This window comes from Macaca mulatta, chromosome X (assembly GCF_049350105.2).
Source record: "Macaca mulatta isolate MMU2019108-1 chromosome X, T2T-MMU8v2.0, whole genome shotgun sequence".
Taxonomy (NCBI): domain Eukaryota; kingdom Metazoa; phylum Chordata; class Mammalia; order Primates; family Cercopithecidae; genus Macaca; species Macaca mulatta.
The window spans coordinates 69507819-69651997 of NC_133426.1; the positions used below are offsets into that span (position 1 = coordinate 69507819).

The following is a 144179-nucleotide window of genomic DNA, read 5'->3' on the forward strand; positions in this document are numbered from 1 at the left end:
TCTTCTGGCTTGTAGAGTTTCTGCTGAGATATCTGCTCTCAGTCTGATGGGCTTCACTTTGTGGGTAACCTGACCTTTCTCTCTGGCTGCCCTTTATATTTTTTCCATCATTTCAAGTTTGGTGAATCTGACAATTATTTGACTTGGAGTTGCTCTTCTCGAGGTGTATCTTTGCTGTGTTCTCTGTATTTCCTGAATTTGAATGTTGGCCTGCCTTGCCCAGTTGGGGAAGTTCTCCTGGATAATATACTGAAGATTGTTTTCTAACTTGGTTCCATTCTCCCCGTCACTTTCAGGTACACCAATCCGACATAGATTTGGTCTTTTCACATGGTCCCGCATTTCTTGGAGGCTTTGTTCATTTCTTTTTACCCTTTTTTCTCAAAACTTCTCTTCTTGCTTCATTTCATTCATTCGATCTTCAATCACTGATACCCTTTCTTCCAGTTGATTGAATCAGCTACTGAAGCTTGTGCATGCATCACTTGGTTCTTGTCCCATGATTTTCAGCTCCATCAGGTCACTTAAGGATTTCTCTACACTGGTTATTCTAGTTAGCCATTTGTCTAATCTTTTTTTCAAGGTTTTTAGCTTCCTTGCAATGGGTTCGAACATCCACCTTTAGCTTGGAGAAGTTTGATCATCTGAAGTCTTCTCTCAACTTGTCAAAGTCATTCTCCATCTAGCTTTGTTCCATTGCTGGTGAGTAGTTGCATTCCTTCGAAGGGAGAGAGGTGCTCTGATTTTTAGAATTTTCATCTTTTGTGCTCTGGTTTCTCCCCATCTTTGTGGTTTTATCTGCCTTTGGTCTTTGATGATGGTGACGTACAGATGGGGTTTTGGTGTGGATTTCCTTTCTGTTTGTTAGTTTTCCTTATAACAGTCCAGACCCTCAGCTGCCGGTCTGTTAGAGTTTGCTGGAGATCCACTCCAGAGCCCAGGGTATCACCAGCGAGGCTGCAGAAAAGCGAATATTGCAGAACAGTAAATGTTGCTGCCCGATAGTTTCTCTGGAAGCTTCGTCTCAGAGGGGCACCCAGCCATGTAAGTTGTGAGTTGGCCCCTACTTGAGGTGCCTCCCAGTTAGGCTACTTGGGGCTGAGGGACCCACTTGAGGAAACAGTATGTCCGTTCTCAGATCTCAAACTCTGTGCTGGGAGAACCACTACTCTCTTCAAAGCTGTCAGACAGGGACATTTAAATCTGCAGAAGTTTCTGCTGCCTTTTGTTCGGCTATGCCCTGTCCTCAGAGGTGGAGTCTACAAAGATAGGCAGGCCTCCTTGAGCTGCAGTGGGCTCCACCTAGTTCGAGCTTCCTGGCAGCTTTGTTTACCTACTTAAGCCTCAGCAATGGCGGGCACCCCTCCTCCAGTCTCACTGCCCCCTTGCAGTTTGATCTGAGACTGCTATGCTAGCAATGAGTGAGGTTTCATGGGCATGGGACCTCCAAACCATGCATGGGGTATAATCTCCTGGTGTGCCATTTGTTAAGGCCATTGGAAAAGTGCAGTATTAGGGTTGTAGTGACCCAATTGTCCAGGTGCCATCTGTCACAGCTTCCCTTGGCTAGGAAAGGGAGCTCCCCAACTGCTTACACTTCCCGGGTGAGGCGATGCTTCACCCTGCTTTGGTTCTCCCTTGGTGGGCTGCACCCACTGTCCTGCACCCACTGTCTGACAAGCCCCAGTGAGATGAATCCAGTACCTCAGTTGGAAATGCAGAAATCACCTGTCTTCTGTGTCACTCACACTGGGGGCTGTAGACCGGAGCTGTTCCTATTCGGCCATCTTGGAACCTCCTCTGGAGCCTTAGATTTTGATAGAGATCTCTCCACTTCTGGTTGCTGGTGTTTCATGAGGAAAAAAAGATTTTTTTTTTCCCAAAACGGGTTCTGTGGCACCTCTTGTTGTTCACAAGGAGTCCAAGGCTTTTAGAGCTTGAATATCCTCTTTTAATTAGGCTGACTTTTAAATGTAACACTCTTTTTAAAAATCCTTTTAAGTTTCTTATCACCCAAATTTAGCCTGGCCAAATCGCCAATATTTCTATCCTCAAAGAAAGAAAAAATAAAGATGGTTTGTGGAGGGGAAGATAATCAACAAATGATAAATGTCATGCAGATATCAAACCAGAAATAAATTATTCTCTAAGTCAGTAATGGAACCCTGAACCTGTGCCACCATTGGAAAAAGACAAAGCCTTAGCTGCTAAGCAGTAGAATTGGAAATATTTTATTGCTCTTCCCAGGAGACTATAGCAGTCAATTTTGAGCTTGCATTGGCTTTTAACGGCTCAATATAATTTTCAGAGCTAACTATGACATGAATCCCCAAATTCCTGTTCCCTGGATGGTGGAGATCAAGACAAAGTACCACTAAATGTATACAACATATGGCAGAGCCCAAGACAAAGGTCCCAAGGACATTTTTCAACATGTGATCTCTGGGCAAGGAGGTTCCCCCTGAATGACAGAAAAGATAGGAAAGAGAAAGAAGAAAAAGGGAGAAAAGCATTGCCTGCAGCAGGGTGGGGAAGGTGAGAAACTCAGGGAGGCCAGAGAAAGACCCACCCATTGCAGTGAAACTGAATCAAAAGTTCAAGCAGCTGCTCGTTGGTCACAAAGGCATCTTATCCAGAAATCCCATCAGCTCTCGAGTGTTTCCCTTTTGGGGAGAAATAGCTTACCGTGTCCTTTGATCCGAATATGTTTAATTCTGTCTCCCATAGCCATCAGCAAAGAGTGCAAGGCAGATAAATCCAAAGAAAATAGCAGTTAACATCCAGTAGTGCCAAACCCACTTTTAGCCAAGAGGAACTTTACTGAGGGGGGCCTCCAACCCATAAATCTTAGGAAGGGCTCTAACCTTCCTAAGTTGGGCCCCAAACAGGTTCAGTCAAGCCTCCTTGCCTTTTATTAAAAGGGGTCTTCAACCCTCTCTGTCTTAGGGGAGACTCTAACTTTTCTAAGTTGGGTCTCTAACCCAATCCCATTCTTTACCGAGTTAAATGCACCTCACTTACCCAAAGTTGGCCATTCGGTGCTGCACACAGAAGATTTTCCTTTGGGTCGGAGGTCTCTTCAGTATAATCCCTTAGTGGTTTGCCAGAAAGATGTTACCAGTAAGGAATCTGAATCCAGACCCCAAGGGAGGGTTCTTGGATCTCACACAAGAAAGAATTCAAGGCAAGTCCATAAAGTAAATACAAATTTATTAAGAAAGTGAGGGAATAAAGAATGGCTACTCCATAGGCAGAGCAGTAGCTTGCGCTGCTCCATTAAGGATACTTCTAGTTATTTCTCGATTATATGTCAAACATGAGCTGGATTATTCATGAGTTTTCTGGGAAAGGGATGGGTACTTCCATGAACTGAAGGTTCCTCCCCTTTTTAGACCATATAGAGTGACTTCCTGACATTGTCATGGCATTGATAAACTGTCATGGTGCTGTTGGGAGTGGCTTTTAGCACGCTAATGCATTATAATTAGCATATAATGAGCAGTGAGGACAACCAGAAGTCATTTTCATCCCCAAATTGGCTTTGGTGGGTTTTGGCCGGCTTTTTTTTCTAACTGCAACCTGTTTTATGAGCAAAGAAAGACTTTATAACCTGTATCTTGTGCTGACCTCCTAGATCATCCTGTGACTTAGAATGCCTAACCTCCTGGGAATGCAGCCCAGTAGGTCTCAGTCTTATTTTACCCATTGCCCATTTTAGATGGAGTTGCTCTGGTTCAAACACCTCTGACATCATTACCACATTTTAGATAGGAGAGATTGCTGATATTTCAGAGGTAGCAAGTATCAAACCACAAAGGGCTTGATTTAGGAAGCAAACCCAGGCTGTCATAGTAAAAACAAAAAAGAAAGTAGAACCTCAGCTTTGAAACTGCAGCATGGGGTGACAGCCATTGCTCTTTCAGTTTGGTTTGGCTAGCAACAAGATGGCCTTATTATGTAAATAAAGCCCCTTAAGTAGTCAAAATAAAAAAAATCGTTTTGGTTGTTTGCTGTTTTTCTCCCACCCATCCCCCATCTTTTTTATTTTTTATTTTTTTTGTGTGTGGAAATTCAGCCACATCAGAGGCCTTGTTCTCTACAATTTGGAACTTTCCTTTGGATTTGATCAAGTCGGATAGAGTTGGTCAAACCCAATGGGAAAAAGACCTAATCAACAACGAATACACAAACAAACAAATAACAACAAGAAACTATTAAGCAAAACAAATTATCTCCCAATTTATTTGATTACTGAGTGCTCTAATGTAAAGGAGAAATTAAGACCAGCTGGTTGTTAGTTTTAACTTTAGCCAAGAAAAATACCCCAATTCAGCTACCTACCTAGGGATGGATCTCAGGCTGAAGACTGTTCTCTACCATCCTAGAAGCAGGAAAAAACTCAAACTTACCTCACCTTGGAAACAAGTTCAAACGCCAGAAAGGAGTTACCTGCCTTTTACCATCATGGAAACAGGAAAACTTGCCTTCCTTGTTGGAAGCAAGTAAAACTCCAAAAAAAAAAAAAAAAAAAAAAAAAAAAAAGGAGCTGTGCAGGAAAATACACTTTAGACCTTAACCAATTTTTTGAAGATCAGGGATTCTCTGGAAGCATGGGGGAGGTGGCGGGGGGAGAAGTGGCCCCCAGGCCTCAGCAACTTGTTCCATTAGTTTGAGCCATAAAGATAGCTCAAGCTGGTACTGGACACCAATAGAGATTTGTCAAAGGTCGGGGCACCTCCACTAAGAATCCCTTCATGGTTACCAAACTCTGAACTCCAAATATCAGAAACTGGTCTCAGTAAATTTAGCAAGTTTATTTTGCCAAGTAAGAACGTGTGCTGTAACACAGCCTCAGGAGGTCCTGATGATATGTGCCCAGGTAGTCAGGGAACAGTTTGGTTTTATACATTTTAGGGAGGCATGAGAATTAAATCAATATATGTAAGATGAACATTGGTTAGGTCCAAAAAAGGTGGGATGACTAGAAGTGAGGAGTGGGCTTCCAGGTCATAGGTAGATAAGAGACAAAGGTTGAATTCTTTTGAGTTTCTCATAAACTTTTCCAACAGAGGCAATCACATATGCATTTATCTCAGTAAGCAGGATGACTGAATAGAATGGGAGGCAGGTTTGTCCTAAGCAGTTTCCAGCTTGACTTTCTCTTTAGCTCAGTGATTTGGGGGTCCCATGATTTGTTTTTCTTTTGCACTATAGTACACCTGTGGTTAGATTCTAATCTTGCCTAATGTTTTTGAATTTTTATTATTTTCTACAGTTTGGACTGAATTCTAAAATTTTTCCTGGCTATAAGTCTTCAAAATAATATTTAAATTTTCTTTTCTTTCCTTCCCCCTTCCAACTTTCCCTGATTTGAAATAACCAAAAATTAACCTGTGCTTTCTTTAAGCCCTGCAAACTGAAGCTAGAAAAGTTAAACTTCAGAAGAAAATGAAATTACAACAAACTATTTACATATATAAACCACTTGCAAACCTGCCTACTGATGTATGAACTTCAGAGTAAGATGGCCTATATTGATTTTTCAGGATTACTTTTCATATTTTTGTTGTTGTTGCTTTTCTCCCTTCTTCCTCCTGTTTTTTCTTTGTAGAATGTAAGAATTCACAACCTACTAAAAATGACCTTTCCTAGTAACATGAGACCTACCTGTCTAGGAACAAACCATCCTAGTCATGAGGAAAACCTGGACCAAAAAGCTCATTTTCTTCTAAAATGTTTTCTCCAAAAGATTTTAAAAAGAAAAGGGGGAGATATCAAAGGAAAATAAATCTTGGGACCCCCCCAACACAAATCACTAAGCCAATACAAACATAAAGCTGGGGACTATGTCAGGCAAATCTGCCTCCCATTTTATTCCTAAACAAGATAACTACAAAGATTAAAAAAAAAAAAAAAAAAAAAAGGGCTACATATCTCCCTTATTTTTTGCCCACAAGGAAATTCTTTGTGGACAAAAGACAGACAGAACTCAAAGTCATCCCTCTTAGGCTCACAGGAGACAAATGCATGTCTGATTGCTTCCTCTACCCTATTGTTTTACTAAGGTCAGACTAAGGGATAAGTGATTAATCTTATACCCTCCTCTGGCATGTAAACTGTGTATTCGGTAAAAGGCTAATCAGAGACTCAAAGGAATGCAACCTTTTGTTTCTTATTTATCTATGACCTGGAAGTCAACTCCCCCTCCTCCAGTTTTCCTGCCTTTCTGGACAGAACCAGTGTACATCTTACAAATACAGATTGATGTCTTCTTTCTCTCTAAAATGTGCGAAACCAAGCCGTGCCCAGACAACCTTGGGCACAAGTCATTAGGGTCTCTTGAGGCTGTTTCATGGGCACGTCCTTAACTTTGGCAAAATAAACTCTCTAAATTGGTTGAGACCTGTCTCAGATATTTTGGGTTTACACTTTAAACCATGAGTGGTTTGTCGGTTAAATACTTAAGAAGATACTGGGCCTTAGGACAATAGCTGGAGCAAGTCTCTTCCTCCAAGTGAGAACTAGTTCCTCCTTTTTGGTCTTTTCCTTTTGCCTTTTCTCTTTTATTACTTTGCATGTGGTTACTGGCAATGTAAGGGGCACATTATCCCAGTTCCTATTATGGTGACACAGTTCTACTTCTTAAAAAAGGGTGCTGGTTGTCTTCCCATGATTTTCCTTGCCAGCTCAGCTTATCTTATTTCCCCTGGGGAGTTTGAGCTTTTAAATCCCTTCTGAGTGGCACCCTGGTGAGAAATCGTCAAAGATGGGGCCCAACATATGTCTCATGGTTTGCAACATATTTTTCATGAGTAGCCACCTCCTTTGGAGTCTTTAGAGAAGCAAGAATATACATTTCCATGTCTTTACTCAAAATTTTAAGTAATGATTTAGCTGGCTCAGTCCAAAGGTTTGGGGTGTCCATATCCTGCTGGGGAGAGACTAGAATTTACATCACTTTTAGCAGCAGATCAGATGGGACAATAGCAGAGGCATGATATTTACAAAGCTGCCTGCCCTAACTGCACTTAGCTGACTGGCCTAGTCCTGCATCTCAGCTTCACTGGCTCCTTAACCTGCCATAGTAGTCCTTAAGGATGAAGATGCTTTCTCATTTCAGAATTCCCCAAATCACCAGTCCCACTGCAGGAATCTCTATTGTGGGATCAAGGAAAATCCATTCTTTCTCTAGACTCCTGCATTTCTTCTCTTTCTTATTAAGGCCCACAGGTATTACAATATTCAGAGCCTGCCTAGTGAGGGGTCCTGGTAAATGGCTTGGCCTCCTTCCCTGGGTATCTTAACACCTGTAACACAAAAATTCAGTTTTCATGATGTGGGTTCAAAGACATTTTGGTGCTTCCTCAGTCAGGCTAATGAGACACAGGAGAAAATCACGAAAAATATAGAGTATAATACAGCATGAAGCAATGCCATCTCAAACTAAAGCAGAGGTGTTTTACATTTTAAGACCCAGCCACTTAAAGCTATCCAGGATCATTATGTCAATGGATGGTCTCACTGGCTAGGCAGTCTTCATGCCCATATTCTAATCCCCAAAATCCCATCTTGGTCATCACCTGTTTGAGTCCAGGGATTTGGGGTTAATCAAGGAAAAAACCATGATGATGAGAGGCAGTAACACTCAAGAAGCCTTATTAGGCAGTGCTTTCACATGAGAGGATAAAACTTTCACAGCCTGAAACTGACCTGAAGCATATGGCCAGGGGCCCACCATACAGAAAGGGAAAAGACAAAGGAACTCTCTGAGAGAGTTGGGATGTATCAGAGAGGGGCTTATATGTTTAGGCGATGTCACTCAGTATTATAGAAAGAAGTCTCCAGATTAGATGTTCAAAAGGAAAAAAAGCAATTTTGATGTGCAAAATTTCATTTGGCACCAGCAGGTTTTTGAACTAACAGTTATCATATTGCAGTGAAGAAGTAAACAGCAACTTAAACAAACATACGAGAAAAGAACAGCCCCATCAAAAAGTGGGCAGAGGATATGAACAGACACTTCTCAAGAGTAGACATTAACGTGGCCAACAAATATATTTTAAAAAGCTCAACATCACTGATCATCAGAGAAATGCAAATCAAAGCCACAATGAGATACTATGTCACGCCAGTCAGAATGGCGATTATAAAAAAGTCAAGAAACAATAGAAGCTGGAGAGGCTGTGGAGAAATAGGAACGCTTTTACACTGTTGGTGGGAAGGTAAATTAATTCAACCATTGTGGAAAACAGTAGGGCAATTCCTCAAGGATCTAGAACTAGAAATACCATTTGACCTAGCAATCGCATTACAGGGTATATACCCAAAGGAATATGAATCATTCTACTATAAAGACACATGCAAACACATGTTTATTGCAGCACTATTTACAACAGCAAAGACATGAAACCAACCCAAATACCCATCAATGAGAGACTGGATAAAGAGAATGTGGTACATATACACTATGCAATACTATGCAGGATTGGGGGACAAGGGGAGAGAACTTAGAGGATGGGTCACTGGGTACAGCAAACCACTACGGCACATGTATACCTATGTAACAAACCTGCACATTCCGCACATGTATCCTGTTCTTTTTTTAGAAGAAACAAAGAAAAATGAAAATTAAAAACACACACACACACACAGGAGAAAAGAATTAAACAACCTAGGGTCCAATATGCATAGGTCATCTTTGGCTCATTATACTACACTGTTATCATTGCCATGATTCAAAAAGGTATTTTATATATTGGAATGTTTACATGTGTATTAGCAATTTCCCATGCTGCCATATACCCCACCTTTAGGTAGCGACTCTGTTGCATATTTCCTACGTGTTATCTTATTTAATTCTCGAAATAACTCTTTGAGATGTATATCACTGATACTGCTAATTTGACAATTTAAGTGTGTGAATATTATCTCAAAACCAGAATTTTGGAGGACCAAAATTGGCTAATATTTACTAGTAAGCCCTGGAATTGATTTTAATTGTAGTCCTAATAGCCCTTTTCATTTATCCTTGTAATGTTATAGGATATTCTGTAACACTATGTGGAGTCCTTTGCTACCTTAGAGCATCCTGCCTAATGATTTGTTCCTCTCTTTACAAGCAGCTACCTTCTCAATGTGACTAATATTACTTCTAGGTCTCTCATTTCAATGCTGGGGCCATTGTTCATGTTCCATTTATGTGACCTTTGATAAGAAATGTATACATCAAATATACCTCACTCTCATTGACATGAGCCTTCCAACAAACAAACCAAAAATATTTCATGATTTTGATGACTCATTTCCATGAATTCTTCATCTGAGCCTTAAAGTTATCAGTGCCAACTGAAAAAATTGGGAATTTCAGATAAATGATTGTCACATTTCTGCAAATGAAGATTAATAAAGGCTCATCTGCATTTTTCAGAACATACACACATCCATTCCTAATGAGTTTGCCTTCTACTAATGCCTTAAAATATAAATTAAGTGGATTTAATTCACCTTACCATCAAATAGCCCCCAAATGGAAACAGTGAAATCATGAAAATATTACTTTGCTGCATATACCCAGCAGCCACTTAATGGAATCTTCAGGATAAAGCAAGATAATAAAATTACAAAGGGGAAGTAATTCAATTTAAAAGTGCTTGAGATTTCATGACATTTCCCTGGACGTGTTATACTTACATGGCTTTGAAGCACATGTTTAATTATTTACCTGGTATCTGTAATTGGCCTTCTCTGGTTAGTAGACCCATAGAAACCATAAGGAATCTATCCAGATTATCAACACTTCATGGCCATTGGATGCTTTACATGCAAATTTAGATTTAGTGGGCTCATAAAAAATTTTTGTTTATTCAAAAATAAATAATATTTTTTAAGATCTCTATAACAACTTTCAGTCAGATTGGTCATTCTGAAACACTGCATGATGCAAGCAGTAACTTCAGCAGGATGGCAGAATATGAAAGCCCCAGATGCTTCTTCACTCAAGAAAACAGGAACTAAAACATATGAGTCAGTAGCCTTAGTGACAAATCCACAAACCAGTTAAAAGGTTCCTGCACCATGGTGAGCTGAAGCCAGGAAAAAAAAATTATATATATAGCATTTACTCAACAGAGCGCCCCCTTCCCCAGCACAGTACAATGTGGTTGGGAGGAAGTCCCTAATTTCTAACTTCTCCTTTGAAATGGAAAGGAGTGGAATCCTCAGCTAACATTCTGTCTTCTCATGGTGCTGTCCAAGCAACTATTTTCTAACTTGCCTGCATCTAAGTGATGACAGGAGTACGTGGCCAAATTGCAGGCCACTGAAAACAAAACATGACTAATTCTACAACTAGAGTCAGCAATACCACAGACAGACACTAGGTAGGGCTTCAGTTCTATAGCTTACCGCTACACGTAGAGGCTGCAATATCGCAGACAGACACTAGAGGGATTTCCTAAGCAGGAACATGCATATTGTTTCAATTAGGAAACATGCATAAGCCCTTAAAGAACTAGAAGAGGAAAACAAACTGAACCCAATATTAGCAAAAGAAGAATAATTAATAAAGATAGAGAAGAGATAAATTAGAAATCAGAAAAACAATAGAAAAAATAAAACCAAAAGACAGTTTTTTGAATAGATCAATAAAATTGACAAATCTTTAGTTAGAATATGACAAAAAGGAGAAGACTCAAATAACTGAATTTAGAAATGAAAGAGGGGATATAACAACTGATCTGACAGAGATAAAAAGGAGTATAAAAATTATATAGTAAAAATTATAACTAACAAATTGAATAATATAGAAAAAAGATAAACTTACAAACATATAACCTCTTGTATATGAATCATAAAGAAATGAAAAAATTCTGAACAGGACTATAACTAGTAAGGAGAGTCAAGCAATAATCAAAAACTTCCCATACCAAAACAAGCCCACAATCAGTTGTCTTCAGTGATGAATTCTACAAAATGTTCAAAAACTAGCACGAATTTTCAAATTTTTCTAGAAAATAGAAAAAGAGGGAACACTTTCAAACTCATTTTATGAGGCCAGTACTATTCTAATACCAGAACCAGAAACAAGAAGAAAATAAAACCACAGAACATTATTCGTGATGATTACTGATGCAAAAAATACTCAGGAAAATAGCAAATCAAATGCAATAGCAGATTAAAAGTATTATACATACTGATAAAATGGGATTTATACCTGGAATGCAAAAATGGTTCAAAACAAAAAATCAATCAATATAATACACTATATTAACAAAATACAGAACAAAAATTGTGTCCTGGCCTCTTTTAATGAAAATTCAACATACCTTTTTTTTTTTTTTTATAATATAAAGCACTCAACAACTGGAAATAAAAGAAAAATACTTTATAGTAATAAAAGCCATATATAAAAAACCAACAGATAACATTATACTTAATGGTGAAAGATGGAAATAGTTCTCTCTAATATCCAGAAGAAGGCAAGGAGGCCCATTCTTTCCACTACTATTCAACATAGCACTGGAAGTCTTAGACAGAAATATCACATAATAAAAAGTAACGAAAGACATCCAAATTGACAGAATTGTATGGCAGAAAACACTAAAGATTACATGCATACAAAAAAACTGTTGAAACTGATACATGATTTCAACAAAATTTCAATATCCAACACAAGCATACAAAAATCCGTTGTTTCTATAAATTACCAATGAGAAAAGAAAATAAAGAAAACAATTCTACTTGCTATAACATCAAAAGGATAAAATACTTGGAAATAAACAAGGAGGTAAATGATGTATGGCGAAAAAACCAAAACATTACTAAAAGACTCAAATAAGAAACAAAAATATTGAAAAACAACCTGTGCTTATGTATTGGACCACTTAATATTGTGAAAATGTCCACAAAATGTAATCTACAGACTCAATTGAATCACTACCAAAATCTCAATTTTTTATTATTTTACAAAAATACAAGAAAAAATCCTAAAATTTATAAGGAATGTCAAGAAATCCAAACAGTCTGAACAGTCTTGTAAAAAAAATAAATAAAATGGGAGAACTCACACTTCCTGATTTCAAAAGACTACAAAAAAGTAATCAAGATAAAGAATGTTTACAAAGTTAGAGATATTGACCAGTAATACAGAATAGAGAGCCAAGAAATGAACCTTGCATACATAACCAAATTATTTTTGAGAATGGTACCAAACTACACAACGAGAAAGGTACAGACTCTTCAATAAATGGTGTTGAGAAAACTGGATATCCACACATAAAAGAATAAATGTGGACCCATAAATCACACCATACAGAAAAATTAACTGAAAAAGAATTAAAGATCTAAATGCAAGGCCTGATAATATAAAGTCATAGAAGAAAACATAGGGATAACTCTCAAGGCATTACATTTGGCAATTATTTAATAAAGATGACACCAGAAGCATAGGCAACAAAAGTTAAAATAGACAAATGAAACTATATCAAACTTAAAAACTCACACACGTCAAAGAAAAAAAACAACTGAGTGAAAAAGACAACATGGAAGAAAATATTTGCATATTATATATCTGATAAGGAGTTAAGATTTAGAATATATAAAGAACTTCAATTCACCACCAACGACCAAAATAAATTACCCAATTAAGATATAGGTAAAACAACATGAATAGACAAATAGGTACACAAATAGTCAACAAACATATGAAATGATGCCCAACATCACTAGCATAACATGAATGCATATCAAAACCACAATGATATATCACCCCATACCCCTTAAGATGGCCACTATTAAAATTACATACAATAACAAATGTTGGAACGGATATGGAGAAACTGAAATCTTTTTGCACTGTTGGTAGGTATATAAAATCAGGCAGCCATTATGTAAAACATTATGGAGGTTCCTAAAAAATTTATAAATGTAATTTCCATGTGATCTGGCAATCCCACTCCTGAGTATATATCCGAAAGAACCCAAAGCGGGATCTCAAAGAGATAGTTGCATGTCCATGTTCACTGCAGCACTGTTCTCAGTAGCCAAGAGGTATAAATAACCTAAATATCCATCAACAGATAAAATGATAAAGAGAAAGTATATAAACAACAGTCTTCAAAAAAAAGGGAAAATATTGTTACATGCTACAACATGGGTGAGCCTTGAGGACATTATGTTAAGCAAAATAAACCAGTAACAAAAGAACGAATATTCTGTAATTCCACCCATATGAAGTATCTAATGTGGTCAAAATTACAAAAACAGAGAATAGGAAGGTGGTTATCAAGAGCTGGGGGAAGGAGTCAGGGACTTCATGCCTAGCGTATAGTTTCAGTTTCAAAAAATAAAAAATCCAAAATCTCTGTTGCACAACAGTGTAAATATACTTAACACGAACGGACCTGAGAAACGTACTTCAATAAGTGGGACTTCTCCACGTTGAGCATATAGCTGTTCAATGATGTGGTCTCTGAGCCTTAAAATTACATGTCTTATTAAATTATCCCTTCAAGAAAGATAATAAACATATTATTCAAAGGGTATCTCTCATTAATTTGGACAAATTATTTCCATGAAGATCTTTTCTAATTATAAAGTATACATCATGCCCTCAAATTTATCTCTGCAGATGTGGAAACCTAACTTTGTCTTAAAAGATTTCCTGTTGTTTTAAATATTGCATGAATCACAGGTCCAGGAATTTGATGATGTAATCAAATTCCATAAAGAAGCCTCTCTAAATGAACTGAGATAAAATCCTCCCTAATAGACCTGCTTTCCTCTAGGGAACAACAATTTTTTACATCCATATATTACTTTAAAGAGACCCTTATATTGTATAGATACAACAAATTCTTGGTAAGATTTTCTAAATATGAACACATACTGATTTAATTGAGGCATCCAGCAAATTACAAAAGCATACTTCATTTAGTTTTGACTTATTTTAGGCCTATTTTACCTTGTCCACTGGAATTTTGAATATTCTTAACTCTTTATAATTTTATTACGACTTCAAAAACAGTAGACTCTTGAGTGTACTTTTTCCAGTACACAAACATAAAAACTAATAAACAAACAATTCACAGGAGTATTCTTGTACAAATCACTCCTCCTTCTAGATTCTACTATGCAATTCCTAGGCCCAGAGGCCCTACTGCAGTGTTTCTGTTCACTCCAATCATACAAGCTTCACAGAAAGGTTCATTACTCTTTTCACATGAAAATTCTATAAAGTTGATTGGTGAATCTAAAAGAAAACAGCACTTCTATGCATGTGGATATAGGCAACTTTGGATATCCTTTATATATTCAAGTCTTAGCTGCGCTATAAAATGTGATTCCTATGATTCACAGATACCTCCACAACAATTATGGGGGCTATTCTATCTTGCATATTTATCTTACCTATGATTTGATCTTGATGTTTTAAGAATACATCAGTTACATTAAAAATTCAATAAAAATTTATTCATTTCAAAGGGCCTTTTCAAATTTTTACTTAAATTACTCCAAGCAGGTGATAAAAGTTATGGAATTAAATAGTAATGGTTGCTGTACATATTTGTAAGTATATTCAAAACCATTAACTGTATACTTTAAATGGGTGGATTTCATGGTTTGTAAATCTCAATAAAGTTGTTACAAGAAATTACTCACAAGTAAATGTATCTTACTAATTAATGACCTAATTTCCTTTTAAGTTTACTTGGTGTAGCCGGGACTTAAGCATTGTCAAAAATACACTAATGTTTTATGGAGATGCAAAATTAATAAATGGGAACCTAGTCTTTAGCAGTGCCTTCCTGCCTAAAAATAAGCAAATTTCTTCCACAAAATGTCTAATATGGTTTACCATATTATATTTTCCATAAATTTTATTTACACTATATTTTAATAATGAAATGGCAAGGTTTTGTAAAATTTTACAGTAACAACAAATTCACTAAAACATCATCTGCCATTATGCACATACCAGTATTATTATAAACTCAACTTTCCATTAAAGAAGGGTAAATTCATAGTGGGAAATTCCTCCTATGTAACTACACTTCAGACTCATACGGTATTCCCTGAACATTCTTGGCATACCTGATCAATCATGATTTATTGCCTCTTTAAAATAACACAAAAAATTTTAGTGAGCTCTCTGCGCATTAGAAGCCTACAGACACCCAATTGATACGTACACTTAAATACTCAGTTATGAAATTTAAGAACTAATATTCTAAGAGTGTCAACAAAAAGAGCCAAACTCTGTAAAATATTTGAAGAGATTTATTCTGAGCCAAGTATGGGTGACCATGGTCCATGATACAGCCCTCAGGAGGTCCTGAGAACACGTGCCCAAGGTGGTTGGGGTACAGCTTGGTTTCATGTATTTTAGATAAGCATGAGACATCAATCAAATACATCTAAGAAATACATTGGTTTAGTTCAGAAAGGTGGGACAACTCAAAGCTGGCAGGTTTCCAGGATATAGGTAAATTTAAACACTTTCTGGCTGACAATTGGTTGAGTTTGTCTAAAGACATGGAATTGATGAAGGAAAATGTTCAGATTAAGACAATAGATGTGGAAAAGGCTTTCGACAAAGTTCAACACCCCTTCATGCCAAAAACTCTCAATAAACTAGGTATGATGGAACGTATCTCAAAATAATAAGAGCTATTTATGACAAACCCACAGCCAAAAACATACTGAATGGACAAAAACTGGAAGCATTCCCTTGGAAAACTGACACAAGACAAGGATTCCCTCTCTCACCACTCCTATTCAACATAGTATTGGAAGTTCTGGTCAGGACAATCAGGCAAGAGAAAGAAATAAAGCATATTCAAACAGGAAGAGAGGAAGTCAAATTGTCTCTGTTTGCAGATGAAATGATTGTACATTTAGAAAACCCCATTGTCTCAGGCCGAAAACTCCTTAAGCTAATAAGCAACTTCAGCAAATTCTTGGGATACAAAATCAATGTACAAAAATCACAAGCACTTATACACAGCAATAATAGACAGAGAGCCAAATCATGAGTGAACTCCCATTCACAATTGCTACAAAGATAATATAATACCTAGGAATATAAGTTGCAAGGGACATGAAGGGCCTCTTCAAGGAGAACTACAAACCACTGCTCAAGGAAATAACAGTGGACAAAAACCAATGGAAAAAAAAGTTCCATGTTCATGGATAGGAAAAATCAATATTGTGAAAATGGCCACATAGCCCAAAGTAGTTTATACTTGCAATGTTATCCGCATCAAACTACAATTGACTTTCTTCACATAATTAGGAAAAACTACTTTAAATTTCATATGGAACCAAAAAAGAGGCCACATACCCAAGTCAATCTTAAACAGAAAGAACAAAGATGGAGGCATCACACTACCTGACTTCAAACTATACTACAACGCTACAATAACCAAAACAGCATGGTACTGGTGCCAAAACAGATATATAGACCAATGGAACAGAACAGATGTCTCAGAAATAACAATGAATAACACCACACATCTACAACCATCTGATCTTTGACAAAACTGACAAAAACAAGCAATGTGGAAAGGATTCCCTATTTAATAAATGGTGTTAGGAAAACTGGCTAGTCATATGCAGAAAACTGAAACTGGACCCTTTCCTTACATATTACACAAAAATTAACTCAAGATGGATTAAAGACTTAAATGTAAGGCCTAAAACCATAAAAATGCTAGAAGAAAACCCAGGCAATACCACTCAGGACATAGGCATGGGCAAAGACTTCATGACTAAAACACAAAAAGCAATGGCAGCAAAAGCTAAAATTGACAAATGGGGTCTAATTAAACTGAAGAGCTTCTGCACAGCAAAAGAAACTATCATCAGAGTGAACAGGCAACTTACAGAATGGGAGAAAAGTTTTGCAATCTATCCATCTCACAAATGGCTAATATCCAGAATCTACAAAGAACTTAAACAAATTTACAAGAAAAAAACAAGCAATCTCATCAAAAAGTGGGTGAAGTATATGAACAGACATTTCTCAAAAGAAGACATTTATGCAGCCAACAAACATTAAAAACAGTTCATCATCACTGGTTATTAGAGAAATGGAAATCAAAACCACAATGAGATACCATCTCACACCAGTTAGAATGGTGATCATTAAAAAGTCAGGAAACAACAGATGCTGGAGAGGAAGTGGAGAAAGAGGAATCCTTTTACTCTGTTGGTGGGAGTGTAAATTATTTCCACCACCACTGTGGAAGTGTGGTGATTCCTCAAGGATCTAGAACTAGAAATACCATTTGAGCCAGCAATCCAATTACTGCGTATATACCCAAAGTATTATAAATCATTCTACTATAAAGACACACGCACACATTTATTGCAGTACTGTTCGCAAGAGCAAAGACTTGAAACCAACCCAAATGTCCATCAATGATAGACTGGATGAAGAAAACGTGGCACATATACACCACGGAATACTATGCAGCCATACGAAAAGATGAGTTCATGTCCTTTGCAGGAGCATGTATGAAGCTGGAAACCATTATTCTCAGCAAACTAACACAATAGCAGAAAACCAAACACCGTGTGTTCTCACTCATAAGTGGGAGTTGAACAATGAGAACACATGGATGCAGGGAGGGGAACATCACACACCAGGGCCTGTCAGGGCATGGGGGTTAAGGGAGGGATAGCATTAGGAGAAATACCTAATGTAGATGATGGCTTGATGGGTGCAGCAAGTCACAATGCCACGTGTATACCTATGTAACAAACCTGCGTGTTCTGCACATGTATCCCAGAAGGTAAAGCATAATTTTTAAAAAATTTTAAAAAATATTGTAGAGACCAAAGTTCTTTTGAAGTCTTATAGTGGCTGCCCTTAGAGACAATAGATGAAAAATGTTTCCTATTCAGATCTTTAAAAGGTGCTACACTTTTAGTTAATCTATTCAGGATTGGAAGGGCCTGGAAGAAAAATATTTATGTTAATAGAGATTCTTTACAGATGGAGATTTTCAGGGCCATTAGAGAAACAAGTTTTGGGGAAAAATATTTTTATTTTCTTCCTTATCTCAGAATGTTATGCCAGAGGCCAACTGGAAAGTAAGTCATGATATATAGGGTTAAATAAAACCCATCTGATGAGAATTTATGGTTTGTAGGGCATGACTCCCCAGACTCCTTAGATAGGAATTTGGGCAAGGTAAAAAAAATCAGAACTTATTCCTCAGTGCACCTCTTGGCCAAAAAGCATTCCATAGAATGCATGTGCAGGCTAAAAAACTCCCACAGCGCTAGGGAGGCTCCTTCCTAAAGTTGTCTGATTTGGCCATCTGGCAGGTTCCCATGGTGCTAGGAAGATTTGTTCCTAGACTTCTCTGACTTGATAGTAATAATTTTAAATATTAACAATTTGGACAATGTGGGGAGGACATGGTCTGACTGATGTAATAGCCAATTGTTTAATGGGTGAGATGGAGTCGGGCCTAGGGTTTAGTCTAAAAAAAATCCCAGATCAGATCTATTTTCTGAGTTATCATGATCCAGGTCTTTAACTGTGTCTTTTCCTTCTCCTGTATCTGGCATAACATTTACAAGAAATGTCCAATGTTAATATAGTAACAAACATCATAAAGGTAGTGAATATTTGGGTGTCCAAGGTTATAAGTAGAATCAGAGTGCAGTAAACAACCCAACCAACCAGAAAAAAAAAAAAAAAAAAACTCTGCATGCATCATTATATTCTTTGATCAGACTCACAATGTGTTTACCCTCCTTATCAAGGGTTACTTGAAACTTATGATAAATCTTATTTGAGAATTGTAGGACCAACATTAAGTTCAAATTTAATAAATTAATTTCTCTTTCAACCAATTTATCTCCATAGATACAGCATCCTGAGAAGGGTATACATTAAATGCAAGAAACACCTCGCTCTCATTGTGTAAATTGTTATAGACTTGTTAACAGTAGATAAATCTATTTTTTCCAATACTTTTGTATTGCACCATATACTGGTATTTGGGAGAGAAAAGGTTTTGCCACAGGAGAAGTCATACAATTTTATGGTGTCATTTTTCCCTCAGAAGGACTCCCTATGGCTGAGGGCCTTCAGAGTCGAAATACTTATAGCCAATTGTTTTAGGCCATATAGGAATGGATGTGGACAGGCATTTATCATTTCTTAAAATTATTATTTTAAGTTTAAAAAGCTGACAATAAAACCAAAAGGCAAAGTTACAACACTGACTTATTTTTAACTTTTATGTGTTGAGCTTGGTTTCTGTTACAGACTTACAGCAATTAGCTATGCAAAACATAAGCATTATTTTAAAATATAATTAAAAATATGTATAAATATATTTTTATCTTTACAACTTGGAGTATGATAATCAGGAGGCTTTGTTTCAAGTTATTTTATCCTGTTAGTAAATATTTTTCTTTAATTTTATAGTAAGCAGAAAATTTTTATGGTTGGGGTGTATGCAAAAGTGACACATTATAATTTAGAAGGCAACTAAAGTTGTTTTACTAACTGTTTAGGCATTTTTTGTACCCCATTCTTGATTTGGAGGGCTTGTTCTTGACCTAATTTTATCCCTGAAAACTGGCCCTTACAATCTTATGAATCCACCTCTTCCGTGATAGTCTCTGGGCCTGAGGGGGAGGCAGCTTGTATAGTTTTGGCAGCAGAACATTAGCAGTGAAACAGATCGGGGCCAGTGGGATGCCAAATGAAGGAGATTCATATCTCTGGTCTTCAGAATATCATGATTTTGGTTTCCTTGGAAGTAAAACAAGGAGAGATAAATAACATTTATAGTTTGACAGATACAGAATAATTTGTAAGTTAGAACAGAAAAAAGAAATAGAAAGGTGCCCTAGTCTATTAGGGAACCAACTAAAAATATGAAGAAAAATTATAATCTGGTACTTTCTAGAGGATTACTGTAGCCAAGAAATAATAATTTTATCTGCACTTAAAAAGTTAGGGCTAAAATCTATTATCATGTCATACTTTTCCCTTAAAATAATTATTTTTAATTATTATTTAATGCAGACAACTATAATGTTATAAAATTACAATCTGAATTTTGGAGAACTCAGAAAGGTAAATTTGCTTACAAAAACATACTTTATCCAAATAACTTAAAAGAAAAAAAATCTTGACCCTCTTTTAATCACAGCAGCAGCTTTTAAGACAAGATGTTTGTTTGGAAATGTCATTTACAAACCGAACAGCTCATGAGAGCTATTTGGCAATGTAGAATTTAGCAGCTTCTTACAGTTAGTCTTAGGAAAAGGTTCTCTGCTTATTAGATAGCAAGATTTTATGTAAACCATTTTTATTTTATCATGGAACTTTTTGGGAAACATTATTTCCATTAGTATAGTGGTAGCTCCAGTTAATATTCCACAGCAAGGCAGTAAATGCCCCACGAAGTAGAAATTCTCTAGCTCAGTTGTTGTTATTGAAAAGTACTCATGGTTTTTGTTATGATCCCCATAAGTGCTCCATACAAAAGACTATGCAGTGGAGGATTTACATGAGCAGATTTACATGTCTTCAGCTTTATAGTACTAGAAAGAGGAAAACATTCCCCAGTTAGATATAGTATCTATTTTCATAAGACATTTAGGTAAAAGGGGTTACAACTACCTCACATAGAGCTTGTTTAAACATCTTACATTTTATAATTCTATTAATCTGCATGTTTTTATGTTCTGGTCCCCAGAAGCCTTTTTTAACCCCAGACCATTTTAATTTTTCTGGTGAAAAGGGCTTGGGTTCCCAGCAGGGAGTTGCATCTTTAAGACATATGAGAGACCGATTTGATAAGGCTTCTTAAACAGACCTATAATTCTGTGAGAGGGGCATCCATGTAAAAGGGCCCCCCTTAACCACCAAATATACCATGATCCAGATAATAGACATATTTGGTGGGGGGATATCACAGTTATTATAAAGCTAGTCCCGCATAGCTTGCATATGAAACATATTAACTGCTTCATCTGGGGTACTTCACTTGCTATTTTATAGAGAGAGTTGGGCAGTCCCCTGTGCAGAATCAACAGACCTTATAATGGTATTATCTGACCCACTAGGCTGATTGTTTTCTCAGGAATAAACCTCTATGCATTTGGATCGCAGATACTCAGTGATTATTCGGTAATGAGCTGTGGGCCTGCATTAATCCAAATAAGCTCTTAAATTCAGCAGCATTTAAAATTAATAATTTTAGCCTTAAAGTGGTTATTTTTACAATCTACTACTTTTAAAGAAACTGAATGATACTGGTCTACAAAATGGAACAATTTCTTTGCATTACACCATCTGGTTTTTAATGGTTACTTGGTTGTACCCTTCCCCCATATCAACTATTTTTCTTGATAACCACAGGACTAACACAGAAAGAGTTAGCTTTTGTTGCCCTACCTTGTTTTTCTATCCGTTTCATTTTATCTGTATAATTTCCTTCATTATAAAGCAACTCTTAAATAGTTATTAATCACAAAAAACCTTACTTTTTTTTGAAAAGTGACATCCTTGTGTTTTATAAAATTTTTAATAGCATATTTTATGCTCCTACTATTTTAAATTTTAGTAACCCAAATTTCCAGTGGGGAAAAATACTGAAGTCTTAACATAATTTTAAGATATTAAATTACTTGGGAGAGTTTTGAGATTAAATTTACAAATCTATTTTACTAAAGACTACCAAGGTCATGTGAATTAAAAGACATCTCAGCTAGATTTTATCAATTTGATAAGCATTTACATTTTTAAGTTACTTGATTAGAGCTTTTTCATGTAGTTTGCTAGTGAAATATCACTTCTACATGACACATAAAGATAGAGATATAACAGGCATGCACAATAAAAAGGCAGGCCCAAAAGATATTTTATTTGCCCACTTTCAAAAAATTTTCTCACTTACTTTAGATAATTAATAAAAGATACACTAGTCAACAAAAGGTGAAGGAGAGAGCTATTAAGGCCTTTCTAAAGGAGAAAGAATTGAACTTCTGAGATATCGGTCTGACGAATGTTAAAGAGAATTATCACAGAATTTTAAAATTTTAAAATTTTGCATTAAAAGTAAGTTAAATATTTATAATAAAAATCTTCTTTTAACTAATTTTCAGCTTTGTATTAGTGTATTTTTTAATATCAAAGACCCATCTCTAGAAAATCTATTATAATTTCTTCTTAATCATAGCCAACTGAATTATGCAACCCCTTTAAAAATTCCTTCTAAATAACATTATTACAACTTACATAGTTCATTCGCAACTTGTTGAGACTGGTTTGTCTTAAATGTCCCTCTTTCTTGAGCAATGCCATCATTTTATTTTAGGATAAAAATTTACTACAAAGATTCTTTCTTATACAAAATTTTTTAACCTTTTTTTTTTAACCAAAAATACCTCTTTATACCCTTAACTCTTTTTATATCTCTTATTTCGTGATTCCTTTATCTTCTTTCATACATAACCCTTAAATAAGCTTTGAATTAGATAAAGATATTTTACCTTTAAATAAGAACATTTGAAAAATGTTTTCCTTTCAATGCCATCCCCATCAAACTACCCATGACTTCCTTCACAGAATTGGAAAAGACTAAAGTTCATAATATGGAACCAAAAAAGAGCCTGCATTGCCAAGACAACCATAAGGAAAAAGAACAAAGCTGGAGGCATCACGATACCTGACTTCAAACTATACTACAAGGCTACAATAACCAAAACAGCATAGTAGTGGTACCAAAACAGAGATATAGATCAATGGAACAGAACAGAGCCCTCAGAAATAATACCACACATCTACAACCATCTGATCTTTGACAAACCTGACAAAAACAAGAAATGGGGAAAGAATTCCCTATTTAATAAATGGTGTTGAGAAAACTGGCTAGCCATATGTAGAAAGCTGAAACTGGATCCTTTCCTTACACCTTATACAAAAGTTAATTCAAGATGGATTAAAGACTTAAATGTTAGACCTAAAACCATAAAAACCCTAGAAGAAAACCTAGGCAATACCACTCAGGACATAGGCATGGGCAAGGACTTCATGTCTAAAACACCAAAAGCAATGGCAACAAAAGCCAAAATTGACAAATGGGATCTAATTAAACTAAAGAGCTTGGGCACAGCAAAAGAAATCAGAGTGAACAGGCAACCTACAGAATGGGAGAAAATTTTTGCAATCTACCCAACTGACAAAGGGCTAATATCCAGAATTTACAAAGAACTTAAACAAATTTACAAGAAAAAGTCAAACAACCCCATCAAAAAGTGGGCAAAGGATATGAACAGATATTTCTCAAAAGAAGACATTTATGCAGCCAACAAACACACGAAAAAATGCTCATCATCACTGGCCATCAGAGAAATGCAAATGAAAACCACAATGAAATACCATCTCACACCAGTTAGAACAGCAATCATTTAAAAGTCAGGAAACAACAGGTGCTGGAGAGGATGTGGAGAAATAGGAACACTTTTACACTGCTGGTGGGACTGTAAACTAGTTCAACCATTGTGGAAGACAGTGTGGCGATTCCTCAAGCAGCTAGAACTATAAATACCATTTAACCCAGCCATCCCATTACTGGGTATATACCCAAAGGATTATAAATCATGCTGCTATAAAGACACATGCACACATATGTTTATTGTGGCACTATTCACAATAGCAAAGACCTGGAACCAACCCAAATGTTCATCAATGATAGACTGGATTAAGAAAATGTGGCACATATACACCATGAAATACTATGCAGTCATAAAACAGGATGAGTTCATGTCCTTTGTAGGGACATGGAGGAAGCTGGAAACCATCTTTCTCAGCAAACTATAGCGAAGACAGAAAACCAAACACCACATGTTCTCACTCATAGGTGGGAATGGAATAATGAGAACACTTGTACACAGGGTGGGGAACATCACACACCGGGGCCTGTTGTGGGGTGGGGAAAGGAGAGGGGATAGCATTAGGAGAAGTATCTAATGTAAATGATGAGCTAATGGGTCCAGCACACCAACATGGCATATGTATACATATGTAACAAACCTCCACGTTGTGCAAATGTACCCTAAAACTTAAAGTATAGTAGTAAAAAAAGTTTTCCTATAATTTTTCAATTGGAATTTATCCAGATATTTAATATCAAATAATAACCTTAGATCCTAAATTAATTCAAGTTTGTTTACAAGCATTTATTCAATTATATTTACCTGATTAATTTAATAGTTTACCAAGATTATTTTTAAAAACTGTGATAACCAATATTTAAAGTTATTTTCCTATTTACCATTTTTATAGCTCTGAATTTCAGGTATTTACGTAAGTAATAAGACTTATGGTTAAATTTAAGGGTATTTATACCAATAACTCAGGGTTTAGCTGTTTTTATTTAAGCCAACAATATTTCATAAGCATATACAAGCAATGATCATTCTGTCTTGGATTGGGTTTTATAGTTTATAACCCTTATGGCAAATCTTATAGTATTCTGCAGGAAGAAACATAAAACTACAATAAAGCAAACAAAAAAAATGCTAATATTGCTGATATTATTTTACTAATAATTTTAAAGCTGGCTTATTTAAAGATTTTACTTAAGTCACATGAACTTGAAAAAGCATTTGACTAGTCTTTTAAGTATTTGATTCAAGCGCTTTTACATATTTTAAGCCAATTAATCATAGCTCTTTCTTTTTAGTAGTGGAATATTGTGTACACAACATATACATATATAGACGTGTTAGGCATGCCGAAAGAAATACATCTTATAGATTCATAAAGACCATTTTTTCCATTTTTCTATCTTACCTTGGGCAGTTGTCAGTTAATAGCCTTAGATTTGCACATTACAGGCAACTCAGGTGAAAATCAGATAGCAAAATTTACATCATAAGGTAGGAAGAGAAAGTCTGGTGTGCTAGAGAGAAATTTAAAATGGATTCAGTTGCCAATTGAACATAAAAGTAAATAAGCCTATTATAAAGGTCTTCAAATATATACACTCACATATACATACACACCCTCACACACACAAAGTTCCCATTGCTATTGCTTCAGTACTTTAGTCACGAGATAATACAATTTTGCCAGCTTGCAACACACACACACACACACACACACACACACTGTTAGGCTGGGCATCGTGGCTCACACCTGTAATCTCATCACGTAGGGAGGCCAAGGCGGGCGGATCATCTGAAGTTTGGAGTTCGAGACTAGCCTGACTGTCTCTACTAAAAATACAAAAATTAGCCGGGTGTGGTGGCACGTGCCTGTAATCCCAGCTACTCAGGGGACTGAGACAGGAGAATGGCTTGAACCCGGGAGGCGGGGGTTGCAGTGAGCCTGGGCAACAAGTGCGAAACTCCATCTCAAACAAAAAAAGAAAGAAGAAAGCCACTGTTAGATCCAAACAGTGGTTTTTATCTCTGCAGAAAAGTAACAATAGACTTAAAGCAGGCAGAAAAGAAAATAGAACCTAGGAACTCCACAGCATGCAGGTCAACCTTAGGACTATTTTTCCTCAATGTAAATGTGCACAAAGACCATATTACTTCCATTTTATATAAACTCTGGCAAGCAGAGGTGCCATAAAACCTATGGATTGCCAAAAAGGGGGTCATTCTCCTGTTTTCTCCTCATTTATCCCCCTCTTTTTTTTTTTTTTTTTTTTTTTTCTTAAAAGGAAGAACTGAGCTGCAGTCTAGGGTGTTTTTGTGATAGGCCAATGCATGCTGCCTGAGGGCAGGACTCCACAGTGTGTTACCACTGACTCGTTTCCACCCTCTTATGCATCTCAGTTTCTCTCTCCAGAGGTCTATGACCTCTGCGAGGGCTCAAAACATCAGGTGTTTTGAAATCTCTTCAAATAAATATTTGAAGAGATTTATTCTAAGCCAAATATGAGTGACCATGGCCCGTGACAGAGACCTTAGGAGGTCCTGAGAACATGAGCCCAAGGTGGTAGGGGTACAGTTTGGTTTTATATATTTTAGGGAGGCCTAAGACATCAATCAAATACATTTAAGAAATACATTGGTTTTGTTCAGAAAGGCAGGACAACTCACACATGTCCCAAAAGCAGAGTCCCCAATACATAAAACTGTAATTGAGGGAATTGAAGGAAGAAGTAGAGAATTCAACAATAATAGGGACTAAAACAACCTAGTAATTGAGCTAGACAGAAATTCAGCAAAGACATAGAAACTTTAAACAACATTTCTAACTAACTTTACCTAACAGACATCTATAAAACATTCCACACAACAACAGCAAAATATACATTGTTTCTTTGCAACAGGGAATATTCTGCAAGACAAACCATATTCTAGTCCATGGAACAAGTATTAATAAATTTTAAAGGTTTGAAATCATAAAAAATATGTTATTCCACCACAGTAGAGTTAAATTAGAAAACAAAAATACATCTTTAATCATAAAATAATTAAAAATTAAAACACATTTATAAATAAATTATTGGTGAAAGAAAAATATACAGAATATCATAAAAGTATTTTTATCTGAACAAATACAAATACATAATATATTGTGGAGTCCTAATTTGGAAAAAGGAGTCCAGCTGGCAGGACCAGAGGAAAGCAAAGATAAAAGGCAAATAAGCTATGCCTTATCCCTTTCTTCATGGTTCAGGACATATAAACAAAAAGAGTGAGCAGATAAATTATAGGTCTTATGGCCCAGGACATATAGCCCTCCTGAACAAATAACATATATAACTCAAAAACTTCCTGTTTACCATCAAATTCTTCAATTTATCAAATATCCCAGCTGACAGAAGAATGCAAGTTCCCAAGTTCCATTCTATAAAATCCTGAGCAAGCCTTTTTGCTCCTGGCAGTCAGCTTCTCTTCTGCTACCATCTGTTGCCTTCTCACAGTGTATTTTCATACTTTCTCTAATAAATCTGCCTTTTTTCTACCTACAACTCTCTTGGTAAATTCTTTTAGTCCTGCACCACCAGCCCAGATAGTCATCGCTAACCAGCAACATTCTGGTGGCCCATATGGGGACTCTCTCTTCACAGAGAATTCTCTCCCCTCTCTTTTTTCAATCTTTGGACAGTTTCTAAGCACAGAGGCAATTGCACTGTAGCTGGAACTACTCTTTAGTAGTACTGGAAGGTATCTTTGCGGAAGTGTCTGACCACCATCGCCCATTAGGGAGCGGGACCTGAGTATACTTATTCTTTTCAGTCTTTCATCCGCCGGCTTCTATTAGCTCTCTGGCAATTAAAAGTAACAGGCAGGGCCAGTCTATGGTGCCACCTGAAGGCCAAAGAATGAACAGTACTGGCTGCCCTGCCCAGAAGAAAAAAAGGCTCTTTCTTATTTTTTCTTATCAAAAGTCCCTGATGCCTAAATGTGCAGCAATTGACAGCAGAAGCTTGTTCAGGGTAAATTCACACATGTTTTAGGTGACTCAGACCCTCTTTCTCACTCTAAATTCTCCTGTGGAGTCAGCCATTCATCCTTTTCTGGATGTGCTAAATCAGGTGATCTCAGAGAGCCTCAGAACAGTGAGTCTTCCCTTTACTCGCTCTCCTGGGTCAACACCAGACAGAGATCTTCCTCTACCCTTTTTCTTCAAACCTGAGCTGATCACCCAGCATAAATGAGTACCTCGACTGGCCATCCAGCATGAGGCCTCTGATCAGCCAAGAGGACTTTTCTAATGGCTGAGACACTCCCTTAGAAAGTGCACCCTGAGTCCCTCAGTGGACATAAACAGAACCTTCTTTTCATTTCGGAGAGATGTCTTGAGAGAAAGTGTGGTTCATGCCCCAACTGGAACTGCCCCAAAATGGCATGCTTTTTCATCCCACAAACCCCATCTATTCCTGTAGACTCACCTCTAGACTGTATTTTGAATAACTGGGACAAATTTGACCCTCAACCCCACAGAAAGAAACACCTAATCTTTCTTTGCAACGCAGTATGGCCTCCTTACCACCTCCCACAGAAATTGAACTGGACCCAGAATGGAAGCCTAGACTCCAATATTCTTTTACAGCTTGGTCTCTTTTGCCATAACTCTTCCAAATGGTCTGAGGTGCCCTATGTTCAAGTTTATGTTTCTATTAAAAAAAAAAAAAAACCTAGACTTTAGAGACAATTGTAGAATGAGACTGGCAAAATTCTTAAGTCCCTTAGATTCCTCAGACATTTTGGATGACCCCTCTTTTACACTCTCATGTTCCAAACTTCCCTACTTTGGTCACTCCATTCATTTCCCCTGACTACACATCTTCCCCTTCAACACCTCCTTCCTCAGCTACACCTTCTGTCTCTCCCTCTTTACCTCCTCTATACCCAGAACCACTTCTCCTCCCCTTACCAGATCAAGAGTCACCTCTGATTCTCTCCCATCATCAGATAAAGTTTTGCAACTCTGGGAAGTGGCCAAATGGGGGTATAGGAATCATCAGGGCCCATGTCCCATTCCCTACATCTGATTTGTCTGAAATAGAGGCAAATCTTGGCTCTTTTAGTTAGTACCCCTCCCATTTTATGAAGAAATTCAAAGGGCAGTTTCCTTTTATCTCAATTGGCAAAACATTTAGGTTATCTTTACCACCTGTTGCACTCATAAGGAAAAGACCCACATTTGGTCTCTAGCCCACTGATGGGCAGAAGAATTCCACGCCTGGAACATTTGGAACTCAGGAAGAACAGAACTCAGAACCCAAGAAGAACAGCTGTTCATGATAGTGATCTTAGATGGGGGCTGTCAAGAAGGAGACCCTGATAGAGTCCACCACAATTACATGATCACTTGCTTGATTGAGGGGATGAAAAAGCCTGTCATTAAACCTGTAAATTATGCTAAATTAAGAGAAGTTACACAGGGGCCAAATGAAAACCCAGCCCTATTCCATTCTAGGGTAGCTGAAGCTATGAGAAAATGCACTAATATGGATCTCTAGAGCCAAGAGGGCCTCACTATTCTGGCTGTGCATTTTATTAGGCCTCTCCAGACGTTAGGCATAAGCTTTAAAAACTAGTTCAAAGGCCACAGACCCCTTTCCTTACTTTGCTATAGATGGCCTTTAAATTCTTTAATAACTGGGAGGAAGCCTCAATAACTGACAGGATAGGAAGGAAAGAGAAAGAGACAGGCAGCAAGCTCATTATATGGCTGTTGTCTTTGCTACCTGCCTGCCCAAACCACGGACCACAGACCAAGCATCAGGACGTCACCCATTGACCAATAAAAGTCCCATTCTCTGTTATAGCTATAACCAGCCTTGGCATGTTGACAGAAATGGCCAAAACCCTCCATGAGTGTCACCTGGTTTTCTACCGCCACCACCTGGCCTTTGCCAATACTGCAAGCAACCGGGACACTGGAAACTGGAATGCTCCTCGCTCCCTTATGATAGGTAGTCATCCTCAAACAAGTCTCAATTATGGGCCGACTTGGGAGGAAAGCAAAGGCAAATGCCCTTAACTTTGTTCCTCAATTATGAAAAAGCTGAGAAGACCTTAAAAGAGAAGAAAAAGCCCCAAGAGGGGCCATTTCCTCACTTTCCCAGAGGCCATCCAGGCTCCTGTATTTTCCATCACTACTGCTGAATCTCAGGTAACCTTGTGTGTGGCCGGATATAAAATTGAGATTTTTTTTTATTGACACAGGAGCTAGTTACACTGCCCTAATTGAATTCTCTGGACCTACCTTTTGGCCCTCAATCCTCCTCACAGGCAAGGAGGGCCAACTGAAACAGAGTTATTTTACCCCATCTTTGGTATGCAACTAGGGAAAAAAATGTTTTCACCCACTTATTTTTGGTCTTGACCACTTGTTCCATCCCTTTTCTTGGGAGGCATATAATGGCAAAACTTCAAACTAGCGTCAGTTTTCCAACCAGGCCTGCTCAATACTGGCATTATTACCATTTAATACTAAGGGCTCCAATACCATACAACCTTTCATTTTACAACAAGATCCCCCTGAAGTATGAAACTCATCCACTCCAGAATGTTATTTGCATGCAGACCTATAAAGATCATCCTTAAGCACTTCAATTCTTTCCCTAGGAAATCTCAATACCCTCTAAATCCTGCAACTCAATTAGGCTTACAGTCCTTAATAGAAAAATTTCTGGTCACAGGGTTATTTCACTCTTGTAATTCCCCATGTAACACACCCACTGTAGCTGTCAAAAGCCAGAAGGCACCTCTAGAATGATACAAGACCCGAGAGCCATCAATGATCCAGTAGTTCCTATACACCCCATTGTTTTGAACCCTTACATCCTGTTAGGACAAATTCCTTCTGGCAGTTTTGGTTCACAGTATTAGACTTAAAGGATGCCTTCTTTTGCATTCCAGTACATTAAGATTCAAAATTTTTATTTGCCTTTGAATGGTGAGATCCTTCCACTCATACTTCCCAACAATTAACCTGGACAGGCCTCCCCTGAGGATTCAGAGATAGCTCACAACCATTTGGACAGGCTCTTGCCAAAGATCTGTTCACCCTTCAACTATCCCCTAATAGCACCCTGCTCCAATATGTTGATGACCTGCCTATCTGCAGTCCAACTGAAGGTATTAAATACTATTCATCCTAGAATATCTAACTACTATGAAAACTCTTTAGAGGTTATCTTCCTGTGGTTATGAGGTTTTTCCTTCTAAAACTCAAATTTCCTCTCAGGAAGTGCAATTTCTGACACTTACACTAACCCCAGGGTTTAAAAGTCTCTCTGATCACTGCAAAAGCCTCATCTTAAACATGGGCACACTAGCAACTAAACAACAGTTGCACTCCTTCTTGGAAATGCCAAGTTTCTGTCATATTTGGACCCCCCAATTTGGACTCATAGCAAAACCCTCTTTGTGAGACACTATGGGGACCAGAGGAAGAACCCTTTACTGGAGCTCTGAAATGAACAAAACCATAAAACCCATTAAACAAGCTTTTACAACTGCCCCACCTTTGACCTTACCATAGCTTAGAAAAACTTTCTATTTATTTGTACCTGAAAGAAGGGGTATTACCCTTGGAGACTTAATCCAGCCATTGGGGCCTTCCAAATGACCAGTAGCTTACTTATCAAAGAACCTCAATTTGTTGACACAGGGCTGGACTCCATTTCCCTGGCACTAGCCTCTGTGGCCTGATTGGTTGAGGAGGCCTCCAAGCTGAGGCCAAGGAATAACAGTGTATACCCCACTCCAAATGGTGGATACTTTAAACTCAAAGGCCTTTCACTGGGTCACAAATCAAATATGCAGATATCAAACACTCTTTCTACAAACACCACAATTAAACTTTAAGCAGTGTGAAGTTCTTAATCATGCCATCCTGTTACCATATCCAAATGTGGAAGGATCACTTAAACACTCCTGCTTAGAAACTATTGATTTAAGGCTGGTTGCAGTGGCTCACACCTGTAATCCCAGCACTTAGGAAGGCCTAGGCAGGTGGATCAACTGAGGTCAGGAGTTGGAGACCAGCCTGGCCAACATGGTGAAACCCCATGTCTACTAAAAATATAAAAACTAGCTTGCATGGTGGCACATCTGTAGTCCCAGCTACTCGGGAGGATTAGTCCCAGCTAATCACTTGAATCCAGGAAGCGGAGGTTGCGGTGAGCTGAAATTGCACCACTGCACTCCAGTCTGGGAGACAGAGCAAGACCCTGTCTCAGACAAAAAAAAAAAAAAAAAAAAAGTATTGATTTAATTTGTAGCTCCTGACTGGACCTCCAAGATATCCCCCTTACCAACTGGGAGGCCACTTGGTTCATAGACAGCAATAGTTTCATGTTAGAAGGTACCCAGTTATCAAGGTATGCTATTGTTAGTCTTACTGAGCTTACAGAATTTGGGTCCCTACCCTGTGACACCACCTCAGCCCAGAAGGCAGAACTTATTGCCCTTACCTGAGCCTTGCAATTAGGAGCATGCATGAAACTTAATATTTACACAGACTGACCTATGTCTTTCATGTAGTACATACCCATGCAGCCATTTGGCAAGAAAGGCGACTCTTAACAGCCCAAAATATTCCAGTTAGATATGCTCCTGAAATCATGGAACCGTTAGAGGTAATTTTGCTTCCTGCACAGGCAGCTATCATTCACTGCAAAGCCCATTAGAGAAGCAATGATAAAATCTCTATTGTGAACAATCAGGCTGATAAGCAAGAGTGACTACTGAGCTGCCTCTTTAGGCAGTTTTAGTTGCTAACCTAACTCAGCTGTCTCCACTGCATATGCAGGAAGAAATACAAAGGGCTCTAGAGAAAGGCTTCTCCCATACCTTGGAGGGCTGGCTAAAAAGCCCTAATGGCAAACTTTTGCTCCAAGGAGCCTCACAATGAAAATTTTTAAGCAGCTTACACCATTCAACTCATTTATGGGCTAAGCCCTCCAAGACTTAATAGAGTCACTGTTTATCGGTAAAGGAATAACCTAAACTTTAAGAGCCATCTCACAGGCTTGCCCCACCTGCTGCCAAACCAATCCTGAAGGGGCCCACAAACCTCCTCCTCTCCTTCAACTCATTCAAAGATTAGGGATCCTACCAGGAGAAGTCTGGCAGCTAGATTTTACACACATGCCTCCATGCAAGGGACTTAAATACTTGATAATCTTTGTAGACACCTTTATGGGGTGGATAGAAGCCTTTCCCATCAAAACCTAACAGGCATGGCATCAGAAGTCCCCACGGCCCTTTTGAACCACATTATTCCTCATTTTGGGCCCTCTCACTCACTGCAGTCAGACAATAGTGCTGCTTTCATTTCTCAAATAACCCAAGAAGTTGTTAAGGCCCTTCAAATCAAATACTAGTTGCATGCAGCCTGACATCCATAATCCTCTGGAAAGGTAAAAGTACCAATCAAATCATAAAAAGGCATCTTACAAAACTAATAAACCCAACAGTCATGGCCAGCTCTGCTCCCTATTGCCCTCTTAAGGTCCTTTATCACCCCAAAATCAGAAACCCATCTCAGCCCATTTGCAGTTCTTTATGGAAGACTGCTCTTAAAAACAGACCTCCTGTTATATCCAGAAAATCATTATTCCACACAATATGTTATAATTCTTTTTATTATTATTATTATACTTTAAGTTCTAAGGTACATGTGCACAACGTGCAGGTTTGTTACATATATATACATGTGCCAGGTTGGTGTGCTGCACCCATTAACTCGTCATTTACATTAAGTATATCTCCTAATGCTATCCCTCCCCCACCCTTGCCACAATAGGACTCGGTGTGTGATGTTCCCCTTCCTGTGTCCAAGTGATCTCATTGTTCAATTCCCACCTATGAGTGAGAACATGCGGTGTTTGGTTTTCTGTTCTTGGGATAGTTTGCTGAGAATGCTAGTTTCCAGCTGCATCCAGGTCCCTACAAAGGACACGAACTCGTCCTTTTTTATGGCTGAATAGTATTCCATGGTGTATATGTGCCACATTTACTTAATCCACTCTGTCACTGAAGGACATTTGGGTTGATTCCAAGTTTTTGCTATTGTGAATAGTGCCACAATGAACATATGTGTGCATGTGTCTTTATAGCAGCATGACTTATAATCCTTTGGGTATATCCTCAGTAATGGGATGGCTGGGTCAAATGGTATTTATAGTTCTAGATCCTTGAGGAATCGCCACACTGTTTTCCACAATGGTTGAACTAGTTTACAGTCCCACCAGCAGTGTAAAAGTATTCCTGTTTCTCCACATCCTCTCCAGCACCTGTTTTTTCCTGATTTTTTAATGATTGCCATTCTAACTGGTGCGAGATGGTATCTCATTGTGGTTTTGATTTGCATTTTTCTGATGGTGAGTGATGATGAGCATTTTTTCATGTGTCTGTTGGCTGTATCAATGTCTTCTTTTGAGAAGTGTCTGTTCATATCCTTTGCCCACTTTTTGATGGGGTTGTTTGTTTGTTTCTTGTAAATTTGATTGAGTTCTTTGTAGGTTCTGGATATTAGCCCTTTGTCAGATGAGTAGATTGCAAAAATTTTCTCCCATTCTGTAGGTTGCCTGTTCACTCTGATGGTAGTTTCTTTGGCTGTGCAGAAGCTCTTTAGTCTAATTGGATCCCATTTGTCAATTTTGGCTTTTGTTGCCGTTGCTTTTGGTGTTTTAGACATGAAGTCCTTGCCCATGCCTATGTCCTGAAGACAAACCTGACAAAAACAAGAAATGGGGAAAGGATTCCCTATTTAATAAATGGTGCTGGGAAAATTGGCTAGCCACAAGTAGAAAGCTGAAACTGGATCCTTTTCTTACTCCTTATATGAGAATTAATTCAAGATGGATTAGAGACTTAAATGTTAGACCTAAAACAATATGTTATAATTCTTAGTCCATTAAAGCCATTAGCCATTACTAAAATCTCCACAGTCCCAAACCTGATCCCTCCTTTTCAGGGAACATACACTCTAAATTCACACCTGGAGTCTCGGTGTGTCTTTAAACTCTCCTGCAGGTCAAAAGGCTGTGAGAACCTGTCTGAACTGGGTGATATCAAGTTCTTCTTACTATTCCTACAGGTGTAAAGCTCCAAGGTTCCCATGGATTCATCACTCCAGGGGTCAAAGCTGCTCAGGCACCAAATGAAGAGCCCTCCATTACACGCAGCTGTGAGTTAATTCGGACTGAGGCGATATTTACCCTAATTCTCAACTCCACCTTAAAGGAGTTTCTTTCTTTCTCTTTTTTATTTGAGATGGAGTCTTGCTCTTGTCGCCCAGGCTGGAGTGCAATGGCACGATCTCAGCTCACTGCAACCTCTGCTTCCCTGGTTCAAGTGATTCTCCTCCCTCAGCCTCCTGAGTAGCTGGGATTACAGGTACACACCATCATGCCCAGATAATTTTTGTATTTTTAATAGAGACGAGGTTTCGCCATGTTGGCCAGGCTGGTCTTAAACTCCTGACTTCAGATGACCCGCCCACCTCAGCCTCCCAGAGTGCTAGGATTATAGGCATGTACCACTGTGGAAGGCCAGGAGTTTCTTTTTCTTACTCCCTTTATTTTCCTGAAAATCAATGAACCTCGTTTTTTCCCCGGCTTCTTAATTGAATCTGTGGGCTGCATCGTGGTCATTGTTTTCATTGTTCTGTGCTTTAACTGTCTTCTTCTGTCTGGATGGAATAGCAGTCTCCTTTGCCATTAAACTTCATTTTCAAGAATAAGTATTCTTTGGGAGGCCGAGACGGGTGGATCACGAAGTCAGGAGATCGAGACCATCCTGGCGAACACAGTGAAGCCCCGTCTCTACTAAAACTACAAAAAACTAGCCGGGCGAGGTGGCGGGCGCCTGTAGTCCCAGCTACTCGGGAGGCTGAGGCAGGAGAATGGCATAAACCAGGGAGGCGGAGCTTGCAGTGAGCTGAGATCCGGCCACTGCACTCCAGCCTGGGCGACAGAGCAAGACTCCGTCTCAAAAAAAAAAAAAAAAAAAAAAAAGAATAAGTATTCTAATAACCCCATCATCATACCCTTGCCTGGTCACTGCAGCAACCTCGAATTTTTGACCTTCCCTTAAGGTTGATGGAAATTAGCCCAATGTCTCTTTTAGAGACATTGTTAGAGATAACTATTGTTAGAGATTACTCTTTTTATTGAATTCTACTACAGGCTCTAAGCAATTATTCAACTCCCTAACTTAAGCAGCTTTACCCTCTTAATATTAATGCTTTTACAAGGGAGGTAGTATATGATTGCTATTTGCAGGAGGACTTCTAGATTACCACCCAGATGAAATTTCTTTATATTTATTCTAGTAATGTCATATACACTACACCACAATGATGATGTGCTGTGGTACTAAAGTGTTTTTCTAACTATTTTTCTTATACACTTTATAGCCCTTCTCCTTTCCTGTGTCCCTGACTTCACTATATTTTGTCGCTTTTAACTTGTCAGGCTTCATCCTCATTACTTGGATATCTCTACACTTAGTGTTAACACTTACAATGAACTTTACTTTGCCAAGCTTCCTGGATTACACCTTGTTTGCAAGGGCCCATAAGCTATTAAAGAAACAACATTCTCTGTGTACAAAAGATTGTTGGCTTTGCTTACCCTTAGCCCCCAAATCGTACGCTTCATTTTTTTTATTTATACTCAGTATTAGATCCATTTTAACACCATCTTGCACTCCAAATTCCTGTTCCCCCAACTTCCATGGAGCCCCAAAAACATACATGTGGAATGGTAGCTGCATTCTCTGCCTATTTAAGCTGATACATGACACAACCAAGCTAAAAATAACAACCCCCTCAAAGGACTGGTCCTCCAACCCAAGAGACAACTGTAGACTCAAACATCCTGTTGTAGCCCCCCTTTTTAAACAAGCACAACTTAAACATCAAGCTATTTGCCTTAAAGCAACAGACAACAAACATTACTCCAACCCCATGGCTGACATTTCTAAGCTCCTTTGCAATTACACCATAACTATAAATCACACCAACAGAAAATACATATCAAGGGAAAAACATAATATGGTACCAGTTAGAATATAAGGCCCAGTGGATCCCAATGCCCCAAATCTCCAAAATATAAACTCTCATTTCTGTACAGATCATCCATCTCCAGACATTTGTTCTCACCTAACTCAATGGCAAAATTGAAAGGTTGCAAATTCCCCTAACAATTACCTACAAATTCTCACACTTAGCAACCCTAAATCTCAGATGTTTCCAGCCATACAACACATTCATTTGTTTAGGGAAAACAAAACCCACCCAAATGCAAATTGTAACATCTACACCTTACAGTCTCTTACAATTACTATGCTAGCTACTTAATACTTCTTCAGGTCAGAAGGCCGAAACACACTCCATTTCTTCACTGTAACTCTATTATCTTGCTTTAAATCTGAGGGACCTTTCTTCCTTTGCCGAACCAATGCCTATGTTTGTCTTCCAGCCAAATGGACTGGAACACATACGCTAGTTTACTTGGCCCCAGACACCCAAATTGCTCCTTCCAATTAGTCCTTCCCAATCATGCTTTACAGTTCTAGCAGGGCAAAATGGCCAATCCATCTAATTCCCTTACTCCCTGGCACAGGGATTGTCACTGGATTAGGTATAAGAATAAAAGGTATGAGCCTCACAGCACATACTTACCATATCCTCTCAATCGAACTTGCCACCGAGCTCAAATGCATCTCTGACACCTTGGAAGTTCAGGTCAACTCCCTAGCACCAATTGTTCTCCAAAATTGCTGTGGCCTAAATCCGCTTATGGCAGCCCAAGAGGACATATGTGTAGCATTTGAAGAAGAATGTGCATTTTTGTTAATCTGTCAGAAATATTGTGGGCTCATGTCAAAAACCTCAGGGAGCTAGAGGCTGAAATTGAGAAAAAAGTGTCACAAGGATGGTATTAATGGGCATCTACTTGGAGATCGTTCTCCTGGTTGCTCTTATTCCTGGGGTCACAAACAGACATTTTATTATTCCTTCTTTTCATCCCTTGCATCCTGAATTTACTACTCAAATTTGTGTCTCCTAGAATACAACACATTCAAACCAAGATATTACTGTAGTGAGGATATTGGCCACTAAAAAACTCCATGGCTCTCCTTTGGATGCAGCAGGATAAAATTTTAGGCTGCAAATGCTGTTCCCCATTTGTCTCACAACAACTCTGCCAAATTTAACTCCCAACCCAAGAATTTAGGCCCATGTAATGTTACAATCCTTGGTAGGGACAACTCTATACCCCTGGTCGTCAGGAAGCAGTTGGAAGATAAGACCTATACCCACATGCCAAAAGTTTGTCATTGTTGCTCTGTCAGGGAGGAAATGTGGCATCCTAATTAGGAAAAATGAGTCAGGCTGGCAGGAGCAGGTGAAGGCAAAGACATAAAGCAAATAAGCTATAACTGTGTCTTTCTTCCTGCTTCCAGATATATACTGTCTTGGTAAATTCTGTTTCCCTCATGCCACTGGACTAGATAGTCATTGCTCACATATAAAAATTACTGGAATACAAGTAAAGCAATTTCAGTGCCTATATTAGAAGAGAAAAAACAGAAGCACCAAGATGACTGATTAGAAGCAGCTAGTGTGCACTGCTCTCAGGGAGAGGAGACAAAGTCGCAAGTAAACACTAGCTGTTAGTCCAGAAGGCCAAGCTGGGATTCATGATGGAAGCACTGGTTGCCCTCAGAGAACAGCGAAGAGCAAGGCAAGACAGCTGCCTACAAAAGTTTGGCACAGAGCCAGGGGAGGCTACCTACCACGGGGAAAGGGTGAGTGACTAAGAGCCCCTGGAGACCCACATTTCTGCCATGGACCTTTGCAATCCTGGGCACAGAAGAACTCTCAAACCCTGCCCATTCCCCTACACCCCATGCCCGCATGCCTACCTCCAGAATGGCACAGTCAACTGCCTGAAGTCTGGGAAGAGCCACCACTCAAGAACACATTGAGTTTCACAGTCCTTGGATCCCTGAGAAGCATGGCACCAGCTGTCATAGCTGGCCAAAAAGGTAGGCCAGAATCTCTCATGCACCCCAGAATAAGGGCTGCAACCATAGTGCTGAGAAGCAGACAGGCTTAAGGTCTTACCTCTGCTACACCAGGAGGCAAAGCCCACTGGCCTATGGTACCAGTGAAGCCATCCCATCACCACTCCACTACTTTAGCCAGTTGTAGTTCTACATTTCTCTGAGAGGGAACTCCCAGAGGTAACAGACAAGCCCTTGGCCATTGCAGTTGCTGCGGTAACCACCCTTGCTTCCCCTAGGCTACAAAAGGAATGAACATCTTAATTGCTTTCATGTGCTTACTGCATGCTACAGTTACCCTATGCAGAGGAGTCCAGACTCTCTTCTGTGGAAACTCCTGACTCCCCTGCTCTTCTCCAGGCAGGGCTCTCTGGCTTGAGTTTGCAGCACAGCCACCCCACCTTCAGCTGATCATCACAGATCCTGCAGCAGGGTCTGTAGTTCTTTGGGGTGGAGTTCCCAGAGTCAACTGACAGCTCCTCTGCCATGACACCTTGCCCTTGCTGCCCTTGGGCTGGGGGCATAACAAAGAGTCTGATTGTTTTGCTTGCACCTTCAGTACATGGCTCTAAGGAGAGGAGGTGAGACTGTCTTTCCCAGGAGCCCCTTTCCCCTCTGCTCTTCACCAGGCAGGGCCCCCCAGCTTGGGGCCAGAACACAGCTTTCCCCTCCCTGGGTAATTACTCCAATCAGCTGTGGCTCTGGATTTCTCTGGGATGGAGCCACCCCCACTCAAGTCACCTGACAGGCACTCTGCCAGTGCCACCACCATAGACCCCACCACAGTTGCCCCAAGCTGGGGAGGCAACAAAAACGCCTGAGCTCACCCAAGGGCTGCAGTTCCCAGCTTGGGAGTGTGGAGCTGAAATATGTCTTTGGTACTCAAGTGAAAAGAGGAGCCCACAATGTCAGATCATGGATAGGAGTGAGTTGCATGGACTCATGGGCTGCCATAGGAGTGGGGCTTGCCTTCTTCCATAAGGGCAGCCCAGAAGAGGTGGGGCCTATAACCATGCTGTGGACTCTGCTTGAGGGATCCCCACAGCCTGGAATATCTAACAAAAGAAACATGGTCTCAGTGCCAGTGATTGGAGGGTGCACTCTCAAAGCCCAGTAGTGTGCCCGGAGAGGAGGTTACCTCTCCCACCACTGCACCAAATACCAGAGCTGAAAACACTATGAAATACAAAGGAGCCATGCAGCTGAGTAAGAGCCTATCTGTTACCAAAAGGGGTCTCGATCCAGACCCCAAGAGAGGGTTCTTGGATCTCAGGCAAGAAAGACTTCAAGGTGAATCCATAAAGTGAAAGCAAATTTATTAAGAAAGTAAAGGAATAAAGAATGGCTACTCCATAGGCAGAGCAGCAGCATGGGTTGCTCAACTAAGTATACTTACAGTTATTTCTTGATTATATGCTAAACAGGGGGTGGATTACTCATGAGTTTTCAGGGAAAGAGGTGGACAATTCCTGGAACTGAGGGTTTCTCCTCTTTTTAGAGAATATAGGCTAACTTCATAACATTGCCATGACATTTGTAAACTGTCATGGCACTGGTGGGAGTGTCTTTTAGCATGCTACTGCATTATAATCAACACATAATGAGCAGTGAGGATGATGAGAGTCACTTAAGGAGTGTTAAACATGGAATCAAAGGAATGACATCTGCTACCACAAAAACACACTTAAGCACATAAAGCAAACATTATGAAGCAACCATACAATCAAGTCTACATAACAACCAGCTAACACAATGATAGGATCAAAATCTCACAAACCAGTACTAACCCAGAATAATAAATGGCTAAATACCCCACTTAAAAGATGTAGAGTGGTGAGCTGGATAAAAGACAGGATGCAACCATCTCTTAGTTTCAAGAGCCCAATCTCATGTGTAATGACACAACAAGACTGAAAAAAAAAAAAGAAAAGGGTGAAGAAGATGGACCGTGAAAAAAAAAAAAAGGAGTTACTATTATTGTATCAGATAAACATATTTTAAAACAATAAAAAATAAAGCAAAGAAGGAAATGCATAATGTTAAGGGGTACAATCCAACAGGAAGACTTATCTGTCCTAAATATATATTCACCCAACATTTGAGAACTGAGATTTACAAAGCAAGTTCTTTTTGGTCTACAAAAATACTTAGAAAACCACACAGCAATAGTGGAAGAAATCAACACTGCACTGACAGCATAAGACAGAGGTCATCAAGGTATAAAACTAACAAAGAACTCTAGATTTAAGCTTCACACATGACTCATTGGACCTAATAGACATCTGCAGAACACTCCACCCAACAAACACAGAATATACATCCTTTTCATCTGCTCACAGAACATATTCTAAGATCAATCACATGCTTGGTCACAGAGCAAGTCTCAATACATTAAAAAAAAAAAAAAACTGAAATCATACCAAGCACAATCTCAGACAAGGTACAATAAAAATAGAAATCAAGCCATCTCGGGGGTGGTGCCCAAGATGGCCAAATAGGAACAGCTCCAGCCTCCAGCTCCCAGCGTGAGCGACACAGAAGATGGGTGATTTCTGTATTTTCAACAGAGGTACGGGGTTCATCTCACTGGGCCATGTCTGACAGTTGCTGGTCTTCGGGTGCAGTCCGACCAGCGAGAGCTGAAGCAGGGCGAGGCATCTCCTCACCTGGGAAGCGCAAGGGGAAAAAGGAATTCCTTTTCCTAGCCAACGGAAATTGAGACAAACAACACTTGGAAAATCGGGTAACTACCACCCTAATACTGTGCTTTACCAAGAGTCTTCGCAAACAGTACACCAGGAGATTATATCCCACACCTGGCTCAGAGGGTCCCACGCCCACGGAGCCTCCCTCATTACCAGCACAGCAGTCAGAGATCTAACTGCAAGGTGGCAGTAAGGCTGGGGGGGGCCCCTGCCATTGCTGAGGCTTAAGTAGATAAACAAAGGCACCAGGAAGCTCAAATTGGGTGGAGCTCACCACATCTCAAGGAGGCCTCCTTGCCTCTGTAGACTCCACCACTGGGGATAGGGCATAGCTAAACAAAAAGCAGAAGAAACCTCTGCAGATGTAAAAGTCCCTGTCTGACAACTTTGAAGAGAGCAGTGGTTCTCCCAGCATGGAAGCTGAGATCTGAGAACGGACAGACTGCCTGCTCAAGTGGGGCTCTGACCCCTGAGTAGCCAAACAGACAGACATCCCTGACTACATGCAGACCGACACATCACACCTCACATGGCTGGGTATACCCTGAGACGAAGCTTCCAGAGCAAGAATCAGACAGCAACACTCGCTGTTCAGCAATATTCTATCTTCTGCAGTCTCCACTGCTGATACCCAAGAAAACAGTATCTGGAGTGGACCTCAAGAAAACTCCAACAAACCTGCAGCTGAGGGTCCTGACTGTTAGAAGGAAAACTAACAAATAGAAAAGACACCCACACCAAAACCCCATCAGTAGGTCACCATCATCAAAGACCAAAGGCAGATAAAACCACAAAGATGGGGAAAAAGCAGTGCAGAAACCTGGAAATTCAAAAAATAAGAGTGCATCTCCCCCTCCAAAGACACGCAGCTCATCGCCAGCAATGGAACAAAGCTGGATGGAGAATGACTTTGATGAGTTGAGAGAAGACTGCTTCAGTTGATCTAACTTCTCAGAGCTAAAGGAGGAACTACGTAACCACTGCAAAGAAACTAAAAACCTTGAAAAAAGAATGGATGAATGGACAACTAGAATAATCAATGCAGAGAAGACCTTAAAAGAACTGATAGAGATGAAAACCATGACACGAGAAGTACATGACAAATGCAGAAGCTTCGGTAACTGACTTGATCAAATCGAAGAAAGATGATCAGTGATTGAAGATCAAATGAATAAAATGAAACATGAAGAGAAATGTAGAGAGAAAAAAGCAAAAAGAAATGAACAAAGCCTCCAAGAAATACAGGATTATATAAAAAGACCAAATCTATGTCTGATTGGTGTGCCTGAAAGTGACGGGGAAAATGGAACCAAGTTAGAAAACACTCTGCAGGATATCATCCAGGAGAACTTCCCCAACCTAGCAAGGCAGGCCAACATTCAAATTCAGGAAATACAGAGAACACCACAAAGATACTCCTCGAGAAGAGCAACTCCAAGACACATAATTGTCAGATTCACCAAAGTTGAAATGAAGGAAACACTGTTAAGGGCAGACAGAGAGAAAAGTCGGGTTACCCGGAAAGGGATGCCCATCACTCTAACAGTAGATCTCTTGGCAGAAACTTTCCAAGCCAGAGGAGAGTGGGGGCCAATATTCAACATTCCTAAAGAAAAGAATTTTCAACACAGAATTTCATATCCAGCCAAACTAAGCTTCATACGTGAAGGAGAAATAAAATCCTTCACAGACAAGCAAATGCTTACAGATTTTGTCACCACCAGATCCTAAAGGAAGCAATAAACATGTAAAGGAACAACAGGTATCAGACATTGCAAAAAGATGCCATAAAGTCCATTGATGCTAGGAAGAAACTGCATTAACCAATGAGCAAAATAACCAGCTAATATCATAATGACAGGATCAAGTTCACACATATCAATATTAACCATAAATGTAAATGGACTAATGGTCCAATTAAAAGACACAGACTGGCAAATAGGATAAAGAGTCAAGATCCATCAGTTTGCTGTATTCAGGAGACCCATCTCACATGCACAGACACACATAGGTTCAAAATTGAGGGATGGAGGAAGATCTACCAAGCAAATGGAGAACAAAGAAAAGCAGGGGTTGCAATACTAGTCTCTGATAAAATAGACTTTAAACCATCAAAGATCAAAAGAGACAGAGAAGGCCATTACATAATGGTAAAGGGATCAATTCATCAGGAAGAGCTAACTATCCTAAATATATATGCACCCAATACAGGAGCACCCAGATTCATAAAGCAAGTCCTTAGAGACTTATGAAGAGACTTAGACACCCATACAATATTAACGGGAGACTTTAACACCCCACTGTCAACATTAGACAGATCAATGAGACAGAAGGTTAACAAGGATATCCAGGAATTGAACTCAACTCTGCACAAGTGGACCTAATAGACATCTATAGAACTCTCCACCCCAAATCAACAGAATATACATTCTTCTCAGCACCACATCGCACTTATTCCAAAATTGACAACATAGTTGGAAGAAAAGCTCTCCTCAGCAAATGTAAAAGAAGAGAAATTATAGCAAACTGTCTCTCAGACCACAGTGCAATCAAACTAGAACTCAGGACTAAGAAACTCAATGAAAACCACTCAACTACATGGAAACTGAATAACCTGCTCCTGAACAACTACTGGGTATAAAGAAACGAAGGCAGAAATAAAGATGTTCTTTGAAACCAATGAGAACAAAGATACAACATACCAGATTCTCTGGGACACATTTAAAGCAGTGTGTAGAGGGAAATTTATAGCACTAAATGCCCACAAGAGAAAGCAGGAAAGATCTAAAATTGACACCCTAACATCACAATTAACAGAACTAGAGAAGCAAGAGCAAACACATTCAAAAGCTAGCAGAAGGCAAGAAATAACTAAAATCAGAGGAGAACTGAAGGAGATAGAGACACAAAAAGCCCTCCAAAAAATCAAGGAATCCAGCAGTTGGTTTTTTGAAAAGATCAACAAAATTGATAGACCACTAGCAAGACTAATAAAGAAGAAAAGAGAGAATAATCAAATAGATGCAATAAAACATGATAAAGGGGATATCACTACCGACCCCAGAGAAATACAAACTACCATCAGAGAATACTATAAACACCTCTACGCAAATAAACTAGAAAATCTAGAAGAAATGGGTAAATTCCTGGACACATACACTCTCCCAAGACTAAACCAGGAAGAAATTGAATCCCTGAATAGACCAATAATAGGCTCTGAAATTGAGGCAATAATTAATAGCCTACCAAACAAAAAAAGTCCAAGACCTGACAGATTCACAGCCGAATTCTACCAGAGGTACAAGGAGGAGCTGGTACCATCCTTTCTGAAACTATTCCAATCAATAGAAAAAGAGGGAATCCTCCCTAACTCATTTTATGATACCAAAAGCCAGGCAGAGACACAACAACAAAAAAAAGAATTTTAGACCAATATCCCTGATGAAAATTGATGAAAAAATCCTCAATAAACTACTGGCAAACCGAATCCAGCAGCACATCAAAAAGCTTATCCATCATGATCAAGTGGGCTTCATCCCTGGGATGCAAGGTTGGTTCAACATATGCAAATCAGTAAACGTAATCCAGCATATAAACAGAACCAAAGACAAAAGCCTCATGATTATCTCAATAGATGCAGAAAAGGCCATTGACAAAATTCAACAGCCCTTCATGCTAAAAACTCTCAATAAATTCGGTATTGATGGAACGTATCTCAAAATAATAAGCGATGTTTATGACAAACCCACAGCCAATATCATACTGAATGGGCAAAAACTGGAAGCATTCCCTTTGAAAACAGGCAAAAGACAGGGATGTCCTCTCTCACCACTCCTATTCAACATAGTGTTGGAAGTTCTGGCTAGGGCAATTAGGCAAGAGAAAGAAATCAAGGGTATTCAGTTAGGAAAAGAAGAAGTCAAATTGTCCTTGTTTGCAGATGACATGATTATATATTTAGAAAACATCATTGTCTCAGCACAAAATCTCCTTAAGCTGATAAGCAACTTCAGCAGAGTCTCAGGATACAAAATCAATGTGCAAAAATCACAAGCATTCTTACACATCAGTAACAGACAAACAGAGAGTCAAATCATGAATAAACTTCCATTCACAATAGCTTTAAAGAGAATAAAATACCTAGGAATCCAACTTAAAAGGGATGTAAAGGATCTCTTCAAGGAGAACTACAAACCACTGCTCAGTGAAATAAAAGAGGACACAAACAAATGGAAGAACATTCCATGCTCGTGGATAGGAAGAATCAATATTGTGAAAATGGCCATACTGCCCAAGGTAATTTACAGATTCAATGCCATCCCCATTAAGCTACCAATGAGTTTCTTCACAGAATTGGAAAAAACTGCTTTAAAGTTCATATGGAACAAAAAAGATCCCACATTGCCAAGACAATCCTAAGCCAAAAGAACATAGCTGGAGGCATCACGCTACCTGACTTCAAACTATACTACAAGGCTATAGTAACCTAAACAGCATGGTACTGGTACCAAAACAGAGATATACATCAATGGAACAGAACAGAGTCCTCAGAAATAATACCACACATCTACAGCCATCTGATCTTTGACAAACCTGACAAAAACAAGAAACGGGGAAAGGATTCCCTATTTAATATATGGTGCTGGGAAAATTGGCTAGTCATAAGTAGAAAGCAGAAACTGGATCCTTTCCTTACTCCTTACATGAAAATTAATTCAACATGGATTAGAGACTTCAATGTTAGACCTAAAACCATAAAAACCCTACAAGAAAACCTAGGAAATACCATTCAGGACATAGGCATGGGTAAGGACTTCATGTTGAAAACACCAAAAGCAACAGCAACAAAAGCCAAAATTGACAAATGGGTTCTAATTAAACTAAAGAGCTTCTGCACAGCAAAAGAAACTACCATCAGAGTGAACAGGCAACCTACAGAATGGGAGAAAATTTTTGCAATTTACTCATTTGACAAAGGGCTAATATCCAGAACCTACAAAGAACTCAAACAAATTTACAAGAAAAAATCAAACAACCCCATCAAAAAGTGGGCAAAGGATATGAACAGACCTTTCTCAAAAGAAGACATTTATGCAGCCAAGAGTCACAGGAAAAAAATGCCCATCATCACTGACCATCAGAGAAATGCAAATCAAAACCACAAGGAGATACCATCTCACACCAGTTAGAATGGCAATCATTAAAAAGTCAGGAAACAACAGGTGCTGGAGAGGATGTGGAGAAATAGGAACACTTTTACACTGTTGGTGGGACTGTAAACTAGTTCAACCATTGTGGAAAACAGTGTGGCGATTCCTCAAGGATCTAGAACTATAAATACCATTTGACCCAGCCATCCCATTACTGGGGATATACCCAAAGGATTATAAGTCATGGTGCTATAAAGACTCATGCACATGTATGCTTATTGTGGCACTATTCACAATAGCAAAGACTTGGAATCAACCCCAATGTCCTTCAGTGACAGACTGGATTAAGAAAATGTGGCACATATACACCATGGAATACTATGCAGCCATAAAAAAGGATGAGTTCATGTCCTTTGTAGGGACATGGATGCAGCTGGAAAGTATCATTCTCAGCAAACTATCGCAAGAACAGAAAACCAAATACCACATGTTCTCAGTCATAGGTGGGAATTGAACAGTGAGATCACTTGGACACAGGAAGGGGAACATCACACACCGGGTCCTATTGTGGGGAGGGGGGAGGGGGGAGGAATAGCATTAGGAGATATACCTAATGTAAATGACGAGTTAATGGGTGCAGCACACCAACATGGCACATGTATACATATGTAACAAACCTACATGTTGTGCACATGTACCCTAGAACTTAAAGTACAATTAAAAAAAAAAATAGAAATCAGTATCCAGAAGGTCTCTCAAAACAACACTAGCATAGGAATTAAGCAACTTCTAAATAATTGCTGGGTAAACATCAAAATTAAGGCAGAAATTAAATTCTTTGAAATTAATGAAAATAGGGAAACAATTTACCAAAATCTCTGATATGCAGCTAAAGCAGCATTAAGAGGAATATTTATAGTGCTAAGCACATTCATCAAGAAGTTAGAAATATCCCGAATTAAAAGTCTAACTTTGAACCTATACGAATTTTTAAAAACCAAAAGGTAAAAGTAGAAAATAACCAAAATTAGAGAACTGAATGCAATTGAGATGCAAAAATAAACATAAAAATCAAAGAAATCAAGAGTTGGTTCTTATAAAAAGGAAAACAAGATGATATACCACTGGATAGATTAACAGAGAAAAAAGAAAAGATCCACATAGGTACAATTGGAAATGACAAAGATGGCATTACAACTAGTCACAGAAAAGTACAAAAGATCTTCAGAGAATATTATGAATAACTCTATGCACACAAATTAAGCAATGTGGAAGAAACGCACAAATTTCTGACAGCACACAATTTTCCAATATTGAATCAGGAATTGGTAGAAACCCTTAACAGACCAATATAGAGCTCTGAAATAGAATCAGGAACAAAAAAAACTACCAACCAAATAAAACCCTGGACCAGAAGGAATCACTGCTGAATTCTTAGAGAAGTACTGATGCCAGTTGTACTGAAACTATTCCAAAATCTTGAGGAGGAGGGACTCCTCCTTAACTCATTCTATGAAACCAGCATCAACTTAATATCAAGATCATGGAAAAACAGTGGAAAAAGCAAACTTCAGGTTAACGTCACTGATAAATATACACATGAAAATTCTCCAAAAAAAAAAAAAAAAAAGAGTGACAAACTGAATTTAGGGGCACATTAAAAAGTTAATTCACCATAATCAAGTAGGCTTTATTTTGGGATGGAAGGCTGGTTCAACACATGCAAACCAATAAATTCAGTTCACTACATAAATGGAATTTAAACAAAAACCGAATGATTATCTCAGAAGATGCAGAAGAAGCTTTTGATAAAAACTAACTTCACCTAATAATAAAAAGCCTCAGCAGACTAGGCATTGAAAGGAAATACCTCAAAATAATAAAAGTCACCTATGAAAAACCCACAGCCAAAATCATACTTAATAGTCAAATGCTGGAACCATTCATTTCCCTTGAAAACTGAAACAAGACATGGATGTCCCCTCTCCCAATTTCTATTCGACACTGTACTGAAAGTCCTAGCCAGAGCAATTAGCCAAGAGGGGAAAAAAGACATCCAAATAGTAAAAGAAGTCAAAGTATCTCCCTTGCTTGACAATATAATTCTGTATCTTAAAAAGCCCCAAAGGCTCCATCAAAAGGCTAGTAGAACCAATAAGTGATTTTAGTGAGGTTTTGCAATTTAAAAAATCAGTGTAGAAAAATCAGTAGCATTTCTATACACCAGTAATGTCTAGGCTGAGAGCTAAATCAAAAATACCATTTTATTTACACTAGCTACAAATAATAATTAAATACTTAGGTATATAGCTAACCAAGAAGGTGAAAGATCTCTACAAAGAGAACTACAAAACACTGCTGAAACAAATCAGAGATGACACAAATACACTTAAAAAATTCCATGCCAATGGATTGGAAGAATCAATATTACTAAAATGGCAAGACTGACCAAAGAAATTTACAGATTCTGTGATATTCCTATCCAACTATCAACATCATTCTTTATAGAAATAGAAAAAAAAAAAAAAAAGATTCTAAAAGTTATAAGGAACCGAAAAAGTGTTTGAACAGCTAAAGCCATCCTAAGCAAAAAGAACAAAGTTGGAGGAATCACACTACCCAACTTCAAACTACACTGCAAAGCTATTATAACCCAAACAGCATGGTATTAGTACAAAATCAGACACATAGACCAATGGAAGGCAATAGAAACCTCAGAAATAAAAGCCACAGGCAGGAGATAGAAGTTGGGTCCTACTTTGTATCATATACAAAAAATTAATTCAAAATGGTTCAAAAATTTAAATGTAAGACCTCAAACTACAAAATTGCTAGAAAACAACCTAGGAAATACTCTTCTTAACATTGGCTTTAAAAAAGAACAAAGCTGAAGGTATCACACTACCTGACTTCAAACTATACTACAAGGCTACAGTAACCAAAACAGCATGGTACTGGTACAAGAACAGACACATAGACCAATGGAACGAAACAGAGAACTCAGAAATAAGACTGCACACCTGCAACCATCTGATCTTGTACAAACTTGACAAAAACAACCAATGAGGAAAGGATTCTCTATTTAATAAATTGTGCTGAAGAACTAGCTAGCCATTGGCAGAAAATTGAAACTGGACCCCTTTATTACACCACATACAAAAATTAACTCAAGATAGATTAAAGACTTAAATGTAAAACCAAAAACAATAAACACTCTAGAAAAAAATCTAGGCAATACCATTCAAGATTCATGACAAAAACACCAAAAGCAATTGCAACAAAAGAAAAATTTGACAAATGGAATCTAAATAAACTAAAGTGCTTCTGCACAACAAAAGAAACTATCAGCGTGAACAGACAACCTACAGAATGATAGAAAATTTTTACAATCTATGCATCTGACAAAGGTCTAATATCCAGAGTCTAAGAGGAGCTTAAACAAATTTACAAGAAAAAGACAATCCCATTAAACAGTGGGCTAAGGATATGAGCAGATGCTTCTCAAAAGATATTCGGCCGGGCATGGTGGCTCACGCCTGTGATCCCAGCACTTTGGGAGGCCGAGGCGAGAGGATCACGAGGTCAGGAGAATGAGATCATCCTGACTAACACCGTGAAACCTCGTCTCTACTAAAAATACAAAAAATTAGCCAGGCGTGGTGGCGGGTGCCTGTAGTCCCAGCTACTCTGAAGGCTGAGGCAGGAGAACGGCATGAACCCAGGAGGCGGAGCTTGCAGTGAGCTGAGATCGCGCCACTGCACTCCAGCCTGGGTGACAAAGCGAGACTCCATCTCAAAAAAAAAAAAAAAAAAGAAGATGTTCATGTGGCCAACAAATGTGAAAAAAAGCTCAGCATCACTGATCATTAGAGAAATGCCAATCAAAACCACAATGAGATACTACCTCCTGCCAGTCAGAATGGTAGTTATCAAAAAGTCAAGAAACCACAGATGCTGGCGAGGCTGCAGAGAAAAAGTAATACTTTTACACTGTTGGTGACAGTATGAATTTTTTCAACCATTATGGAAGATAGATCTAGAAGCAGAAATACCATTTGACCCAGCAATCCATTACTGAGTATATACCTAAAGGAATATAAATCATTCTATTATGAAGATACATGCATGTATGTTCATTTCAGCACTATTCCCAATAGCAAAGACATAGACTCAACCCAAATGTCCATCAACGAGAGACTGGCTAAAGAACATGATGTACATATACACTATGGAATACTATATAGCCATAAAAAGTAATGAAATCATGTCCTTTGCAGGGACATGGATGGAGCTAGAAGTTTTATCCTCAGCAAACTAATCCAGGAACAGAAAACCAGACACCACATGTTCTCACTTATAAGTGGGAACTGAATGATGAGAACACATGAACACACAGGGGGAACAACACACACTGGGGCCTGTTGGGTGTTGGGGGGATGAATTGCATCAGGAAGAATAGCTAGTGGGTGCTGGGATTAATACCTAGGTGATGAGTTGATCTGTGCAGCAGACCACCATGGCACATGTACCCTGTAACTTAAAAGTTGATGAAAAAAAACAAGAAAAATTTGCAGATTCTATAAAACTTACTAAAAATAGATGATATTACACAATATACCCATGTAACAACCTGCACCTGTACCCACATATTTAAAATGAAATTTAAAATTAAAAAACAAAATAGGCTTTGACAAAAAAATTTTGCCCAAGCCCCCAAAAGCAATTGCATCAAAAACAGAAAACAGACAAGTGAGAACTAATTAAATTATAGGGCTTCTACACAGCAAAAGAAACTATCCAGAGTAAATAGACAACATAGAGAATGAAAGGAAATATTCACAAACTATGCATTCCTACAAAGGCCTATTGCCCAGAATCTACAGATAACAGATCAACAAGAAAAGACAAACAACTCCATTAAAAATTGAAGTTGACATGAACAGACACTTCTCAAAAGAAGACATACAAGCAGCTAAAAACTTATCAAAAAATTCTCAATATCACTAATCATCAGAGAAATGCAAATAAAAACCAAAATGAGACACCGTCTCACACCAGTCAAATGGCCATTAGAAAAAGTCAAAAAGCAACAAGATGTTCACGAAGCTGGATATGAAATGAAATGCTTTTACACTGTTGGTGACAATGTAAATTAGTTCAGACACTTTGGATAGCAGTTTGGAGATTTCTCAAGAAAATTAAAACAGAATTATCATTTGATCCAGAAATTCCATTACTAAGTATATACCCAAAGAAAAATAAATCATTACACCAAAAGGACACATGTACTTGTACCTTGATTGCTACACTATCCACAATAGCAGAGACATGGGATGAACCTAGGTGTCCATCAGTGTTCAGTTGAATAAAGCAAATGTGGTACACATGCACCATGGAATATTATGCATCAGTAACAACAAATGAAATCATGTCATTTGCAGCAACACAGATGGAGGTAGAAGCCATAAGCAAACTAACACAGGTGCAGAAAACTAAACACTACATGTTCTCATTTATAAGTGAAAGTTACAGATAAAGCACGCATGTACATAAACATGAGAAAAATAGACATTGTAGACTACTAGAAGTGGGATAGAGGAAAGGGGATGTGGGTTGAAAAACTACCTATTGTGTACTATGCTCACTACCTGGGTACAATACACTTATGTCACAAAACTTTATATGTAGCCCCTGTATCCTACATAAAAGTTAAACTTATTTTTTAAATGAGATAAAAAAATCTAAGCATTAACATAAAAATTATGGAAAATAGAGGAAACCAACAAAAAGCAAGCAAAAAAAGAAAATTACATAAATTACTCCAAAAAATTATTAAATAGAGATCATAGAAACATTGAAACTGATCAAACTTAAAGTAGGCTCTTTGAAAATATCTACAAATTTGACAATACATTAGCTAGACTAAGAAGAAAAATAAAGAAATTATGAAAGTTAGAAATCAAAGGAGATATTACCATGGGCCCTTCAGAAATTAAAAGTGTAAGGGAATAAATACTATGGGCAACTTTATGCCAATAAACTAAACAACTTTGATAAAATAGGCTAACTTCTACAAAATTACTACTGTACCCCAAAGGACTCAGGAATTAACATAAAATAATAACAGAGATAAAACAGACATTTTCTTAGATATTAAAAATCTCAGCCCAAAGAAAAGTCAGAGACTGTATGTTTTCACTGGTAGCTTTTATGAAATATGTAAAGAAACAATTCCATTACTCAACAAACTTTTTTCAGAAATACATGAGTACAGAATATTTCCTAACTCTTTTTATGAGGCCAATATCATCCTGACACCAAAGCCAGAATAAGGCATGTCAAAGAAGAAGAACTACACGTCAATATCCTTCATTAATAGAGATGCAGCAATCTTTAACAAAATACAACAGTGTTTAAAGAAAATAACACATCAGTATATAGAGGGAATTAAATGTAAGAGTATATATGAATGGTTGCATTAATTGCCTCAAATTTAATTAATAAAACACAACACCTTAATACTACACAGCAAAAATATTAAAGAGCATCTTAATAGATGCAGAGAAGACATAAGACAAAATACAGTGTCCATTCATTATAAAATCCCTTAGCAAGCTTAGAATATCAGGAAAGTCTCTCTACTTGATAAAAGACATTAATAAACAACACATGAAGTATTATATTAAATGGTTGTCAGTAAATTTTCTATGCTATAACTGAATACCTATGACTTGGTAATTTACAAAGAAAATAAGTTCATTTAGCTTATGGTTCTAGAGGCTGGGAACTCCAAGAGCCATGGTGCTGATATCTGGTGAGAGTCTTCCAGCTGTGTTGTGATATGGTGAAGGGCATCACATGGAAAGAGAGCAAGAATGTCTATATCAGTTCAGTTTCTCTTTCTGTTTTCACAAAGGCACCAGTTCCATCATGAAGGCCTCACCCTGACAACTGTATTTAATACTAATTACTTCCCAAAGGATCTACCTCCAATCAATATATGGATGTGAGGGTCAAGTTTCCATCACAGGATATTTGTGACACATTTAAGCCATTGCGTTCTATCCCATCCCTCAATATTTATGTCCTTCTCACATGCAAAATACACTCATTCTGTATCAATAGCCCCAAAGTCTTAACTCTTTCTAGCACCAACTCAAAAATCCTAAGTTCAGAGTCTCATCTGAATCAGGTATGAGTGAGACTCAATTCACAATTCATCTTGAGGCAAATTTCTTCCAATTGTTAGCCTGTGAAATTAAACAAGTTATCTATTTCAAATATAAAATGGTGGGACAGACATATGACATATTCCTATTCCAAAAAGGAAAATGGGCAAAGTGAAAATAGTTACAAGTCTCAAGTAAGTCCAAACCCCAAAAGGAAAAAAACATATTCAGTCTTAAAGCCAAAGAATAATCTCCTTTGACCTCACACATACATCCTGTGCACACTGGTGTGGGTGTTGTGACCTCAAGGCCTTAAGGAAGCCCCACACAAACCACGTTGCAGGACTCACCCCACAATTAAGCTCTCCTGAGTTGGCTTTGTACATTAATAGCTCCGTAATTCTGGGGTCTTTGTGGTGGTGCTGCTCCCAAGGCTCTATTAGGCATTATCCTCGTGCGGACTCTCTGCAATGGCCTTGCTCCCATAGATGCCCTAGGCACTGACTTGGTGAAGGCTCTCTGTGGTGTCTTTGCTTTTGTGACATCTCTTCCTTGCTCCTCAGGCTGTCTGTGACATCCTTTGAAATCGAAATGAAGAAATTCATCCCCCGACAGTTTTTGCATTCTGCATATCTTCAGTATTAGCTCCACATAGATGCTGCCAAAGTTTATGACTTGCACCTTCCAGAGTAGCAGGCCACACCACCTGAGGCCATTTGAGCCATAGCTGGGGTGGCTGAACACTGCTGCACTTCTGAAATGCTGGGAGCAGACACCTGAGGCAACTAAAAGCAGGGACCCATCCCCTAAATAAATTCTGCCCTCCTAGAGCTCTGGGCCTGTGATGGGAGGGGCCACATCACATATCTCTGAAATACCTTAGGGTTTTCGGCCACTATTCTGATGAATAGCCCCTGGCTTTATTCTATCCACATTAATCTTATCAATAGGTCACTTGGTTACACTCTTGGTTTCCTCTACTAAAAATGCTCTTTCATTCTCCACCATATGACTAGGCTGCAAATTTTCTAATTCTTTCTACTATGCTTTCTTTTAAAATTATAAATTCTGTTTTTATATTATCTCCTTCCTCTCTTATTTTATATAAGCAGTTAAAAGTAGCCATACAGCAGACTGAATGCTTTGCTACTTAGATATTTCTTTCACCAGATATGCTAGCTTCACTCTTTTTTCTGTCTTCTACAAAGAAATAAGAGTGACACAAGCAAATGGAAAAATATTTCATGCTCATGGACAGGAAAAATCAATATTAAAATTGCCTAACTGCCCAATGCTATTTACAGATTCAATGCTATTCCTATCAAACTACAAATGACATTCTTCACAGAACTAGAAAAAAAAACTATTTTAAAATTCATATGGAACCAAAAAAGCTCAAGTAGCCAAGGCAATCTTAAGCAAATAGAACAAAGCTGGAGGTATCACATTACCTAACTTCAAATTATACTATGGCGCTACACTAGCCAAAACAGCATGGTACTGGTACAGAAACAGACACATAGACCAATGAAACAGAACAGAGAGCCGAGAAATAAGACCACACCTGCAACCACCTGATCTTTGACAAAGATGACAAAAAAAAGCAATGGGGAAATGACTCTATTCAATAAATGGTGCTGGGATGACTGGTTAGCCATATGCAGAAAATTGAAATTTGGCCCCTTCCTTATACCATATACAAAATTAAACTCAAGATGGATAAAAGACTTACATGTAAAATCCAAAAGTATAAAAACTTTGGAATACAACCTAGGCAATGCTATTCTGGACATAGGCGCTAGTACATATTTCATGACTAAGACACCAATTGCGGCAAAAGTAGAAAAATGGGATCTATTTTAAGTAAAGGGCTTCTTCGGAGAAGAGTATCAGCAGAGTAAACAGACAACCTACAGAATCTGATAAAGCATTTGCAAACTATGCAAACTTTTGCAAACTATGCATAAAACATTTGCAAACATGTATGTAAACAAACACGTTTACAAGAAAAAAACACAGAACCCCATTAAAAAGTGATCAAAAGACAGTTTCAAAAAGGACATACATGTGACCAACAAGCATGTGAAAAAAAAAGCTCAATATCACTAATCATTAGAAAAACACAAATCAAAACCACAGTGATATGCCATCTCATACTAGTCAGAATGGCTATTTTTTTTTAACCACTAAAAGGCCAGTTAATGAAATTTTACTTATTTACTTTTAATCTCAATCGTTTTTGGGAAACAGGTGGTGTTTGGATACAAGAATAAGTTATTTACTGGTGATTTCTGAGATTTTGGTGCACCCATCAACCAAGTAGTGAACATTGTGCCCAGTGTGTACTCTTTTAGCCTTCTCACCTTTTTCCCTGAGTCCCCAAAGACCATTGTATCATTCTTATGACTTTGTGTCCTCAAAGCTTAGTTTCCACTTATGAATGAGATCAATGTTTGGTTCTCCGTTCCTGAGCTACTTCACTGAGAATAATGGTCTCCAAGTTGCTGCTAATGCCATTTTTTCATTCTTTTTATGGCTGAGTAGTATTCCATGGTGTGTATGTGTATGTGTGTGTGTGTGTGTATATTATATTTTATATAAATACATATACACATTTTCTTTATTTATTCATTGATTGATGGGCATTTGGATTGGTTCTATATTTTTACAATTTAGAAATGTGCTGCAATAAACATGCATGTGAAAGTATCTTTTTTGAAAAGTGACTTCTTTTCCTCTGGATAGATACCCAGGAGTGGGATTGCTGGATCAAATTGTATCTCTACTTATAATTTTTTAAGGAGTCTTCACACTGTTTTCCACAGTGGTTTTACTAGTTTACATTCCCACCAGCAGTGTAAAAGTGTTCCCTTTTCACTACATCCATGTCAACATTTAATTTTTTTTATGCCCATTCTTGAAGGAATTAGGTGGTATGGCATTGTGGTTTTGATTTGCATTTCCCTGATAATCAGTGATGTTGAGCATTTTTTGAATATGTTTGTTGGCCATTTGTATATCTTCTTTTGATAATTGTCTATTTATGTCCTTAGCACACTTTTTGATGAATTTTTTTTTTCTTGCTGATTTGTTTGAGCTCCTTATAGATTCTGGATGTTCGTCCTTTGTCAGATGCATAGTTTGCAAAGATTTCCTCCACTCTAAGGGTTGTCTGTTTACTTTGTTGATTATTTCTTTAGCTGTGCCAAAGCTTTTAAGTTTAATTAAATCCCATCTATTTATGTTTGTTTGTGTTGCATTTGCTTTGTTGTCCTTGGTCATGAAGTCTTTGTCTAACCTAATGTCTAGAAGGGTTTTTTCAATGTTATCTTCTAGAATTTTTATGGTTTTAGGTCTTACTTTTAAGTCTTCAATCCATCTTGAGTTGATTTTTTTATAAGGTGACAGGAGGATCCAGTTTTATTTTTCTACATGAGACTTGCCAATTACACCAGCACCATTTGTCAAATAGGGTGTCCTGTCTCACTTTATGTTTTTGTTTGCTTTGTCAAAGATCTGTTGGTTGTATATATTTGGCTATATTTCTGGGTTTTCTATTTTGTTCCATTGGTGCATCTGCCTATTTTTCTACCAGTACCATGCTGTTTTGGTGACTACAGACTTGTACTATAATTTGAATCGTAATGTGATGCCTCCAGATTTTTTTCTTTGTCTTGCTTTGGCTGTGCAGGCTCTTTTTTGGTTCCATATGAATTTTAGGATTGAGTTTTCTAGTTCCGTGAAGAATGATGGTCATATTTTGGTGGGAGTTTAATGGAATTTGTAGACTGCTTTTGGAAGTATGGTTATTTTCATAATATTAATTCTTCCCATCCATGAACATGGGACGTGTTTTCATTTGTTTGTGTTCTCTATGATTTCTTTCAGCAGTGTTGTATAGTTTTCCTTGTAGAGGTCTTTCACCTTCTGGGTTAGGTATATTTCTAAGTATTTTCTTTTCTTTATTTTTTTGCAGCTATTGTAAAATAGATTGAGTTCTTGATTTGATTCTCACTTTGGTAGCTGTTGCTGTATAGCAGTGCTACTGATTTGTATACATTAATTTTGTATCCAGAAACTTGGATAAATTCATTTATCAGTTCTTGGAGCTTTTTGGATGAGTCTTTAGGATTTTCTAGGTATATGATAATATCATCAGCGAACAGTGACAGGTTGACGTCCTCTTTACTGATTTGGATGCCCTTTATTTCTTTCTCTTGTCTGACTGCTCTGGCTAGAATTTCCAGTACTCTGTTGAATAGAAGTGGTAAAAGTGGGTATCCTTGTCTTGATCCAATTCTCAGGGGGAATGCTTTCAACTTTTCTTTGTTCAGCATAATGTCGGCTGTGGGTTTGTCATAGATGGGTTATATTACCTTCAAGTATGTCCTTTCAATGCTGATTTTGCTGAGCGTTTTAATTATAAACGGATGCTGAATTTTGTCAAATGTTTTTTCTTCATCTATTGAGATGATCATATGATTTTTCTGTGTAATTATGTTTATATGGTTTATCACATTTATTAACTACTGTATGTTAAATCATCCCTGCATCCCTGGTATGAAACCAACTTGATCGTGGTGGATTATCTTTTTGATATGCTGTTGGATTTGGTTAGCTATATTTTGTTGAGAATGTTTGCATCTATGTTCATCATGGATATTGATCTGTAGTTTTCTTTTTCTGTTATGTCATTTCCTGGTTTTGGTATTAGGGTGATATTGGCTTCATAGAATGATTGAGGGAGAATTTCCTCTTTATCTTTTGGAATAGTGTCAATAGAATTGCTACCAATTCTTCTTTGAATGTCTGATAGAATTCAGTTGTGAATCTGTCTGGTCCTGGACTTTTTTGTTGGTGTGTTTTTATTACCATTTCAATCTTACTGCTTGTTATTGGTCAGTTCAGAGATTCTATTTCTTCCTGGTTTAATCTAGGAGGGTAGCATATTACCAGGATTTATCCATATCTTCTATATTTTCTAGTTTGTGTGCATAAAGGTGTCCATAGTAGCTTTTAAGGATCTTTGTATTTTTGTGGTATCAGTTGTAATATTTCCATTTTCACTTCTAATTGAGCTTATTTGGGCCTTCTCTCTTCTTGGTTAATCTCACTAATGATCTATCAATTTCATTTATCTTTCCAAGGAACCAGCTTTTGGTTTTGTTTTTTGTATATTTTAAATGAAATTGGAATTTCATTTCATTTAGTTCATTCCAATTTCATTTAGTTCTGCTCTGATCTTTGTTATTTCTTTCCTTCTGCTGGGTTTTGATTTGATTTGTTCCTGTTTGTCTAGTTCCTTGAGTGGTACTGTAGATTGCCTATGTGTGCTCTTTCGGAATTTTTGATATAGGCATTTAAGGCTATGAACTTTCCTCTTCATACCATGTTTGCTGTATCCCAGAGCTTTTGATTGGTTGTGTCACTATTATCATTCAGTTCTAACAATTTTTTAATTTCCATCTTAATTTCATTATTAACCCAATGATCATTCAGGAGCAGGTTATTTAATTTTCATGTATTTTCATGGTTTTGAGTGTTCCTTTTGGAGTTGATTTTCAGTTTTATTCCACTGGTGTCTGAAAGAGTACTTGATATAGTTTTAATTTTAATTTTCTTAAATGTATTGAGACTTATTTTGTGGCCCATAATATGGTCTATCTTAGAGAATGTTCCATGTGCTGCTGAATGGAATGTATATTCTGTAGTAGGTGGCTGTAATGTTCTGTAAATATCTGTTAAGTCTCTTTGTTCTAAGGTATAGTTTAAATCCATTGCTTATTTGTTGATTTTCTGTCTTGATGAGCTATCTAGTGCTGTCAGTGGCCATACCACCCTGAACGCACTCAATCTCATCAGAATGGCTATTAGTAAAAAGTCAAAAAGAAAAAAAGAAAAAAAACAGATTCTAGTGAGTTTGCAGAGAAACAGAAATGTGTATACACTCTTAGTGGGAGTCAGCCATTGTAGAGAGCAGCATGGCAATTTCTCAAAAAGCTGAAACCAGAACTATTACTTGTCATTGCAGTACTATTCACAATAGTAAAGACACGGATGCAACTTAAATGCCCATCTCTTGTAGACCAGATAAAGAAAATGTGTTACATATACACCATGAAATACTATGCAGCCATAAAAACAATGAAATAATTTCCTTCGCAGGAAGAGGAATGGAGCTGGAGGCCATGATTTTTAGCAAAGTAATCCAGAAACAGAAAACCAAATACCACGTGATTCCAATTATAAGTGAGAGGTAAATAATGAGAATGTAAGAACCCAAAGAGGGGAACAACAGATACTAGGGCTTACTTGAAGGAGGAGGGAGAGAATTAGGAAAAATAAACACTGGGCACTAGACTTAGTACCGGGGTAATAAAATAATCCTTATAGGACACACCCATGACATGAACTTACCTATATAGGAAACCGGTTCATGTACTTCTAAACCTAAAATAAAAAATTAAAAAATAACAAACTAAACTCCACAACACATAAAAAGATCATCACCATAATCAAGTAAGATTCCTTCCAGGGATGCAAGGATGTCCAACATGCATGAATCAATAAATGTGATACATCATATTAAAATAATAAAGGACAAAAATTATATGATCATGCCAATAGATGCAGAAAAAGCATTTGACAACATTCATCCTTCTTCATGATAAAAAAATTACTCAACATATTATGTATAGAAGAAATGTACATGAACATAATGTGAAGGCCATATACTACAAATTGACAGTAAATTTCATACTGAATGGGGAAAAGTTGAAATCCTTTCCTCTAAGAAGAGGAACAAGGCAAGGATTTCCACTTTCAATACTTGTATTTAATATAATGCTAGAAGTCCTAAGCAGAGTAATTAGGCAAGCATAAAGAGGCATTCAAATTGCGAAGAAGAATTAAATTATCATTGTTTGCTGATGATATGACCTTACACATAAAACATCCTAAACAATTCACTGAAGAGCTGTTAGACCAATAAATAAATTCAGTAAATTTGCAGATTATAAAATCAACATACAAAAATTAGTAGAATTTCTATATGCTTATAGCAAACTATCTGAAAATAAATAAATAAATAATTCCAATTTACAAATACAATAAAGCAAAATGCCTAGGAATAAGTTTAACCAAGGAGGTTAAATATTGCTGCAGTTAAAACTCTACAACACTGATGAAAAAAACTGAAAAATACACAAATAAATTTATATCTTATGTTTATGCATTGGAAGAACTAATATTGTTAAAATGCTCACACTACCTAAAAAGATTTACAGATTTAATGAATCCCTATCTAAACACCAATACCATTCTTCACAGAAATAGATAACAATCTTCTAAAATTAATATGAAACCACAAAAGTCCTTAAATTGCCAAATCAATTTTAATAACAACCAAAAAAGTTAACATCCTTATACTACAACCTGACTTCACAGTGTACTGCAAAAACACAGCAAAGCAAAGAGCATTGTATTGACATAAAATAAGGCATATGGACAAGTGGAAAAGAATAGAGAGAACAGAAATAAATCCACACAGTTTACACCAACCGATGTTTGACAAAGATATCAAGAACATGTTATGAGGAAAAGACAGTCTCTTCAACAAATGGTGTTGAGAAAACTAGATATCTACATAGAGAAGAATAAAATTAAACCATTATATTTCAGAATCTACAAAAAGTAACTCAGAATGTATTGAAGACTTAAATGTAAGATCTAAAACTATGAAACTTCCAGAAGAAAACATAGGGGAAATGCTTTATGACTTTTGTATGGGCAATTTCTTTTTCATAAAACCTCAAAAGCACAGGTAACAAATGCAAAAATAGACAAATGGAACCATATCAAAATAAAAAGCTTCTGTGTAACAAAAGAATCAATCAAAAGGGTAAAGAGACAACCTACCAAATAAGAAAAAATGTTTGCAAACAATTTATCCAACAATGTAATAATATCCAGAATATACAAGGAACTCAAATAATTCAATAGGAAAAAACAAACAAGTAAATAACTTGATGCAAAAATTTAAAAAAATCTGAATAGACATTTTTCAACAAAAGACATACAAATGAAGAACAGGTATGTCAAAAAAAATGTTCAACATCACTAATCATCTGAGAAATGCAAATAAAAACCTCAGTTCAGTATCACCTCATCCCAGTTATAAGGATCATTATCAAATAGACAATATAAACGTGCTAATGAGAATGCGGAGCAAAGAGGACTCATACAGTATGAATGTCTCTCAAATAATTAAAAATAAAACTGCCATGTTGTCCAGCAATCCCACTACTAGGTATATATTGAAATGAATTAAAATCAGTGGGTCAAGTAAATAGCTGCCATCTCATGTTTATTCTAGCACTATCACAATAGTCAAAATATAAAATCATTCATTAATCGGATATATTTTATCATTCTACAATTTACATTTACTTAAAAACTATGTTGTACACAATAAAAGCATACAATGTTACCTGTAAATTTGTAAAATAGAAGTAAGTACACTGAGTAATATTACCAATGTTACTAAAAATTCTCTTTGGATTTATAAATTTTAATTTACATTATCATGACACATGACTTAAGCCAGTTTGAGTTTGTTGTAACAACAGAAAAAAGTGATAAATATGATTTGCCTTATGTCTGTAAAATGCTGGAAACACATTTGTTACTCAGGGTTCTCTAGAGGGATACAACTAATTTTATATATATATATATATATATATATATATATATATATATATATATATATACACATACACACACACACACACACATACACACACACACAGAGTTTTATATAGATATAGTTTATTAAGCCTTAACTCACATGATCACAAGCTCCCACAATAGGCCATCTGCAAGCTGAGAAGCAAGGAGAGCCAGTCGGAGTCCCAATACTGAAGAACCTGGAGTCCGATGTTTGAGGGTAGGAAGCATCCAGCATGGGAGAAAAATGTAGGTTGTGAGGCTAGGCTAGTATTTTCACATGTTTGTGCCTGTTTTATCTTCTAGCCACACTGGCAGCTGATTAGATGGTACCCACCAAGATTATGGGTGGGTTTGCCTTTCCCAACCCACTGACTCAAATTTTAATCTCCTTTGGTAACACTCTCACAGACACACCCAGGGTCATTATTTTGTATCCTTCAATTAAATCAAGTTGAAACTCAGTATAATCATCACAAGTCCACCCCTTGTCAACTTGAACCCATACACATCTCCTGAGACCCTCAAATAAAGACAATAATGAGGTCATAATTACACCTAACATAATAAAACTATCCTTTGTATAACTGGAAACTCACCAATCCCCAACACAACTACTATCACGTAAAGTTAATAATACTTAAATGTTGATATGAAGTCAATAAATCTTATGTCATATGATAAAGAAAAAGGAAGTAAAATGAAGTTTTTTTAGTACAAGTGCATACATGTACAAACATGTTTTTAACAAAAGAAGGAGAAAATACTCATGACAACTACAGTCTCGTTTCTGCAGCTGGTCACGTGGTCATAGCTGGTATTGATGACTACCTTCTTCTACCACACATTCTGTATTCCCTTTTCCTTCAGCAAGCATCTCAGCGGGTCATGTTTTTTTGTGGTTTTTTTTTTGGTTTTGTTTTGTTTTGTTTTGTTTTTCCCACTGATGGAGTGACCCAAATCTTTATTCTTGAAGGGTATGGGCCATTTGTATTTGTGCTTGGATTGGGCTGTTGTATTTTCCCATTGACCTTAGTCACAGGGCATGGTAATACTAAAAAACACCCTACTGAATCTCCTGTATTCCATTCATACTCTTTTTTACCTCTGTTGTGGAATAGTAGACTGATTTCATCTTGATAATCTGGGTCAGTCACCCCAGCCAACACTTTAACTCCCTTCTGGGCCTGTTGACTTAAAAGCAGGAGGAGCCCAAAGTGTCCATGTGGCAATCTTAGCTTCCAGTTTAATGGAATCATTATGTCTCCTAGTGGTAGCCTTCCTCCCTCTGGAACTAAGACCTCTAGGCCAGCAGAAAGTAATGTCACAGGAATAGGAAGCAAAAAATTTGCTAGTAGATCACTAGGAATGATGGTGAGTCGTGCCACTTCCACTTCCATCCCTTGATTCCTGGACCCGTGAATCCTGGCTATGGGAGAAACAGCACCATATATTGGATGCTATTTCAGAGCATACATGGCTTTCTGGAGAACTCTGCCCCAGCCCTGCAAAGTATTGTCACCTAGTTGGCATTTATAATTGTGACTTCAAAAGGTCATTCCACCAATCCAGTCTCATTATGGGGAACATGGTAAGGCCAGTGAATTTCATGAGCAGGAGCCCACTGCTGCACTTCTTTAGCCATAAAGTGAGTGTCTTGGTCAGAGGCAATGCTGTGTGGAGTACCATGATGATCGATAAGGCATTCCATGAGTCCATAGATGGTAGTCTTGGCAGAAGCATTGCATGCAGGATAGGCAGACCCATACCTGGAGTGTCTATTCCAGTGAGGACAAACCTCTGCCCTTTCCACAATGGAAACCTCGTGCCATCAGGTAGCTGGCTGATCACTCTGAGGAGTAGTGCCATACAGAAGTTTCAGTATTGGTCTCTGCTGCTGGCAAAGTGGGCACTCAGCAGTGGCTGTAGCCAGGTCAGCCTTGATGAGTGGAAGTGCATGTTGCTGAGCCCATGTGTAACCTCCATCCCTGACATCATGGCCACTTTTTTCATCAGCCCGTTGGGCTATGGCAGGGGTGGCTGGGGAAAAGAGACTGAGTGGTATCCACAGAACAGGTCATCCTATCCATTTTATTATTAAAATCCTCCTCTGCTGAGGTCACCCGTTAGTGAGTAGTCACATGGGATACAAATATCTTCAACGTTTTTGACCATTCGGAGTGGTCCATTTACATGCCTCTTCCTCAAATTTCTTTGCCACCCATTTTCCAATCATTCTCCTTCCAAGTCCCTGACCATCCAGCCAAACCATTGGCTACAGCCCATTAATCATTCTATAATCACACATCTGGCCATTGCTCCTTCCATGCAAACTGCACAACCAGGTGCACTGCTTGAAGTTCTGCCCACTGGGAAGATATCCCTTCACCACTGTCCTTCAGGGATGTCCTAGAAAGGGGCTGCAGTGCTGCAGTTGTCCACTTTAGGGTAGTGCCTGCATATCTTGCAGAACCATATGTGAATCAGGCCCTAGTCTTTTGTCTTCCTCTGTCAACTGATCATAGGGATCTCCCCATGAGGCCATCAGTGCAGTCTGGGGGAGACAAGGCACAGTTACAGGAGTGGAGACCATCGGCATTTGAGCCGCTTCCTCATGTAACTTATTTGTGCCTTCAGGACCTGCCCGAACCCGATCACATATATACTACTTTCATTTGATGATGGAATGCTGCTGCGCATGATGCACTTTATACCTAGATGGGCCAGAAAGCACTCAGTTCATGACAGGCAGTTCAGGTCACATGGTGACTTGATGGCCCATAGTCAAACATTCAGTTTCCACCAAATCCCAGTAACAGGCCAAGAGCTGTCTCTCAAAAGGAGAGTAGCTATCTGAAGAAGATGACAGGACCTTGCTTTAAAATCCCAGAGGTCTCCGCTGTGATTCACTTACTGGGGCCTGCCAAAGGATCCAAACATCATCCCTGTCTGCCACTGACATCTCAAGCACCATTCGATCTGCTGGGTCATATGGCCCAAGTGGCAGACCAGCTTGCACAACAGCCTGGACCTGTTGCAGAGCCTTCTCCTGTTCTGGACCACACTCAAAACTGGCAGCATTTTGGGTCACTCAGTAAATAGGTCAGAGTAACACACCCAAATAAGGAATGTGTTGCCTCTAAAATCCAAATAGACCCACTAGGCACTATGACTTTTTCTTGATTGTAGGAGGGACGAAATGTAGTAATTTATTCTTCACCTTAGAAAGAATATCTTGACAGGCCCCACACCACTGGACCCCTAGAAATTTCACTGAGGTAGAATGTCTCTTAATTTTAGTCAGATTTATTTCCCATCCTTTGGCATGCAAATGTCTCACCAATAAGTCCAGTGTGTTTGCTACTTCCTGCTCACTGGATACAATCAGCATAGTGTCATAATGTAATGAACCAGTGTGATATCTTGTGGAAGCAAAAAGCAATCAAGTTCTCTCCAAATAAGATTATGACACAAAGTCAGAGAGTTGATACACCCCTGAGGTAAGAGAGTAAAGGTATATTGCTGGCCTTGCTAGTTGAAGGTAAATTGCTTCTAGTGGGCTTTGTGGACAGGAATGGAGAAAAAGGCATTTGCCAATCAATGGCTGCATACCAGGTACCAGGAGATGTGTTAATATGCTCAAGAAACGAAGCCACTTGCTGCATCTGGTACAGCAGCTGTAATTGGAGTCACTACTTGGTTAAGCTTACGATAATCCACTGTCATTCTCTAAGATTCATCTGTCTTCTGCACAGGTGTTCTGTGCGGGAAACGCACGAGGGGAGAAAATCACACACACAGTATCTTTAAGAGTAAACAAGCTGTATCTCACGTAAACAGCAATGCAGATATAATATGCAAATAATATAATAAGCAAATGATATAATAAGCAAAATAATATAGGCAAATTAATATAATAAGCAAATTGCAATGGTCAGGAGAGAAGGGAAAAGACGTGTATATATATATATATATGGGAAGCAACAGCCTGGGCTCCAGAGTCGGACACTGCACTCACCAGACTATGGAGGATTCACCACCAGACTGGGAAGCAACAACCTGGGCTCCAGAGTCAGACACTTCCCCATGCACAGACGAGGTCTCGTGAAACTTCGGCATAGTCTAGGACCATAGCTCTTTCTGTAACGAGTTGTTTGGTACGAGGCCCAGTCACAAGGGCCCTTCGTGACGGGGCTGAAGGAACACAAAAAGGTTAACTTTATTTTTGCTATTGTCTGCTGTTTTTCAATAACTAATATAGATTTCTCTGAAACAGTGCCAAACGAACACCTCAAGGAGCTCACACAACCTGTTCCAGAAGTTGACCATTGTTTGTGTCCATGTTCAATTGAGTTCAAATTTAATATTTAACTTTTCCTCCACAATAGGCCAAATAGGAGAGTTGAACGGGGACGTGGTGGAAATCAGACCCCCCGCATCTTTCAAGTCCTTGATGGTGGCACTAATTTCCACAATCCCTCCAGGGATGAAATATAGTTTTTGATTTACCATTTTTCTAGGTAGAGGCAGCTCTAATGGCTTCCATTTGGCCTTTCCCACCATAATAACCCTCATCTTACCAGTCAAGGAGCCAATGTGGGGGTTCTACCAGCTGCTAAGTATGTCTATGCCAATTATCCATTCTGGCACTGGAGAAATGACCACAGATGAGCCTGGGGACTCACTGGACCCACTGTAAGTCTGACCTGAGCTAAAACTCCATTAATTGCCTGACCTCCATAAGCCTATACTTTAACTGGAGGACCACAATGACGTTATGGGTCCCCTGGAATCAACATCAGCTCAGAGCCAGTGTCCAGTAGTCCCTGAAATGTCTGATCCCTTTCCCCAAAGCACAGTTACTCTGGTAAAAGGCTGGAGGTCTCCTTGTGGAAGGATGGGAGAAAGGTTAACAGCGTATTTTGTTGGTTGTGTAGTGGAGCCTTTCCTCAAGGGGTCCTGGCCTTGCCTTCATTCAACGGGTGCTGGGCGTGTAAACTGGCTCAAGTTGGGAAATTGATCGAAAAGACATGATTCTCTGTTTTTACAATTCAAATTAGTCTTTTGTCCATTCTACCTAGGCGTTCTCTGCTTACATAAATTAAGTAGGAATGCAATAGACTTCCTATCAGTTTCACTTCTAGGAACATCATGATTAATTAGCCAATCCAGAGCTCTACATGAGTCAGACTATTCTGATTACTGCTTTTTCTCTAGTGTCCATTATGATAGCTACGCTTACCTTGCCTTTGATGGTTGAGTGCTGCCACTTTGCCCCTGCCACGTCAGGATCCAATTATTCCCACCGTATTTAAATTTTGTAGTTGAGTGACTGTAGTTCCCACCGTTACATCTGAAATATAAAGAGGAGCAATTACAGGGCTCTTCAAAGATGCAGGTGCTATCCTCACAAATCTATTTTGCAAGGTATTGGTCGATGGTATATTTTCTGGACCCTCCCAACTGGGATGAGTAGGTTAAAAGTAACTAATCCACCCTAGCATTCCACCCTCCCTAAGCCTTTTGATGCCTTCCTCTACATTTAACCAAGGGAGATCAGGCATTTCCAGCTCACTCACAGTGGGCCATCTTTTAATACATATTTCAACTAACCAAGCATATAAACTATTAGAACCTTTTCTAACTCCTCGAGCTGCACCATTAAATGCAGAGTCCCTACTTAGTGGGCCCTTCAATAAATTCAGCCTGATCCAACTCTGTTTCTTCCACCATTATCCCTCACCCTTAATATCCATTCCCATGACTGTTATCCAGATTTCTGTTTATTTAAACTAGAAAAATAAAGCAGTTCTTTTCAAGTGTAGTGCACCACCTCATGGGTCACACTCTCAAACTCACCTATACAGGCCTGCTGGGACTTTAGTCTAGTTATAGGTCTAGAATCAAACAGTGGTATTGGAGGTCGCTCCTGAGGAGAATCAACATTATCTTGCCTGGCAACGGCCTCAGGGAGGCCATCACTGTTGCCTCAGGCAGCACAGGTTTTATCTCCTCAGACAACAGTGGAAAGGCTGATGGCAGCATTTGGGTCAAGGAGGGGATGTTCCCACTACTGCAGATGGGAAAGCTGTTCCTTCTGGCAAAAAAGGTTCATCAGAGTTTACAAATTTAGCGTCCCCAGCTTCATCAAGGTCCTCCCACATGTTCCCATTCCAAGTGGCAGAGTCTCGTTCTTTTCCGATCAATGCCCTCACTTTAACAATAGACACTTGGCAAGGCTGTACACGCATTTTTCATTGCAGGTTAGCCATTTGCATGATGAGAGCTTGTGTCTGTTTTCCACAATTTCAGCTCATTCTCTACAGGAGGTGAGACTCTCACTCAAGGCAATCTCAGCAAATTTGAGGCTCAGTATTTGCTTCTAAACCTGGCAGTTAGAATCTCTGAGTTTATAATTTTCTTTCATCACTTTGTCCACTGAACTTAGGAGCAACCAACCAGCTTCACTATATTCCTTGGTGCTTCACATATGGTCAAAGGTATTATGTACAGAATCACTAAACTTCTTGCCTCTCACAAGCAGTAAATCAAGAGTGTTAAGTGAATTTATTTTGCATAAATCTCTAAAAACTTTATGCCAAGGACCATCAGTGTTTTCCATACTATTAGAAGCACAGTTCTTAGTGTTTTGGGGTATAATAATATTAAGCAGCCAAATCCAGAAACCCCAAAACCAATGAAAGAACTCCATCCTTAATATTATGTTCCTGTAGAACCACTCCTGGTACCAAAATCTGTATTAGTCAGGATTCTCTAGAGGGACAGAACTAATAGGAGATATATATGTATATATAAAATAATTGGATCCTGATATACATATATCTACTATTAGTTATGGGCATATAATAGAATGTGTGTGTATATATATGATATATATAATATATATATATATAACAGAATATATATATAATAGAATATATATAAAATAGAATATATATATAATAGAATATACATGGGAGTTTCTAACTCACATGATCACAAGGTCCCACAATAGGCTATCTGCAAGCTGAGGAGCAAGGAGAGCCAGTCCAAGCCCCAAAACTAAGGAACTTGGAGTCCAGTGTTTGAGGGCTGGAAGCATCCAGCATGGAAGAAAAATGTAGGCTGTGAGGCTAGGCCAGTCTAGTCTTTTCACATGTTCCTGCCTGCTTTATCTTCTAGCTGCACTGGCAGCTGATTAGATGGTACCCACCGAGATTAAGGGTGGGTCTGCCTTTCCCAGCCCACTGACTTAAATGTTAATCTCCTCTGGCAGCACCCTCACAGACATACTCAGGATCAATACTTTGCATCCTTCAATCCAATCAAGTTGACGCTCAGTATTAACCATCATAGCTCATTAGCATCCCAAGATATTTCCTAGAAAGTATCAATCCCTGTAGTGGCTGTTAATCTAAATCCCTTTAAATTAACATTATCAAGCTAAGGTAAGGGCTGAAAGTGTTTCTAATGTAGAGAAAGCATTTAAAAATTAATATCTTCTGTGGAATTATATTAAACATGTATTTTAAATTAGATAAAAATTGCAAAACAACATTCAAGTTTTAACAGTTTTCATCATTCATATCTATGATAATTAATTTTAGGTGTTAACTTGGCTGGATTGATAAATACTTAGAAACCTGGTAAAACACATTTCACAGTGTGTCTGTGAGAGTGTTTTCAGAGGAGATTAACCTGTGAATTGAGTAGACTAGGTAAGGAACATCCACACTCAATGTAAGAGGGCACCATCCAATCTGCTGGGGATCCTGAAATAACAAAAACTGAGAAGTGGTAAATATGTCTGTCTTCTCAAGCTAGAATACACTCTTCCTCTTCTATCATTGGACAACTTCACGCTTGCTGGCCTTAGGACTCCAGGACTTACACCAGTGGCCCCATGGGTTCTCAGGCCATTGGCATTAGATTGAGAGTGACACCACCAGCTTTCATGGTTCTGAGGCCTTCAGACTTGGACTAAGCCACACTACAGCATTTCAGGATCTCCAACTTGCAGATGGCCTGTCATGGAATTTCTCCAGCTCCATAATCATATGAGCCAATTTCCCTAATAAAACCTCGCATGTATCTATCTATCTAATATATCTATTTATTTATAAATAAATATTTATATCTATTTATAAATATAGATATAATCTGTCTATATCGCATTGGTTCTGCCTTTCTGGAAAGCCTTAACACAGACTTAGGTACTAGGAGTGGCTCTAGAGAAACAAACTTTTAAAGATTCATTTTCTTTCATTGGTTTTGGGTATCTGGAAGTGGCTTTAATCTGATTAGATTTAAAAATACTAAGGCCTCTATTTATAATAGTACAGAATGCAATGATAGCCCATGGTATAAACTGTTTATAGAGATATGCAAAATAAATCCATTTGGTACTACTAATTCACTGTTTATAAGAGGCACAAAATTAGTGACTCTACACATGATACCTTTTAACATTTGCAGAAAATAAAGAAATATAATAATAGTTGGTTGCTCCTAGTATCACTGGACAAAGTGATGAAAGAAAATCATGAGCTCCTACAAAAAGAATTACAAACCAGTTCTTACAAAAATCAGAGATGACACAAGCAAATGGAAAAACGTTCCATGCTCATGGTTAGGAAGAATCAATATTGTTAAAATGGCCATACTGCCCAAAGCAATTCATAAATTCAATGTTATTCCCATTAAATTACCACTGACATTCTTCACAGAACTAGAGAAAACTATTTTAAAATTCATATGGAACAAAAAAAAAAACAAAGCCCAAATAGCCAAGGCAATCCTAGGAGCCACCAACCAACATCGTAGTATGCCTTTGTTTTCTGCAAAAAGAACAAAGCTGAAGGTGTCACACTATCCAACTTTAAACTATGCTACAGGGCTACAGCGAACAAAACAGCATGGTACTTGTATAAGAACAGACACATAGACCCAGAAATAAGACTGCACACCTACAACTATCTGATCTTTGACAAACCCAACAAAAACAAGCAATGGGGAATATTTTTTCTATTTAATAAATAGTGCTGGAAGAACTGGCAAGCCATATAAAGAAAATTGACACTGGATCCCTTATTTACACCATGTACAATAATTAACTCAAGGATTAAAGACTTAAATGTAAAACTCAAAACTATATGTAATATATATATAATACATATATGTAATAAATAATATATAATAATATGTAAATATAAAACTCAAAGCTGTAGGGATACTGGAATACTAGAGTAAATTTGTCACATAAAATCTACTAACCTACACCAGGAAAGTTCAGAAGACATACCTTTCACCAATACCTTGTGAAACAGATTTGTGAGGGGATCCCCAGTATCCCTGAAGTGCTCCATGATTTCACTTCTTTGTAAGCTGGACCTTACCATGGGATCCTCAGTCAACCATTTAAAAAACTTAAATGTAATAGGAATAATTCAATCTTGGGGTGGAAGAGGCCATGTTGTGGCACTCAGCTCTCAAAGGTAAGGTATGCATAGTTACCATAATAGACAGCAAAGGCAAAACAACAACCAGAAGAGTCTGATTTTCATGGATCTATGGTATTGGCTAGTTAAACATGGTGTTCCTAGAAGTGGACAGATAGAAAACTGTTAAATTTTTACTTTATATAAGTAGAAAGCTTTCAAGTCAAGTAAATAAAAGTCTAACCCAAGTAATAAAAACAGAGAATGATGGGTCCTAAATCAATTCCCAGACTTGAGCCAGTTTACAGACCTAGAAAACCTTGAATGAAAGGGAGACCAGGTCCCCTCCAGGAAGGACACCAGTACACTACTAAAAATCTGTACCATTTATTTTTATCCGATTTTTCTTCAAAGGGACCTATGGTGCTTTGCCTGGGTAACTGCAGTGGAGAAAAAGGAATAATAATACTTTTCAGGGACTAGTGAACACTGGCTCTGAACTGATGCTGATTACATGAGATCCAAACATCACTGTGACCCTCCAGTTACAGTAGGGCTTTACAGAGGTTAGGTGATTAATGCAGTTTTAGATCAGATGCCACTCACAGTGGGTCTAGTGGGTTTCTGAATTCATTCTGTGATCATTTCTTCAGTTCCAGAATGCATAACTGGAATATACATATTTAGCAACTGGCGGAATCTCCACGCTGAGTTTTTAACCTGTGTAGTCAGGACTATTAAGTGGAAATGGCTAAATGTAAACCACTAGAGTTGGTTCTATCTAGGAAAATAGTACAGCAAAAACAATACTGCAATCCTGGAGGCAATGCAGAGATTGATGCCACCATCAAGGACTTCAATGATGCAGGGGTGGTGATTCCCACCACATCTCCATTCAACTCTCCTTTTTGGCCTGTGTAGAAGACAGAGGAATCCTGGAGAAGGACAGTGTGTTACTGTAAGCTTAACCAAGTGGGGTGACTCCAATTGCAGCTGCTGTACCAGATGTGGTTTCATTTCTTGAGCAAATTAACACATTTTTCTGGTACTTGGTATGTAGCTAGTGATCTGGCAAAAACCTTTTTATTGATCCCTGCCCATAAGACCCACCAGAAGTAATTTACTTTCAGCCGTCAAGGCCAGCAATACGCCTTCATTGTCTTACCTTATCTCCAGCCCTGTGTCACAGTTTAGTTTGTAGATATCTTGATTGCCTTTTTCCCCTGACAATATATCACACTGCTGTGTTATATTGATGACATTTTGCTGACCGGACCTAGTGAACATGAAGTAGAAGCCACTCTGAATTTATTGCTAAACCATTTGCATGTGAATGGAAAATAAATCTAACTAAAATTCAGGGGGCTTCTACCTTAGTGAAACTTCTAAGGGTCCAATGGTGTGGTAACATCCTTTTTAAAGAGAAGGATACATTGTTACATCTGGTCCCTCCTACAACCAAGAAAGAGGCACAACATCTAGTGGGCCTATTTAGATTTTGGACAAAACATATTCCTTATGTGAGTGTATTACTCTGTCCCATCTACTGAGACACCTGAAAAGCTGCTAGTTTTGACTGGGACTTAGAACATAGTGCTCTGCAACAGGTCCAGGCTGCCGTGCAAGCTGTTCTGCCTCTTGGGCTTTAAGATTCAACGAATCCAATGGTACTTGAGGTGTCAATGGCAGATATAAATGCTGTTTGGAGTCTTTGGCAAGCCTTTACAGGTGTATCAGAGTAAAGCCCCCTGAGATTTTTGAGCAAGACCCTGTCATTATCTGCAGATAAATACTAATCTTTTGAGAGATAGCTTTTGGCCTGTTACTTGGCCTTAGTAGAAACTGAATGCTTGGCTATGGACCACCAAGTTACCATGTGACCTGAGTTTCCCATCCTGAACTGCGTGTTACTTTACCCACAAAATCATAGAGTTGGGTAGGCACAGCAGTACTCCATCATCAAATGGAAGTCGTATATATGTGATGAGGCCCAAGAAGATCCTGAAGACACAAGTTATATGAAGAATTGGTGCCAAAAACCCATGGTTCCTTCTCCTGCTACACCACCTCTCTCTCAGCCTGCACTGATGGCCTCATGGGAAGTACCCTATAATCAACTGACACAGAAAGAAAGGACTAGGACCTGGTTTACAGATGGTTCTGCATGATATGTAGGCACCACCCAAAAGTGGAGAGCTGTAGCAGCATAGTCACTTTCTGCGACAACCTGCAATGGCAATGGTAAAGGGAAATCTTCTCAGTGAGCAGTAATTTAGGCAGTGCACCTGAATGTGCACTTAGCTTGAAAGTAGAAATGCCAAATGTGTGGTTATATACTAATTCACGGGCTGTAGCCAATGATTTGGCCAAATGGTTAAAGACTTGGAAAGAACATGATTGAAAAATTGGTGACAAAGAATTTGGAAAAGAGGTATGTGAATAAAACTCTGAGTGGGCAAAGTATATGAAGATATTTTTGTCCCATGTGAATGCACACTAAAGAATGACCTCAGCAGAGGAGGACTTTGATAATCAGGTGGATAGAATGACCTACTCTGTGGATACTAGTCAACCTCTTTCCTCAGCCACCCCATCATTGCTCAGTGGGTTCATGAACAAAGTGGCAATGGTGTGATGGGAGAGATTATGCAGGGACTCAGCAACATGGACTTCCAGTCACAAAAGCCAGCCTGGCTATGGTCACTGCTGGGTGCCCAATCTGACAGCAGCAGAGATCAACGTCTTAGATGATCATTTCCTGGGATAATCAGCAAGCTACCTGGTGGCAGACTGATTATATTGGACCACTCAATAAATATAAGGGACAGTGTTTGGTCATTAAAGGAATAGACACTGTAGATATGGATTTGCTTTCCCTGCACACAATTCTTCTGCCAAAACTACCATATGTGGACTCATAGGATGTCTTATTTACCATGATGGTGTTCCACACAGCATTGCTTCTGACAAAGGAACTCACTCGATAGCCAAAGGAGTATGGCAGTGGGGTCATGCTCATGGAATTCACTGGTATTTCCATACTCCTCATCATACTGAAAAAGCTGGTTTAATTGAATGGTGGAAGAGTCTTTTGAATTCAAAATTACAGCACCAGCTAAGTGACAGTATCTTGCAGGGCTGGGGAAAGGTTCTCCAGAAGGCCTTATATGCTCTAAATTAGTGCCCAGTGTATGCTACTATTCCTCACATGGCCAGGATTCATGGATCCAGAAATTAAGAGGTGAAAATGGGAGTGACATCACTCATGATTTATTATCCCTAGTGACCTGCTAGCAAAACTTTTGCTTCCTGTTTCTGTGACTTTATGCTCTCCTGGCTCTAGATATCTTAATTCCAAAGAGAAGAATGCTTCCTCTATGAGACACAACAATAATTCAATTGAACTGCACATTCAAGCTGCCGCTCAGCCACTTCGGGCTTCTCATGCTTCTGAGATAATAGGATAAGAAATGAGTTACACAGTTTGCTGGGGTGATTGATCCAGACTACCAAGGGGAAATTGTACCGCCACTTCACAATGGAGTTAAGGAGATGTTTGGAATACAGAAGATCCCTTAGGGCATCTCTTAGTACTACTACGGCCTGTAATAAAGGTCAATAGAAAATTACAACTACCCAATTTAGGCAAGATTACTAATGGTCAGACTTCAGGAATAAAGATTTGGGTCACCTCACTAGATAAAGAACCACCACCAGCTAAGGTACTTCCGGAAGGCAAAGCGGGTACTAAATATATAGTATAAGAAAGTAGTTACAAACACCAGCTAGGGCCATGTAACCAGTTACAAAAATGAAGACTAATTGTTATACGAATTTATTTCCTATTTTGTTAAGAATATGTCTGTGTGTATATATACATATATTATGTAATATCTTTGTTTTCACTCTTCTCTTATCATGTAATATAAGATTGACTGAATTTATATCAGTATATAAGTATTGTTAATTTTACATAACAGTACTCAAGTCATAGTATATAAGGAGAAGAATAAACATCACCAAAAAAACTTTACCTTTTCTTCTGAGAAAAGGGCTAATGTATTTTACTTGTGTGTAAAATAGGTGTATCATGTTAAGTGGAATTATTACCTTGTTATAGTGTTACTTACAGATTAAATATGGTTTAAGGAGATGTATATGGGTGCCAAGTTGACAGTGAGTGGGCTGGTGATAGTTCATTTTAGATGTCAACTTGACAGGACTGAGGAATACCTAATAACCTGATAAAATATTATATTTGGGCTTGTCTTTGATGGTGTTTCCAGAGATGAGTATGTGAGTCTGAGAGGACTAAGTGGGGGATATCCACCATCAATGTGGGAAGGCATCATCCAATGTGTTGGTGGGCCAGAGATAACTACAAGAGAGAAAAGGTGAATATGTCAATCTATTTGCCGAATCTGCGATACTGTTCTTTTCCAGGCTCCCTGGCCTTTGGACTCCAAGACTTATTCCAGTGCCCCTCTGTGATCTCAGGCTTTTGGCCTTGGACTGAGAATTGCACCATCAGATTCTTTGGTTCTGAGATCTTCAGACTTGGACTGAGTTACACTACCAGCACCCCAGGGTCTCCAGCTTGCAGATAGCCTTTCATGGGACTCAGTCTCCATAACCATGTGATCCAATTTTCCTAATAAATTCGCTCTCAATATATTGTATGTACATATATATATATATGTACATATATATGTATACACACACACACATACAAATGTCATGGATGATATGGCCCATAAATAAGGTCAATGGAAAATTACAACAACCCAATCCAGACAAGACTATGAATGGTCCAGACTCTTCAGGAATGAATAATACAAGAGACAGAATGAATATTCGATTAGTTCTGTCTCTCTGGAGAACCTTGAAAAATATAACATAAGAATATTTTTCTTCTAGAGATGAGTAAGGGTTGCTGGCATTCTCTTAGTAATGACTTGTTATTCACAGAGGACATGATTGTCTACAGAGAAAATTCAAAGAGATCTATAAAAACTATTAGATATAACAAGTAAATTTAGCAAGGTCCCAGAATAAAGTCAACATACAAAAAATCATTTATGTTTCTATAAACTAAAAAAAAAAAAACGGGGGGGGCGGAGCAAGATGGCCGAATAGGAACAGCTCCAGTCTCCAACTCCCAGCGCGAGCGACACAAAAGACCGGTGATTTCTGCATTTTCAACTGAGGTACTGGGTTCATCTCACTGGGGAGTGCTGGACGATCGGTGCTGGTCAGCTGCTGCAGCCCGACCAGCGAGAGCTGAAGCAGGGTGAGGCATCGCCTCACCTGGGAAGCGCAAGGGGGAAGGGAATCCCTTTTCCTAGCCAGGGGAACTGAGACAAACAACACCTGGAAAATCGGGTAATTCCCACCCCAATACTGTGCTTTAAGCAAACAGGCACACCAGGAGATCATATCGCACACCTGGCCGGGAGGGTCCCACACCCACGGAGCCTCCCTCATTGCTAGCACAGCAGTCTGCGATATCGCGGCAAGGCAGCAACGAGGCTGGGGGAGGGGCGCCCGCCATTGCTGAGGCTTAAGTAGGTAAACAAAGCTGCTGGGAAGCTCGAACTGGGTGGAGCTCACAGCAGCTCAAGGAAACCTGCCTGTCTCTGTAGACTCCACCTCTGGGGACAGGGCACAGTAAAAATAACAAAAACAGAAGAAACCTCTGCAGACACAAACGACTCTGTCTGACAGCTTTGAAGAGAGCAGTGGATCTCCCAACACGGAGGTTGAGATCTGAGAAGGGACAGACTCCCTGCTCAAGTGGGTCCCTGACCCCTGAGTAGCCTAACTGGGAGACATCCCCCACTAGGGGCAGTCTGACACCCCACACCTCACAGGGTGGAGTACACCCCTGAGAGGAAGCTTCCAAAGCAAGAATCAGACAGGTACACTCGCTGTTCAGAAATATTCTATCTTCTGCTGCCTCTGCTGCTGATACCCAGGCAAACAGGGTCTGGAGTGGACCTCAAGCAATCTCCAACAGACCTACAGCTGAGGGTCCTGACTGTTAGAAGGAAAACTATCAATCAGGAAGGACACCTACACCAAAACCCCATCAGTACATCACCATCATTAAAGACCGGAGGCAGATAAAACCACAAAGATGGGGAAAAAGCAGGGCAGAAAAGCTGGAAATTCCAAAAATAAGAGCGCATCTCCCCCGGCAAAGGAGCGCAGCTCATCGCCAGCAATGGATCAAAGCTGGACGGAGAATGACTTTGACGAGATGAGAGAAGAAGGCTTCAGTCCATCAAACTTCTCAGAGCTAAAGGAGGAATTACGTACCCAGTGCAAAGAAACTAAAAATCTTGAAAAAAAAGTGGAAGAATTGATGGCTAGAGTAATTAATGCAGAGAAGGTCATAAACGAAATGAAAGAGATGAAAACCATGACACGAGAAATACGTGACAAATGCACAAGCTTCAGTAACCGACTCGATCAACTGGAAGAAAGAGTATCTGCGATTGAGGATCAAATGAATGAAATGAAGCGAGAAGAGAAACCAAAAGAACAAAGAAGAAAAAGAAAGGAACAAAGCCTGCAAGAAGTATGGGATTATGTAAAAAGACCAAATCTACGTCTGATTGGGGTGCCTGAAAGTGAGGGGGAAAATGGAACCAAGTTGGAAAACACTCTTCAGGATATCATCCAGGAGAACTTCCCCAACCTAGTAGGGCAGGCCAACATTCAAATCCAGGAAATACAGAGAACACCACAAAGATACTCCTCGAGAAGAGCAACTCCAAGACACATAATTGCCAGATTCACCAAAGTTGAAATGAAGGAAAAAATCTTAAGGGCAGCCAGAGAGAAAGGTCGGGTTACCCACAAAGGGAAGCCCATCAGACTAACAGCAGATCTCTCGGCAGAAACTCTCCAAGCCAGAAGAGAGTGGGGGCCAATATTCAACATTCTTAAAGAAAAGAATTTTAAACCCAGAATTTCATATCCAGCCAAACTAACATTCATAAGTGAAGGAGAAATAAAATCCTTTACAGATAAGCAAATGCTTAGAGATTTTGTCACCACTAGGCCTGCCTTACAAGAGACCCTGAAGGAAGCACTCAACATGGAAAGGAACAACCGGTACCAGCCATTGCAAAAACATGCCAAAATGTAAAGACCATCGAGGCTAGGAAGAAACTGCATCAACTAACGAGCAAAATAACCAGTTAATATCATAATGACAGGATCAAGTTCACACATAACAATCTTAACCTTAAATGTAAATGGACTAAATGCTCCAAATAAAAGACATAGACTGGCAAACTGGATAAAGAGTCAAGACCCATCGGTCTGCTGTATTCAGGAGACCCATCTCACACGCAGAGACATACATAGGCTCAAAATAAAGGGATGGAGGAAGATTTACCAAGCAAATGGAGAACAAAAAAAAGCAGGGGTTGCAATACTAGTCTCTGATAAAACAGACTTTAAACCATCAAAGATCCAAAGAGACAAAGAAGGCCATTACATAATGGTAAAGGGATCAATTCAACAGGAAGAGCTAACTATCCTAAATATATATGCACTCAATACAGGAGCACCCAGATTCATCAAGCAAGTCCTTAGAGACTTACAAAGAGACTTAGACTCCCATACAATAATAATGGGAGACTTCAACACTCCACTGTCAACATTAGACAGATCAACGAGACAGTAGGTTAAAAAGGATATCCAGGAATTGAACTCATCTCTGCAGCAAGCAGACCTAATAGACATCTATAGAACTCTCCACCCCAAATCAACAGAATATACATTCTTCTCAGCACCACATCGTACTTACTCCAAAATTGACCACGTAATTGGAAGTAAAGCTCTCCTCAGCAAATGTACAAGAACAGAAATTATAACAAACTGTCTCTCAGACCACAGTGCAATCAAACTAGAACTCAGGATTAAGAAACTCAATCAAAACTGCTCAACTACATGGAAACTGAACAACCTGCTCCTGAATGACTACTGGGTACATAAAGAAATGAAGGCAGAAATAAAGATGTTCTTTGAAACCAATGAGAACAAAGATACAACATACCAGAATCTCTGGAACACATTTAAAGCAGTGTGTAGAGGGAAATTTATAGCACTAAATGCCCACAAGAGAAAGCAGGAAAGATCTAAAATTGACACTCTAACATCGCAATTAAAAGAACTAGAGAAGCAAGAGCAAACACATTCGAAAGCTAGCAGAAGGCAAGAAATAACTAAGATCAGAGCAGAACTGAAGGAGATAGAGACACAAAAAACCCTCCAAAAAATCAATGAATCCAGGGGTTGGTTTTTTGAAAAGATCAACAAAATTGACAGACCACTAGCAAGACTAATAAAGAAGAAAAGAGAGAAGAATCAAATCGACGCAATTAAAAATGATAAAGGGGATATCACCACCGACCCCACAGAAATACAAACTACCATCAGAGAATACTATAAACACCTCTATGCAAATAAACTGGAAAATCTAGAAGAAATGGATAATTTCCTGGACACTTACACTCTTCCAAGACTAAACCAGGAAGAAGTTGAATCCCTGAATAGACCAATAGCAGGCTCTGAAATTCAGGCAATAATTAATAGCCTACCAACCAAAAAAAGTCCAGAACCAGATGGATTCACAGCTGAATTCTACCAGAGGTACAAGGAGGAGTTGGTACCATTCCTTCTGAAACTATTCCAATCAATAGAAAAAGAGGGAATCCTCCCTAACTCATTTTATGAAGCCAACATCATCCTGATACCAAAGCCTGGCAGAGACACAACAAAAAAAGAGAATTTTAGAACAATATCCCTGATGAACATTGATGCAAAAATCCTCAATAAAATACTGGCAAACCGGATTCAGCAACACATCAAAAAGCTTATCCACCATGATCAAGTGGGCTTCATCCCTGGGATGCAAGGCTGGTTCAACATTCGCAAATCAATAAACATAATCCAGCATATAAACAGAACCAAAGACAAGAACCACATGATTATCTCAATAGATGCACAAAAGACTTTTGACAAAATTCAACAGCCCTTCATGCTAAAAACGCTCAATAAATTCGGTATTGATGGAACGTACCTCAAAATAATAAGAGCTATTTATGACAAACCCACAGCCAATATCATACTGAATGGGCAAAAACTGGAAAAATTCCCTTTGAAAACTGGCACAAGACAGGGATGCCCTCTCTCACCACTCCTATTCAACATAGTGTTGGAAGTTCTGGCTAGGGCAATTAGGCAAGAGAAAGAAATCAAGGGTATTCAGTTAGGAAAAGAAGAAGTCAAATTGTCCCTGTTTGCAGATGACATGATTGTATATTTAGAAAACCCCATTGTCTCAGCCCAAAATCTCCTTAAGCTGATAAGCAACTTCAGCAAAGTCTCAGGATACAAAATTAATGTGCAAAAATCACAAGCATTCTTATACACCAGTAACAGACAAACAGAGAGCCAAATCAGGAATGAACTTCCATTCACAATTGCTTCAAAGAGAATCAAATACCTAGGAATCCAACTTACAAGGGATGTAAAGGACCTCTTCAAGGAGAACTACAAACCACTGCTCAGTGAAATAAAAGAGGACACAAACAAATGGAAGAACATACCATGCTCATGGATAGGAAGAATCAATATCGTGAAAATGGCCATACTGCCCAAGGTAATTTATAGATTCAATGCCATCCCCATCAAGCTACCAATGAGTTTCCTCACAGAATTGGAAAAAACTGCTTTAAAGTTCTTATGGAACCAAAAAAGAGCCCGCATCTCCAAGACAATCCTAAGTCAAAAGAACAAAGCTGGAGGCATCACACTACCTGACTTCAAACTATACTACAAGGCTACAGTAACCAAAACAGCATGGTACTGGTACCAAAACAGAGATATAGACCAATGGAACAGAACAGAGTCCTCAGAAATAATACCACACATCTACAGCCATCTGATCTCTGACAAACCTGAGAGAAACAAGAAATGGGGAAAGGATTCCCTATTTAATAAATGGTGCTGGGAAAATTGGCTAGCCATAAGTAGAAAGCTGAAACTGGATCCTTTCCTTACTCGTTATATGAAAATTAATTCAAGATGGATTAGAGACTTAAATGTTAGACGTAATACCATAAAAATCCTAGAGGAAAACCTAGGTAGTACCATTCAGGACATAGGCATGGGAAAAGACTTCATGTCTAAAACACCAAAAGCAACGGCAGCAAAAGCCAAAATTGACAAATGGGATCTAATTAAACTACAGAGCTTCTGCACAGCAAAAGAAACTACCATCAGAGTGAACAGGCAACCTACAGAATGGGAGAACATTTTTGCAATCTACTCATCTGACAAAGGGCTAATATCCAGAACCTACAAAGAACTCAAACAAATTTACAAGAAAAAAACAAACAACCCCATCAAAAAGTGGGCAAAGGATATGAACAGACATTTCTCAAAAGAAGACATTCATACAGCCAACAGACACATGAAAAATTCTCATCATCACTGGCCATCAGAGAAATGCAAATCAAAACCACAATGAGATACCATCTCACACCAGTTAGAATGGCGATCATTCAAAAGTCAGGAAACAACAGGTGCTGGAGAGGATGTGGAGAAATAGGAACACTTTTACACTGTTGGTGGGATTGTAAACTAGTTCAACCATTATGGAAAACAGTATAGCGATTCCTCAAGGATCTAGAACTAGATGTACCATATGACCCAGCCATCACATTACTGGGTATATACCCAAAGGATTATAAATTATGCTGCTATAAAGACACATGCACACGTATGTTTATTGCGGCACTATTCACAATAGCAAAGACTTGGAACCAACCCAAATGTCCATCAGTGACAGATTGGATTAAGAAAATGTGGCACATATACACCATGGAATACTATGCGGCCATAAAAAAGGATGAGTTTGTGTCCTTTGTAGGGACATGGATGCAGCTGGAAACCATCATTCTTAGCAAACTATCACAAGAACAGAAAACCAAACACCGCATGTTCTCACTTATAGGTGGGAATTGAACAATGAGATCACTTGGACTCGGGAAGGGGAACATCACACACCGGGGCCTATCATGGGGAGGGGGGAGGGGGGAGGGATTGCACTGGGAGTTATACCTGATGTAAATGACGAGTTGATGGGTGCTGACGAGTTGATGGGTGCTGACGAGTTGATGGGTGCAGCACACCAACATGGCACAAGTATACATATGTAACAAACCTGCACATTATGCACATGTACCCTAGAACTTAAAGTATAATAATAATAAATAAATTTTTTAAAAAATGGAGAAATAAATGATAAAAGACAATACCATACAGTTTTGCAGTAAGTAATAAATTTAGAAATACATTTACCATATGAGCCAGCAGTCTCATTTTAGGTCATTATCCAAGTGATTTGAAAGCATACATTCACACAAAAACCTGTACACGAATGATTATAGTAGTTTTATTCATAATTGCCAAAAACTTGACAAATTCCAGATGTCCTTCAACAGATGAATAGATAAGCAAAATGTAGTATATCTGTATGATGAGCTAATATTTAGATTGATTCATACAACATGTGATGAATCTTAAATGCATTTGCTATGAAGCTAGATAAAAAGGCTAAACACTGTATGATTCCATTCAAACGACATTCTGAAAAAGACAAAACTATAGTGAAAAAGGAAAGAGACCATTGGTAGACAAGGATTGGGGGAGGGCGTCTGAATGTCAAGGAGACAAATGTCAAGGAGAATTTGTAGGATGATGAAACTCTACTATATCATATTGTGTTAGAAGATATATAAATCTATTTATCAAAACCCCTAGGACTGAACACAGCAGAAAGCAAAAACTGTAAGTTAAAAATAAACAAAAGCAATCAGGATATTGTAGGACTTTGAATGACACACAGACTATAATAAGTGAATCTAAATGTATTACAAATGTATAAGTTTACCACATTTAAGGGAGAATAAGGAAGCTGGCCTAAAGACTTTTTAAAGGCATGTTTTACAGATACTGTAAAGCTGAAGAGAAAAGAACTATACACAAATGCTGTACTCTCTGGTTGGTTAAATTTATCTTTCAGAGGTGTAAGTTTTACCAATTTTGAAACAACTTAACATACATACAAATATACAAGTAAATACGTTATAGTTAATGATAACCAGATTTCTTAATGTCAGAAAAAGAAATTACACATTGACATGATTTGGCTGTGCCCCCACCCAAATCTCATTTTGAATTGTAGTTGCCACAATCCCCACATGTCATGGGAGGGACCAGGTGGAGTTAATTGAATCATGGAGGCAATTTCCCCAATCTCGTTCTCATGAAAATGAGTTAGTTCTCATGAGATCTGATGGTTTTATAATGGGCATCCCCTTTTACTGGGCAGGCATTCTTCTCCTTCTTGCCACCATGTGAAGAAGGACATCTTTGCTTCCCCTTCCATCATGATTGTAAGTCTCCTGAGGCCGCCTCAGCCCTGTGGAACTGTGAGTCAATTAAACCTCTTTCCTTTATAAATTACCCAGTATCGAATTTGTCTTTATAGCAGCATGAGAACTGACTAATACACAGCATGAGAACTGACTAATTTCTCCCTTGCAGTGTTGAATTGGAGTTGGAAACATTAGTTTGAACTCATGACTATTTTAGTATACAGAAATAGACACAAAACTAAATATAAAGATGAGTGTTGTTGAACACTCAATAAAGCTCCTTTCTCAAAAAGATGTCCATGTCCCAATCCAAGGACCTTGTGAAAAGGTTACCTTAGATGGCTAAAAAGAATGTGATTAAGGATGTTGCGATGGAGAAATCATCCTGGATTAACCACTTGAGTCCAATGTAATCTCAAGGGCCCTTATAACGGCATGTGGGTCATAATGCCAGGAGGCAATGTGATGAGAGAGAAGCAAAGATCAGAGAGATGCAGGGCATACTATAAGCTCAGAAATGTGTGCAGGTTCTAGTTACTGGAAAAGGGAAGGAAATGGATGCTTTCACAGCGTCTCCAAAAGGAACTCACACTATTTTGGATTTCTGACCTCCAAACATGTAAGAAAACAACTTTTCATTGATTTAAGGCACAAAGTTTGTGCTGATACAGCAACAATAGGACACTAATATAGATGTACACATGGATTAGAATGCAAGTGTGTATGGATGGGCATGGTGGCTCATGCCTATAATCCCAGTACTTTGGGAGGCCGAGACAGGTGGATTGCCTGAGTTCAGGAGTTCAAGACCAGCCTGGGCAACACAGTGAAACCCCATCTCTGCTAAAATACAAAAAATTAGCCAGGCATGGTGGTGTGCGCCTGCAGTTCCAGCTACTTGGGAGGCTGAGGTAGGAGAATTTCTTGAACACAGGAGGTAGAGGTTGCAGTGAGCCAATATCATGCCACTGCACTCCAGCCTGGGCAACAGAGTGAGACTCTGTCTCAAAAACAAAAATAAAATAAAAAAAGAATTCATGCATGTATTCCATAGCTCTCTCCTGTTGGAGAGCAAAAAGTAAGAACACCCAGTAGAAACAGGCACATCTAAAAACCAGATCTGGGCTTCTAGATACCACTTTATAATAAAATGACCCAGGACCACTTGACAAAATTGTTGATTCTAGGGTTAGGGCAAGGAAATTACAAGACGGTCCTAAAGCCTCTGTCATGCCACAAAATAAGGAAGTACTAGAAAAGAAAGATTACAGAAAAGGTAAAGAAAAGAATTAAAGTCTATAAAGATGCAGTTACCAAGGTGGCCGGCAAGATGGCCGAATAAGAACATCTCCAGTCTGCAGGTCTCAGCCAGATCAATACAGAAGGCAGGTGATTTCTGCATTTCCAACTGAGGAAACCGGCTCATCTCATTGGGACTGGTTAGATAGTGGGTGCAGCCCACGGAGGGCAGGCCAAGACAGGGTGGTACAATGCCTCACCCAGGAAGTGCAAGGGGTAGGGGAACTCCCTCCCCTGGCCAAGGGAAGTCATGAGGCACCGTGCCCTGAGGAATGGTGCATTCCAGTCCAGTTACAACACTTTTCCCACAGTCTTCGCAACTCGAAGACCAGGAGATTCCCTCGGATGCCTACACCACCAGGGCCCTGGGTTTCAAGCACAAAATTGGGCAGCTGTTTGGGCAGATACCAAGCTAGCTGCAAGAGTTCTTTTTCATATCCAAGTGGTGCCTGGAACACCAGGGAGACAAGACCATTCACTCCCCTGGAAAGGGGACTGAAGACAGGGAACCAAGTGGTCTAGCTCAGTGGATCCAAACCCCCACGAAGCCCAGCAAGCTAAGATCCACTGGTTTGAAATTCTTGCTGCCAGCACAGCAGTCTGAAGTCAACCTGGGAAGCTAGAACGTGGTGGGGGGAGGGTCGTCCACCATTACTGAGGCTTTAGTAGGTGGTTTTTCCCTCACACTGTAAACAAAGACTCCAGGAAGTTTGACCGGGGCAGAACCCACCACAGCTCAGCAAAGCCACTGTGGCCAGACTGCCTCTCTAGATTCCCCCTCTCTGGGAAGGGCATCTCTGAAAAAAAGGCAAGAGTCACAGTCAGGGGCTTCTAGACAAAACTCCCATCTCCCTGGGACAGAGCACCTGGGGGAAGGGGCGGCTGTGGGCTCAGCTTCAGCAGACATAAACGTTCCTGCCTGCTGGCTCTGAAGAGAGCAGAAGATCTCCCTGCACAGCACTCTAGCTCTGCTAAGGGACACACTGCCTCCTCAAGTGGGTCCCTGACCCCTATGCCTCCTGACTGGGAGACACCTCACAACAGGGGTTGACAGACATCTCATACAGGAGAGCTCCAACTGGCATTTGGCAGGTGCCCCTCTGGGAGGAAGCTTCCAAAGGAAGGAACAGGCAGCAATCTTTGCTGTTATGCAGCCTCCACTGGTGATACCCAGGCACACAGGGTCTGGAGCGGACCCCCAGAATACTCTATCAGACATGCAGAAGAGGGGCCTGACTGTTAGAATAAAAACTAACAAACAGAAAGGAATAGCAACAGCATCAAGAAAGAGCATGTACACACACACACACAAAAAGAAACCCAACCGAAGGTCATCAAAATCAAAGATCACTGGTAGATAAATCCACAAAGATGAGGAAAAAACAGTGGAAAAAAGGCTGAAAATTCCAAACACCAGAATGCCTCTTCTCCTCCAAAGGATCACAATTCCTTGCCAGCAAGACAACAAAACTGAACAGAGAATGAGTTTGACAAATTGACAGAATTTAGGCTTCAGAAGGTGGGTAATAACAAACTCCTGCAAGCTAAAGGAGCATGTTCTAACCCAATGCAAGGAAGCTAAGAACCTTGAAAAAAGGTTAGAAGAATTGCTAACTAGAATAACCAGTATAAAGAAGAACATAAATGACCTGATGGAGCTGAAAAACACAGCATGAGAACTTCGTTCATACACAGGTATCAATAGTCAAATCAATCAAGTGGAAGAAAGGACATCAGGGATTGAAGATCAGCTTAATACAATAAAGCAAGAAGACAAGATTAGAGAAAAAGAATGAAAAGGAACGAACAGAGCCTCAAAAGAAATATGGGACTATGTGAAAAGACCAAACCTATGTGTACATGAAAGTGATGGGGAGAATGGAACCTAATTGGAAAACACTCTTCAGAATATTATCCAAGAGAACTTCCCCAAACTAGCAAGACAGGCCAAGATTCAAATTCAGGAAATACAGAGAACACCACAAAGATACACCATGAGAAGAGTAACTCCAAGACACATAATTGTCAGATTCACCAAGGTTGAAATGAAGGAAAAAATGTTAAGGGCAGCCAAAGAGAAAGGTCAGATTACCCACAAAGAGAAGCCCATCAGACTAACAGCGGATCTCTCTGCAGAAACTCTACAAGCCAGAAGACAGTGGGGGCCAACATTCAACATTCTTCAAGAAAATAATATTCAACCCAGAATTACATATCCAGCCTAACTAAGCTTCATGAGCAAAAAAGAAATAAAATCCTTTACAGACAAGCAAATGCTGAGAGATTTTTGTCATCACCAGGCATGCCTTCCAAGAGCTCCCAAAGGAAGCACTAGATATGGAAGGATAAACAAGTACTAGCCACTGCAAACACATAACAAATTTTAAAGACCATCAACACTATGAAGAAATTGCAAAAACTAATGGGCAAAATTACCAGCTAGCATCATAATGACAGGATCAAATTCACACATAGCAATATTAACTTTAAATGTAAACAGGCTAAATGCCCCAATTAAAAGACACAGGCTGGCAAATTGGATAAAGTGTCAAGACCCATTGGTGTGCTGTATTCAGTAGACCCATCTCAAGTGCAAAGACACAGATAGGCTCAAAATCAAGGAATGGAGGAATATTTCCCAAGAAAATGGAAAGCAAAAACAAAGCAGGGGTTGCAATGATAGTCTCTGACAAAACAGAATTTAAAGCAATAAAAATCAAAAAGAAAAAGAATGGCGGTCGGGCGCGGTGGCTCACGCCTATAATCTCAGCACTTTGGGAGGCCGAGGCACGTGGACCACGAGGTCAGGAGATCGAGACCATCCTGGCTAACACGGTGAAACCCCATCTCTACTAAAAATGGAAAAGGTAGCCGGGCATGGCGGCAGGCGCCTGTAGTCCCAGCTACTTGGGAGGCTGAGGCAGGAGAATGGCATGAACCCGGGAGGCGGAACTTGCAGTGAGCCGAGATCGCGCCACTGCACTCCAGCCTGGGCGACTGAGCGAGACTCCGTCTCAAAAAAAAAAAAAAAAAAAAAAGAAAAGAAAAGAAAAGAAAAGAAAAAGAATGGCAACACATAATGGTAAAGGGATCAATGCAACAAGAACAGCAAACTATCCTAAATATATGTGCACCCAATACAGGAGCACCCAGATTCATAAAGCAACCTTGAAAAAAGGTTAGAGGAATTGCTAACTAGAATAACTAAAATAGCCAGTTTAAAGAAGAACATAAATGACCTGATGGAGCTGAAAAACACAGCATGAGAACTTTATTCATATACAAGTATCAATAGCCAGACTAATAAAGAAAAAAGGAGAGAAGAATCAAATAGACACAATAAAAAATTAATAAAGGGGATATCATCACTGACCCCGCAGAAATACAATCATCAGAGAATACTATAAACTCGGAGACTTACACTCCCACACAATAATAGTGGGAGGCTTTAATGCCCCACTGTCGACATTAGACAGATCAAAGAGACAAAAAGTTAACAAGGTTATTCAGGACTTAAGCTCAGGTCCAGACCAAGCAGACCTAATAGACATCTACAGAATTCTACGCCCCAAATCAACAGAATATACATTCTTCTCAGAAACATATCACACTTATTCTAAAATTTACCACACAATTGGAACTAAAACACTCCTCACTAAATGCAAAAGAACAGAAATCATAACAAACAGTCTCTCAGACCACAGTACAATAAAATTAGAACTCAGGATTAAGAAACTCACACAAAACCACGCAACTACATGGAAACTGAACAACCTGATCCTTAATGATTACTGGGTAAAATACAAAATTAAAGCAGAAATAAATAAGTTTCTGAAACCAATGAGAACAAGACACAACATACCACAATCTCTGGGACACAGTTAAGCAGTGTTTAGAGGGAAATTTATAGCACTAAGTGCCCACAGGTGAAACTGGGAAAGATATAAAATCAACACCATAACATCACAACTAAAAAGGGCTAGAGAAGCAAGAGCAAACAAATTCAAAAGCTAGCAGAAAACAAGAAATAACTAAGATCAAACTGGAACTGAAAGAGATAGAGATACGAAAAACCCCTTCAAAAAATCAGTGAATCCAAGAGCTGCTGTTTTGAAAAGACTAACAGAAAAAGATAGACTACTAGCCAGACTAATAAAGAAGAAAAGAGAGAAGAATCAAATAGATACAATGAAAAAATAATAAAGGGGATATCATCATTGATCCACAGAAATACAAACTGCCATCAGAGAATATTATAAACACCTCTATGAAAATAAATTAGAAAATCTAGAAGAAATTCCTGTACACATACACCCTCCCAAGAACAAATCAGGAAGAAGTCGCATCCCTAAATAGAACAATAACAATTTCTAAAATTGAGGCAGTAATTAATAGCCTACCAAAAACAACAACAACAACAAAACCCAGGAGCAGATGGATTCACAGCCAAATTCTACCAGAGGTACAAAGAGGAGCTGGTACCTTTACTTCTGAAACTATTTCGACGAATAGAAAAAGAGGGACTACACCTTAACTAATTTTATGAGGCTAGAATCATCCTGATACCGAAACCTGGCAGAGACACAGCAAAAAAAAAGACAATTTCAGGCCAATATTTCTGATAAATATCAACATGAAAATCCTCAATGAAATACTGGCAAAACGATTCCAGCAGCACATCAAAAAACTTATCCACCATGATCAAGCGGGTTGCATTCATGAGATGCAAGGCTGGTTCAACATATGCAAATCAATAAACATAATCCGTCACATAAACAGAACCAATGACAAAAAAACACAAGATTCTCTCAATAGATACAGAAAAAACATTTGATCCCCACTGTGAACATTAGACAGATCATGAGACAGAAAGTTAACAAGGATATCCAGGGATTGAACTCAACTCTGCACCAAGTGGAGCTAATAGACATGTACAGAACTCTCCACCCCAAATCAATAGAATATACATTCTTCTCAGCACGACATCGCACTTACTCCAAAATTGACAACATAGTTGAAAGTAAAGCACTCCTCAGCAAATGTACAAGAACAGAAATTATAACAAACTGTTTCTCAGACCACAGTGCAATCAAACTAGAACTCAGGACTAAGAAACTCAATCAAAACCGCTCAATTACATGGAAACTGAATAACCTGCTCCTGAATGACTACTGGGTACATAACGAAATGAAGGCAGAAATAAATACTTTCTTTGAAACCAATGAGAACAAAGATACAACATACCAGAATCTCTGGGACACATTTAAAGCAAAGTGTAGAGGGAAATTTACAGCACTAAATGCCCATAGAGAAAGCAGGAAAGATCTAAACTTGACATCCTAACATCACAATTAACAGAACTAGAGAAGCAAGAGCAAACACATTCAAAAGCTAGCAGAAGGCAAGAAATAACTAAGATCAGAGCAGAACTGAAGGAGATAGAGACACAAAAAACCCTTCAAAAAAAATCAATGAATCCATGAGCTAGTTTTTTGAAAAGATCAACAAAATTGATAGACCATTAACAACACTAATAAAGAAGAAAAGAGAGAAGAATCAAATAGATGCAATAAAAAATGATAAAGGGGATATCACCACCGACCCCACAGAAATACAAACTACCATCAGAGAATACTATAAACACCTCTATGCAAATAAACCAGAAAACCTAGAAGAAATGGATAATTTCCTAGACACTTACACTCTCTCAAGACTAAACCAGGAAGAAGTTGAATCCCTGAATAGACCAATAGCAGGCTCTGAAATTGAGGCAATAATTAATAGCCTACCAAACAAAAAAAGTCCAGGACCTGACGGATTCACAGCCGAATTCTACCAGAGGTATAAGGAGGAGCTGGTACCATTCCTTCTGAAACTATTCCAATTGACAGAAAAAGAGGAAATCCTCCCTAACTCATTTTATAAGGCCAACATCATCCTGATACCAAAGCCTGGCAGAGACACAACAAAAAAAGAGAATGTTAGACCAATATCCCTGATGAACATCGATGCAAAAATTCTCAATAAAATACTGGCAAACCGAATCCAGCAGCACATCAAAAAGCTTATTCACCATGATAAAGTGGGTTTCATCCCTGGGATGCAAGGCTGGTTCAATATAAGCAAATCAATGAACCTAATCCAGCACATAAACAGAACCAAAGACAAAAACCACATGATTATCTCAATAGATGCAGAAAAGGCCTTTGACAAAATTCAACAGCCCTTCATGCTAAACTCTCAATAAATTCGGTATTGATGGAACATATCTCAAAATAATAAGAGATATTTATGACAAACCCACAACCAATATCATACTGAATGGGAAAAAATTGGAAGCATTCCCTTTGAAAACTGGCACAAGACAGGGATGCCCTCTCTCACCACTCCTATTCAACATAGCGTTGGAAGCTCTGGCTACGGCAATCAGGCAAGAGAAAGAAATAAAGGGTGTTCAGTTAGGAAAAGAAGTGAAACTGTCCCTGTTCGTAGATGACATGATTGTATATTTAGAAAAACCCATCGTCTCAGCTCAAAATCTCGCTAAGCTGACAAGCAACTTCAGCAGAGTCTCAGGATACAAAATCAATGTGCAAAAATCACAAGCATTCTTAGACACTAGTAACAGACAAACAGAGAGCCAAATCATGAATGAACTCCCATTCACAATAGCTTCGAAGAGAATAAAATACCTAGGAATCCAAGTTACAAGGGATGTAAAGGACCTCTTCAAGGAGAACTACAAACCACTGCTCAGTGAAATAAGAGGACATAAACAAATGGAAGAACATATCATGTTCATGGATAGGAAGAATCAATATCGTGAAAATGGCCATACTGCCCAAGGTAATTTATAGATTCAATGCCATCCCCATTAAGCTACCAATGACTTTCCTCACAGAATTGGAAAAAACTGCTTTAAAGTTCATATGGAACCAAAAAAGAGCCCGCATTGCCAACACAATCCTAAGCCAAAAGAACAAAGCTGGGGGCATCATGCTACCTGACTTCAAACTCTACTACAAGGCTACAGTAACCAAAACAGCACGGTACTGGTACCAAAACAGAGATATAGACCAATGGAACAGAACAGAGCCCTCAGAAATAATACCACACATCTACAGCCATCTGATCTTTGACAAACCTGACAAAAACAAGAAATGGGGAAAGGATTCCCTATTTAATAAATGGTGCTGGGAAAACTGGCTAGCCATAAGTAGAAAGCTGAAACTTGATCCTTTCCTAACTCCTTATATGAAAATAAATTCAAGATGGATTAGAGACTTAAATCTTGGACCTAAAACCATAAAAGCCCTAGAAGAAAACCTAGGTAATACCATTCAGGGCATAGCCATGGGCAAGTACTTCATGTCAAAAACACCAAAAGCAATGGCAACAAAAGCCAAAATTGACAAATGGGTTCTAATTAAACTAAAGAGCTTCTGCACAGCAAAGGAAACTACCATCAGAGTGAACAGGCAACCTACAGAATGGGAGAAAATTTTTGCAATCCACTCATCTGACAAAGAGCTAATATCCAGAACCTACAAAGAACTCAATCAAATTTGCAAGAGAAAAACAACCCCATCAAAAAGTGGGCAAAGGATATGAACAGACAGTTCTCAAAAGAAGACATTCATACAGCAAACAGACACATGAAAAAAGGTTCATCATCACGCGCCATCAGAGAAATGGAAATCAAAACCGCAATGAGATACCATCTCACACCAGTTAGAATGGCGATCATTAAAAAATCAGGAAACAACAGGTGCTGGAGAGGATGTGGAGAAACAGGAACACTTTTACACTGTTGGTGGGACTGTAAACTAGTTCAACCATTGTGGAAGACAGTGTGGTGATTCCTCAAGGATCTAGAACTGGAAATACTATTTGACCCAGGCATCCCATTACTGGGGACATACCCAAAGGATTATAAGTCATGCTGCTATAAAGACACATGCACACGTATGTTTATTGCGGCACTATTCACAATAGCAAAGACTTGGAATCAACCCAAATGTCCATCAGTGACAGCCTGGATTAAGAAAATGTGGCACATATACACCATGGAATACTATGCAGCCATGATGAGTTCATGTCCTTTGTAGGGACATGGATGCAGCTGGAAACCATCATTCTCAGCAAACTATCGCAAGAACAGAAAACCAAACACTGCATGTTCTCACTCATAGGTGGGAATTGAACAATGAGATCACTTGGACACAGGAAGGGGAACATCACACACTGGGGCCTATTGTGAGGAGGGGGGAGGGATAGCATTAGGAAATATACGTAATGTAAATGATGAGTCAAAGGTTGCAGCACACAACATGGCACATGTATACATATGTAATGAACGTGCACATTGTACAAATGTACCCTAGAACTTAAAGTATAATTAAAAAAAAAACTTTGATAAAATTCAACACCCCTTCATGCTAAAAACTCTCAATAAACTAGGTATTGCTGGAACGTATCTCAAAATAATAAGAGCTATTTATGACAAACCCATAGCCAATATCATACTGAATGACCAAAGCTGGAAGCATTCCCTGTGAAAACCGGCACAAGACAAGGAGGGCCTCTCTCGCCACTCCTATTCAACATAGTATTGGAAGTTCTGGCAAGAGCAATCAGGCAAGAGAAAGAAATAAAGGATAATGAGGAAGTCAAATTCTCCCTGTTTGCAGATGACATTATTGTATATTCAGAGAATCCCAAATACACTTCAGCCAAGTCTCAGGATACACAAAAAATGTGCAAAAATTACAAACATTCCTATGCACCAAAATTAGACAGAGAGCCAAATCATTAGTGAACTCCCATTCACAATTGCTACAAAGAAAATAAAATACCTAGGAATACAACTTTCAAGGGATTTGAAGGATCTTTACAAGGAGAACTACAAACCACTGCTCAAGAAAATAAGAGAGAACAAAATCAAATGGAAAAACTTTCCATACTCATGGATAAGAAAAAATAATATCATGAAAATGGCCATATTACCCAAAGTAATTTATAGTTCAATGCTATTCCCATCAAGTTACCACTGACTTTCTTCACAAAATTAGAAAAAAAAAAAACTACTTAAAATTTCATATGGAATCAAAAAGGAGCCCATACAGCCAAGACAATCCTAAACAAAAAGAACAAAGCTGGAGGTATCACGTTACCTGACTCCAAACTAGACTACAAGGCTGCAGTAACCAAAACAGCATAGTAAGTGGTACCAAAACAGATATATAGACCAATAGAACAGAACAGAGGTCTCAGAAATAACACCACACATCCACAACTATCTGCTCTTTGACAAACCTGACAAAAACAAGAAATGCGGAAAGGATTCCCTATTTAATAAATGGCGTTGTGAAAACTGGCTAGCCATATGCAGAAAACTAAAACTGGACCCCTTCCTTACACCTTATACAAAAATTAACTAAAGATGGATGAAAGGCTTAAACGTAAGACCTTAAACCATAAAAACCCTAGAAGAAAACCCAGGCAATACCATTCAGGACATAGGCATGGTCAAAGGTTTCATTACAAAAACACCAAAAACAACAGCAACAAAAGCCAAAATTGACAAATGGGAACTGACTAAACTAAAGAGCTTCTGCACAGCAAAATAAACTATCACCAGAGTGAAAAGGCAACCTACAGAATGGGAGAAAAGTTTTGAAATCTATCCATCTGACAAATGGCTTATATTCAGAATCTACAAGGAATTCAAACAAATTTACAAGAAAAAAACAACCCTATCAAAAAGTGGGCAAAGGATATGAACAGTCACTTCTCAAAAGAAGACATTTGTGCAGCCAACAAACATATTTTAAAAAGCTCATCATCACTGGTCATTAGAGAAATGCAAATCAAATCCACAATGAGATACCATCTCATGCCAGTTAGAATGGCGATCATTAAAAAGTCAGGAAGCAACAGATGCTGGAGAGAATGCGCAGAAGTAGGTACGCTTTTACACTGTAGGTGGGAGTGTAAACTAGTTCAACCATTGTGGAAGACAGTGTGGCAATTCCTCAAGGATCTAGAACCAGCAATACCATTTGACCCAGCAATGCCATTACTGTTTATATACCCAAAGGATTATAAGTCATTCTACTATAAAAACACATGCACACGTATGTTTATTGCAGCATGATTCACAACAGCAAAGACTTGGAACCAACCCAAATGCCCATCAATGATATACTGGATAAAGGAAAGGTGGCAAATACACACCATGGAATACTATGCAGCCATAAAAAATGATGAGTTCATGTCCTTTGCAGGGACATGGATGAAGCTGGAAACCATCATACTCAGCAAACTAACACAGGAACAGAAAACCAACCACCACATGTTCTCACTTATAAGTGGGAGCTAAACAATGAGAACACATGGACACAGGATCATCACACACTGGGGCCTGTTGGGGGCTGTGGGGCTAGGGTACGGATAGCATTAGCAGAAATACCTAATGTAGATGATTTGATGGGTGCAGCAAACCACCATGGCACACATATACCTGTGTAACAAACCTGCACTTTCTGCACATGTATCCCAGAATGTAAAGTATGAAAAAAAAAAAAAGATGCAATAACCTATTTGGGAGCATGAGAGAAGCTACTAATATGAAAATCTCTATTTTCTTAGTGCTAATGTCCTAAAATGCCAACTTGAACAAACAGTGATAGTTTACTTCGCCACACATATTAGCACATTAATATTTTCCTAACCTTGACTTCCACAAAAATTAAAACTTTTTTTTTTTTTTTTTTTTTTTTTTTTTTTTTTTTTTTGAGAAGGAGTTGCACTCTTGTTGCCCAGACTGGAATGCAATGGTGCGATCTCAGCTGACAGCAACCTCTGCCTCCCGGGTTCAAGCCATTCTCCTGTCTCAGCCTCCTGAGTAGCTGGGATTACAGGCATGCACCACCATGCCCGGCTAATTTTGTAGTTTTAGTACAGACGGAGTCGGAGTCTCGCCATGTTGGTCTGGCTGGTCTCGAAATCCTGACCTCAGGTGATCCACCCACCTCAGCCTCCCAAAGTTCTGGGATTACAGGCATGAGCCACCACGCCCAGCCGAAACATTTTCAACTATTAAAAACCATATGTATTTTTTCAAGTACATTTACTTCATGTCATTTGTATTTATATTCACCCCCAAACTGTAAGCACAGAACATCTATAGTTCTTCATGAAATATCTTTTAACCTCTGTTAAAGAATGATGTTTGAATAAGTGGGATGATGCAAAAGGCAAAAATCTTTTTTTCACTTCACTGAAAAGCTAATGCAGATAACAGAAACCCTATCCTAAAGCTAGTGGATTAAATTTCTTCTGTTACTCAGCACTTACTACTCAGACAATAATGACATTTGGGGGCATCTTAACCTAAACAAGTATTTAGCATTACATCTCACCTGGGTCAACAATTTAGGGTATCAGACTTAAACTGTGTTACTGTAAATTAATGGAAAATATAACTGCACTTTGCTGAAAGATAAATGTCCAATAAAGGCTGCACGATCAAAAAAAAAAAAGAAAGGAGTTAAAAATGTTACAGAAGCCAAGAAATTACCAATGGTCAAACCTAAAATAATCTAGGAATAAAAAACTACCAATGGTCAAACCTAAAATAATCTAGGAATAAAATAAATAAAAATAATATTGTAAATTTGATTTACATTTCTCTAGTGGATGGAACTGGAGGCCACTATCTTTAGCAAACCAATGCAGGAAAAGAATATAAAATACTCCATGTTCTCACTTATAAGTTGAAGCTAAATAATGAGAACACATGGATAAAAAGAGAGGAACAACAAATATTGGAGCCAACTTGAAGGAGGATACTAAGATGAGGAAGAGGTTCAGAAGAAAAAAGTGTTGAGGCTATGCTTAGTACTTGAGTGACAAAATAATGCGTACATGAAACCTCCAAATTATGAGTTCCCCTTGTAAACAACCTGCACTACTCCTGAATCTAAAATAAAAGTTAAAATATTTAAAATACTGCAACTAATGGATTACAACATAAATAATAAAATAAGTATCCATAAGTCCATACTGATATAAAAACAAAATTGGATGAATAAACGAATGAATGAGAGAACAGATCAGCTATTCCTAACAGAAAAACTTCAATTAATAAAGAGGAAATTCTTTTATAGAAAATCAATCATTACAACATCAAAGTAGTGATTGTTATAGGCAAGATCGTTAGATGAATACTAAATTTAGTAGGTGACTTTAAATCAGCTATTATAAATCTGTCCAAAGAACTAGAGAAAATCACATCTAAAGAATTAAAGAGGGGGGCGGTTCCAAGATGGCTGAATAGGAACAGCTCCAATCTACAGCTCCCAGGGTGAGCAAGGCAGAAGATGGGTGATTTCTGCATTTCCAACTGAGGTACCGGGTTCATATCACGGGGGCTTGTCAGACAGTGGGGGCAGGACAGTGGGTGCAGCCCACCCAACGTGAGCCAAAGCAGGGCTAGGCACCACCTACCCCGGGTAAGGGAATTCCCATTCCTAGCCAAGGAAAGCAGTGATGGATGGCACCTGGAAAATCGGGTCACTCCCGCGGAATACTGTGCTTTTCCAATGGTCTTAGCAAATGGCACACCAGGAGATTATATCCCATGCCTGGCTCGGAGGGTCCCACGCTAGCACAGCAGTCTGAGATCGACCTGCAAGGCAGCAGCAAGGCTGGGGGAGGGTCGCCCGCCATTGCTGAGGCTTGAGTAGGTAAACAAAGCTGCCTGGAAGCTTGAACGGGGAGGAGCCCACCTCAGCTCAAGGAGGCCTGCCTGCCTCTATAGACTCCACCTCTGGGGGCAGGGCATAGCCCAACAAAAGGCAGCAGAAACCTCTGCACACTTAAAAGTCCCTGTCTGACAGCTTTGAAGAGAGTAGTGGTTCTCCCAGCACGGAGTATAAGATCTGAGAACGGACAGATGGCCACCTCAAGTGGGTCCGTGACCCCCGAGTAGCCTAACTGGGAGGCACCCTATAGTATGGGCATACTGACACCTCACATGGCTGGGTACCCCTCTGAGACGAAGCTTCCAGAGGAACAATCAAGCAGCAACATTTGCTGTTCAGCAATATTAGATGTTCTGCAGCCTCCACTGCTGATACCCCGGCAAACAGGGTCTGGAGTGGACCTCCAGCAAACTCCAACAGACCTGCAGCTGAGGGTCCTGACTGTTAGAAGGAAAACTAACAAACAGAAAAGACATCCACACCAAAACCCCATCTGTATGTCACCATCATCAAAGACCAAAGGTAGATAAAGCCACAAAGATGGGGAAAAAACAGAGTAGAAAAGCTGAAAATTCTAAACCTCAGAGTGCCTCTCCCACTCCAAAGCAATGCAGCTCCTCGCCAGCAATGAAATAAAGCTGGACAGAGAATGACTTTGGCGAGTTGAGAGAAGAAGGCTTCAGACCATCAAACTTCTCCGAGCTAAAGGAGGAAGTTCGAGCTCATCGCAAAGAAGCTAAAAACCTTGAAAAAAGAATAGACGAATGGCTAACTAGAATAACCAGTGTAGAGAAGTCCTTAAATGACCTGATGGAGCCGAAAACCATGGAACGAGAACTACGTGATTAATGCACAAGCTTCAGTAGCCGATTCAATCAACTGGAAGAAAGGGTATCGGTTGAAGATAGAATGAATGAAATGAAGCAAGAAGAGAAGTTTAGAGAAAGAAAGTGTAAAAAGAAATGAACAAAGTCTCCAAGAAATATGGGAGTATGTGAAAGACCGAATCTACTTCTGATTGGTGTATCTGAAAGTGATGGGGAGAATGGAACCAAGTCGGAAAACACTCTTCAGGATATTATCCAGGAGAACTTCCCCAGCCTAGCAAGGCAGGCCAACATTCAAATTCAGGAAATACAGAGAACGCCACAAAGATACTCCTCGAGAAGAACAACTCCAAGACACATAATTGTCAGATTCACCAAAGTTGAAATGAAGGAAAAAATGTTAAGGGCAGCCAGAGAGAAAGGCCGGGTTACACACAAAGGGAAGCCCAACGGACTAACAGGTGATCTCTCTGCAAAAACTCTACTAGCCAGAAGAGAGTGGGGGCCAATATTCAACATTCTTGAAGGAAAAAATTTGCATCCCAGAATTTCATATCCAGCCAAACTAAGCTTCATAAGGGAAGGAGAAATAAAATCCTATACAGACAAGGAAATGCTGAAAGATTTTGTCACCACCAGGCCTGCCCTACAAGAGCTACTGAAGGAAGCACTAAACATGGAAAGGAACAACCAGTACCAGTCACTGCAAAAACATGCCAAAATGTAAAGGTCATCAATGCTAGGAATAAGCTGCATAAACTAATGAACAAAATAACTGGCTAACATCATAATGACAGGATCAAATTCACACATAACAATATTAACCTTAAATGTAAATGGGCTAAATGCTCCAATTAAAAGACAGACTGGCAAACTGGATAGAGAGTCAAGACCCATCAGTGTGCTGTATTCAGGAAACCCACCTCATGGGCAGAGACACACATAGGCTCAAAATAAAGGGATGGAGGAAGATCTACCAAGGAAATGGAAAACAAAAAAGGCAGGGGTTGCAATCCTAGTCTCTGATAAAACAGACTTTAAACCAACGAAGATCAAAAGAGACAAAGAAGGTCACTACATAATGGTAAAGGGATCAATTCAACAAGAAGAGCTAACTATCCTAAATATATATGTACCCAATACAGGAGCACCCAGATTCAAAAGCAACTCCTTAGAGACCTACAAAGAGACTTAGACTCCCACACAATAATAATGGGAGACTTTAACACCCCACTGTCAACATTAGACAGATCAATGAGACAGAAAGTTAACAAGGATATCCAGGAATTGAACTCAGCTATACACCAAGCAGACCTAACAGACATCTACAAAACTCTCCACCCCAAATCAACAGAATATACATTCTTCTCAGCACATCATCACACTAATTTCAAAACTGACCACATAGTTGGAAGTAAAGCGCTCCTCAGCAAATGTAAAAGAACAGAAATTTTAACAAACTCTCAGACCACAGTGCAATCAAACTAGAACTCAGGATTCAGAAACTCACCAAAAATGCTCAATTACATGGAAACTGAACAACTTGCTGCTGAATGACTATTGGGTACATAACGAAATGAAGGCAGAAATAAAGATGTTATTTGAAACCAATGAAAACAAAGTTACAATGTACCAGAATCTCTGGGACACATTTAAAGCAGTATGTAGAGGGAAATTTATAGCACTAAATACCCACAAGAGAAAGCAGGAAAGTTCTACAATTTACACCATAACATTACAATTAAAAGAACTAGAGAAGCAAGTGCAAACACATTTAAAAGCTAGCAGAAGGCAAGAAATAACTAAGATCAGAGGAGAACTGAAGGAGATAGAGACACTAAAAAACACTTCAAAAAAAAATCAATGAATCCAGGAGCTGTTTTTTTTTTAAAGATCAACAAAATTGACAGACCACTAGCAAGACTAATAAAGAAGAAAAGAGAGAAAAACCAAAGAGACACCATAAAAAAATGATAAAGGGGATATCACCACCGATCTGACAGAAATGCAAACTACCATCAGATAATACTATAAACACCTCTGCACAAATAAACTATAAAATCTAGAAGAAATGGGTAAATTCCTGGACACATACACCCTCCCACGACTGAACCAGGAAGAAGTTGAATCCCTGAATAGACCAATAACAGGCTCTGAAATTGAGGCAATAATTAATAGGCTACCAACCAAAAAAAGTCCAGGACCAGATGCATTCACAGCCAAATTCTACCAGAGGTATAAGGAGGAGCTGGTACCATTCCTTCTGAAATTATTCCAATTGACAGAAAAAGAGGAAATCCTCCCTAACTCATTTTATGAGGCCAACATCATGCTGATACCAAAGTCTGGCAGAGACACAACAAAAAAAGAAGATTTTAGACCAATATCCCTGATGAACATCAATGCAAAAATCCTCAAAAAAAAATAGTGGCAAACCGAATCCAGCAGCACATCAAAAAGCTTATCCACCATGATCAAGTGGGCTTCATCCCTGGGATACAAGGCTAGTTCAACATATGCAAATCAATAAATCTAATCCAGCTTATAAAAAGAACCAAAGACAAAAACCACATGATTATCTCAATAGATGCAGAAAAGGCCTTTGAAAATTTCAACAGTCCTTCATGATAAAAACTCTCAATAAATTAGGTATTGATGGGATGTATCTCAAAATAATAAGAGCTATTTATGACAAACTCACAGCTAATAGCATACTGAATGGGCAAAAACTGGAAGCATTCCCTTTGAAAACTAGCGCAAGATAGGGATGCCCTCTCTCACCACTCTTTTTCAACATAGTGTTGGAAGTTCTGGCCAGGGCAACCAGGCAGGAGAAAGAAATAAAATATTCGATTAGGAAAAGAGGAAGTTAAATTGTCCCTATTTGTAGATGACATGATTGTATATTTAGAAAATCCCAACATCTCGGCCCAACATCACCTTAAGCTGCTAAGCAACTTTAGCAAAGTCTCAGAATACAAAATCAATGTGCAAAAATCACAAGCATTCTCATATACCAGTAACAGACAAACAGAGAACCAAATCATGAGTGAATTCCCATTCATGATTGCTTCAAAGAGAATAACACACCTAGGAATCCAACTTACAAGGGATGTGAAGGACCTCTTCAAGGGGAACTACAAACCACTGCTCAACGAAATAAAAGAAGACACAAACAAATGGAAGAACATTCCATGCTCATGGATAGGAAGAATCAACATCGTGAAAATGGCCATACTGCCCAAGGTAATTTACAGATTCAATGCCATCTCCATCAAGCTAACAATGACTTTTTTCACAAAATTGGAAAAAACTACCTTAAAGCTCATATGGAACCAAAAAAAAGCCCGCATTGCCAACACAATCCTAAGCCAAAAGAGCAACGCTGGAGGCATCATGCTACCTGACTTCAAACTATACTATAAGGCTACAGTAACCAAAACAGCATGGTACTGGTCCCAAAACAGAGATATAGACCAGTGGAACAGAACAGAGTCCTCAGAAATAATACCACACATCTACAACCATCTGATCTCTGACAAACCTGACAAAAACAAGAAATGGGGAAAGAATTCCCTATTTAATAAATGGTGCTGGGAAAACTGGCTAGCCATATGTAGAAAGCTGAAACTGGATCCCTTCCTTACACCTTATACAAAAATTAATTCAAGATGGATGACAGACTTAAATGTTAGACCTAAAACCATAAGAACCCTAGAAGAAAACCTAGGTAATACCATTCAGGACATAGGCATGGGCAAGGACTTCATGTCTAAAACACCAAAAGCAACGGCAACAGAAGCCAAAATTGACAAATAGGATCTAATTAAACTAAAGAGCTTCTGCACAGCAAAAGAAACTACCATCAGAGTCAGCAGGCAACCTACAGAATGGGAGAAAAGTTTTGCAACCTACTCATCTGACAAAGGGCTTATATCCAGAATCTATAAGGAACGGAAACAAATTTACAAGAAAAAATCTACCCCATCAAAAAGTGGACAAAGGATATGAACATACACTTCTCAAAAGAAGACATTTATGCAGCCAACAGACACATGAAAAAATGCTCATCATCACTGGCCATCAGAGAAATGCAAATCAAAACCACAATGAGATACCATCTCACACCAGTTGGAACGGCGATCATTAAAAAGTCAGGAAGCAGCAGGTGCTGGAGAGGATGTGGAGAAACAGGAATGCTTTTACACTGTTGGTGGGACTGTAAACTAGTTCAACCATTGTGGAAGACAGTGTGGCAATTCCTCAAGGATCTAGAACTAGAAATACCATTTGACCCAGCCATCCCATTACTGGGTATATACCCAGAGGATTATAAATCATGCTGCTGTAAAGACACATGCACATGTATGTTTATTGTGGCACTATTCACAATAGCAAAGATCAACCCAAATGGCCATCAGTGACAGACTGGATTAAGAAAATGTGGCACATATACACCATGGAATACTATGCAGCCATAAAAAAGGATGAGTTCATTTCTTTTTTAGGGACATGGATGCAGCTGGAAACCATTATTCTCAGCAAGCTATCGCAAAGACAAAAATCCAAACACTGCATGTTCTCACTCATAGGTGGGAATTGAACAGTGAGAACACTTGGAACATCACACACCGGGGCCTGTCATGGGGTGAGGGAAGGGCGGAGGGATAGCATTAGGAGATATACCTAATGTAAATGATGAATTAATGGGTGTAGCATACCAACATGGCACATGTATACCTATGTTACAGACCTGCACATTGTGCACATGTACCCTAGAACTTAAAGTATAAAAAAAAAAAGAATTAAAGAAATGTATGAGAATAACATCTCATCAAGTAGTATATCAGTAAAAAGATACAAAAAGAAACCAAATAGAAATTCTGAAGTTGAAAAATATAAGAACTGAAATTAAAAATAAACCAAAGAAGTTCAACAGCAGATATAAGCAGGCAGAAAAAAGAATTCATGAACTGAAAGGTAGGTCAATTGTGATTACCCAGTCTAAGGAACAGAAAGATAACAGAGTGAAAAAAATTTACAAAACTCCAGAGACCCGTGAACATCATCAAGCATACCGAAATACGCATTATGGAAGTCTGAGAAAAAGTAGAGAGTGAAAGAGGCAGTAAGAATATTTGAAAAAATAATGGCTGAAAACTTCCAAAAATTGATGAACACTAATATACACATCCAAGAATCTCAATGAATTGCAAGTAAGATAAACTCAAAGAGAAGCACACCAAGACATCATAATTAAACTGTCAAAAGACAAACATAAAGAGAGAATCTTGAATGCAGAAAGAGAAAAATGACTGATCGTATACAAAAGATCCTTAGTAAGATTAACAACTGATTTCTCACCCAATACTATTTATGATAATGGGATACCTACCATATTTAAAATGCTGAAAGAAAAAACATGTGAAGCAAATGTTTTATATTCAGCAAAACTTACAAATGAAAGAGAAATAAAAACATGTCCAGATAAACAAGAACTGATAAAAATTTTTTACTAGATATGCTTGACAAGAAATACTAAAAAGAGACTTTTAGGCTGAAATGAAACAACACTAACTGTAATTTGAAGACCATGAAAAAATAAAGAAGGCTGGTAAAGGTAACTGCATGAGGAAATATAAAAGATGAAAGAAGTATGTTTTTTGTTTGTACCTCTGTGTTTCATCCTACCTGATTTAAAATACAAACGCATAAAATAATAATTATAAATCTGCATTGATGAGAAAATAATGCATAAATAAAATATTGGTATGATAAAATCATAGAGGATGGGGAAGAGAATAGAAATAAATGGAATCAATAATTTTGTATACTATTGAAATTAAATAGAAATGAAACTGAACTAGACTGTAATAATTTAATTGTACTCACCAGAGTGACCCAGAAGAAAATAACTCAGAATGAATAATAAATAAAATGACAAAGGCTTTAAAAAGTTATACTAGGGGCCAGGCATGGTGGCTAATGCCTGTAATCCCAACACTTTGGGAGGCCGAGGTAGATGGATCACTTAAGGCCAGGAGTTCGAGACCAGCCAGGCCAACATGGCAAAACCCTATCTCTACTAAAAAAAAAATACAAAAATTAGCCATGCATGGTGGCACTGCAATCCCAGCTACTCAGAAGGCTGAGGCAGGAGAATCGCTTGAGCCGAGGAGGCAGAGGTAGCAGTGAGCCAAGATCATGCCACTATACTCCAGCCTGGGCGAGGTATACTAGAAAACATCTATTTAATACAAAAAAAAGTAGTGATGGAAGAATAGACAAAATGAAAAATAAGACACAGAAATCCAAAGCAAAATAGCAGTAAATACCAATCTGTAAATTACCAAAATTAATTGTACCTGGATTAAACGCCCTAATTAGAAGGCAATATTGGTAGAATGGAATTTTTAAAAAGATACAACTCTATGTGATCTACAGAAAACACAATTTAGATTAAAATATATAAATAGGTTGGAAGTAACGGGATGCGAAATGATACTGGACACACAGTACTCAAAAGAGAGCTGTTTTATTTTGTCTGATATTTATAACAGACAAAATAGACTTAAGACAAAAATTGTTAGTAGAGATAATGAAGGGCATTGTATAATGATAAAACGGTCAATCAGGAAAATGTAGCAATTATGAAAATATATCACACTTAACTTTAAAGCCCCCAAATATAATACATAAAACAAAAAATGATTAAATTGAAGGGAGAAATAGACAATTCCACAATAGTTCAAAATTTAAATTTAGTCATTGGTTAATTTAAGAAATTTGCAGAGCCTCAAAACATTGCCTCCAAAATATTTACTAATTGCTAGAAGTTTTAAAAATTATTTAATACTCCTCACAAGAAGTGGAACTTAATTCTAGTCTCATTGAGTGTCAGCCAAAGTTAGTCACTGAATTTCAAATAATAGACTATGAAAAGGGAGAAAAAAAACCTACCAAACTTTAAAGTGGAGAAACCACCTCAACAAAAGTGATCAACATTAATATCACCAATAAGTTATGCTGACATCGTGCAACCCCTGATATTATGCAATGAGAAAGACACATCACTTCTGTGGTACTCTTATAAAAAATCTATAACTCCCCTTTAGTCATGAGAAAACCATCAAACGACTTGAAATCAAGAGACATTATAAAAAACAACTAACGAATATTCCTTAATAGTGTCAAGGTCATAAAATACTTTAAAGCTTAAAAAGCTGTCACTAATTGGAGGAGACCAAGGCGACATGAAGAATAAATGCAATATAGTACTGACTCAGGTCTTGAATCAAAAACAACAAAGGATATTAGTGCAAAAACTAGGAAAAGGTGAATAAGAACAATGTTGAAGTACTTACATTATCAGATTCTAAAATATAGTATGAAGCTACATTAGTCAAGACAGAATGCCATTATCATAAGTATAGAAAGATAGAGCATTAAAACACAAAAGAGTACAGAAATAAAAACACATATATGGTTAATTAATTTTTGTAAAAAGCACTAATAAAATTCAGTGATTAAATGAAAGATTTTCCAAATGGTCCTGGAATAACTAAATATCTCTATTGAAAAACAAACCATGTTGTTATCCATATATCCTTTGACTGATCTACCTATTTATCTGGACACATACCTCACACCATAAACAAAAATTAACTGAAAGTGAATCAAAACATATACATGAAAGTTAAAGCCATAACGTTCCTATAACACAAATAGAAGGTTATCTTTGCACCTTTGGATTGTGAAACAAATCTTAAAATGCCAAAAAAAAAACCACACTGGACTTCATCAAATTTAAAACATTTGCTCATTGAATTACCTGATTACAAAAATAAACAGGCAACACACAGACAAGGAGGAAACATTTACTCTCTCTTTCTCTCTCTATATAAAATTTGTATGTATGTATGTACATATGCATATACATGTATCTGACAAGGAATGTGACATCAACAATATGAAAGAGGAGGCAGCTCTAGGCTATCATCCCTCATAGAAACATAGAACAAGTGGATACTTTTGGAACCAGTTTTTTCAGAATTCAGAAAATCAGTCAAAATTTACAATAACCAAATGAACTCTAAAGAGAGAAAAAAAAATCTTCAAAACAGTAGGAAGTAATTGATGATTTTACTTACTCTTTTTCCACCCTCTTCCTGGCACAATAGTAGCTTTGGTTCAGAAGCAAGGACAGCCTGCATTCCCAGTGTGGCACCCTTTCCCTGGTTCCAAAGTAAGAAGAGTAGAATTGTTTCATATGGTTGTTCATATGGTTGCTCTAACTTGTCCACTACGTGGATGACTGACACAAGGCTTTCATCTTTGTTTTACCTAAGTAAAACTCAGGTCAGAAAAAGAACAAGCATTGCTTAAAAACACTGAAAGTCATACAATCCTCACATGTCTGAAGCAAAAGGCTATAATAAAAACAAACAGTAGATTGCTAAGGCAAAAATCTGGGAAGAGCTTTTTTACTTCCTACACTATTAAGATGACAAATTTATGAAGAATAATTATGAGTCTCTATTATCGGACACACATTGTATAAGTTATAATTTGTGACAACATAAAGGGTGGAGAATAGAGCTGTATAGGAGCAGAGATTTTGTATGTTATTGAAGTTATGTGTGCATCAAATCAACTAAATTGTTATAAATTTAGGATGTCACATATAATCCCCATATTAAACAAAAAGAAAATGTCTAAAAAATCTATATACAAAAATATAAGAAGAAAATCAGTTAATAACAAAAAATCCACTATCAACATAAAAGAAAGCATTAAGGGAGGGAAAGAGGGACAAAAAATTTCTAAGACATACTTAAACAGAAAAATGGCAGAGGTAAATCTTTCCTTATCCGTCATTACTTTAAATATAAATGGAACTAACTCTCCAATCAAAAGATATTGCTTGGAAGAATGAATTTTTAAAAATGTGATCCAACTATGTACTATCTACAAGGGATTCACTTTAGATATAAAAGACACAAATAGGTTGAAGCAAAAAAAAAGGAAAAAGATTTTCCTTGCAAATCTACAGCCACTGTAACAATATCAAACAAAGTAGGCATTAAATAAAAAAAAAAAACACACACACACAAGAAATGTCAATGCTTATTAGTAAATGGATAATTCATCAAGGAGATATCAAAATTATAAAAATAAATATACTAACAACAGATACCCGAGATATATGCACAGTTTCACAGAATTGAAGGGAGCAATAGACAGTCACACAATAATAGTTGGAGACTTCAGTTGAAAGCATTCAAAAATGAATAGAGAATGTAGGAATAAGGTCAGTAGAAAATAGAGGATTTGAACAACACTACAAACAAACTAGACTTGACAGAGTTATAACACCTCACCCCACAACAGGAGAATACATAATCTTCTCAAGTGCACATAGAACATTCTCTAAGACAGAACACATTTTAGGCTACAAAACAATTCTCAATACATTTTGAAAGATTAAAATAATATAAAGTGTCTTTTCTAATTACAATGGAATGATGCTGTAAATAAATGACAGAAGAAAAACTGAAAAGTCAGTGTGTTATATATTCGATACTGTGTCTTTTGCTCTATGTAATTATACCTCTCTCTCTCTCTCTCTCTCTCTCTCTCTCTCTCTATATATATATATATATATATATAAAATTTGCTATGTTGGTACTATGAAATCATCAACTTAGAAACCCTCTTGCTCGTGTAACATAATGAAGATTAATGAGTTCTCTGTCACCTGAATTAACAGAACATATGTACCCTTCTAACCCTTGAAATAACATTTATCACATTCTTTTTACCTTGTTATACAGGGTTTTATATCCATCTTTTGCCTCTGCTATTGCTTTAAAGGCAAATTTTTGTCTCTGCTATTGATTTGAAGGCCACAAAAGAACATATAAAAGACCATGTTTTATTTATCTTGGTTTCCCAGCATGGCACCCAGGAAAACATCTTGCACATTTTGTCAGAGGATCCTGGGTTATTACTTCATAAATAAATGAATGATTAAATAAACAAGTACTAATCAAAGTAACCATAGCAGAAACCCTGATTTATGAGAAGTGCTAACATCACTTCCTTTGGCAGTTATCTAGATGTCTTTAAAAATGAACCTAAATCTTTTGTGGTATGAACACTCAACAAGAGAATGAAGGATGCATGTGGAAAATCTGTGAAGGAGAGAAAGCATGGATGCTTTACATTTTCAGAAGTCCTGAATATAGTTCATACAGTTAAAAGTAAACCCAGGGCTAAGCACAGTTGCTTACACCTATAATACCAACACTTTGGGAGGCTGAGGCAGGTGGATCGCCTTGAGCTCCAGTTTGAGACCAGCCTGGGCAACATGGTGAAACCTCATCTTCATAAAATATCAAAAATTAGCTGGGCATGGTAGCTTGTGCCTGTACTCCCAGCTACTCAGGAGGCTGAGGTGGGAGGATTGCTTGATCTTGGGAGGTCAAGGCTGCCGTGAGCCATGATCGCCCACTGCACTTCAACCTGAGTGACAGAGCAGGACACTGTTTAAAAAAAAAAAAAATCCATACTTAGAATTAATTAGTTCAGTGAAATAGCCAATTTACAGATGGCAAACTTTTTTCTATCTTTAAAGAAAATATTTTGTCCAAACGATAGACAATGTAGACATTTCACACTTCATTCACTTGTTTGAGTCTATTTAGATACAGACTAAAATAGAGAAAAAGTATATCATTTTACACCTATACTTACTTATTTAGCCCTTATTCTTGTGTTTTTTAAAAACTGACTCTTAAAATCTTGTCCATTCCCATACATTAACTCTGATTTTTGCAGATAGCTCACAATCCGGGAGGCGTTTGATTACTAGGTAGTCAGTTTCCTTACAAAAGTAATCAGCTACAAAGTTAATTCCCACTCACAATGCACTTTAATATTCATGTCTAAAATTATTAACATAAAATTTGTTTGAATTACTCCTGTAATTTTCTGGACAGAATTCTTTGCTCTATTCTCTGACATTTTGCCATATCACTTCAGAATATACAGCGGAATTCTGAAGCTATGCAGGCTTGAATGTTCATTTTGACTTCATCTAGCTCACTTTCATATCCTCAATCTGTAAGAGTCAGAACTAGGGTCAAATCTTGCTCTGAGTGGCACACTGTGGGATATCCCCAAATTATTATGAGACAATATAAAGCCTAAGGGCCAGGGATGTAAGAATGGTGATGGCTGTCTTCCTTTCTCCTTTAGGATGTATGCTCTAAGGCAGTAGTGATTTTGTCTAGATAGTTCACTGTTCTATCTCCAGTCCCAACCATCATCAATGGGAACAATATAATGCACGGTTCAGGACTTAGAGTCTTGTGGGAGAACAGGAACTAGGAAGCAATAATATTTATCTATGTTATTGTTATCATTGTCTAAGAAAGGAAGATTTTTGTTCGATCTGCTATGTCCCAAACACTTGAAACAATGGCAGGAATAGAGTTAGCCTCCCTCTGAGTGTCAGAATGTGGGGTAACACCAAAATCATCATAAGACAACATAAGGCCTATGTCTGGCCCAAATGTCAGGGGTGGGTAGCGGGTATATGCCTCCCATTAAGAAGAAAACAAGCTCTGTGAGAACTGAGATTTTTGTCATTTTAATTGAAACCTCAGGGCCTCAGTTAGGGCCACGCCTCTCTGAGTATCAGGAGTGGTAAAGTGCCTGAAACAGTAACTAGCATTCTAAGGTCAGTCCTAATAGTTGTGTTGTTGCAATCTGTTTTCCAATTGCGGAAACATAGATCCTTACAACAAAACACAAAATAAACTCCACATGGTTTAAAGTTCATTTATGGGGAAATTTTTTAAAAAACAATACTATTATCAGTTATGATGATATTTGCAGTAAAAACATAAAACATGGGCAAGCATCACACCAAATTAATTACAGTGTCTGCCTATTCAAAGAATGGAAGTGGGATGGTACTGGGAAAGAGATTTATTATCTGTAATTTTCTGACTTTAATAAAATGTACATCTCTATCTATATTAAATAGGCCAAAATGTTGACACTTATTAATTTTGGGTGGAGGTGAGCAAATGTTTGTCATATCTTTCATACTTTCCTATACTTTGATTTAATTTTGATAAATAAAATACAAAGATAATTGAAAATACCATTATAGCTGATTATTTTATTACAATGTTTTCAGAATTAGAACTAGGTGACATAAAATATGCAAAATCATAAAGCATCTGAATAGTACAGTCAACAAGCAACAACCAGTACAATCAGCAATAATAGAGACAACTTTTAACTTCGTATGTCACAGAGAATGTGTATACCTTTTTAATAAAAAACCTGAATAAACCAATAACTATCAAAGAAATCACAAAGCTGATTTAAAAATCTACCATCAAAAGTGTCATCAGGATTAGATTGTTTTACACTTTGTCCTAGCTAACTTTTAACGAACAAATAATTCTAATGCTATTTAAATTATTCCAGACCACAGGAAAAAAAATTGAAAACTCACATAATCATATTTTTTAAAGCTAGCACAACTTCAATAACAAAACTTGATAAAGATAGCATCAGAAGGACAAAATACAATTTTACTTTGGAATGAAAATGTAATAATTCTAAATTAAGTACTGGTAAATAAAATCCAGTAATGTAGCAAATCATTATTTCACCATGACCAAGAAGGATTTGTTCCAGAAATACAAGTTTAGTTCCACATCAAATACCTACCATTCTAATTCATCACATCAACAAATTAAAGAGAAAAAAAATCATACAATTTTATCAATAGATGCTGAAAAGACATTTTATAAAATTCAGGAACCACTTCTAGCAATAACACTATAAAACAGGAATAGCAGAAACTCTTAAACATGTTAAAGACTATCTACTAATAACCAAAAGTAAATGTCATACTAATAGGGAATACTATACCCTATTAATATTTTGCATTCTTACTTCCATGAAAATTAAGAACAAGACAGTCATGTCTGTCGTCATCACTATTCAACATTGTTTTGAAAAATCCAGCTAATGTAACAGTAATCAGTATAAACATTAAGAGGAAATAAAATGATCTATATTTTCAGGTGAAATAATTTCATATCTAGGAAACCCAAAATATTATATTCTTAAAAATCTACTGTAATTTCAATGATTAAATAAGCTTATTAGACAGAAGATAAAAATACAAAAATCTATAGGTTGTCTATATTGTCAAAAATAGAAAATTACAAATGAGAAGAAAAAAACCAGTTCACAATGTCAAAATATGAAATAAAACTGTAAAAATACTTAGAAATAAATTCAATTAGCTATGATATACTTACGTGAAGAATATTCCAATAACAAGACCAAAATATTTCGATGATGTATGAAGACTCTTGAGTGCTAAGATTTAATATTATTAAAGAGCCCTCTAAACAAAAATGCAGGATTTTAATATAATTATAATTGTGATGTCAGCCATCATAATTAGAGTTTTATTAAAATTCTGCATTTCATTTTTTCACATGAAAGAATGAATGTCTAGGACAGATTGTATAAAGAAAACAACTAATGACATGGGACTTGCTTTATCGGATTCTAAAACTTACGATGAAGCCACTATAATTAAATCATGATATTGGCTCAGAAATTTGAAAATGGGTAATATTTTAAATAAATGTCACAATCAGGTATCCAATGTGAGAAAATGTTATAGCTGGATCCCCATCTTACACCATATACAAAAATAAATTTCAGATGGATCAAACATTTAAACATTAAAAATAATAAAGTTATTAGAAGAAAATGTAGATGAATATTTGTATGACTTTGGGTGGGGGGATCCATGTAGTAAAAAAAGAAAACCAAAATCTATAAAAGAGATAGTGGTCTACCTAAAATGTTTAAAAATTTTAAAGGAAAATACAATAAAGTCAAGATGAAAAAATCATAACACATTAGAGCTACAAATGATTCATATGCACTATGTAGTAAGAATTTCTACAAATTTATAATGAAAAACATCAATAGATACATGAACGAAGGGAAAGAACAGGCAAATCAGAGAAAAATCCAAACAGAAATAAGGACAGCAACAACAAACCTCTTTGAACTCAGATAAAAGGCAATTAAAGTCACAAGCAATACAATGCAATTTTTAGCCTTTCATATTTTCAAGCATTAAAGAGTGCTGAAGAGGATGCTGAAATGGGTGCTTTCATTTTGGATAGTAATCTTGTAATATTTCTGAAACATATGCCTACATAGTATTTCTGGGACTCCAACCTATAGACATAAAAGCACCAGTATTATGTATTACAGCAGCGTTATTTTGAAAAAAAAAAAAAAGGGAAATAAAAGACGATAAATAATGAAATGACTGAATGCTTTTTTGGCACATCAGCAAGTACTGTGTATTCAGCTGTTAGAGGAAGGGAGGGAGGGGGAGAGTGAGAGTGCAAGAGAGTAAGAGTGAGGGCCAGAGAGAGCCAGAGAGCAAGAAAGACCGAAGCTACTGATAAGGAGGTATCATCTACATGTCAAGTGAGAAAAGCATGTGGCTTGCCATTTTTACAGAAACTATTAGAACATACTTTCTGTATGAAGATAGGGAAAATAGGTGGAAGGATGTACTTCGCATCCTCAACACTTGTTTTCTGAGAAGAAACAAGGTAAGGAAAGGAAGGGGTAAGGACGACGGGGTGTGGGTTTACACCATTAATTTTTCCTAATTTATTTTTGCATTGTTCCAATGGTTGCAAACACTTTTTAATTTTCTATTAGCACCCAATTTAACTGTTAAGTTACAGAACAACGCAATATCAAAAGTAGCAAAGTACACTTGAGGCAAAATTGTGAAACTAGTCAAGGTAAGATTTGGAGGCACAATAAAATTTATCTACTTTCCCGAATTTCTGACACCTAAACTGTTCTCTGCGTTCACAACTACGAGAACACAAAATAATTTACATCTAACAGTTCCACAACTTCTGTAAAGAGCACAAAGAATTTAAGGAGTTTTCACCAAACCATAGACATAAATGTGAATATCATCATCAAACTTAATGAAGTAGACAGATGGCTTCGCCACCACTTGATGTATAAAAATGCCAGTTCTCTTGGACCCGTCATCTTTGGCATGCTCCACCTGCTTGCCCACGAGACTGTCGACCACCTCTCCAGGCTCCCGTTCTGCTGTAGGGAAATAGTAGTTGGAATCTGGAATAATGCGTAAGTCACCATCTTTGTAGTCATCAAGCAGCGTGTACATATAGAGAACAGGATCTTTCTCGTAGGTGATGTAAAACCAAGTATCCATCACAGGAGCTCGCGCCAGGACCATACCCTTCCATTCATCCTTGGTACCATGCTCACCTTCAAACACATGCCCCACTGCCTTGCCAATCAGGGAATCTGCCAGTCGTGAATCGATACGAGGAGTTGGCACTCTCTCAGGAAGGATCTCTAGCGCTAAAACTCTCTTATCGCGGTGCAGTTCTAGTCCATACACACTATCTTTGCCATCATATTTAATGATGTAAAGTGTGGGCTTCACGGAAACCTGCTCGAGCACAGTACCCTTCCACTGCTCCACGGGCTCGTTGCCTTCCTTCCAGCCGTGTTGAATGCGGCAGCCCACGATGTTTCTACGAGTGAGGAAAGTGGGCTTGCGCCGTTGCTTCCTGTGGGTGTGCCTTTTCTTCATCAGGTATGCGGACACGCCATCTACCCCCATCGGAGGCACAGTCGGAGGAGACATAGCTCAAGGATTAAGAGGGCTTGGGGAAAGCTGCTGCCCTGGTCGATTAAACTGACAAAAAGTTAACACTATGCAATATGATATATATATATATATATATATTTATTATTATTTTTATTTTTATTTTTTGCGATCTCAAAGACCTGGTCTGTGCTCCCTTCTCCAAGTGCAAGGCTCTCACCAAGGTTTTGGCAGAAATGCTCGAACTCTAACCGTGAGCACTGGGACAGCGTGTGCCTTTCCACAGTGCTTTCCTCTCTCGCCCTAGAAGGGTTACTGCAGCAGTGGCGGCCGACGCTAGAGATGGCGGGCTCGCGAGTGCAGTTCGTGCCTTGCGCCCGCCCCAACCCCGACCCCAAGTCCCCGAATCGGCCACTTAGCTGTTGTCGATGCTGGTGCGGCTGCGGCACGGCGACAGAGGAGACGACGGGGAAGAAAGGCACGGGGTAAGAGGGATGGCTGCAGCGGCAAAGGCGCAGGCAGCGGCACGTCTCTGGGGAGTCCGCGCGGCCCGGGCTTCGCAGCGCTAGTTGGCTTGGCTTTACTCTGGCGACTGGGTCTTTGCTGCCCAGGGAACCCGCCCCCTGTGAGCCCGCCTGAGCCTTGGCCCCGCCCCCAGACATCCCGCCTTCCGCTCCGCGGGCGGCTGCCAGGCTGGTCAGCGCGCGTGCCCGTGTTCAGTTTGTACTGACACACGCGCCCTCTCTTTCATTTCCTCCTCCGCCCCTCGACCGTTTCCCTCAAACGCCAGCCAGACGGGCCGACTCCCCTCCTCCTCCTTTCTGGCCGTCTGCTGCCCGCCAGCCTCCTACACAGTGGCTCCATCTGCTTTCTGTCTTCCAGGAATTCCTCACTTAAAAAAAAAAATGTAAAACACACGCACACCCAGAAAGAGTTTGTGCGTACAAATTCTTTTCTTTCAGTTTAAGACATTTAAGATGAGAATAAAAACTCTGTGTATAATTCACAGTCCACCATCTTAATCCAAAATCTCTTTTATATTTTCTACCTGATCATTTCTAGTGATTATTTTTTAAAATTTTTTTGGCAGAATGTAAAGGTCATGTACTGACACTGTGGAGATCTCATAAAGTTCAGTGAAATAAAAGACGAAACTACCATTAATTTTACCATCCAGACTGCACCAAAATGTTAACAATACTGTTTTCTCTCCTGTTAATAAACCTGTGCTTATATTTTATAAAATTGGGAGCATATTTCATACTTTTATAACTTGTGTTTTTCATGTATGTCACGAACATTTTCCAAGGTTGTTAAATACTCTCAAAACATGATTTTTAATGGTAATATTAAATATTTGTAATATTCCTTTTGATAGTACACTATCCTACATGATCTATAACATAAGAATAAAAGCATTTTACCTTCATAAATGGATTTATTGTCTAAACCATTTTTTAAGAGAATATTTAATGACATGGAGAGCTGCACATGAGATGAGTGCATTGTTTGAAAAAGGAATATATTGAAACAATATTGTGGCCTTAATTTTGTAGAGAGAGAAAGAAAGGATTTTTTGTGTATATATTTGCTGTTTTTCTGTATATAAAAGTGCTGCATGCTTATATCGAAAACCTGAAAGAGAAGAAAGTGTCCATAATTTCACTTACCTTAAGTCACAGAGCTGCTGTGAGGATTAAATAAGAGTGTCTGTAAAACTTTTAACACTACATCCCACTTACAAGATGACATTAAAATCCAGAGGAGTCTAGGGTTCTCATTTTCGTTCCTCTACTCTTCGCTGGTGAAAAGAGAAAGCGTCATATACTCATGAGTAAAAAAGGCAATTAATTCACCTGGAAACAAAAAAACCGGGGGAAAAAGCTGCAAGGTGTCAATACTGGTTGCCTGAACATTTCATTACCTTCCAGGTCAGTGACAGAGAGACCTAGTCCTCATTCTGTTTAATAGCTGGTCACACAGAATGTGTAAGGATCCCCCAATTCACCATGTTTCCCAGGCAAAGGACTTCAGAGATGGGATAATTCTTTAATGCCATATCACAAGAAAGTAATTCCAAGGAGGAAGGTAAGCTACATGCATGAACAGTTATTTCCAAACACTTAGAATGATATCATGGTGTATATATATTCACACATATACACAACCTACACATTCATACTCAAAGTCAGAAGGTGAGTGTGTGTAAATGTTTTGCCATTATGTTCTACAAATAATGTCTTCCAAATAATTCCCCAGACCAAGATGCACCAAGCACTTTTTGCTTAGAAGAGCAGTTGACACGTGAAAGAAGAAGATGACCCACAGGACACACAAATGCAGGGAAAACAGTTTCCTCAGGCCTTTCGTTACATCCTTCAAGGGAATTCTTGCTTACAACCCCACAAAGTGGCCTGAAGAGACAAAAAAAAAAAGAAAAAAAAAATTCTAATACCCTTTCTTCTCCAAAATTATGATTCTAATGTTCAGATCATTCACTAACATATAGATTTAAAAGGACTTATCATGCTGATAAAATGTTTACTTTGTATGACTCCCACTGGACAACAAACTTATTCAAGAAGGGATTTTTATCTTGCATCCCAAATACCCTACACAGAATAGGTACTCAATAAACGTTTGTTAAATGAATAAATAATTGCTTTCATCTGTCCTACCCCAAGGCAAAGACATCTTCCCCAGTGAAACAAGTAGTCTTACGCAAGCTTTTGAAGACTACCGTTCTGGCAACTGAGGCTCTCCGACAGCAATTTTATCCATTTAAAACACCTAAATCACTGACCCTGTGCATACATGTGCCCATAAGTCTGAAAATGCTTAGGAGAAAACATTAAAGCAAGGGGGAGCAAGATTTCCTCGACTTACATGTGTGGATAACAATAAAACTTACCTCAAAGTGTAAGTGTAAGTGTGAGGATTAAATTAGGTAAGTACACACAAATCTCTCAGCACATGAACTACATAGTAAGTACTCAGTTGTCTCCTAACTAGTCATTTCCTGAAACAAGTTATTTTGTCTTGTTATATCTTGTTAAAAACCACCTGGCTCATACCCCACCTCTAAACCTTTCCTCTATTTTACATTCAAGCCCTCTTGGCCAGGGCTTGTGAATCAAGGAGGGCTATGGCGTGATTTTTTCCTTATATCCAATTTCAGAACAGTATTTCAAATACTGGAAGCTTCTGGAAGATTGACTTTTTAATAAATAAACGTTATTGAAAATTAATTTGGGATATCAGTGTTAATTTATAATTGGAGGGGCGGTGGAGGGAGGTATAACTATTATTAATTCCAGTATGCACAAAAGATTATAATGCATGCTATAAAAGAGGTGCAACTGAAGTACTAGGGGACCCAAAGGAGATAGTGATATTTTATGGCTGGGGAGATCAGCAAAGACTACTTGAATGCTTAAAATAGCAACAAAAGAAGATATTCAGAGGGTGGCAGAGTAGTGAGGTCTTTTCAAAGAGCTCAAGGAAAGACCTATAGAGTGAATCGTTATAGGATATGTGACAAACTAGTCAGGAGTTTGTGACAAGAGCAAAGAGTTCATTGTGATAAGGAACAGGGGGTATAGCTTGTGGTGTGGAACAAAGTTAGTAAAAAAACCTCAAAGTTGAGAACTGATATTTCATCCACTGTTGGCAGAAGTAACTGACATTCCAATTCCCCTAACAGTGTAGTGTTGGCATTACCAAGTAGAGAGCTGATCTTCCATGATTCATCTGACAGAAATAGGCAGTGTTTTTATTCCCCTGAAAGATAAATACTGGTGATGTTGAAGAGAGAGCTGATCTATTACCTCCCTGGCAGAAGCAAATAGTACTCTGATTCTCCTGCCAGGATAGTGTCATCTAGGTCAAATGGTAAATTACTCCACCACATTCATCTGATAGTGTGAGGTAGTGCTAGTAATCGTTATGATACACTCACACCCCATATAAACCTGACAGCAATGAGACTGAATACAGTAGAGAAAGTCAGGGCTAGCCAGCACTCTGGTTCCCTATACACCTAATGTCAGCGAAAACCAGTGAGTAGCTGAGCTTCCATCCTTATCCACAGTCAGTGAGACAGAACAAAGGGAAACATGATGGAACTAGATGGTACTCAACTTTCCCTAAACCCTTTGTGTCAATGGGGCCCAGAGTTCAGATAAGCCCCCACTCCCACTTTGAGCTCGTAAGATGGTATGAGCCTGTAACTGATTTTCACCGTGAAGGTGTCAGCAAATTTGGGATGGGAGCTAAACTTCTGTACTGCCCATGTGCAATGAGGCAGTGTGAGTTAGTGCTGTATTTGTCCAAAGGTTGTGTCAGGGGAACCTAACAGAAGAAGCTGGACATATATATAAAAGCAGCCCTTCAGCCACAAAATAATAAAGGGGTTCTCTAACAAATGAAAAGGTTACAGAGAACACACAGTCTCATGATATAAAATTAAAAAGTGACTAGGATGCAATGAAAAAAATCATACAAGGAACAAGGGAAATCACAACCTAAAAGAGAGTGCCCAAAACTGAGATAAAAAATTGATGTTGGAAATATTTGAAATAGATTTTAAAGCAACCATCATTAAAAAAAGATTCAATAAACCCAGGCATTGATGAATGTCTTTAAGTATCAAGAGTATTCTGGGAAATATGACCTCACTAACTAAAGAAGATGCCAGTAACCAACCCTGGAAAGATGGATTTGTGTGACCTCTCAGAGAATTCAAATTAGCTGTTTTAAAGAAGCTGAGTGAACTTCACTGAGAAGCAATTAAGAAATTTATAAGGGAAATATAACAAAGAGATTGAAATAATAAAAAATCAAACAAATCATAGAGGTGAAAAATATAATGGATGGAATTACAAATGCATTATGGTATTACAACAGTAGATTTGATCAAGAAGAATAAATAATCAGTGAGCTCAAATACAAACAATTTAAAAATATGCAATCGGAGGTGACAAAAGAAGAATTAAAAGCAATGAAAAATACTTATTAAACCTATGGGATAGCCTCATGAGACCAAATGTAAGAGCCGTTGGCCTTAAAGAAGGCATAGAGAAATTGAAAGGGGTAGAAAGACTATTCCAGAAAATAATAATAAAAACATTCCAAATGTAGGAAAAGACACAAATATCCAGGTACAGGAAGATAAAAGGTCACCAAACAGATTCAACCTCCTACTGCTACTGTAAGGCATATTATAAACAAATACGAAAAAGATAAGGACAAAGATAATATTATAGAAACAGGGGGAGAAAAGCAAATAACATATAAAGGACCTCTGATACATCTAGCTGCAGTTTTCTCAACAAAACCTTTCAGGCCAGGAGGGAGTAGGATGACATATTCAAAGTGCTAAAGGAAAAAAACCTGCCAGCTAATTCTACTGTACTCAGCAAAGCAATCCCTTAAAAAGCAAGGTGAGATAAAGACTTTCTCACACTAACAAAAGCTGAAGAAATTCATCGTCACCTGACCCATCCTACAAGATGTGCTGTAGTTCTTTAATCTTTAAAAAGGACACTGATATGCAGCAACAACAATAAAAAACATTTGAAGGTTAAAAAAACTCATTTGTAAATGTAAGTACACAAACAAATTCAGCATACTCTAATACTGTAATTGCAGGGTATAAACCACTCATACCTGTAGAATGAAGAAAAAAAAGACAAATCTATTAAAAATGATAGCAACTACAATTTGGTTAAAAATAGGCAATATAAGATGTAAGGTGACATGAAAAAAAGTAAAAATGGGGGTGGTTGGATTTAAAGTTTAGAGTTTTTTAGTTTATTTATTTTTTTTTCTTCTTTGTGATCAAAATTAAGTTGTCATCAGTTTAAAATAATTTGTTATAAGATTTTTTGTAAGCCTAATGGTTACCACAAATCAAAAACCTATAGTAGATACACAAAAAATAGAAAGCAAGGAATTAAAACATACTACCAAAGCAAGTCAACCACAAAGGACAACAAGAAAGGAAGCAAGGAATTACAAAACAACCAGAAAACAAGTAACAAAATGGAAGTAGTAAGCCCACTAATAGCTTGGAATATAAATAGACTAAATTATCTAATTAAAAGACACAGAGTGGTTGAATAAATATAAAAAAACTTAACTATATGCTGCCTACAGGAAACTCCCTTCACCTATAATGACACACATAGACTGAAAGGGAAAGTATGGAAAAAGATATTTCATGCAGATGGAAACCAAAAATGATAGATGTTAAATCAAAAACAGTTAAGAAAAGATAAAAAGGGCCACTATATAATGATAAAGCGGTCAATAGAGCAGGAGGATATGAAAACTGTAAACATACATGGCCCAACAATGGAACGCCTGGATACATAAAGCAAGCATTAGCGGTCCTAGAAGGAGAGAAAGAATGCAATGCGATAATATTAGGGTGCCTCAATATACACTTTCAGCAATCAACAGATTTTACAGATAGAGAATCAACAAAGAGGTGTTGAAGTCAAAGTACACTCTAGACAAAATGGTCCTAACAGATTTTTTTTTTAAATTTCACCCAGCAGCTGCAGAATACATATTCTTCTCAACAGCACAATAGAACATTCTCTGTGAGGAACTATATGTTGGGCCACAAAACAAGTGTAAATATTTTTTTATTGAAATCATTTCAAGTATTTTTTTCTGACCATAATAAAACTATAAATAAATAGCAGGAGAAACATTGAAAACCTTATAAATACACAGAATTAAACAAAATGTTTATAAGCAACTGATGAGCCAATGAAGAAGTTTAAAGGGAAATTTAAAACTTCATTGCAAATGAAAATAGAAGCACAACATAGTGAATCATATGGGATACAACAAAAGTGGCTCTAAAAGGGAAGTATATAATGCAGGGTCCAACGTGAAGACCCTGACCCAGCAACGGATGAGAGATGTACACTGACACAGATATTTTGCCTTTCAGTGTGGCTAAGGGGCTTCTGCTCCTGAACCTGCAGCATCATCCCAATAAGCCCAGGAAGTTCACATTTATTTAGTACAGATTAAATGGCAAAGGTCTCAAGTAAACACCATTAGAGGGTAATTAACATTGCCAACCCCCTGAGTAGAGAGCAATCATGTACCCATGTATAATCAAAGGTTGGTCTTAGGACTACATAAGTAAACAAGCTATTTAGATAAACTCCCCCACATTCCCTTGTTATTTGCTCTTTTGCTATCAACTCAAGGTAAAGAGGATTAGGGTGCTTTCAGCCACATCTTTTACTGAAGCTATGCAAATCTCCAGCCTTTCAAGAAAGTTTGTTTCTCTTTTCTACAATTTCCTCTTACAATGTTTCCCACCACCCTGATTAAACTCCTACATCTACCCCTTTTCTGTTTTTTGCCTTAGGCTCTATTGATTGAAGAGTGCAGATGTGTGCAGCAACAGGTCTCTCAGGCATGGCGGTTACTGCTCTTATTCTGGCTTTGCATCCTAGAATTAGTGAATAACATAAGACAAACATGAGTATAATCAGCAACATTCTTTTCCAATCAAGAGGTGACCCCCCAGGACAGGGGTCTATCCAGGAGATGTTATCTTGCACACCCTTCCATATGGCTGTTTGTTGGATGTGTAGATCTATGGTGTGAAGGGATTCTAAAATTTTAGTTTTAAGTTGCTTTATGTCTGCTGTTAAATTGTTATGAAAGGTTCCCCAGAGGTGTTGTTTCACCTCATCCCAACTATTGTTGATTGATTCCATAGAAGAGAAGTGACACAGATATGTTTATGCTCCCAGTTGCAGTTTAATTGCTGTAGGAATGCTAGCACAACTTTTCGCTCCCCCACATATTCCAAGGCAGTCTTGAGGGCTTACAGACGTGCTGCAAGAGAGGTTCATTAGACACATTTCTGGCCAAATTTTCTGCAAAAGCAGCTAGTTGTACTGATTCAGTAATAGGTGCTACAGCCACACTAGCAGTTGCTAGGATGACTATGGCTGAGACTATAAAGGCTAGAAGTATCCTATGAATCTTTTGGGTCTGACCTGGGACAGGTCTAAGGTGGCAAGGGCAGAGGAACCTTGCCAATCACATGTCAAATTGACCGGTAGGAATACCTCAGATTGTCTCCTCAATACCATGACACTAGTAATATTTAAATTAGATATATTGTAATTAGTAATACATGAGGCGAACCAAGCCTGTCTCTGCACCTGGGTCACAAATGTGGAACTTGGAGGTGTAATAGAAATATTGGTTCCCATAAGGAAATCATATGGATGGGTAGTGCAAATCAGGCACAGATCAGTGTTATTATGAATAAAGGTTATAGTATAGTTGTTATTGGAATTATGATATGTCCCATGCCAGGTGTCAAGGGAGGTGCTAAGATGTCCCAGGTGCCATAAAGTGTCTTGGGGTGGCATGGACTTTACTTGAGATCTGGGATGTCCTATCCCCTAATCAGCCCAAATCATAGGGGAATGGGAGAAGGCTGATACTGTTATTGATGCCATGATGGATGAGGATATCAGTAAGGCTGCCCTGCAAATGGCCGTGGGGGCTCCAGTCTAAGATGTTATAATTGCCTAACTGGAGGCTACGGGCCTGTTCCCCATGACAGACCTCCCAGCTAAAGTGGAATCCATTACTTTCCCAGCTTTGTTCTTTAGCATGGGAAGGAATGTTTGGGAAAGTGGCATTGATTGCATTGCTCGGTTTGAGGCTACCTGCAGCTAAGGCTGTTAATGCATTTCTTTTGCCATGATGTAGCCATAATTGTGTTTGGGCAGGTACACAGTAAGGGTTAGAACTTTTATAACTTACACACAGTGGGAAGATAGCAGAGTGATATATAGTGTTACCTGGCACCTTAGTCCAACGTGTGCCATTAATGAGGGACCCTATTGGGGGTAAATCTATCCCTCCTAGCCAAGCAGTTACATTATTAAAGGCTGGGAAGGGGGTGTCTGCCCAGGTGAAAATGCAAAAGAAAGGCAGATCTAAGATATCATCCCAATAGAGTGTAGCAGGTACAGGTTGCAGACAAAGAGAGAGCACAAAAAGGATCAATACCCTATGCGAGTTTCTATGTACAATAGAGAGCATAGCAAGGAACAAATTATCTGGAGTAAACGTTGTCTTCGTCCAGAGCAGGATTCATTCAGCCTCCTGAGTTGTCTTCTTCAGCATCCCCCAGGTAACATCCAGGGCTTATGTGGCCTGAGGAAGCCACATCATCCAGGGTTGTGGGTCCTGTAGGGTTAGTTCCTTCATTTCTGGTATCGGGTTGGGTCCTAGCCAAGCAATGGTATGGCTTGATGTGTCATGCTGGAATCCAAAGAGGACCTGAGGGGGTGTGAACATGAGCATAGCCTCTTCCCCATGTTAACAATTCATTTGGAACACACCATACATTACTGTTTACATATTTACATAAAAGTGCAGGGTTTATGTCTTGAGAGGTTTTAGCAAAGTGCTTTTCTACAACTGGTTGAAATTTGTTATCTAAATTTTAAAAATTAAGGGTAATAAGCCTTGTGGTAGTAGTGTTGCAGGGTCCTTATTCATATTCCTCCCTTTTTTTTTTTTTTTTTTTTTTTTTTTTTTGAGCATATTTTTTTTTTTTAATTTATTTATTATTATTATACTTTAAGTTGTAGGGTACATGTGCATAACGTGCAGGTTTGTTACATATGTATACTTGTGCCATGTTGCTGTGCTGCACCCATCAACTCGTCATTTACATCAGGTATAACTCCCAGTGCAATCCCTCCCCCCTCCCCCCTCCCCATGATAGGCCCCGGTGTGTGATGTTCCCCTTCCTGAGTCCGAGTGATCTCATTGTTCCGTTCCCACCTATGAGTGAGAACATGCGGTGTTTGGTTTTCTGTTCTTGTGATAGTTTGCTAAGAATGATGGATTCCAGCTGCATCCAAGTCCCTACAAAGGACTCAAACTCATCCTTTTTTATGGCTGCATAGTATTCCATGGTGTATATGTGCCACATTTTCTTAATCCAATCTGTCACTGATGGACATTTGGGTTGATTCCAAGTCTTTGCTATTGTGAATAGTGCTGCAATAAACATACGTGTGCATGTGTCTTTATAGCAGCATAATTTGTAATCCTTTGGGTATATACCCAGTAATGGGATGGCTGGGTCATATGGTACATCTAGTTCTAGATCCTTGAGGAATCGCCATACTGTTTTCCATAATGGTTGAACTAGTTTACAATCCCACCAACAGTGTAAAAGTGTTCCTATTTCTCCACATCCTCTCCAGCACCTGTTGTTTCCTGACTTTTGAATGATTGCCATTCTAACTGGTGTGAGATGGTATCTCATTGTGGTTTTGATTTGCATTTCTCTGATGGCCAGTGATGATGAGCATTTTTTCATGTGTCTGTTGGCTGTATGAATGTCTTCTTTTGAGAAATGTCTGTTCATGTCCTTTGCCCACTTTTTGATGGGGTTGTTTGTTTTTTTCTTGTAAATTTGTTTGAGTTCATTGTAGGTTCTGGATATTAGCCCTTTGTCAGATGAGTAGATTGCAAAAATTTTCTCCCATTCTGTAGGTTGCCTGTTCACTCTGATGGTAGTGTCTTTTGCTGTGCAGAAGCTCTTTAGTTTAATGAGATCCCATTTGTCAATTTTGGCTTTTGCTGCTGTTGCTTTTGGTGTTTTAGACATGAAATCTTTGCCCATGCCTATGTCCTGAATGGTACTACCTAGGTTTTCCTCTAGGATTTTTATGGTATTAGGTCTAACATTTAAGTCTCTAATCCATCTTGAATTAATTTTCGTATAAGGAGTAAGGAAAGGATCCAGTTTCAGCTTTCTACTTATGGCTAGCCAATTTTCCCAGCACCATTTATTAAATAGGGAATCCTTTCCCCATTTCTTGTTTCTCTCAGGTTTGTCAAAGATCAAATGGCTGTAGATGTGTGGTATTATTTCTGAGGACTCTGTTCTGTTCCATTGGTCTATATCTCTGTTTTGGTACCAGTACCATGCTGTTTTGGTTACTGTAGCCTTGTAGTATAGTTTGAAGTCAGGTAGCGTGATGCCTCCAGCTTTGTTCTTTTGGCTTAGGATTGTCTTGGAGATGCGGGCTCTTTTTTGGTTCCATATGAACTTTAAAGCAGTTTTTTCCAATTCTGTGAAGAAACTCATTGGTAGCTTGATGGGGATGGCATTGAATCTATAAATTACCTTGGGCAGTATGGCCATTTTCACAATATTGATTCTTCCTATCCATGAGCATGGTATGTTCTTCCATTTGTTTGTGTCCTCTTTGATTTCACTGAGCAGTGGTTTGTAGTTCTCCTTGAAGAGGTCCTTTACATCCCTTGTAAGTTGGATTCCTAGGTATTTGATTCTCTTTGAAGCAATTGTGAATGGAAGTTCATTCCTGATTTGGCTCTCTGTTTGTCTGTTACTGGTGTATAAGAATGCTTGTGATTTTTGCACATTAATTTTGTATCCTGAGACTTTGCTGAAGTTGCTTATCAGCTTAAGGAGATTTTGGGCTGAGACAATGGGGTTTTCTAAATATACAATCATGTCATCTGCAAAGAGGGACAATTTGACTTCTTCTTTTCCTAACTGAATACCCTTGATTTCTTTCTCTTGCCTGATTGCCCTAGCCAGAACTTCCAACACTATGTTGAATAGGAGTGGTGAGAGAGGGCATCCCTGTCTTGTGCCAGTTTTCAAAGGGAATTTTTCCAGTTTTTGCCCGTTCAGTATGATATTGGCTGTGGGTTTGTCATAAATAGCTCTTATTATTTTGAGGTACGTTCCATCAATACCGAATTTATTGAGCGTTTTTAGCATGAAGGGCTGTTGAATTTTGTCAAAAGCCTTTTCTGCATCAATTGAGATAATCATGTGGTTCTTGTCTTTGGTTCTGTTTATATGCTGGATTATGTTTATTGATTTGCGAATGTTGAACCAGCCTTGCATCCCAGGGATGAAGCCCACTTGATCATGGTGGATAAGCTTTTTGATGTGTTGCTGAATCCGGTTTGCCAGTATTTTATTGAGGATTTTTGCATCGATGTTCATCAGGGATATTGGTCTAAAATTCTCTTTTTTTGTTGTGTCTCTGCCAGGCTTTGGTATCAGGATGATGTTGGCCTCATAAAATGAGTTAGGGAGGATTCCCTCTTTTTCTATTGATTGGAATAGTTTCAGAAGGAATGGTACCAACTCCTCTTTGTACCTCTGGTAGAATTCAGCTGTGAATCCATCTGGTCCTGGACTTTTTTTGGTTGGTAGGCTATTAATTGTTGCCTCAATTTCAGAGCCTGCTATTGGTCTATTCAGGGATTCAACTTCTTCCTGGTTTAGTCTTGGAAGAGTGTAAGTGTCCAGGAAATTATCCATTTCTTCTAGATTTTCCAGTTTATTTGCGTAGAGGTGTTTATAGTATTCTCTGATGGTAGTTTGTATTTCTGTGAGGTCGGTGGTGATATCCCCTTGATCATTTTTAATTGCGTCGATTTGATTCTTCTCTCTTTTCTTCTTTATTAGTCTGGCTAGTGGTCTGTCAATTTTGTTGATCTTTTCAAAAAACCAACTCCTGGATTCATTGATTTTTTGGAGGGTTTTTTGTGTTTCTATCTCCTTCAGTTCTGCTCTGATCTTAGTTATTTCTTGCCTTCTGCTAGCTTTCGAATGTGTTTGCTCTTGCTTCTCTAGTTCTTTTAATTGCGATGTTAGAGTGTCAATTTTAGATCTTTCCTGCTTTCTCTTGTGGGCATTTAGTGCTATAAATTTCCCTCTACACACTGCTTTAAATGTGTCCCAGAGATTCTGGTATGTTGTATCTTTGTTCTCATTGGTTTCAAAGAACATCTTTATTTCTGCCTTCATTTCGTTATGTACCCAGTAGTCATTCAGGAGCAGGTTGTTCAGTTTCCATGTAGTTGAGCGGTTTTGATTGAGTTTCTTAGTCCTGAGTTCTAGTTTGATTGCACTGTGGTCTGAGAGACAGTTTGTTATAATTTCTGTTCTTGTACATTTGCTGAGGAGTGCTTTACTTCCAATTACGTGGTCAATTTTGGAGTAAGTATGATGTGGTGCTGAGAAGAATGTATATTCTGTTGATTTGGGGTGGAGAGTTCTATAGATGTCTATTAGGTCTGCTTGCTGCAGAGATGAGTTCAATTCCTGGATATCCTTTTTAACCTACTGTCTCGTTGATCTGTCTAATGTTGACAGTGGAGTGTTGAAGTCTCCCATTATTATTGTATGGGAGTCTAAGTCTCTTTGTAAGTCTCTAAGGACTTGCTTGATGAATCTGGGTGCTCCTGTATTGAGTGCATATATATTTAGGATAGTTAGCTCTTCCTGTTGAATTGATCCCTTTACCATTATGTAATGGCCTTCTTTGTCTCTTTGGATCTTTGATGGTTTAAAGTCTGTTTTATCAGAGACTAGTATTGCAACCCCTGCTTTTTTTTGTTCTCCATTTGCTTGGTAAATCTTCCTCCATCCCTTTATTTTGAGCCTATGTATGTCTCTGCGTGTGAGATGGGTCTCCTGAATACAGCAGACCGATGGGTCTTGACTCTTTATCCAGTTTGCCAGTCTATGTCTTTTAATTGGAGCATTTAGTCCATTTACATTTAAGGTTAAGATTGTTATGTGTGAACTTGATCCTGTCATTATGATATTAACTGGTTATTTTGCTCGTTAGTTGATGCAGTTTCTTCCTAGCCTCGATGGTCTTTACATTTTGGCATGTTTTTGCAATGGCTGGTACCGGTTGTTCCTTTCCATGTTGAGTGCTTCCTTCAGGGTCTCTTGTAAGGCAGGCCTAGTGGTGACAAAATCTCTAAGCATTTGCTTATCTGTAAAGGATTTTATTTCTCCTTCACTTATGAATGTTAGTTTGGCTGGATATGAAATTCTGGGTTTAAAATTCTTTTCTTTAAGAATGTTGAATATTGGCCCCCACTCTCTTCTGGCTTGGAGAGTTTCTGCCGAGAGATCTGCTGTTAGTCTGATGGGCTTCCCTTTGTGGGTAACCCGACCTTTCTCTCTGGCTGCCCTTAAGATTTTTTCCTTCATTTCAACTTTGGTGAATCTGGCAATTATGTGTCTTGGAGTTGCTCTTCTCGAGGAGTATCTTTGTGGTGTTCTCTGTATTTCCTGGATTTGAATGTTGGCCTGCCCTACTAGGTTGGGGAAGTTCTCCTGGATGATATCCTGAAGAGTGTTTTCCAACTTGGTTCCATTTTCCCCCTCACTTTCAGGCACCCCAATCAGACGTAGATTTGGTCTTTTTACATAATCCCATACTTCTTGCAGGCTTTGTTCCTTTCTTTTTCTTCTTTGTTCTTTTGGTTTCTCTTCTCGCTTCATTTCATTCATTTGATCCTCAATCGCAGATACTCTTTCTTCCAGTTGATCGAGTCGGTTACTGAAGCTTGTGCATTTGTCACATATTTCTCGTGTCATGGTTTTCATCTCTTTCATTTCGTTTAGGACCTTCTCTGCATTAATTACTCTAGCCATCAATTCTTCCACTTTTTTTTCAAGATTTTTAGTTTCTTTGCGCTGGGTACGTAACTCCTCCTTTAGCTCTGAGAAATTTGATGGACTGAAGCCTTCTTCTCTCATCTCGTCAAAGTCATTCTCCGTCCAGCTTTGATCCGTTGCTGGCGATGAGCTGCGCTCCTTTGCCGGGGGAGATGCGCTCTTATTTTTTGAATTTCCAGCTTTTCTGCCCTGCTTTTTCCCCATCTTTGTGGTTTTATCTGCCTCTGGTCTTTGATGATGGTGATGTACTGATGGGGTTTTGGTGTAGGTGTCCTTCCTGTTTGATAGTTTTCCTTCTAACAGTCAGGACCCTCAGCTGTAGGTCTGTTGGAGATTGCTTGAGGTCCACTCCAGACCCTGTTTGCCTGGGTATCAGCAGCAGAGGCTGCAGAAGATAGAATATTTCTGAACAGCGAGTGTACCTGTCTGATTCTTGCTTTGGAAGCTTCCTCTCAGGGGTGTACTCCTCCCTGTGAGGTGTGGGGTGTCAGACTGCCCCTAGTGGGGGATGTCTCCCAGTTAGGCTACTCAGGGGTCAGGGACCCGCTTGAGCAGGGAGTCTGTCCCTTCTCAGATCTCAACCTCCGTGTTGGGAGATCCACTGCTCTCTTCAAAGCTGTCAGACAGAGTCGTTTGCGTCTGTGCAGAGGTGTCTGTGTGTCTTAGTTTACTGTGCCCTGTCCCCAGAGGTGGAGTCTACAGAGACAGGCAGGTTTCCTTGAGCTGCTGTGAGCTCCACCCAGTTCGAGCTTCCCAGCAGCTTTGTTTACCTATTTAAGCCTCAGCAATGGCGGGCGCCCCTCCCCCAGCCTCGCTGCTGCCTTGCCGGTAGATCACAGACTGCTGCGCTAGCAACGAGGGAGGCTCCGTGGGTGTGGGACCCTCCCGGCCAGGTGTGGGATATGATCTCCTGGTGTGCCTGTTTCCTAAAGCGCAGTATTGGGGTGGGAGTTACCCGATTTTCCAGGTGTTGTGTGTCTCAGTTCCCCTGGCTAGGAAAAGGGACTCCCTTCCCCCTTGCGCTTCCCAGGTGAGGCAATGCCTCGCCCTGCTTCAGCTCTCGCTGGTCGGGCTGCAGCAGCTGACCAGCTCTGATCGTCCGGCACTCCCCAGTGAGATGAACCCAGTACCTCAGTTGAAAATGCAGAAATCACCGGTCTTCTGTGTCGCTGGCGCTGGGAGTTGGAGACTGGAGCTGCTCCTATTCGGCCATCTTGCTCCGCCCCCTTGAGCATATTTTTAAGAGTGGAATGGGCACATTTTACTATGGCCTGTCATTGGGGTTATATGGGATGCCTGTAGAGTGTTGGATGTTCCACGTGTGACAAAATTGTTGAAATTGTGAGCTGGCATAAGCTGGACCATTATTAGTTTTAATTTTTGTGGGCCACCCCATAAATGCAAAAGTTAAAAGAAGATATTTAATGGCATATCGAGTGAACTCTCCAGAACAGCGTGTGCTGTTCAGTAAGTTTTGGTATCAACAGATACATGTACATATCTTAGTTTTCCAAATCAGGGATGTGTGTAACATCTGTTTGCCATAACTGATTAAGTTCCAGTCCTCTAGCATTAACACCTATTGAAGGAGGGAACGTGACTGTGAGCTGGCAATCTGGGCATTGTAGAATAATTTGTTTAGCTAGTCTCTGGGTGAGTTGAAATTGTTTAGATAAGTTTCTCCAATTTTGGTGGGAAAATTCATGCAATTGGGTGACTTGGTCAAGCAGTGATGTCATAACCTGAAGCTCTGCTTGTTCATTGCCATAAGCCAATGGGCCAGGCAGTGAGCTGTGGACTCGAATGTGTGTAATAAAAATAGGATGTATACATTGATCTAGCAATTGCTGAAGTCGGAGAAAAAGAGCACACAGGGTGGGATCCAGTGTGGACTTAATTATGGCTGTTTCAAGGTTCTGCACTAAATAAACAGAGTAAGCCGAGTCACTAACACTATCGAGGGGCTGAGCGAAAAAAGTTTCCAAAGCGAATATTAAGGCCCCAACCTCAGCTCTCTGAGTGCTAGTGCCCTGTGGTCATCTGTTCTATTAACCCTGTAGTGAAGTGTTTGCTGGAAAGACAAATAATTGGATTGAATAGCCTGGGTTTATGCAATGTAGCTGCCTCTGACAGATGGCTTGTTCTATTTCTTCAATCTCTCTTTTGGCTATAGGAATTAAATACCTGGGAGAATCCAGGGCTGAATTGTCCTTTAAGATATAAAACAGATTTTGCAATTTATCCATAGTAATGCCCAAGGTGCAGTGAAGCCAGTTAATATTGCTTAGTAATTTCTGATAATCATTTAAGGTATGTAAGTTGCTAGTATTTAGTTTAACCTTTTGAGGTTTTACTGACTGAGAAGTCAGCATGTACCCAAGATATTTCCAAGGAGAGGACATTTGTACATTTTTAGATTCTATGATTAAACCTCTTAACTGTGTATTCTTTACGACAGAGGTATATATATTTAAAAGCTTTGGCTCCATTGGGGCAGCTAGTAAAATATTATCCATAAAGTGAATAACCTTGTAATCAGGAAACTTTTTTCTACTAGGGAGCAAAGTTTGATTTACATGATACTGACACACGGTAGGACTGTGTAGCATCCCTTGAGGAAGCACTTTCCAATGAAATCAGCAATTACAAAAGCTGACCTTTTATTATTGATAGTTGCTATTGTAAACACAAATTTTTCTGTGTCTTTCTCTGCTAGAGGAATGGTATAAAAACAGTCTTTTAAGTCAATAACTACTATAGGCCAATCTTGAGGAATTGCTGCAGGGGAAGGGAGGCCCTGTTGAAGGGGCCCCATAGGTTGCAAATTAGCATTAATAGCAGGTAAGTCGTGCAAATGTCTCCATTTTCCAGACTTTTTGGGAATGATGAAAATGGGTGAATTCCAAAGGCTCTGTGTTGGTTCTATATGGCCAGTTTTTACTTGCTCCTCAATTAATTCATGGGCTCTCTGTAATTTCTCTCCCTTCAGAGGTTACTGTTTTACTTAATTTGGATTTGGAGAGAGTCACGTTAGGGGTAAGGTTGGAATAACAACAGTGGCCATTATCAGAAAGAGGTCTTTCAAATTCTTAAATTTTACTTAAATCGTAGCAGAGAATCATAATCTGGGATGTTGCTTGTGTACAAGGAACACATGAAATTTTGCCATGGGCTGCCCCCGGAGCCAGAGGGCAGTGATCCCGGGGTGGCAGCCGCATTGCATCATTGCATCACCTTTGTTTGTGCTGCTCCCTCCCTTCCCACCCACCACACTCCCTTTCCCCTCTGCTAATGGCCCCTCCTTAGCAGGCTAGCTCCCTCCCTCCTGGGCATGCCTCCTCCCCTGCCTTAGCAGGCTAGCGGGGCCTGGCTCCCCAGTGTGCTGCAGACCAAATTCTCAGGAGTACTTGCAGCTCCAGGTCTGGAGCTTCCCTGCTGCCAAGCCTTTCTATCTACCACCTGCTTGGCCACATAGCTCCAACCTCTAATGCCTTTTCTTATTTTTTTATAAACATTGAAAGAAATGTATTTATATACCTGATTGCCTTGTTGGTCTTGCATTATGAGGCAGGCTAAGGGCTCCCCTTCTAATACAGCTTGCTTAAGACAGGTTCCCATAGTTGTAGCGCATCTCTTGTCTTTTTTCCTAGTCATTGGAGGACGGGGCTCAGGCAACTCCATTTTCTCTTTGTTGTTTTTACCCCAGTGATAGCAGGGCTGAGGGACAGGGAGGTAGATGGTAAGGTAGGTGACAGCTCTTCCTCCTTTCCTTTTTTTTCGCTCTTCTGTATATAATGGGACCAAAGTCACACTTACTAGAGCCCATAGCGTTAGAGATGATACTGGGATCCATTGCCCTTGCACATGATGTTAAGATTTCTCCCTACTTGTTCCCAGAGCTCTACTTCTAGCGTACCTTCTTCTGGGAATCATGGGTTATGGGATACCACAGTTTGCAGGGGTCCCTTAATTGAGCCTGTGAAACCAAGGCTCCACTAGCTTTAAGCAGCCGTGTCAATACTTTTATATACTGTTTCTATTGAGCTGATAACTGTTGACTCGTGATGAAACCTTAGCCTGAACAATTCCCCCTGGAACTTGGAAATCCCGAGTGAGCACCAATGACTTACTGACTAACTGCTCAGTCCTTTTCACCTTCGTTTTCAAGGGGCCCGTCACAATCCTTTGCAGCATTCCTCATGCGGGGCACCACCTGTGGTGGTCCAATCTGCAGACCCTGACCCAGCAATGGATGAGAGACATACAGTGACACAGATATTTTTGCTGTCAGTAAAGCTAAGGGGCTTCTGCTCCAGAATCTGCAGCATTGGCCAGATAAGCCAGCAAAGTTTGCATTTATTTAGTATAGATTAAATGACAAAGGTCTCAAGTAAACACCACTAGAGGGTAATTAACATTGTTGAGACCCCAAGTAGAGAGCAATCATGAACCCCTGGATAATCAAAGGTTGGTCTTAGGACCGCATGAGTAAACAAGCTATTTAGATAAAAACTCCCCCACATTCCCTTATTATTTGCTCTTTTGCTATTAACTCATGGTAAAGAGGATTAGGCTGCTTTCAGCCAAATCTTTTACTGAAGCTATGCAACCTCCCAGCCTTCCAAGAAGGTTTGCTTCACTTTTCTATAATTTCCTTTTACAATTTTTCCCACCACTCTGACTGAACTCCTACAATATACAAATAAATGCCTACAGAAAATGAGCAAAAAGATGTCAACAATCCAATGTTATACCTCAAGGAAATATAAAAACAAGAACAATCTAAACCAAAAACAAGTAGAACAAAATAAACAACAAATATCAGAGCATAAATAAATAAAATAGAAACTTAAAAATATACAAAAGATGAACAAAACAAAGAGCTGACTTTTTAAGACAGAATCAATAAACCTTTCCATAGATTAAGAAAGAAAGAGAAATCTCAGTCAGAAAGGTAAAAGAAGACATTATAACTGACAGCTCAGAAATAGGATAAGTCACAACTATGAACTATGCCACAAAATTGAAAAATGTAGAAGAAATAGATAAATTCCAGGACACAGGCATCTTACCAAGATTGAATCTTGAAGAAATAGTAATCCTGAGCAGAACAATAATGAATAAGACAATAGCAGCAGTAACAAAAAGTTTCCCATCAAGGAAAAGCCCAGAACCTGATGGCTTCATTGCTGAATTCTACCAAGCATTTAAAGAAGAACTACTGGCAGTCCTACTCAAAGAATTTTCTTTTAATGAAGAGAAGGGAATACTTCTAAATTAATTCTATGAGGCCAGCATTACCCTGATTCCTAAACCATAAAAGTACAATAATGAAAGGAAACTCTAGGCCAATATTCCTGATGAAGATAGATGCAAAATTCTTCAACAAAACACTAGAAACCAAATGCGACTACACATTAAAAAACTATTCAACATGATCAAATGGAATTTCACCTAAGGCATGCAAGGATGGGTCGACATATGCAAATCATTAAGCATAATATATATTAACAGAATAGAGGACAAAACCGTATGCTCTTTCAGTAAATGCTGAAAAAGCATTTGGTAAAAAAGCATTTTATCTACTTCCATTTATGATAAAAACTCAAGAAATTGGGTATAGAAGGAATGTACTTCAACAAAATAAAGAGTACATACAAAAAACCTACAGTTAACATTACACTGAATGAGAACAAGTTGAATGGGAAAAAGTTTCTCTGAGAACTGGAACAAGGATGTCTACTTTCACTAATTTTATTCAAGACAGTACTAGAAGTTCTAGCTAAAGCATGTATATATATATATAACATATATATGTCATATGTTATATATATAATACCTTGTAAATGCCATCAAAAATTGTTAGAATAAATGAATTTAGTAAACTTGCAGGATACAAGGTCAACATTTAAAAATCAGTAGTGTCTCTATATGCCTATAGCAAACTGTCTGAAAAAGGAATCAAAAAAAGCAATTCTCTTGACAAAAGTTACAAAAAATATACCTAGGAATAAATTTAACCAAGGAGATAAAAGTTATCTACAATGAAAAATACAAATTATTGATGGAAAATTTTGAAGAGAATGTAAATAAATGGAAAGATATTTCTTGTTTATGAATTGGAAAAATTCATGTTAAAGTCTTTGTATTACCCATAAGAATCTACAGGTTTGATGCAATCCTGATCAAAATACCAATGGCATTTTTTATAGAAATAGACAAAACAGACACAGATACTTCAAAATAGATATAGATAAAATAAAAATAGATACTTCAGATAGTTTGGCTATCAAGGGTCTTTTGGAAATGCCAAAAAAAAAAAAAAAAACCCTAGATAGCTGAAGCTATATTGATCAAAAAATAGCTAACCTAGAGGCAACACACTATTAGACTTTAAAATATATCACGAAGCACCAGGCGTGGTGGCCCACGCCTGTAATCCACTGATGAAACCCCGTCTCTACTACAAATACAAAAATTAGCCGGGCACAGTCGCAGGCGCCTGTAATCCCACCTATTCGGGAGGCTGAGGCAGGAGAATTGCTTGAACCTGAGGGGTGGACGTTGCAGTGAGCCGAGATCATGCCACTGCACTCCAGCCTGGGCAACAGAGTGAGATTCTTTCAATAAATAAATAAATAAATAAATAAATAAAATAAGATAAGATAAAATATACCACAAAGCTATAGTAACCATAAAAATATGTAACTGGCATAAAAATGCATAGACCAATTGAACAGAATGTAGAACCCAGAAATACATTGATGCATTTACAACCAATTTTCAACCAAGGCACCAAGAAAGCACATTGAGGAAAATAAACTTTGTAATAAGTGGTGCTGGAACAACTATATATCCACATGCAAAAGGATGAGACTATACACTGTTTCTCACGACATCAAACTATCAACTCTAAATAAATTAAAGACTTAAATATAAGTCCTTCAACTATGAAACTACTGGAAGAAAGCACAGGGGAAGTACTTCATGAAATTGCACTGGGCAAAGAGTTTTTGAATAAGACGTAAAAAGTATAGGTAAGAAAAATAAAAACTAGGGAAATGGTATTTCAGTAAACCAGAAAGCTTCTGAACTGCAAAAGAAACAGGGTAAAGAGACAACCTACAGAATGGTAGAAGGTATTTGTAAACTATGCATATGACAAGGGGTTACTATCCAGAATATATAAGAAACTAAAACAATTCAATAGCAGTTTAAAAAAGAAAACACACACACACACGCACACACACAGAGACACAACAAAACAATCCAATTAATAAATATGCAAAAGACCTGAATAGATATTTCTCAAAAGAAGACACACGGCCAGGCACAGTGGCTCACGCCTGTAATCCAGCACTTTGGGAGACCAAGCTGGGCGGTTCACAAAGTCAGGAGATCGAAACCATCCTGGCCAACATGGTGAAACCCTATCTCTACTAAAAATACAAAAAAAAAAAAAAAAAAAAAATTAGCTGGGCGTGGTGTCATGAACTTGTAGTCCCAGGTACTCAGGAGGCTGAGGCAGGAGAATCACTTGAACCCGGGAGGCAGAGGTTGCAGTGGGCTGAGATCGCACCACTGCACTTCAGCCTGGGGGACAGAGAGAGATTCCATCTCAAAAAAAAAGGAAGACACACAAATGGCCAACAGATATATGGATAAATGCTCAACACCACTAATCATCAGGGAAATGCAAATCAAAACCAAAATGATATAATCTTCACTCGCTAATTAGAACAGCTATTATAAAAAAGACCAAAAGATATAATAAATGCTGGTGAGGATGTGGAGAAAGGGGAACTCCTATGCACTGTTGGCAGGAATGTTAATTATTACAACCATTATGGAAAACAGCATGACATTTCCTCAAATAATTAAAAATACAGTTACTATATTCTCCACCAATTCCACTACTGGATATATATCTACAAAAAATAAAATTAGTATGTCAATTTGGAATCTAAAAATGTTGATTTCATAGAAGTAGAGAATACAATAATGGTTACTAGAGCCTGGGATGTAGAGAGCAGGCAGTCAGGTGTGAGACAAGAAGAATATCTATTACATGGTAAGGTGAGTATAGCAAATAAGAATGTCATGTATATTTCAAGATAGCTAGAAATGAATAATAGTTGAAGTGATGGATATGGTAGTTATCAAGATTTGATCATTATACAATGCATACCTACACTGGAAAATCACACTGTATCCCATAAATATGTACAATTATTTTGTTCCAATTATACATTTTAAAATTACTTCACGGAAAAGAAAAAAGCTTCAATACGTAATAATTATTTTGAAACAAATGGAAAAAATAGAAAATATTTGTAAAGAAATAGAATGAATAAAGAAAAGAACCATATGGAAATTCTTAGAACTGAAAAATCAAATAAAAATAAAAATCACCTGTGAAAATAGTCAATGTAAGACTAGACATGACAGAAGACAGAATCATCAAATTTAAGGACAGGAAAATAGAATTTATGTCATATGAACAACAGAGAGAAAATAAACTGATAAAAATAATGAACATCTCAGAAACCTGTGAAACAATAATAAAAGAGTTAGCATTTATAATTGCTTCAAATAAAGTAATATTCTTAAGTAAAATCTGTCAAAACATGTAAGGATCTCTGTCCTAACGATTTCAAATATTAATGGCAGAAATTAAAGAAGAGTTAAATAAAAGTAAATATATACCGTATGCATAGGTTGGAAGATCCAACATAGTAAATATGTCAACTCTCCTATTTGATCTATAGGTTTAATGTAACATTTATAAAAGTTTGAGCAAAGTTTTATAGACATACACAATGTTCATCTTATATTTTTTTTTTCTTTTTTTGAGATGGAGTCTCGCACTGTTGCCCAGGCTGGGGTGCAGTGGCGGGATCCCGACTCACTGCAACCTCTGTCTCCCAGGTTCAAGCTATTCTCCTGCCTCAGCCTCCCGAGTAGCTGGGATTACAGGTGCCTGCCACCACCCCCGTCTGATTTTTTGTATTTTTAGTAGAGACGGGATTTCACTATGTTGGCCAGGCTGGTCTCAAACGCCTGACCTTATGATCCACCCACCTAGGGCTCCCAAAGTGCTGCATTTTAGATTTCTATGCAAATGCACAATATCTAGAATAGCTACAATAATTTTAAAAGGGGCGTATATGGCTGAAAAAATTGTTCTACCCAATGTTAAACCTTATTGCATAGCTACAGTAATCAAGAAAGTACATTGTTTGGAGAACAAAAGAGATAACCCAGAAATACACTCACACAAATATGTCCATCTGATTTTGACAGAGGTGCAAAAGCAATTCAAAGGAGAAAAGACAGTTTATTCAACAAATCGCAACAAATGGAGGAACTGGACATACGTAGGAAAAAATGAAAGTCCCACAAACTATCACAGTGTACCCCATAAATATGTACAATTATTATGTTTCAATTTGAAAATAAAACATTAAAAATATTAGATGTAAACTTCTTATAAAAATATTAACTCAAAATGGAAAACTGGCTAAAATGTGTATATATATTTATATATATGTATTTATATATGTATATAAGTGTATATGTGTATATATGTATATACGTGTATATATGTATATATGGGTATACGTTATGTATATACATATATATATGTTATATGTATATATAAATATATATATATATATTTTTTTTTTCTTTTTTCAGACGGAGTTTCACTCTTGTTACCCAGGCTGGAGTGCAGTGGTACGACCTTGTCTCACCACAACCTCCACCTTCCGGGTTCAAGCAATTTTTCTGTCTCAGCCTCCCAAGTAGCTGGGAATGAAGGCATGTGCCACCATGCCTGGCTTATTTTGTATTTTTAGTAGAGACAGGGTTTCTCCATGTTGGTCAGGCTGGTCTTGAACTCCCTACCCCAGGTTATCTGCCTGCCTAGGTCTCCCAAGGCTACAAAATTTTTACAAAAATTTTAAGAGAAAACATTACAGATTTTGTTCTAGATGAAGGGTTCTTATAATGAACACCAAAAGCAGAATTTTAAAAGAAATAATTAATAAATTTGGCAAATTTAACCTCATCAAAATAAAAACAAATTGCTCTGTGAGACACTCTTACGAGGATTAATAGCAAGCTTCAGAGAGGAAAGAATATTTGGAAAATATATACCCAATAGAAGCTTTGTTTTTTGGTTTGTTTTATTTTTGTTGTTGTTGTTGTTGCTTTTTTTGAGACAGTGTTTCACTCTGTCGCCCATGCTGGAGTGCTGTGCAGTGGGTAATCTCAGCTTACTGAAACCTCTGCCTCCCAGGTTCAAGAGATTCTCCTGCCTCAGCCTCCCGAGTAGCTGAGATTACAGGAGCCTGCCACCACACCCAGATACTTTTTGTATTATTAGTGGAGAAAAGGTTTCACTATGTTGGCCAGCCTGGTATTGAACTCCTGACCTTAGGTGATCCACTCAGTTCAGCCTCCCAAAGTTGTGGGATTACAGGCGTGAGCCACCATGCCCTGCCCCACAAAAGCTTTGTATCTCAAAAATACAAAGAACTTTAAAAATTCAATTGTAAAATAGTAAACAACACAATCAGAAAATGACAAAAGACATGATCAAACTGCCCACCAAGGAGGATATACAGATAGCAAATGAGTACACCAAGAGATCATAGTCATTAAATAATTGTAAATTAGGATCACAATGAGATATCACTATACATCTATTAAAATAGCTAAAATTAAAAAATAGTGGCAATATAAAACACCGGCCAGGATACCATAAAACTATTTCAACTGCTCCAACCAGGGTTTTATGGGCAAAACTTTGATCTCCCTGGGATGGATCCCTTGTGAAAAGGGGCAGCTGCAGTCCCTGCTGTTCAGCTGACTTAGCCTTTCCTGCCTGTTCGTTCTGGAGAGTCCCGGCAGTCTAGACAAGGGGAGTTCCCTCTAGCATAGCACACCTGCTCCACCAAGGGGCAGCCAGACTGCTTCTTTAAGTGAGTCTCTGATCCTGTTCTTTGTGACTAGGTGAGAGCTACCAACAGTGGTCTCCAGACATCTCCTATAGGAACGTTTGAGCCGGCATCAGGTCAGTGCTTCTCTGGGATGGAGCTTCTAGAGGAATTAAAAGACTGTCATCTCTGCTATTTTGCAAACTTCACCGGTGATACCTCCAGGTGTGGGAGGAACCCAGGGGATTGTTGTTGGAGTGGACCCCCAGCAAACCACAGGAGCCTTATGAAAGAGGGGCCTGACTGCTAAAGAAAAACAAAGAGCAACAACAGCATCAACAAAAAATACCCCCAAAAAACCCCATTAAATGTCAGCAACCTGAAAGATCAAAGTAGATAAGCACACAAAGATGAGAAAGAATCAATGCAAAAATGCTGAAAACTAAAAAAGCCAGAGGGCTTCTTCCCCTCCACATGACTGCAACACATCTTTATCAAGGGCACAGAACTGGGCTGAGGCTGCGATGGCTGAACTGATAGAAGAAGGCTTCAGAAGGTGGGTAAGAGCAAACTTTGCTGAGATAAAAGAGCATGTTCTAACACAATGCAAAGAAGCTAAGAATCATGACAAAATATTACAGTAGCTGATAACCAGAATAGCTACATTAAAGAGGAACTTAAATGACCTGATAGAGCTGAAAAACACAACACAAGAATTTCACATTGCAATCACAAGTATCAATAGCCAAATAGACCAAGCAGAGGAAAGAATCTCAGTGCTTGAAGACTATCTTTCAGAAAAAGATAGACAAAAATAGAGAAAAAAGAATGAAAAGGAAAAAACAAAACCTTCCAAGAAATCTGGGATTATGTGAAAAGACTGAACCTATGACTGATTGTTCTACTTGAAGAGATGGGGGAAATGGAACCAAGTTGGAAAACATACTTCATGATATCCTCCAGGAGAACTTCCCCAACCTAACAGACAGGCTAGCATTCAAATTCAGGAAATCCAGAGAACCCCAGTAAGATACTGCACAAAAAGATCAACCCAACACATGTAATCATCAGATTATTGAAGGTTAAAGTGAAAACAGAATGTTAATGGCAGTTAGACAGAAAGGCTAGGTCACCTACAAAGGGAAGCCCATCAGACTAACAGAAGACCTCTCAGCAAAAACCTTACAAGCCAGAAGAGATTGGAGTCCAATATTCGACATTCTTAAAGAAAAGAATTTCCAAAAGAGAATTTTATATCCGGCCAAACTAAATTTCATAAGCAAAGGAGAAGTGAGATCCTTTTCAGAAAAGCAAATGCTGAGGGAATTCATCACCACTAGGCCTGCCTTGCAAGAGCTCCTGAAGGAAGCACTAAATGTGGGGGGGTGGGGGGAACATTACCAGCCACTACAAAAAGACACTAAAGTACACAGACCAGTGACATATGAAGCAACTTCATAAACAAGTCTGCAAAACAAGAAGTTAGCATCATGATGACAGGATCAACGTCACACAACAATATTAACCTTAAATGTAAATGGACTAAATGTCCCAATTAAAGTCACAGAATAGCAAGCTGGATAAAGAGTCAAGACCCATCAGTATAGTATATTCAAGAGATCCATCTCACGTGCAAGTACACACATAGACTCAAAGTAAGAAATGGAGAAAAATTCATCAAGCAAATGGAAAACAGGGGAAAAAACGCACGAATTGCAATCTTAGTTTCTGACAAAGCAGATTTTAAACCTACAAAGATCAAAAAGGACAGAGAAGGCAAGGGCATTACATAATAGTAAAGGGATCAATTCAACAAGAGGAGCTAACTATCCTAAATATATATGCACCCAGTACAGGGGCACCCACATCCATAAAGCAGGTTCTTAGAGACCTATAAAGAGACTTAAACTCCCACACAATAACAGTGGGAGACTTAAACACCCCATTGACAATATTAGGCAGATCATCAAAACAGAAAATTGACAAAGACAATCAGGACTCGAATTCAGGTCTGGATCAAGCAGACCTGATAGACATCTACAGAACTCTCCATTCATAGACAACAGAATATACCTTCTTCTCATCACAACATGGCATTTACTCTAAAATTGATCACAATTTTTAGAGTAAATGCAAAAGTAAAACACTCCTCGGCAAATGCAAAAGAACTGAAATCATAACAAAGAGTCCTTCAGACCACAACACAAACAAATTAGAAATCAAGATTAAGAAACTCACTCAAAACCACACAACTACATGGAAATTGACCAATCTGCTCCTTGATGACTTCTGGGTAAAAAATGAAATTAAGGCAGAAATCAAGAAGTTATTTGAAACAAATGAGAAAAAACAAAATGTACCAGAATTTCTGGGATGCAGCTACAGCAGCTAGAGCAGTGCAAGAGGGAAATTTATAGCACCAAATTCCCACATCGAAAAGCTAGAAAGATCTCAAATCAACAATCTAACATCACAACTAAAAGAACTAGAGAACTAGGAGGAAACAAACCCCAAAGCTATCAGAAAACAATAACCAAACTCAGAGAAGAACTGAATGAGATAGAGACATGAAACTTTTTTAAGGGATTTTTAAAAAATCAATAAATCCATGAGCTGTTTTTTTTTTAATTCACAAAATAGACCACTGGCTAGATTAATAAAGAAGAAAAGAAAGAAGAATCAAATGGACACTATCAGAAACGATTAGGCTAATATCACCACTGACCCCACAGAAATAAAAGCAACCATCGGAGAATACTATAAACACCTCTATGCACATAAACTAGAAAATTTAGAAGAAATGGATAAATTCCTGGATGCATACACCCTCCAAAGGCTGAATCAGGAAGAAACTGAATCCCTGAATAGACGAGTAACGAGTTCCGAAATTGAGGCAGTAATAAATAGCATATTAACCAAAACAAAACAAAACACAGGACCAGATGGAATTACAGATGAATTGTACAAGAGGTACAAAGAGGAGCTGGTACCATTTTTCTGAACCTATTCCAAACAACTGAAAAGGAGGGAGTCTTCCCTAACTCATTTTATGAGGCCAGTATCATCCTGATACCAAAACCTGGCAGAGATACAACAAAAAAAGGAAACTTCAGTCCAATGTTCCTGATAAACATCAATGCAAAAATTCTCAATAAAATACTGGCAAACCAAACCCAGCAGCATATCAAATAGCTGATACACCATCATCTATTTGGCTTCACCCCATAGACGCAAGGTTGGTTCAACATATGCAGATCAATAAGCGTAATTCACCACATTGACAGAACTAAAGGCAAAATCTACATGATTATATCAATAGATTCAGAAAAAGCATTCGATAAAATTCAACATCCTTTCATGTTAAAAACTCTCAATAAACTGGTATTGAAGAAACATATTTCAAAATAATAAGAGCCATATATTACAAACCCACAACCAATATCATACTAAATGGGCAAAAGCTGGTAGCATTCCCCTTGAAAACTGACATGAGACAAGGATGCCCTCTGTCACCACTCTTATTGAACATAGTATTGGAGTTTCTGGCCAGGGCAATTAGGCAAGAGAAAGAAATAAAGCATACTCAAATAGGAAGCGAGGAAGTCAAATTATCTTTGTTTACTGATGACATTACCCTATACCTAGAAAACCCCACAATTTCAGCCCCAAATCTTCTTAAACTGGTAAACAATTTCAGCAATGTCTCAGGATAGAAAATCAATGTGCAAAAAACACTAGCATTGCTATACACCAACAACAGGCAAGCGAGAGCCAAATCATGAATGAATCCCCATTAACAATTGCTACAAAAAGAATAAAATACCTAGGAATACAGCAAACAAGGGAAGTAAAGGACCTCTTCAAGGAAAGAGGTCCTTCAAGGAAAACTACAAAACATTGCT

At 38.5% G+C, this 144179-nt stretch overlaps 1 protein-coding gene and 1 long non-coding RNA gene across 4 annotated transcripts; both read right to left on the reverse strand.

The window, feature by feature from the left end:
• Positions 1-33083: 33083 nt before the first annotated feature.
• On the reverse strand, positions 33084-108585 carry LOC144338469 (uncharacterized). 3 transcript variants are annotated; one of them, XR_013412665.1, is made up of 5 exons: positions 107222-108585; positions 67526-67636; positions 66302-66477; positions 62405-62483; positions 59722-60009 (listed from the first exon to the last, which is right to left on the reverse strand). It is a non-coding gene; the product is annotated as an uncharacterized LOC144338469 (long non-coding RNA). The 3 variants fall into 3 exon arrangements; XR_013412664.1 differs by lacking the exon at positions 107222-108585 and having other exon boundaries at positions 67526-69185; XR_013412666.1 differs by lacking the exons at positions 59722-60009; positions 62405-62483; positions 107222-108585 and adding an exon at positions 33084-34192 and having other exon boundaries at positions 67526-69185.
• A 2649-nt stretch (positions 108586-111234) lies between these two features.
• On the reverse strand, positions 111235-116521 carry SPIN4 (spindlin family member 4). The gene has a single exon (XM_015127567.3). The coding sequence runs from the start codon at positions 114835-114837 to the stop codon at positions 114088-114090; it is 750 nt and encodes a 249-aa protein (XP_014983053.1). The 5' UTR covers positions 114838-116521; the 3' UTR covers positions 111235-114087.
• Between the last annotated feature and the right edge of the window lie 27658 nt (positions 116522-144179).

What these genes read in the sequence shown, in the direction of transcription:
- SPIN4 (XM_015127567.3), bottom strand. Translation starts at nt 114,837, where the DNA reads ATGTCTCCTCCGACTGTGCCTCCGATGGGGGTAGATGGCGTGTCCGCA.